This window comes from Physella acuta, unplaced genomic scaffold (genome assembly GCF_028476545.2).
Source record: "Physella acuta isolate Inbredline_101_S28 unplaced genomic scaffold, ASM2847654v3 ptg000239l, whole genome shotgun sequence".
NCBI lineage: Eukaryota > Metazoa > Mollusca > Gastropoda > Physidae > Physella > Physella acuta.
The window spans coordinates 12,439-137,500 of record NW_026731758.1 but is presented as its reverse complement, the minus strand read 5'-3'; the positions used below and the strand labels follow the sequence as shown (position 1 = coordinate 137,500).

The following is a 125,062-nucleotide window of genomic DNA, read 5'->3' as shown; positions in this document are numbered from 1 at the left end:
TGATGTGTTCAATGTCTTTAGCCTTTCTTGTGCATTACGAACATATATTCTCAGTAGTATCAATGTTTAATACTCTGCTACACAGCACAATGGAAAATTTAGTAGTCATCCATTTTAGGACGTGAAAATATTGGAATTTAACCCAATACTCACTCAGTCCGCATGCATTTTCACATTCATTTTATTTAGAGCATCATAATCATCATCATTAAATTCATCTTCGTCATCATCATCACTATCATCATCATCACATCATTATTATCTTCTTCATCATCAACAACATCAATATCATCATCCTCAGCATCATCATAAACATCATTAACATCATCATTATAATCATCATCATTTAATAAGGACAGTTTGTGGTTTAATAACGGAGTGATGGGGTTATTAACAAAGATGCGGTAGTTTAAATGTACAGAATCTGTGTGCGCAGGTTCAATGTTCAGTGTTTATTGTAACACTGCGTCTATTATATTTTAATTCAACGTGTGTACATTCATATGGATCAGAAACCTCCTTGACGGGCCACCAGATGTTTTCGATTGTCCTTGTCGGGGTGAACAACGTCAAAAGAATCGAAACAAAACATTGATTAGCGCTGACGTTAAATGACAAGTGAAGATAATAATGTTTTGTTATCAAGTTAAACTGCGGTAGCTAAACATCAAGTTTAACTGTGTGTTAGTTAAACGACACGTTTAACTGTAGGTTTGCTAAACATCACGTTTAACTTGAGGGTAGCTAAACATCGTTTAACGGGGGTTGCTAAACGTCAAATTCAACTTGTGTGTAGGTAAACAACAAGTTTTTACAGTGGTGGGGGGTAGCTAAACATTAACTGCACCTGTGTGGTTATTAAAACATAGTTTAACTGTGGGATAGCTTTCCTGACACGGACATTCCGGCTAAGGAGCAGACTCCCATTAGCTAGTGTTTCTTCCAGACTTTTTTCTCCGGGGGTGCACTTGAAATTTTCGGGGGGACGGACAACAATTTTCGGGGGGGGGGGGGGGGCGGACACTATCAAAAGTATATATTTTCTATATAAATTCCAGTTCGTTCGGGCGGGCGGTAGACTTGCCTGGAAGAAACTCTGATTAGCTAGGCTGGCCTCAACGCTGTAAACTCCGACTAACTGGCTTTTGAAGATACCGGTTTGATCAACGCAAGTCGGTCTCGTTGTATTGCGATAAGTGTTTACTTTCTAACCACTTAAAAATTTATGTAAAACTGTTATTGTATTGACATCAAGCCAGAGGCGTAGCGAGGGGGGGGGGGGTGACATATGTTCCCGGGCGCCTACCTTAGGGTGGGGCGCCAAATTGAAAGTTTGAGGGGGGGTGCAAATGAAAAGTTCGAGGGGGTGCAAATCGAAAGTTTGAGGGGGGGGTGCAAATGAAAAGTTCGAAGGGGGGGGTGTAAATGGAAATTTGTGCCCGGGCGCCGGGAAGGGTCGCTACGCCTCTGCATCAAGCACAGCTGGCCCCCTCGTGTGTCGAAACACTGACAAGTGTGTTGTCCTGGCACACGTCATCAGATTACAAGTTTACGAATCCCCTTGAACAAACTGCACCTGGCTGGGTTATTGCTTCATTGATGGATTTTCGCATCCATTAGATGTAACAGCTTCTCGAATCACGTGGCTTTTGGTGAAGCTCTTGTGGAAAATGGGAAAGGTTGGGAATGAATTAAAGGAATGATTGGTAATATAGAAATGATGGGGAAAAGGGGAAAATTTGGGGATGTTGGAAAGTTGGGGAGTATAGGAAAGATGAGGAATAAGGTATGAGAAAACAAGAAAGATGGGGAGTATCGAAAAGGTTGGGAGAATAGGAAATGCAGGAAAAGATTGTTGCATATGGGAAAGATATGGTATACGGAATAGGTGGGGTTATAAAAATAATGGAGAATACGGGAAAATTGTTGCGTATGTAATAAAGTGTGGAATTTGTTAAGATTGGAGAATATACAACATGGTATTGGAATATGAAAATGGAGTAGGAACTGGCTACTGAAGGAGAAGAGTGGCGAATCAAGGAGGCGAGTAGAGCTTCAAGGAGGAGAGTGGAGCTTCAATGAGGAGTTTTACGGAGGAGGGTGGAGCATCAGGGAGGAGAGTGGAGCTTCAAGGAGGAGAGTAGAGCTTCAAGGAGGAGAGTGGAGCTTCAATTAGGAGTTTTACGGAGGAGGGTGGAGCATCAGGGAGGAGAGTGTAGCTTCAAGGAGGAGAGTGGAGCTTCAAAGAGGAGTTTTACGGAGGAGGGTGGAGCATCAGGGAGGAGAGTGGGGCTTCAATGAGGAGTTTTACGGAGGAGGGTGGAGCATCGGGGAGGAAAGTGGAGCTTCAAGGGGGAGAGTGGAGTTTTAAGTAGGAGAGTGGAGCTTCAATGAGGAGTTTTACGGAGAAGGGTGGAGCATCAAGAAGGAGGGTGGATGATTCGCTAAAAAAAATTAATTAAAAATAAAGCTTATTCATAGTACTTTGCAAAGCTATCATCAAAAACCCATTATGTTTGACAACTTTGTGGGAAGTTAATAGCAAACATAAACGCAGATGTTGTATTTGGGTATTTCGAAATATCCAACTTTTGATGTTTACGATTAATCTTTAACCCTTATGTGGCGAGTGATTGATGTCAAAGTTTCGATCTCTTCCTTCCTACACAGGGACGGAAAATATTTGCGAAGGTCGGGCCGCCCACGTCCCTGCTGTGTCCGGTTCTATAGTGGGGTGAGGGGGGTGATATAGGATTTTGATTCCTCGCCGTCTCTTAAACCACCCCCCACCTTTCTCCCGTCCTCCGTCCACAAGTGTTTGAAACAATAATCCGCAGAAAAACAATAGTATAAAAATAAAACAAAACTTGCATTCTTTAGTAAAAGCAATGGTCGCTGAAACGTGCAACAGACTCTTTAAACAACCGTTGCTTTTATGAATGAAACATAGTCTGTATAATTCATTCATTCATTATTTTCAGAGCTCATTATTTTAAAGGATTTTATTTTAATAATTGTCTTAGCTCCTAATTTTTAGTAATTTTTTTTAATAATTCGTTCTTTACGAGTCGACACCACCCACAACTAAAAGTGTTTACATTAAATCCGGGTCAGTTGTTTTCAATCTCTAAAGGATTTTTACCTTAGCCTTTTTGGTCGCTCTCAAGTGTGAAACCAATCAACCGTGACAAACAATTTACAGTTGTGGTCAGGCTGATCAAGTGTTCGCTTGAGATTATCTCAGTTATCTCCCATATTTGTACTTGAATTTATCTATCATGTAATTAATGTTAAACCCCTAATTGAATATCAAATTAGCTTTACCGTTGCCTTCAGAGTTGAGTATATTTGGCAAGTTTGGACGAGAGCACTTAAAATTGAGCGAATGACAAGATTAGCCACAAACAGAAGGACAGAAGGGCAGCCATTGTAACTAAATAAAAGCTTATAAGAATGTATAGGTTTCCAAAGATTGAAATATTTGTGGTAAAAATTAAACTAATGTCGAAACTTCAAGGACGTTAGAAAAATTTGGCTTGCATCAACCCAACCAGTATCCGCCCCTTTTGCTGTGCATTCACATAATCTTACAATAAAATGTACGTTTGATTAGCAATGTAACGTATTTTTATATGCCTTTGATATTAGATTATAAAGTATTGAAAATATTACAAAGTTTGACCGAACTCGTTTTTTTTTTGGGGTACAATCTTAGAAAGGATCGTATTCCCAATGATGTAGTAATTGGTCTGTGATTTCACTGAATCGTAGGCCGTTACGCGAAAACGTAGGCTATTTCGCCCACAGTAACCCATCCCCCACCCACACCCCACCATACACAAAAAAAATTCTTTTTACAAATCTCTTAGCAAAAACCAGAAAACGACATTAATTTTCAGAAAGCCCAATGACTTATACTACGTTGCATTAAATATCGTACACGTATTACATAACACAGAAATCGGATACCGGACCCACCCTTTTATCAGATTTAACCCGCTAAATAGAATTTTTAAAGATCCCAACCCCCCCCCCCATATTATATAACCTTTCCTAGGAACAACATCCCCTCTTCCCCCCCCCCCCCCATAATCGAGACCTTAGTGTTAGCCGCTGTATGCCCTACCACCCAACCATGAAATGACGTGCTGTGTGTGTATTGCTCTAGTTTTAGTGTGTAATGACACACCATTGTTGGAAAGAATTGATTAAATCTATGTCGTGTTAAATCACCTGTAACGATACACTGGTCGATACTAGCGGTTCTAAAATTGAATCTAACTTATATATACAGTACTAAACCCGTTTATAAGTGTGTAAAGCTTAAAAAGTTGGAAATGCTCAAATGTGTTTTCAACTCAAAGAAAAGAGAGAGGGTGAGTTAGAGTTAGTGTGAATCCACCAACTGTATCACCTCTCCAATAGCCCTGGTCAAAGACAGACCTGGAGGCGGAGTCTTCTTCGAGAACTCAGCAGCGGTGTCTTGGGAGACTGCAAAATTAACAGCAGAGGGCAGGACAAAATGAAAGGGTATGTTGGAGTTCCTATGCTCCACAAGGTGCAAAGAGGATTAAGTCGTCAATAACCTTGGTCAGGCTTAGGGAGGTTTTTTGTTATACACTGAAGTAGATTCTGATTGATCTGTTTAAAAGTACACAAATACTTAGGATTCCTACTTGATGAAGAATGAGAGTATTGAGAGTCGAAACAAAACAAGCTAATAAAAAGTCTAGTGACAATTTAAGTGCAATTTCCTTAATTAATTTTTTGTGACCGAACAAAAGGATATTTTTGAAAACTTTCTTCGGCAATATTGTTCTAAATTATGGCAGGAATCGATTGGTAAATGTTTCAAGTCGCTAAGTGGTCTGGTTGCCGAGATATGGGCCAAAAACTGCATTTTTTTTTCTAGGTTTTTTGGCTTTTCCCTGAAATCCAGGAAGGAATTCTTGGAATTTTTTTGGCCCACAAACATCCTCGGAACTTGCTTAACATATTTGCTATTGGAACTAGTCCTCGATATTGCTTCGTTGAGGAGGAGATACGACTTAAAGCTGCGGACACACATCCATCCATCCATCCATCCATAAATAACGAATTAATAATCGCAATTGTCAGTATGGAAATTGCGCTAACAATTGTCAGTATGGAAATTGCGCTAAAAAGGACGGCTAATTTTAAAACTCACTATTGTAGTATTGACGATTGCACATCTCTCGGCCTTCCACACACCTCACACTTACGTCTTCAGCGACTAGGGCAGACGTCGGAAGTTAAATTTTATTTTACCAGCCGACCCGCGGCGTATCATACGCCGCTATTTAGTTATTTTATTATCTACTTTTCAGTAATTCCTAATTTGTGAATTCGACTGTACCAATGCTGCCACTGAAAATATTTGCTTTAAACACTAACCCCCCCCCCCCCTTTCCCCTAACCCCGACCCTACACCCCCCCCCCCCCCCCAGTGAAAGCAGCCTCCTCTTAGTTACCTCCTGTAAGTTTACAATTGATTCAAACGAAATTAACTGCCCCTTATAGCCGTAACTAAACCCGGCTCTACGATTTGTAAACATTTAGAGTGAACACCGCTCACCAGACAATGTGTGGGTGGGGTGGGGGTGGTAGTGAGTGATAGAGAGAAAGAGAGGGGACTGCAAGGAGGCGCTTGCAGCTTGTTTTCTAACGGCTCCCAGAAGAGAATTATATATATAGATTTACATCTTTGCTTTGTTTGAAAGCTACCAACCTGTTGCATTTGATCAAAGATATTTTAGAAGTAAAACTGCATCGCTAGTTTTATTTATATATGTAAGTTGTTTTTCTAATCTTGAATCGGTTGTATTTATTAGAAGATAGCTATTGTGTGTAGTAGCACGCTGTGTACTCTTTTCAAACGCCCTGAAGTATTAGCGATACCCTATTCTAGGTTGAGACTGATCATTTGATTTCTGCTTTTGCTTACAACGGGAGCTGGGCTTCAGGTAGATGTCATCAAATGTATTTTGTTTGATTGTAATCAAACTAACAAAATATTAACCGTCAAATTATTCTACGTCATTGTTAAAAGATTAAGTTTCAACTGAATAAGTATAAGCCAATTTGTAAAGGTTCAATCAACGAAATTTTCAACGCAAAAACATTTTTTTTTAAACTTTGGTAATTTAATTTTTACATCCAACTTTATAAAACTTTAAATGAGATGATGACCTAGTTATGTTGGCAGACACCAAAGATTAACCATCTGCATGAAATGGAATGGTGAAAGTGATTGGAATAAATTTCAATTGGCACAACTATAAATAATAGGATACACTACTAACAGTATGGCACACTACACACATCATAACAAACTACACAAAGTAAGACAAACTGTAGCAGGGGAACACAGTACACATCAATACACTCAGTATGGCAGAGTGCACACATTATAGCACACTACACAAAGTAAGACTTGTTCATCTCTAGCTGGAGAACATCCTACACAGCCATGTATAAGAATTAATTACAAGTACCTTGGTTATAAACCTTCAACACCTGCCTTGGTTTATCTGATAAAATGCAAATATATTGCGTATCATAGCATGAGGGTTTTTTTAATTAATTCCACAACTACTTTACCTGAATTATCAACCACATCTACCACCTCAACTGGATTATCAACCATATCTATCAGTAGTACCACATCAACTGAATAATACTGAATTATCAACATCTAACAATTCAACTGGATTATCAAGTTTATCCCCATCACCTGGATTATCAAATTCACTATTTCACATCCCCTGGATTCTCAGCCACATCCTACTGATTTTTATTATCAACAACATCAATAACTGCAACATCAACAGCCTCACACCATCTTCAGCCTTTTATTCATCAAACAACTTCATAAACCACATTTTTAAAAAATGTACAGAAATATATCAACAAGTGCTAAGCCAACAGAATATTAAAGAAACTTAATGCCATCATCCACAAACACAAAACGCCTTCCATCAGGCCAGTCTGAACACCAAGTAGTCAATAACTTCCTGTCCTTCACGTCTGAATGTTTCGTCAACACAATCCTCTTCACCGGAAAACTTTCCCACGACCTGCCCAAATACGGAACATGCTCAGACAAAACTTTTTCTTTCTCCGACTGTTTTGAACCTTCACTCTTGCTGTGCATGTATTCCTTGTCGTTCCAGTTTTTCTTTTTCCCTATGACGTCTTCCTTGACGACAAGAAAGGAAACACCAAGCTCTGAGACATACTTAGATATGGCATTAACAATGGGTGCCATTTTCACCTCAGTGCTGTGGAAGTTGCTGGGGTCTAAGGCTTTGTCCAACCAGTAGAAAGCTGAGATGGTGTCAATGACGACAAGGGCTAGTTGTGGCTCGCTGGACAGTGCATGTTCCAGAGATAGCAGCGTGGCCAGAAGTTGCTGAGTGCTTTGGACCTTGATCACTTGGACACGCCCTAAAATTTTCAGAGATATTCAATTAAAATTTTTTTTTAAATGGGACACACCTAGAAATTTTGAAAGACATTCATTTTGTTTTTATTTTAACCTTGAAGATTTTTTTTTTTTTTAAACGTATTACTAGTATTACCGAATCATTAAAAGAATGTGACATATCTATGTTCTTCGTGTGAAGTTTTGATCATCTTTTCACCTTCATGCCCAAGACACACAGGGCAGATAAAGTAAAGTTCATCTGTTTCAATTACTTCAGAATGCGAGGAGGAGATAGTGTGGTCAGCACTATGCCCAGCAGCTTTTAGTTTGTTTAAAATTAGTCAGGTGCTCATCAGAACTTAGTGCAATACAGACTTAAAGCCAAGACCCAATTAGCCATTGTAAGCTCTACAACAGAGTCCCCTATGTGTGAAGTTTTACTAGGCAAATTTTTCTTTTTACACTATTCACCATGTAGTGCAAATGAAGTAGAGTTCATCTGGAATGTACCAGAGGCGTAGTGAGGGGGGGGGGGGGGGCAGGGGGGGACATTTGGCCCTCGGGCGCCGACCTTAGGGGCGGGCGCCAAATTGAAAGTTTGAGGGGGGGTGGGGGTGCAAATGGAAAGTTGGAGGGGGGGTTGCAAATCAAAAGTTTGAGGGGGGGGGGTGCAAATGTAAAGTTCGAGGGGGGTGCAAATCGAAAGTTTGAGGGGGGGTGCAAATGAAAAGTTCGAGGGGGGTGGGTGCAAATTGAAAGTTTGTCCCCGGGCGCCGGGAAGGGTCGCTACGCCTCTGGAATGTACTAAGAACTATAGCCCAGAATCTGAACTTGAGACTTTCAGGTTTTCAATCATGCTTGATGTTATAGTATTAGGTATTTTGTAAGAGTGGGGAGTACTTCATAAAAATACAGTATTTTTTAATCATACCCAATACAGCATTTTCAAAAATTTGATTTCATTTTGGGAAAAAATATCTAAAAACGTTTCCTTGAACTAATTGTGTAGGTACACAATCATCAGGACATTTAGGTAAAGCAATATTTCTAGACATGATTTCCCCCTTAACCTAAATACTTTAGAAATAACTATAAAAATGTAATTGACCGTTTTTTTTTCTCTCACAAGTTCATCTTAACCAAACCAGATTATTTTTTCTAACAAAACCATAACAATAAAGTTTACAAACCAAGGGCATCTAGTACAACCTCATCTGTCTCTTGTAGCAATAGAGTTGCAGTTCCTTCTGTGGGCTGTATAGTTCCTTCATCAGTTCTGGATAAGTCTGGTGTAACATCCCTTTTGTATGCACCATTTTCACCATGTTGACAAGTTAGATTTGTTTTTGATGTGTTTTTATGTTTACACTGCTTTAAACCGTCTGATGACACTGCAGCTTTGACTTTAATATATCCATTCTTGCATGTGTCAGAACTATCAAGAGCGCTAATGTCTTCTCCGCAAGCTTCACATTTGTTTTGGTTTGATACCCTCCTGGAAGAGGAGCCTTGCTGTACCATCTCTGAAAACAATTTTTCTATAACAATCGCAAGTCTTAGAATTGAAAACTTGTATTCCGTGTCAATAAAAATAACTTTGGCGCCAAGACCACCAAGAGGATAACCTTTCCACTGAGTAGGCAGGCAAGTCTTTGCGATGTAATGAAGAGCAAGTTCTGATTTCCCACTACCCTCAGGCCCATACAGCTCTACCACTTGACCACAGCAGGTGGATCCATGAGAAGAAAAATTTCCAAAAACAAATGGGTCAACCGGTGTTAAGTCTGGTCGGGTACTCAATCTAGCAAGCAACTGGTGAAAGTAAAAGCAAAAACATGTGACATTAGGTAAAGTAAACAGAGCAAGTATAGCGGTACTTAAGTTTCTTTTGGGATACATCAACAGATTGTGTGGTCAGCTTTCTTAATGGACACAAAAGATAGCATTGAATGGTTCATTAAATATGTTTTAAATTGTGTATGGTTTCATTAAAATAAATCAGGCTATAAAAACTTGATTGTGAGGCTTTTGTCAAATTTTACTAAAGTATTTGATGTTTTCAGTATTTTTGTTAACAAAGAATTTTTTAAATATATATATATATATATATATATATATATATATATATATATATATATTGTAATATATATCTATAGGCCTATATATCACAATATACTTCTATTAAAGCCTTAACAATGAGGCAACTTTTTTACACATTACTACTTTGCTAGCCTCGGCCGATTTTTCACACCTAAAATGAAACATTTCCCATAAATCCTCCCAAAAATGGGAAATAATTAGCCTACTCAAATTTAATGAATCACCTTTTTCACATGGCTAGTCTTAGACGATTTTACGTACCTAAAACAATAGATTAAATTAGGCCTACCGAATCCGATTGTTGATATTTATTGATAAGCAGAGTGGGACAGAAGACGTAAACTATTAAAATAAGGATCACCCTTAGAGGATGGGCAAGACAAGAGCAGTCTTCAAGTTTTCAACAAACTAAAAAAAAAATTTGGCTGGGGGGGGGGGGGGGGGGGTTGGAGATTTAAACCTTGGACTAAAAATCTAGATCTAGATCTTCAACACACTAGTTAATGTATCGTAGTTATCACTAGTAAAACCTGTTTTACTGTTTAACTCTGTTTTACTATGCCCTTTGTATTTATGTAATCTATGAGTATTATGCTATGGCCTGGGGTTAATAATTTTAATTTAACTTCATTTTTTACCTGTGCTCCTGATTCTGCTTTTTTCAGTGCTTTTCGTGAATCGATTGCCATCGAAGAAAACCAAACCATGAATATTGTAGATGTAGAAGTCTAGATCTAGACTACTTAAGACAAGTTAAAACTTAGAGTCTAGATCTAGATCTAGATAGTAGATTAGAATTTATTTATAAGTTCGACAACAAATTGAAAATTTGCAGTTTTATGCTAGGGTTTAGATTTTTTAAATTTTGCGTCCTTTCGTTTTCTCGATCAGCGGAAGTAGGAAATGTGAAAAGAAAACCTAAAAGAGGGATCATCCGGTTCGTTCCAAAAAGTACCTGTGAGAGTGTGTAGTATTAGGCCTAGCATTCAACGCACCAAAAGAGAAAGGAAGTTAAGGTAGACCACTGCGTTTAACCAATTATCTAAATGAATGAAAATCAAAATAATCTAGACCCTAACTCAAGAATAGATCTTGATTATATTTTTAATTGTTTGTTCATAAATAGAACTAGGCATAGACTAGAATACTGTAGAATACTATTACTAAGAATACTAGATTCTAGATCTAGATCTAGATCTAGATCAGTAGATCTAAATCAAATCTAGATCTAGATATCTAGATCAGACTAGATCTAGATGTATTTATTTTTCATAACTATTTTATTTTTAAATCTACTTTAAATCTAGATCTAACTAAGCCTACTACTAGATTCTAGTCACTAGTGATCTACTTAACTACTAGACTCAGTAGAGTAAAGTTCCACGCGCGGTTAAAACACCGGTGCGGCCATCGCCTGTTTATCGCTTCGTACAATATTTGTTTTGATGTTTTATACAAAACTACCGATATCTGCTGTAAACCTGTCCATTTCTAAATATATCCAGGTCAAATTCTTTTGTTTTTCTCCTTCTGGAAGTCGAGTTTTTAAAGTTTCGAGGTATGACGTCGTAGGCGATTCTAGTTCCCCGTATGAAAAACACTAGGTCCCGGATGAGATGAATAAACCAACCAATCAAAGCTTTTTATAACTAGGTTAACTATAAATAGCTTCTACAATATGTGCGGGACACTGTACATACGATAGATAAGGCTAATAAAGCAACCTGATAGGTGAATAGGGGTGGCCGCAGCTTGGGTGTCGATTTGGGTGGTTTCACCTCGCCGCGTAACCAATGACTTGAGCTAGACTAGCCTAGTTCTAGATGCTCTACATTTCAAGCTAAGCCTAGAATCTGTATAATTTCTATTTTTTTCTGCTGTTTTAAATTATTTCGATCATCTACTTCTTCTAAATCTAGTTTGTGTCTCTACATACAAGCATATCTAAGCAAATGTTACGTTATGTCTTGTCAGTGGTTGTTACGTCCCTTTGTTATGATTATTATAGTTGCGTCCCTTGAGTCATCACTGGGTCAACTTTTAATGTCGTTAATTAATTTTATTAACATGTTTTTAATTTGGTTTTGAAATCTATTAATTAATAATACAATCAACAACACGTTTAAAAGTGTAAAATATTTATTTTATTTATTAAACTAGGATTAAAACGTATAAAACGCGATCGTTACGCAAGCCGGTTCAGATGGCCGCAGGGAAAAAAAAGAGGGGAAAAAAATATCGCAAGTAGCACGTCACTAAAACATGAATATCTCAAATTCAATGCGTAGGAATATAAAATGATTGATACATATTAAGAGTAGAAAGGCAGAGGAATAATATAGTACTTTGGGTTTGTTTCTGTGTTAAACGGTTACAAAATAGCGCCCGATGAAAGTCGGGAGTTCGCTATGTGTGACCGGTTGTGGAACTTCACTCTAGAGATCTAGAATCTAGATCTACTACTTTTTTATTTTTATCCAGATTCTAGACTAGACTAAACAAAGTGGAGCTTTGTAAGTTATCAGTTTATCAGATTGGATTGTGCCTTGTTGATGACGAGTTTTTCCTCTTATTTTAACAATCTTTCAACCCCTAGCCTCCATTCATCCATATCCATAGGTCTAATCTGAAGTTATTAATATTTTAATTGTTATGTTATGTAGGCCTATACTATGTAATTCTACTATTTAGTTTAGCAGAGTTTAGCTAGGTAGATATGATATGATATGAATGTTTCATGACTCATTCATATAGGCCTATTTTTATATCATTCTAAATATTATAGACCTATTTCATACTCTCATACTCATTGTCTCGTCTGATTTACGTTAAAAAATTACATAGCCCCTAACTAATAGATGATAATTAATAATAGAGGCCTATTAAATTAAATAGGTCCTGTTTGAGTACTAACACTAAAGTTCATAAGCGTATAAATTATTTTAGGAATATTACTAAAACAATAATTTAAAAATTTAAGTGACAGAATTGTAGTTTGATTTTAGTCTATTTTGTCTGATGAATCATTATCAAGCTTCCTATCATTCAGCAGGGGATTGTTTGCTTGTGTGATCAGATGAATGCATGATGTCTCGAGCACCACCACAACAGCAGCAGGCATTGCGTCGAGCAAGAAAGAGACCTGCAACTCCAGTTTATGCTGGACAAGAAGGAACATACAAGAACATCAACAGTGACTTTATTTGGTGTGTTTGCAGCAGATTTATGAAGAACTTTGTTGGACATTTATATATTGCCTTTTCTATTGCTAATTAAAGTTACCTTTTATACTTGATAGCATATAGAGGTATTGTGATTAGTTCTATGAACAACTGCCTTAACAGTTATCTGCCCCATTTGAATACAAATTGTTCCTACAGACTTATTAATATTAGAACTTCTTTTAATTCTCTTAGTTAAAAAACAATAATACATTAGTAACATAGTAGTAAATTGAAAAAAGTTTTCAAAATTAAGGCCTGTAGTTATTTTGTAAGATTTAAAAGAAATAGTTTTTATTTTCAGCCCAATATGTTTTGACCTCATTGATGAAGCATACATGACAAAATGTGGACATTCATTTTGGTAAGTCTCCACTGTTGTCAGTCAAGTTGTTGAAGCTTAGATGGATCCATATTGTGGAACTCTTTGTTAAAGATGTTTACTATCATGCACTCCCTTGATTTCCACAGCCATGAATGTATAGAGAGGAGTGTGGAGAGGAACAACAGGTGTCCTAAGTGTGGAGTGCCTATAGAAAGTCCTGGCCATATATTTCCTAACTACACCTGTAAGTTTTGGGTTTTTATTTTTATGCTAGTCAATGGCTGCAAAGTGTGAGCGACTAAACTTTTTTTTAAATATACACTCTGAAGTATTATTTTTAAAATCATTCTTTGATTTTTACAGCATGAAAATGTGTTAGATTTGAAATATCCCAACATCTTAAATATAATCTATTTGGGTTTATAAAAAAAAGATACTAAAATATTTATTAATATAAAGTAATGAAAAAGATAGTTGTTGTTTGCTATGTTTTTTTGTCTACAAGAATTTATTATCATTACACTTCTACTTTTCATTCCGTATTTTTATTTTGCATCTTTCTCTCATCTTCAAGATTTTATAATCAGTATGGCCTACATACATTTATTCTTTTATGTTTTTAAATTTTGCATCAATTTCTGCAGTGATGGACTTGATAAGAAAACACAAAGCCGACGAACAAAACAACACCCTATCCAAACAGTTGACCTTACAGGACTGGCAGTGCCTGTCGCAGGACTGGGACCTAGGGGAGATCAACAATGTCATGTCACTCCTCTTCCTCAGGAAGCAGCGGCTAGAGCAAGGCTTGAAAGTTGCAGAGACAAGGATATTAAAGAACTTCCTGGAGGAGGTGCGGGATCGCAAAGAGAAGGTATGTTTGTGTACAGGATTGGTCTGTTTGTGTGCTGGATAGGTCTGTTTGTGTACAGGATTGGTCTGTTTGTGTACTGGATAGGTCTGTTTGTGTACAGGATTGGTCTGTTTGTGTACTGGATTGGTCTGTTTGTGTACAGGATTGGTCTGTTTGTATACTGGTTTGGTCTGTTTGTGTACTGGTTTGGTCTGTTTGTGTACTGGATTGGTCTGTTTGTGTACTGGATTGGTCTGTGCACTGGATTGGTCTGTTTGTGTACTGGATAGGTCTGTTTGTGTACTGGATTGGTCTGTTTGTGTACTGGATTGGTCTGTTTGTGTACTGGATTGGTCTGTTTGTCTGCTAGGTATGTTGATTTGTGTACTAGGTATGGATCAGTTTGTGTACTAAATATTTATGTTTGTGTACAAGATAATTCTGTTTGTGTTATAAGGAAATCCTGTTTGTGTTCTATATAATTTTTGTTTGTATTACCAGATAATTCAGTTTGTGTACTAGATAGGTCTGTTTGTGTCCCAGATCTAGCAATTGGTTATAGTTTTATCAGTTTGTTTTCTATTGTAAAAACCTGTGTGTGAAGACTTTACTGTTAAAGTTAAACCATTGCTTGAGATAATAATATTATTTTTTACTTTTTAGGAACATGTACCATTAAAGAAATCCCCTTGCTTGGGTTAATAATCTGTATTTTATCTTCATTAGAAACTTGTACCATAAAAGTGAATCCCCCTGTTTGGGCTAATTTTCTTATATTTTCCTTAGGAACTTGAAAAAGTCAAGCGTCAGTTGGAATTTTTAAATCAGGACTGCCTGTCTGTTGGGGTGAGATCCCTTTCTTTGCTCACTGTCAGCTTATGAACTACTGAAATAAATATATTTTAAAACTACTCAGAAATTTTAAACGGTAAATTAATATACATTTCAGGAGACTCTTCGAGATTTTGAACAGAAACAGCTTGGGTGCCCAGTAAGTATCACCAGCTGTCATTATACAATTTTGAAAGAAATTTTTTCTATAATAATAGGAAGTAAAGCTCTAAAAACATCTAAGCCATGTATCTATTATGCAGAAAAAAAAAATTTTTTAAATTGAAAATTCTATCACTATTGTAATATAGCGGCTGGAAAATATACTGAGCACACAATCATTTTGTTTGTGGAGGTAACTGATAATAAAGTGTAGCTTTTTGTTTACTTTGTTCAATGTGTTTACAACTCTTATCCTAGGATCACCTGGTGCCCAACAGTTTATCCTTGACATCAATCGCTGGTAGCAGTACAAGCAGCAGTACTGCTGAAACATCTACCTCAGACAGAATAGTAACCGCCGCCACAAATTCCAGTATACCAGAATCATTTGCAGGGGGGCCTACGGTACATGTGGCTTTAGTGTATATATTATTGTTACAGTAAAATTATTTACAGGTAATTCAGTGATCCTGAGTTCAGTACTTGTCAGTCTGGTAAAATAAGTTTGCAATGTACTGGCCACAGTCCAATCACATCCAGTGAACACAAATGCTCAACTTTCTTTCTCATGAAACTTAAAATCTGAAAGGGTTCTCTACTGGTGTATTAATTTTAATCATCCAATCATCTGCTATTCAAGTTAATATATAAAAAATAATCATTAGCAATATGATAATCGGTGGGACGCTGTGGTTGAATGATAGAGCATTTGGCTGCAAGCCAGAGGGTCTTAAGTTCAGATTTGGGTTCAGACTAGTGACTGTTGGAAGACCCTGAGTCCCTGGGTGGACTCTGATGGGTACCTGACTTACGTTGAAAAAGTATTTAAAAAGTCAGCTGGGCATAGTGCTGACAACACCACCCCTTCATATGTCGAGGTCAAGAAATATATGAACACTACTTCATCTGCCCATTGGATCGCTAGGTCTAAAGAGGAACTTTGCTTATAACAACCATCAGATGATCAAATATTTTAACTCTAGTTTTGTTTTTTCTAGGCACGCCCGACTGTTGAAATGTCAGAGGCAAGAAAGAAAAGAAAAGTCAGCCAACACTTTGAAGACCTGGAGAAAGTCTATTTAGAAACCAGGGGAGGTCTTGGATTAGGTAAACTTTAATCAACTAGTGTCGTAGCAGTTCACCATTTGACTACATAAAACCTAATTACATGAAGTTAAAAAAAATGTATTACCTCAGTATAAATAACAATTATTGTCTTTTCAAAAAAAATATACAGCATTATTTTTAAAAAATGTTTTTTTTTTACCTACTTCAAAAAAACAGTTTTTACTGTCCCTTTACATAGGCTGTTTAAAAACCTTTTTTTTTTGCCTTTCAAAATAAATAATATGCTGACCTCATGAAAGTATACAGACTAATACCTCTCATAAACAGGTGTGCTTTAAATGGGTAAAATATATTCCAGAAGTGTTTTCTTCGAAGTAAATGTTAAAACCCCCTCCTGTCCTTACAGGTGGTGAGAGCGATGGAAGCCTGGATGAGTTTGCCACCTGCCTGTCAAAGTTCTCCCAGTACACGTCCATCAGAGCTGTGGCGAGCCTGAACTACACACATGAAGTCTTTACAAACAGTTCCTCTATTGTCTCAAGGTACATAGTTCTTTACTTTAGCCTGAACTACACACATGAAGTCTTTACAAACAGTTCCTCTATTGTCTCAAGGTAAAATTTAGTTCTTTACTTTAACCTGAACTACACACATGAAGTCTTTACAAACAGTTCCTCTATTGTCTCAAGGTAAAATTTAGTTCTTTACTTTAACCTGAACTACACACATGAAGTCTTTACAAACAGTTCCTCTATTGTCTCAAGGTAAAATTTAGTTCTTTACTTTAACCTGAACTACACACATGAAGTCTTTACAAACAGTTCCTCTATTGTCTCAAGGTAAAATTTAGTTCTTTACTTTAACCTGAACTACACACATGAAGTCTTTACAAACAGTTCCTCTATTGTCTCAAGGTAAAATTTAGTTCTTTACTTTAACCTGAACTACACACAAAAGGTATTTTGAGTTTTTAGATTCTTTTAAAGATGCTTGCAGATATTAAGTTTCAGGTGGGTTTTTTTTCTGATGTTTTGCCACAATCTTAGAATTAGGATTAGGTTCAGGACTAACATTTAGTTTTGTTAGGGAAGGAATAACTATTGATATAACAATTAGCCTTGAAGATATCCTTATGGTTAAAAAAAAAAGAAAGAAGTTTTAATGAACAGCATAGAGTTTGATAGAGACTGAGTTATTTGCCATTCCTGGGGTTTGTTTTAATGTATTGCTTATGTTGTCTACAGCATAGAGTTTGATAGAGACTGTGATTTATTTGCCATTGCTGGGGTTTGTTTTAATGTATTGCTTATGTTGTCTACAGCATAGATTCTGATAGAGACTGAGTTATTTGCCATTCCTGGGGTTTGTTTTAATGTATTGCTTATGTTGTCTACAGCATAGAGTTTGATAGAGACTGTGACTTCTTTGCCATTGCTGGGGTTTGTTTTAATGTATTGCTTATGTTGTCTACAGCATAGAGTTTGATAGAGACTGCGAGTTCTTTGCCATTCCTGGGGTTTGTTTTAATGTATTGCTTATGTTGTCTACAGCATAGAGTTTGATAGAGACTGCGAGTTCTTTGCCATTCCTGAGGTTTGTTTTAATGTATTGCTTATGTTGTCTACAGCATAGAGTTTGATAGAGACTGTGATTTATTTGCCATTGCTGGGGTTTGTTTTAATGTATTGCTTATGTTGTCTACAGCATAGAGTTTGATAGAGACTGAGTTATTTGCCATTGCTGGGGTTTGTTTTAATGTATTGCTTATGTTGTCTACAGCATAAAGTTTGATAGAGACTGTGATTTATTTGCCATTGCTGGGGTTTGTTTTAATGTATTGCTTATGTTGTCTACAGCATAGAGTTTGATAGAGACTGTGAGTTTTTTGCCATTCCTGGGGTTTGTTTTAATGTGTTGCTTATGTTGTCTACAGCATAGAGTTTGATAGAGACTGTGAGTTTTTTGCCATTCCTGGGGTTTGTTTTAATGTGTTGCTTATGTTGTCTACAGCATAGAGTTTGATAGAGACTGCGAGTTCTTTGCCATTCCTGAGGTTTGTTTTAATGTATTGCTTATGTTGTCTACAGCATAGAGTTTGATAGAGACTGCGAGTTTTTTGCCATTCCTGAGGTTTGTTTTAATGTATTGCTTATGTTGTCTACAGCACAGAGTTTGATAGAGACTGAGTTATTTGCCATTCCTGGGGTTTGTTTTAATGTATTGGTTATGTTGTCTACAGCCTAGAGTTTGATAGAGACTGAGTTATTTGCCATTCCTGGGGTTTGTTTTAATGTATTGCTTATGTTGTCTACAGCACAGAGTTTGATAGAGACTGAGTTATTTGCCATTCCTGGGGTTTGTTTTAATGTATTGCTTATGTTGTCTACAGCATAGAGTTTGATAGAGACTGCGAGTTCTTTGCCATTGCTGGGGTGACCAAGAAAATTAAAGTCTTTGAGTATGGTATTGTGAGAGATGCTGTAGTTGACCTGCATTACCCTGTCACAGAGATGAGCTGTACTTCAAAGATCAGGTACGTCATTTTATGAGGGAGGGTGATGTAAATCTCTAGTTTTTGTCATGGTGGGTTAGGTAAATCATTCCTTTGCTGTGGCAGGTCAGGTCAATCATTAGTCTTTGCTGTGGTAAGTCAGGTAAGTTAAAAGATCATTTATTGTGGGTCAGGAAAATTAAACTACTCTCTTGTATGTTACCTTTTTTTAGATAAATAACCCCTGTAAGGCTAATTTTTCACAATAGTCCAAATAATATTTACCAGAACGATTCTCTATATCTACATTACATGCAACTCTAACTTTTTTTTTTAATTTAGTATTGACAGTCATATTTTGAACAATTTTTTTTCTAAATTAGTTGTATTGCATGGAATCCCTATAAGAAGCACATGCTAAGCAGCGCAGACTATGATGGGATAGTGTACATGTGGGACACCAGCACCAACCAGAGAACACAGATGTTTCAGGTTTGTAAGGGAACTTTTTCCCTCTTTCTTTCCTTAGGAATGTGGAGAACACACCATTTTATCTTAGAGTTTCTTGGGGATATGGGAAATACTTTTATAGTTTATTAAACTGTTGTGTTTGTTTCTTTCTTATAAGTTACTGTCTTGGTAAACTAGGAACATTCACTTTGTTTCTCTCTGATAAATTTGTCTGTATCTTTTTAAACTAGGAACATTCACTTTGTTTCTCTCTGATCAGCTGGTCTATAAGTTAGTAATCAAGGAATATTTACTGGGTAACTCTCATAAGTTTGTATCTTGGTAACCTAAAAACATTCAGTTTTTTTTCTCTTTGATAAGTTTGCCTGTATCTTTCTAAACCAGGAACATGAAAAGCGCTGCTGGAGTGTTGACTTCAACCGTATGGACCCAAAGATGCTAGCCTCAGGCTCGGATGACACCAAAGGTACCAACTGTTTGTGTTATTGGGGAAAAAAAGCAACTACTGCTTGAAATTGGACATTTATTTACTGAAAATTCATGCGAAATTACATGAAAAACAAATTTAGAAATAATTTTAAAATAATTCATTATATGTGTATATTTTAAAATTATTCTTTTGCTGAACATAGATGCATTTTAACAATAACAATTTAATTTTGAAAAATTAGTTATTAAATTTTCTACCATCATCCTATTTTATAATCAAAAATGTACATTAAAACTACTGGACAGACCTTAAACTCTGTTTGTGTAAAGTATCAAAACTTAAAATATGTGGCTTTATTATGTGCTGTCACTGTGCTCATTTACATCAAGAGTTGTTTCTTCTAGAATTTTAACTATCTAAAAACAAACCTACAAAAACAGATGTCCAAGGTTAGTTTTTATTTTGCTTGGAGTTTTCCATTTTTTATCTAAAAGTTTTCCTCTTTGTTTTCAGTGAAACTCTGGGACTGGGACAGATCTCAGTCAGTAATGACAATTGAAGGTGGTGCAAATGTTTGCTGCGTAAAATTCAACCCCACAACACGCTACAACCTAGCTTTTGGCTCTGCAGGTACAGCCTTCCATCTAGATTTTGACTTCTGCTAGTGTAGATTTTTTATTTTGTGAAAATATTATATCAGCTTAATATATTCCTGTTTCTTTGTTGTGTTCCAGATCACTGTGTACACTACTATGACCTCAGGCACCCAAAGAAAGCTGTCAATGTGTTCCGAGGTCACGGCAAAGCTGTCTCATACGTCAAGTTTCTAAATGGAAATGATATGGTTTCTGCGTAAGTTTTTTACTTTATGTATTATCTGTTGATATTTATGTGCACACATAAACTTACACAACTGGTTAATATAAAAGGGCACATCTGTAATTTTAAAATATACACAAGTGGTGATACAAATGTACATCTTTTTATATAAAAATGTACATCTCTCTTGATATAGAAGTGTACACTTCTGTTGAAATAAAAAAAATGTACACACCTGTTATTATAAAAATGTTCACACTGTGTTATAAAAGTGTACAAATCTGTTGTAAAATGCACACACTGGTTTATGTTTTTCCAGGTCAACCGACAGTCAGCTCAAGTTATGGAACTTGAATCGACACAACGCTATAGCCACTTTTAAAGGCCACATCAATGAGAAAAACTTTGTTGGGCTGGCCACAGATGGGGACTACATCGCATGTGGTATTGTACCTTTTACTCATGTTGCATGTTTAATAAACTTTTTTAAGATGTTTTTTATGCTCTTCATGTATACAACAATTAAAATGCTATTATAATTTCTTAAAGTTTTAGTTTTAATCCTGTTCTTGTTAACTTGTACTGTCATGTTTTATGTTTAAAAGTTAACACCTCTTTTGCAAAAACTATAAGTTAATATTATTTAGATCAATAGCATTTTGATGTGCAACCTGTTTCCTCATAAGCCATAACATTAGATGGGCACTACTTCTTTTTCCTTTTGAACTTGTAAATATTTCCTGGTTCGAAAAAAGACTGTATCTGTAACTTTATCTTAACAGGTAGTGAAAACAACTCGTTGTACTTGTACTATAAAGGTTTGTCTCGCCACATCCTTACATACAAGTTTGAACCTGCCAGAAAACTTATTGTGAGTAGCTCCCTCCAACATGGTTATGTTGACTCCTTTAGTTTGTCTTAGCTTATACAATTTTTATTGTGTTTTATAACAACAAATGAGCTATGATTTATCAATTAATTCAGAGATATGTTGTGTGGTTGGATAAGTTTTGAAAATAATCTTGTGTTCAAATACAGGAAAAACCTGGCAAGGAAGATGACTCAGCAGAATTTGTCAGTGCTGTCACATGGAAAGCTGTAAGTTATTTTTTTTTCTCTGGAACTTTTCTGACCAATTTTAATTTTGTTGCACTGAATGTATGAGCTGTAAACTTAAATGTGGTATCTACTTCAAAATATCTTTTTTGCTTCAATTATTGTTTTCCTCTAACTCAATCTTTCTTAAGTTGGGTTTGAATTTAAATTTATGAACAAAATATTTTACTGACTGGACATAATTAATTTGTGGGTGTGTTCTTTCAACAGGATTCTAACATACTTGTTGCAGCAAACAGCCAGGGTCTTGTCAAGGTAAGTTTTCCTAGTGTATTTTTAATGGTGCTTCTGTCATTTCTGTTGTTTCTAAATCAGATTGATAGGCTATTAACTGTATTAAACAATACATTACTGAATAGCCAGACAAATGCACACAAATTGGCATTTGAAAGATGACAGTATGACAAGGCAAGTTCTAAGGGTTTGCTGATTTAGCTGTCACATTAAACTTTTAGAAGGTTGTATTATCAATGTATACAATATTACTATTATGTACACTAGATTTTAGGATGCCGGCAAGGTGACCCCTGACCTAGGTCAGTGACCTCTGGACTCTTCCTCTAATGATACAAATTTTTCAATTACCTCACAATGGTTATTGATTACTTCGATATTATTGGCAATTTGGTGGAAGTGGAGTTGAGAGAAACGTGGTACTTATTCTAACGGCTATCAAGACCATAGCACTGAAATTGTTTTGAAGTGGTTTCCAAAATAGGTGGAAAAAATGGCTTATGTATTTAATGTTTGTTTCTTGTTTAAAGAATTTGTTTCCTAATGTTAAAAAAATATTTTGTAGCTTTGAGTCATGATTTAGAAAAAAAAATTTTGGCACAATTTCAGTTGCTGGAGTTGGTTTAAGGACATGTAAGAACAGGGAGCTGCCACCAGTTGTCCTCAGTTCTACCTTACAGTCTTTCATTTCTTGTCCTCTGGAAGTGACTCTCTATGGAGACGAACACATGTGGTGTGGGATTGGCCAGTTACTGAGAACAGTTTGACTAAAAACGAATTTGTGATTAGGGCCTAGAAGGTTGTGTTAGTTTTTTAAAAACTATTCTCAAAATAATTGACTAATTATTTAAAAGAAAACATAATTTAGAAATCAAAATTGAAAGTATGATTAATTATGAAAATCAAGAAACTTTTACATATCACTGAATAAGTTATAGATAGTGCATTAGATGGACTCATTCTATTTGACCAGGTACTTTTAGTGTTGTTAAAATTGATGAGGCAAAAATGTTGTTTTATTCTGAGTTGTGTATGTTGGGTTACTGGTATCTTGAGACTGAGATCAGCTGTAGAACATCCCTTCTAAAATCCAATGCAAAGATTACCTATCAGACCTCATTATATCTATATTTGAATAAGTAAAGTATATTTACCTCAACTAATTTTAAATCCATTTGTATCCTATTTCTGTCAATTGCTTTTTTCTAATGTGGCAGTCTTTTTAAGCAGCTTACTGCCATTTCTAGTGGGACATAGAGGACACAAGTTGAACTGTGATGAATGAGTGCCTATGGTTGTTAAAATTTCATGTATACTTAGGTGTTTGTCATATAAAAATTTCTTCATGTTCATGATAGTATTTGTTTTGTCAAACTGATCGGCAGCTGTCGTTTTTAACATAAGATTGTTGGTCAGATTTTAAACAGCATTAGTTTAAAAGAAATTGACCAATGGTAGAAAAATATAGTACGAAAATAAAAATATATTGTTTTATCTAGAATATTTTACTTTTTAAAGTGTTATACAAAATTTGGGACAAATAAATGTACTAAATGATATTCTTTATACTTTTTTTCTGAACTGTAGTTGGAAAGATATTCTATTATTTTTCCAAAACTACCTTTGCTCTGTTACTGTTAGTTGATCTGACATTATTTTCTGGTGGGAAAGACTAGGGCATTACACCTGCAGACATTTTGTTTGCCTATTTGAAAGCTTCCAACCTTCCATCTCTCTGTCTTCAAGTCCCAAGTTGCTGTCCTTGCTAATTTGTACAGTAGTTTATCTCACTGAGATCTATGTTGTATGACTTTAAATATGATTCTCTTCCTTTGAATTTTACCAGTTCTTTTTATTTTTAGTAAAACTATTCTTTGACCTCCAGGTGTGAGGCATACAAATAATTTTTTTTATTCCACATGATTTTTTTTCTTGTTCGTCTTTGGTTTATATAATTGTGCCCCTTGCCTTAGCAGTTAACTGCCACAAAAAAATAGATCTCTTCTGCTGCTGATGTGATTCCAGTTGAATGCGAGTTTTGTTTCATCTTATCAATCGTTTTAACTTTTTAAGGTTCCACTGATAGGGAACATGTGTTGTTTGGGGAAACAACACAAAAAGCCCATTTATATTTTTTTTAGTTTTAGGTTATTCTTTTTAAATTATCTAACTTTTGTAAGATTAAAATTATATCTGATTTGTAATGTATGTACATAAATACTGAAAATTTATAAAACGTAATCAAAGTTATTTTTTTTATTCAAGAGCCAGTTTGTTTGTAAGACTCAACCCTTACTGCAGTAGTGACATGACATTAACATGGATTAACTCAACTGTTGATGTTTAGTTAATGATTTCTTTTTTGTCTTGTGGGAAACACTGAAAAACAATTTGACATACGCAAGTCAAAACAGTTCATAATCCATTATTATTTGTATTAAAATGGCATGTTTGATCTTATTTTTTCACTGGTTCACACTTGTTAGACTTATTATTCTCAAGTATGATCATGTAGTTATATATGATGAAATTTTGAAATCATGTCTGAAATATTGGTGTAGTGTTAAAGTGTATATTTGGCTGCATATCAGAATATGTATAACAGATGAAATGTGGGGAGGCAATGGACCAATACTCCTCAACTGTTTTTTATTTATTGAGAAAATAAAATTGCTACAGCTGTTTGTTGTGTTGTTGTTTTTACTTTCTCGTATATACGAAGTATAGAGAAAGTATTGTAATCGTGCAAAAAAAAAATCAAGATTTTTACAAATCTTGACGTTTTACACCTCACTGATACGGAAAAACATAATTTTGCAATCTTGTCAGTATGTCTGTGTGTGTGTGTGTGTCTGTCTGTGTGTATACACGATTACTTGAGTACCGTTACAGCTAGGTTGATGAAATTTCATATATAGGTATTTTATCAAAATCGTAGATCCGTATCAACTTTTGAGCAATTTCCGACAACCGGAAGTGGTACTTTTTCTACTTTGAATTTTTCAAAAGCCTATAACTTGAGTACTATTTCAGATAGATAAATGAAATTTCAAATGTAAGTAAAAGATCTAATTCTCTACCTTCTATCAAATTTTGAGTAATTTCCGTTGACCGGAAGTACTAATTTACACTAGTTCCGATTTCTCAAAAAACGCATGTAAATTTATAAAGAACTAATAATATTGCGCACTATTATGCGCTTTTTGATTTGGCGTTCCCTTGGTGCGCAATTCTTTTTTCTACTAGATTTTATTCTATTTTTAAAAGTTTAAGTAAACAAAAATCATGTCTATATTCCGAGTTGCCATCCCACGTAGTGTTATATTAGAATATTCGAGAAAGTTTAGGGGAGATCACTCCCGGTTTATTTTAATAATATATTTGTAATATTCAGATAGAAGTAAATATGAGTTTTAGTCTGGTAGTGGTTTGCACAAGACTGGTTCATATTATCCCTAGCATACCAACTATTTCTGTTGTTAGGTCCTTATGTTTACATTGCAATCTGTTATAGCATTCATAATATTTATATCTAATATGGACTGTGCACTCTCTATAATCTGTGTGTATTATGTAAGTGCACTTGCTATAATTCTAGTTTTAACACTGGATTTGCTTTTAAGCAATGATTCTAGTCTTTAGAATAGATTTAAACAAATATGTAATTATTTGCCACTTGCTCACAGTGGGTTTTAACCTAATTAAGCCTCATGAAATAGTTCTTTATGTTAGACAATTATATTCTCTGAAATTAAAAAAAAAGACTGAAATTGAGTACACTACTACCTCCACAATTTTAATCCATACTACAACTGAGCTCATGTGAAAAACAAAAAAGTAAATTTTAGACTATTTTTCTAATATAAAATAAAGGAACAAGCCTGAATGCGTTCCATAACTGTAAGCAGATTTATATGCATGAACTCCATGGTAAATTTTAATGACACAATAATTTTACTAATCCACATTTCCATGGAGTAGATGATGAATGCAAGAAACAGTAGGCAGATTGTGGGGAGGGGGGAGAACAAAAAGCATTTGGATGCTGAATTGATCATCTGAAATATACTGTAAAGTTTGAAACATTTTATTAGAACCATTTTCTTTTTTACAATTTATGTTCATGCTAGTATGTTGTGTTTCTATATCTAGATAGAACAAATTTTCCATTAATTGTTTGCTAGAAGCACATTTTGTTCCATGACATTGTTTTACACATATGTAGAGATCTTTTTACTAGAAATTGTTTAATGCTAAATTTTGTACATAAACAAAGCAAACAAGAATCAGTGATTAAAAAATATGAAAGTTTTATGGCAGTTTTAAATACAAATTCCAACCAATTATATACATGAACAGTCTGTAGTGATCAAAATTCAGTAGCACTGAATATTTACAAACATTTACAGGAAACTAACAACACCTATCATCAAGATGAGGACTTCTGTCTCTTCCAGAACTTTTTTACATCATCATGGCCTGATTTTGTTACAATTAGAACTCTTTTCTCAGGCATCTCCCACACCATGACTCCAATTTCCTGCAAACAGGGCATTAAGTTACTATACTTGTATCCAGCAAGTTTTATTAACAATGTCTTTTTTTTAACTATTAAACTCACACAAGTTTAGTATTACATTATAGAATTTAGTGTGACCAACAAGTAACAAATATTCTTAACTTAAAAATTATCAAAAACAGACCAAAAAAAAGTTTTTTGATAAATACATTTTAGTGTAGATATAATTTCATTATAACCTACCTTTGCATAATTTCTCAGAAGCTCAAAATCTGCTTGTGAAAGGAACTGGTTGTACATTACACCATCATTGAATTTGAACCTGTCCCTCTCTAGCTCCCAAAGTTTAATTTGATCAGTAATGGTTGGCGGAATCACAGGGGTCTAAAAAGTTCAAACAAAATTTGTAATTAAATTAAACATACAGCTCAGACAGTAAATCAAAAAAAAAAACACAGTACAGTTTTTTTACACCATGCAGAACACATTAAATGATTTCAGGTACACACATGGCTCATACAAAAAATAAACACAAACAGTTCTCTCCACAACCTCCAACCCCAATGGCAAGTCGAATATAAAGGTTAGTAAAATACATAGCTATTAAGAGAACAAAAATCTATTAACCTTTTTCAACATTTCTGGATGTGCATGACTTTGCAGAAAATGAAGAATCTGAGGATGAAAACAGATATTTTCCTTAACATTGGTAAGTTAACATAGTATTAGTATGTCTGTTAAATAAATTACATAGATAATGAATACATTAAAATTTTGACTTTCCAACATAATTTTTACAGCATTCAAATAAATTTTCACCTGTTCTGCAGTGATTCCTCTGGAGAGAGCTTCCCTAACACTAGATCTAGACAAATTGGCAGCAACCATATTTGGAAACCTGTTTCAACAACAGTAGAACATATTACATACAACCTCTCTATTCATTTAAGTTTCAAAACAAACAAGCAGGCAGAACTGTCTTCAACAGCACTTGTCCAAATGTTTTATATTGTGTGTGGTGTAGGAGGTAAGCATGATAATAAAAAATACAAAGAAGTGCTCACCGGTACAACATTTCACAAAACAATGCCAGCAGCGCCACCTGCAGGGGAGAATCTGTGTATGCATAAACTCTGTAATTAGTTTCCACAACTATAAAACCTGGGCGGTGGGTGTCTATGTTGGTCTTGGACAAACCAGACACAATATTGACAGCAAGTCTAGTAGGGTAATATCGATGTGACTTGCGCTGAGACATAAAAAAAGTTATTTAAAATTTTTTTTTAAATTGTAAGTTTTTAATCTCATCAACAGTAAGTTGTGTATATTATAGTCATGGCATTTATCTTTTGTAGTACATAACTATTGTCAACATATTTTATTAGCAGCTGTACTAACAGAAAAATTTGTATCCTTACTTTTCTCTGGTAAACCAGACCAAACTCTCTGAGATGCTGAAGGAACCGCAGCTGATTTTCACTCATCCCTTCAGCACTGTAGTCCTACAGAAAACAAGGGGCATCAACCATTAAGTTGATCCATTAAAAAAACTAAGTAATAACTATTGCAGAATTTTTTTTTATCATTGAGATCTACTGTACCTTGCCAAGAGTTGAAAAACTAAGCTGGAATAGAAATGACAAGCACTCGACAAGATCCATACCACGGGACTGAAATAAAAAATTTTAATGACCGTAAAAATACACTGGATAAACAGGAAAGCAATAAACAGAATCAGCTAGAGATTGGATACGTAGTATATATAGATGCATTACATCAGTAAAACAATGAGTGGTTTGTCCTATAGACTTTGAGCACTTAAGAAGAGGGTGGAATACCCATTAGAATTGAGATAGTAAAGAAGGAATTTGTGTAGTCTTCAAATAGTAAAATAGAAAGTAGAATGACTATGAGTCTTCATCTTTCTCTCCTACCTGCACAGTGTCCAGATACTGCAACAAAAAGAACCAAACTTGTGAAGATGTATCCATCAACAAAAACTGAAAGCCCTCAGCAGTGATTGAAGGTTCACCTTCATCCCTAAAAATTGCACCAAAGCCTATTAACAAGTTTCAACCAAATGTGACTTCATCATAAAAACCTATTAATTTATTTTATTAAGCTTCATATTTTAAAACTTAAATTTCTTTTTAAAGTGTCCTGTATTTAAGATTGTTAGTCCAAATAAAATATTTTAGAAGAAAAACAGAAATATAAAATATCAACTACTTACACTCGCATCAACCCACTATGTAACAAAACATCTGTTATATCTTTATTTACCCCATCTGATCCTTCATTGGAACCAACCATAAAATGCAAGACACACTACATAAAAAAAGAATGTATTGTTAGCAACCTCGGTAAAATGTGTATCAAGTTCATAACAACATGATGCAACTTTATAAAGAGAACAGTTACCTCCCATCTTTCCAAGGCATACTTATCTAAAAAGGGGATGTCCTTGGCATATTTATCAATAGTCAGATCTTTGTTGCCAATCCAAGAGCCACCACTAGATAAAGCAAATTTACAAAAATGTGTTAGTTATAAAATATATAGGCCCTACTTTTGCATTTCAAAACTTGTGGGTTTTTATTTTTTTAAATAATAATTACTAATTAGGCTAGCAAAAGCTGTTAATAATTTACTCCCTTATTTGAAGTCAAAAAATGTAAAATCCATTTACCCTCCTAATAATGCTGTAAGAAGATTGGCTCTAAATACATGATTAAGTATCCATCCTGGCATGTCACCTGGCAAGGGCTGCTCATACCAAACACGCAGTTCCATCAATGCAGCTGCAGCTTCAAACTGTTCTCTAAAATAAGATAAAACTGGCTTATAATTTAATCCTAAACATTAAACAGAAACCTTTGTTCAATAGCAAACAGCTATAAGTAATAATGTGGTTACCCATAAAAGAAGTGATTTTTTAGCCCTCCCCCAACACCCACATTGAAGTATAACCAGCTTTTGTTTCCTTCCCACTAATCACAATTTAACAATAAAAACATAAAACTATGGTAAACAAGGCTGTAATTAATTTGGTACATTGATCGTTGTTACAATCTACAAAATAGTAAAATAAATGCTAAAATTGTCATTTTGTCACCTACACAACTGATGCCCCAATTTTGTGGTTTCAATGTCAATGGTCCTCCCTGTGATACATGTATAGTACAGCTTGTCTCATTATTGTTTATTTTCATTTTGGCAAGATCATTAAGAAGGTCTCTAATTGTTTCAATGTCACCAATATCTCAGTTTAAGCTTCGTTACCAAAAGTTTTAAATGTTTTCATGGCATAGGCCCTATATATAATCTAATTAATGTTTATATTACCTAAAAAATTGCCATTGTTTACATTAAATGATTTTTAAAATAATAGTATGATGATCACTAGAACTAAAAACAATAGTGAAGTGACTACTCGGAAGATTTTTCTCCCCAACGTCTCCACTTAGTCGGCAAAAGATAGCTCTGCGCATGCGCAGTGACCTATGGCTAGGGTTCTGCAGTTGTAAACACACGCATACGCAGTACCATCGAAAACATCGCCGCGATGGCAAGTCGTAGTTTCTCTCCATTGGTATGCGTATTTTATTCCAGCTAGCATCGGCCAAACAATAGTCTGTGCACATGTGCAAGCTGAGTATACTACATTGTGATTACAACAGAGAAGTCCTGGTGGTAAGAATTGCTAATTAGCAGAAATATAGAGCCTACAGATTTATCAATTGGATCAACTTACTCAGCTGGGGCAGTACTCCACTGTTGTACAACTGCTTGAGCCACAGCTTGTTCAACAAAAAGAATTCGCATCACATAGTGACGAGAAAGTTCAGGAATATCCCTGAAATTAATTAAGTTGGCATTCACAGATTAGCTTTTAATAAATAATTTTAATCTATAGAAGTAGGCCTACTGTTAGTGTTAACAAACAGTATAACAAACCAACTTTTTTTTAAAATGTCTGAAGACTGAGTCTGAAGTCTGAAGCAAAAAAAAGGCCAAGACAAGGCAACAATAGCCTAAATAAAGTGATTTAAGTGAACAATTGGTATCCAGCAATGTATATTTACCTGAATACTGCTAAGCATGTTGCAGGGTGACAGTATAAACGATCAAGTACTGTAGGGGGGAGCGTACGCAAGTAGGAATGCAAATCTTTGCAAGATAATCTCTTTAACAGAGGTGCCATGTTGTTTACTACAAACCTGTCCAGTTTTTTTGTGATTATCAATGCCTAGTTATGAATTATTATGTTTTCAGATGCGTTTATCATATGAACATAATTTATAATTATATTACTCTTAATACAAAGAAATATAAATAAACATAAGAAAATTCTATATAAATTTTGAAGTAGGTAAACTTATTATAAATTATTAGTTTATAACATTTTTAGTAAATTTGAATTTAAATTCAAATTTGGCAGTTCCTAAATTGGTAGTATAGTAGCACTCTACAGTTTAATTGCGTTTCTTATTTAGAGCGCGTTAGACTTCAATATTGTGTGCTTTTCTTATGCTTATTACTAGATCTAAATTCTAGAGTCTATATATTTATATGCCGGCAAATTTTAACCATTCGCTAATTTTATAAAGAAAAATATTATTATTATGCCGTAGTAAGTCTGGAACGAAATCAGAAAATTTATAGACTATATTGTAATTATTTTAGCGGGGAAAGACCGTGGAAATGAGTTTACATTCTTCTTTCTATGCGCTAAGATTGGTCTGTATCATGTGACTGATAACGTGACTTTCTTATTTGTTGTTACGTGTCCCAAAAATATTCATTTTCAAAATAGAAACCTGATCTCATCTGTGTTGATCTAAATCGAATGTAGATCTATAGGGAAAGTTGCCAATATTTCTTCCTATAACTTGAAAAACCACTTCAATAACTAGAACTAGAAATATTCAACACAATGGCGTCTGGGAAAGCAAAGTAAATTAATAAAAGATTAAGATCTTAAAATTACGTTTTTTTTTACATTTTAATTTTAATAGATTTTATTTAATTTTATTATTTTAATGTTTGCTTTTTTAACTTAACTAATTTTTAGTAATTATAGTAATTAATTAAAATTATTAAATTATACAATAACTAGATCTATACACTATACAATACTATAGGTCTACATAGTGACTACATACTATTTACTATCTTACTGACTGCTTCTGTCAATTATTTAACCAATTCTGTTGCAGTGATAAAATTCTTAGTTGTTTTTTTTTTTCAGGCCAGCATTCTGCAGAGGAGATCATACCCATGAAATCCCCATGGAACTTTTCAAACAAAATCGTGCTAGACTGTGCGAGAGGTTGAAAGCTACTGGAAAAGTTCCAGAAAAATCATACGTCCTGCTGCAGGGTGGGGTTGCTGACACACGTAATGATTCAGATCATGAGCCTCTCTTTCGTCAAGTAATTTGTTTACTTTTCTGTGACAATATTATGAAGCTTTTTTTTTCTGTATACTTGTATGGGCGTGTGATTTTTTTTACAACCCTTACAATTTTAGCAACTACCAGAAAAAAACATTGCTTTATTGACTTCCAGTGAATATAGAAAACCTTTGGATTTTAGTTTAATCTACATAAAATGCCAATGTTATCTTAAATAAATATATTAAAAAATTTTTATTATTATGCCATTTTCCTCACAAAACTCCCGTTGAGGCTTGTCTGCATAAAAACATTGTTCCTGAGGTCAGAAATTTCTTATTCATCAATAGATTTTTATATATAATTAGCTCTTTTTAAACACAGGAATCATTTTTTCATTGGGCCTTTGGTGTGGAGGAGCCAGACTTTTATGGTGCTATCGAAGTAGATACAGGAAAAGCTATTTTGTTTCCACCTCATTTGCCTGAATCTTATGCAGTTTGGATGGGAAAGTAAGATGTTTACATGATGATGCTAGTAGTAATGTAATAACCTGATAATTTTCTTAATGGTAAAATCTTTGTACTCTGGTTTTAATATTAGTTTAAACTATAACTTATTATTCATCAAAGTAGAGCTCTTGATCATTTCAATGTTTGCATTAATACATAAAATTAATTCACTGATAGTTTCCAATTATAAAAACTAAGGTCTTGATTTAGGTCCCTCTAAAAAATTGTTGATCTATCTTTTTTTAACTAGGCTTTTGACGGAAGATGATTTCAAGCACCTGTACTCAGTTGATGAAGTTCACTTTGCTGACAAGGTATGTATTTACTAAATGATTAAAAATTAATTAAATAAATAATTAATTGATATTCTTAATTGCTTACATCATTAAGTTTAGATATTAATTTAACTTTTGATATTTGAAAATTTTTAATTATAATATACTCCATTTTTATATTTTGTTGATTTTATCAAAATATCTCTTTTAGATTTCAGATGTTTTAAAGAAAAAAGAGCCATCTCGACTGTTAACCCTGGTATGTTTGAATAAAGCTATTTTTAAAGCAGCATTTAAATAAAATTAAAAGTTAATATACTTATTAAGCTAGTTATTGCTAAATCAAAATTGTTAAATAAAAAAATGAAGATGAATAAATGACTATATTAACTGCTTTTTATTAACTGCATAAAGATTGTTTAATGCTTCTGTGTTTAAATTCAACGTTTAAAATATTTTCGAAAATAATTTGAAATAACTACACAATTTTTTTTTTCCAGCATGGTTTAAACACAGACAGTGGCAAGTACAGCAAAGAGGCAGTTTTTGAGGGTATTGCTGAGTAAGTTCTGCAAACTCCGGAATAGAAAATTTAATACTAACATAACCTTGCCCTGTGTGCTTTTTGTTTATTAATTTATGATGTGTAGGCTTATCGTTATTAATATTTAAAAGTTCTATTAGTTTAGCACAACATTTTTGTAAATAAATCTGTTTATGAAAAATCTTTATTTATAATTACTTTCTGATATTTATTTTCATGTATGGATTTTTTAAATTTATACAAACACAACTTGTTTTTTTTTTTTCTTAAAAATTAGATTTACTGTCAACAATGAGATTTTACATCCAGAGATCACTGAATGGTAAAAAAAATTTTAAAGTCTTTAAACATCTTTGATTAAATGTAAATATTCTATATTTTAGCTTTACAATTTTTTTAGCACAAATGAGTTACATCAAAGGCTTTCTTTGCTCTTTTTTTTAAACAGTCGTGTCTTTAAAACTGATTTGGAACTTCAAGCTCTACGCTATGCAAATAAAATCAGTAGTGAAGCCCACATTCAGGTTGGAGAAACTTTTTAAAAAATTTTAAACTAAATATGTTAGCACTCATCTTAAACTTAGCCAGAAAAATATTTCATATCTAACTAAAGTTCAAGTGTTCAGTTTTCTACTTAACCCTGGTATTATATTTATTTCATTAGTATTACTTTTTGTTCCTGTCTGTATAAATTTTTTAAATAAATCAAATTGTGATGTAATGTAAACCTTAATTTCACCCAATATATGTAGGTGATGAAGAATGTCAGACCAGGAATGTACGAGTACCAAGCTGAAAGGTAGGCCACTCTTTATCGTAGGTCAATTAATGTATCACAACCTGTTGCTCATTGACCTGTATAATAACACTGTTATTTAATCACTTCTCTTAACTGCTATCATTAATTTTTTTATATAATGAATGATGGTTTCCTTTGTTTTAGCATGTGCACTATTCTTTGGTCTAATTAATAGGCCCTATAACTGATAGTAAAGTACTTTAAAGATAATTTCTTTTCTTATTATGGTTTTTATATAGAATCATTATTTTTATCTGTAAAACTTGACCTTCAACCCTTGAAGTGAATAACCACATATCCTATTACAACTGTATGACACAATTTAATTAGATTAGTACCATAGTTATTTTAAAATATATTTTAAATAAGAAATGTTTTAATTTATTCAAATGTATTAATAGACAAAATTTACTCTCAGTATATTTCAGCACTACTGTCACTTTACAGGAGGTCTACGCATTCTGTCATACACCTGTATTTGTGGAAGGTTAGTTTCTTACATAACAATCTGTAGGTTGATTGTACTAAAAATCAATCCTTTGATAATTCATTCCCAATGTGCTGCATTTGAATTGTAATAATATAGTCATTTATCTTTTTATATTATTTTAGTGGACACAATGGGTCTATCCTTCACTACGGCCATGCAGGTGCTCCAAACAGTAAACCTATTGAGGATGGAGACATGTGGTTGGTGGATATTTTTACTGTCTTTGATTTACTGTGCCATTTTTATGTTTTCCTAATTTTATTAAAAATTGATTTGTTATGAAACTTGATTTGTATCCTAATTCAAATTAATTTATCATTTTATAAACACAAGTAAATCTAGCTTTAGTTATGGTACTGGCGTGTCTATGGGAAAATATTTGGGATTTAGCTTTTTTTTTTAAATTTCAATGGTGAAATTTTAAAATTAAACCTAAACATCTGTTAGATGTTAAGGATATGCTTGTAAGCTAACATCAAATAACTAGTATAACTATTAGTCATGACTTTTTTCCTCAGTTTGTTTGATATGGGTGGAGAGTATTACTGCTACAGTTCAGACATCACATGTTCATTCCCAGCCAATGGGAAGTTTACACCAGACCAGAAAGCTATCTATGAAGCTGTTCTTGCTTCCAGTCGAGCAGTAATGTCAGCTGCAAAGCCCGGTAGGGGAACAAAGTTTATGTTATGTTCACAGGTTGAATAATATTCTAATCAATTCTTCTGTTACCCGATCAATTATTAAAACTATATTTCACTTTGTGTAATAATTTTTAGTGTATTGTATTAAAAACTAAATTATTATTAATTTTTTTTTTTTCATTTGGCTCCTTTTAAAACTGGAGTATGCGTGATCTCATGATGATGGTTCTATTCTTATTTTGTTTACATTTTATAAAACTTGACAATATTTGTGTCTTGGGTTAATTTAATCAACAGCATGTGACTGTAAATGTGTGTCTATGTATGTCTAAAGGTCATATGAAAAATATGTAACTGTAACTTTATGTCTAAGGTGTGTCTTGGGTTGATATGCACAAACATCATGTTATTGTAAATTTATAACTAGGTGTGTCTTGGGTTGATATGCACAAACATCATGTTGTTGTAAATGTTTGTCTAGGTGTGTCTTGGGTTGATATGCACAAACATCATGTTATTGAAAAATTATATCTAGGTGTGTCCTGGGTTGATATGCACAAACATCATGTTATTGTAAATTTATATCTAGGTGTGTCTTGGGTTGATATGCACAAACATCATGTTATTGTAACTTTATATCTAGATGTGTCCTGGGTTGATATGCACAAACATCATGTTATTGTAACTTTATATCTAGGTGTGTCCTGGGTTGATATGCACAAACGTCATGTTATTGTAAATTTATATCTAGGTGTGTCTTGGGTTGATATGCACACACATCATGTTATTGTAAATTTATATCTAGGTGTGTCCTGGGTTGATATGCACAAACATCGTGTTATTGTAAATGTTTGTCTAGGTGTGTCTTGGGTTGATATGCACAAACTGGCCGAGCGAGTTCTCCTGGAGCACCTGGTCAAGCTTGGCATCCTCCAGGGTGACCTTGATGAAATGATGAAGGTCAGGCTGCCAGCCGTGTTCATGCCTCATGGTCTAGGTCATTTTCTGGGCATTGACACACATGACTGTGGTGGTTACCCTCAGGTAAACAAAATGTTGGATATCATTTTGCTATGGTTATCCTTAGGTAATCAAAATAAGTCAGGGATAGTTTTTTACTGTTATAACTTACACAATAGCAATGAAATCTAGATAGGGGATTATCAGCTGTTCCATAGGCATCCAGGACATTTCCTCTCAGCCAGTTAGCCCTATCCCAAATTAGAAATAACTTCATTTGTGTTTGAACTCAATAGCTAAATAACCTAATAGCAATAAATTTAAAAGACAATAAAACAATAAATTTAAATAACATTAAAATAATCAATTGTATTATTTTTATCTTAAAACTTAAACAATGAAAGGTCCACCATGCCCTAACATAAGCAACTATTCTTTAAAAATCATTAACACATTCACATGGAATGTATTTAGCCCACTAAAAGAAGAAAAAAATATAGTTCTAAGTAAAAGTTAGGTTAACCAGAAAAGAAATTCAAACATAAAGTAAATTAAAAATAAACAAATTGTGTACGAATATAGGGTGTAGAGAGAATCAATGAGCCAGGCCTGAGGTCCCTGCGTACAGCCAGAACCCTCCAGCCTCGGATGGTGATAACAATAGAGCCTGGCTGCTACTTCATCGACCACGTGAGTTCATTTTTTTTTCTTCCTCAGACAAGCTGATAACTTCATTCACAATTAGAGAGATTTGCAGATTTTCATCTTACAGCTTTAAGAATCGTTATACAAGACAATTTATGACACGTTTTTTAGCCATTTTTAATTTTGATTTTTAAAATATCAGTTGATTGCAGTTCACTCAACCACGCAGACAATTTTATATTTTAGTTGATAGATTTGAGTAATTTCAGTGGCTATATTAATAATTAGAATGTTTCATAACAAAGTACTTTAATGAAAGAGATTTTCATTTCCTCAGTTACTGGATGCTGCTTTAAATGATGAAAGACACAAGAAGTTTATTGTGGAGGAGGTTCTCAGAAGGTTCAGGAGATTTGGAGGGGTGAGTAACTCTTATGTATAAATTATTCATACTTGCTTTAAATTATAAAATGGGCAATATTTCTGTTGTAAAAGTGTTGTAAGTAGCTACTCAGTGAATCTACTAGATCTTTAAAACTAATCTCTCTCGAATACTATCATATCTCATATACAATTAGTCCTGAAAGCCTATCCATAATGTAAATAAACTGTATTTCAAAACTAATTTGCATGTTTAAAATGAGTAACTATGTTTATCTTTTATTTTAAAAATTATGAATGTAATTTAAATTTGTGGTACTCTATACATTAATGTATTAATTTTTCTTACTGTTAGTATAGCTTTGAGTTAGGGTTATAATAAGACAAATGACACCCATTATTATCAAATAAAACCATATAGATATAGATTTTTCCTTCATAACACCATAATGAAACATAATTATATGCTGGTTTAGAAGTTTAGAGTGAATTATTGGTGAGGGTTACTGTTTAGAAATACTCAAAAAAAAATTTTATTCTGGGTTTTATGTTTGAAATTTCTGATCAAAGTATTTTAAAATTTTCCTAATAATAATTTAGACATGTATCAGCTGAAAAAAAAACAACTGGTATTGTTCTTGTTTAGGTGAGAATTGAAGATGATATAGCTATTACTGAGACGGGAGTGGAAAATTTAACCTGTGTACCTCGCACTGTGGAGGAGATAGAAAGGGTCATGGCAGAGGGGAGACAACAGCACCAGCCACTGCCCCAGCACCAGAAACAAGAGGCAACAGAGCAGTAGTTATCTGCTCCTGTATGGCAGCCATCACTGTGATCTTTCAAATGTAGAAGTATTATTGTTACTGAATTTACTTGAATCAAATAATAATTTTACAGTGTATTTTTATCATGTTATGACATATTGTCCAACATATTGCCCAATTATTGTTGATCATACTTATCTATTGCAAGTCAGAAACATATTAAGTCAGATATTATCTATATTCTGCTTTACATATAAACAGATGGCTTTTGTCAACAACAAAAAATTGCATTACAAATTCTTATTTTAATTAAATGATTAACTAGGTTTATCTTTTATTTTGAAAATTATCAATGTAATTTAAATTTCTTACATTTAGTATTAAAACAGATTTTCTTAAATATTTTCTAGATGTGTTTTTATTTAATACATTTTAATGGACAGGCTCTATTGTTCTTTTGTCTCATTGTTCTAAGTTAAGTGATAAAATTTAATTATTGATTCAACTGTGTATGTGTTACTAAAATCATTTCTAGAGAATAGTGTATTGGGTTTTTTTTTCATTTATTCAAAACTTTTACTTAACAATTCTATTCAATTTTTTCTTAATTCATTTTTTTTTATTTGCTGAATAAAATGTGTTGAAGAAAAGTGATTTTAATGACAAAGTAGTTAAATATTTTTGAGATAACTGTTAACTATTACACACCTAAAATGGAGATAAATTTTTGAAGCCTAAGAACAAAAACATTCCTACTGACAATACTAGTAAAACCCTAATAGTTTCTTTATTTATATTCTTTATTTTAGTCTACTTTCCTCCAGAGTTTCTTCCAGGCTTAAGATAATGCTTTAAATCTAAGACTTCTCAAAACATTAGCAAAATAATAATGCACTTTATATTATTATTTATTGCTCATAACTTATTTTCTCAGTTAATTTGGCCATACATGCTCTTGAAATAGCTTTAATAATTGGTTGTTAATTAAGATTTATTCTATGATATTTGAAATAGTAAATATTAAAATCTGCTTGTTAATGGGATCAACGGATTTAAAAACTTGATTGAATTTTGTAAAACAAAAAAAAAATTGAGAAAAAATAAAATATTTTTTATTGACTTGTTGGTTGTTAAATATTTTTTATGTGAAGTAGCACCCACTTTAGTTCATGTGAACGTTGCACAATTTACAAAGGGAATTAACCTTTGTAACCTGAATACTTATAACACAATTGCGTTCCAAAGAAGTATTTCAAATGCTTTATTCGACTTTAGTCTACCAGGCATATTACAGGGACAAAGCATATTCTTTTGCTGTGCGGTCTCTCTGTTCTGCAATATTTGAAATGAAAAAGCTATAACAAGCGACTTTCGTGATGCTGAACAGACAGACCGCTGGGTCCAGTACATCGAGATGTTGAATAGGTCCCCTCCACCGTATATTCACAGACACATCACCAGCTTGAGAAGAGCGATAAGTGAACACAGATCTACCAACTAAAAGTGAAGTCATATACATCTAGGATTCAGAATATTCTAGAAAATTAAGACACAATATTATCTGTTACCAGGTGCTAAGGAGAATTATGCTGGAGGCCCTTGACAAGAAATTAAGACTAGAAAACACAGGCTTTAGCCAGGACATTTATGCGCATAATTATTGACAGAGTTTCTTACAGGCTTTTTTCTCCGGGGGGGGGGGGGGGGGGGGCACTTGAAATTTTCGGGGAGGGGGGGGGGGCGGACACTATTAAAAGTATATATTTTCTATATACATTCCATTTCGTTCGGGGGGGGGGGGGGCAGACTTTCTTCGAACAGATACCTGGAACTCTGGTTACTGAACCGTCTATTGAGTGGCAATCGCTACATAACTTTGTCGATGTTTAAAAGGCGTTTGATAGTGTGGACGGAGATTGATAGATCACTTCAGAATGTGTGTGCTTCAGTCGATGGCATATCTTTTAAAATACATCAATTTTGTTAACTTTCCAGTCAATTTAATTTAACGATTTCTAGATCTATATTCAATGACACGAGTGTGATATCAAGATTAATTAGTAGCGGTAGACAATGAGCTGTTTCCAAACGAAAGAGTCGACCACCGACGTTAATAAGGGACAGATAATTGGTCGCGTCTTAGAGCTAATTTTTATTTAGTAGCATAGGATGTCGAACTAATATCTCAGAATTAACAAGAAGCCGAAAATTAAAGCAAAGATTAAAAACCATTGTAAACATTAAGCTCTTAGCATAAAAAATATTGCTAGTTTTGGTAAAATCATTGGTTTCATTAATTGTTTTACCATTTAAAAGGATTTGTTTGGTTTTTTCTTAGCAGAGTTTCTTCCAGGCATCTCTTCGGGGGGGGGGGGGGGGGAGGGGATGCTCAGCCCCCCCCCCCCCCCCATTTTTACCGCCCCCCCCCCCCCCGAACGAAATGAAATTTATATAATTTATATAGAAAATATATACTTTTAACATTGTCCGCCCCCCCCCCCCCTCCGAAGAAAGTCTACCGCCCCCCCCCCTCCCCCGAAAATTTCAAGTGCCCCCCCCCCCACCCCGGAGAAAAAAGTCTGGAAGAAACACTGTTTCTTAGTGGTTATAAAAAGTGATTATTAGAGAATATTAGGTCTATATCTGTTTTTATACTCCTTCTGTTTTACATATTACAATGAGCTGCGTTGTTTATCTTTCGATATCATCATCATGTGACTGATAACATGGTTTTCTTACTAGTTGTTACAGTACCATTGTAAAAAAAAAAATAATCTTTAGGTTATTGTTATTTCTGTTGACTATGATTATTCACCTGAGTTTGGGAGTAAACTTTTGACAACTTGAGTATCTATAAATAGGAGCAATCAAGACTATGGCGTCCGGGAAAACAAAGTAATTTTTAAATTTGATTTTATTATTAGCTTAATTTCATTGTTTAAAATCAAAATCTAATTTCACAAAAATCTATTTATTACTTTAACTGGGGACTCTGATTGCGCGTGTATATATATATATATATATATATATATATATATATATATATATATATATATATATATATATATATATATATATATAGCATATCATGGGTGAGCTTTTTAACAGTTGCTGCAAAATAGCTGCCTCCCTCGAGAATCTTGCATTCGTTTTTGTCACAAATTTCAATTTATAATTCTAGTTGCTAATATTCCAAACTAGTTTACTAATATAAAATTGATACAATTTTAAAAGGTCTGACTTTTTTTTTTAGTTTCTACCCTTATGGCGCCCCGTAAGGTCAGCCTCCACCCATCCCCCCCCCCTTACGCCCATACTGCCTATATGGATAGTGAGTAATATTAAAAAGCATTTTCCGTGTTCAGGCCAGCATTCTGCCGAGGAGATCATACCCATGAAATCCCCATGGAACTTTTCAAACAAAATCGTGCTAGACTGTGTGAGAGGTTGAAAGCTACTGGAAAAGTTCCAGAAAAATCATATGTGCTGCTGCAGGGTGGGGTTGCTGACACACGTAATGATTCAGATCATGAGCCTCTCTTTCGTCAAGTAATTTGTTTACTTTTCTGTGACAATATTATGAAGCTTTTTTTTTCTGTATACTTGTATGGGCGTGTGATTTTTTTTACAACCCTTACAATTTTAGCAACTACCAGAAAAAAACATTGCTTTATTGACTTCCAGTGAATATAGAAAACCTTTGGATTTTAGTTTAATCTACATAAAATGCCAATGTTATCTTAAATAAATATATTAAAAAATTTTTATTATTATGCCATTTTCCTCACAAAACTCCCGTTGAGGCTTGTCTGCATAAAAACATTGTTCCTGAGGTCAGAAATTTCTTATTCATCAATAGATTTTTATATATAATTAGCTCTTTTTAAACACAGGAATCATTTTTTCATTGGGCCTTTGGTGTGGAGGAGCCAGACTTTTATGGTGCTATCGAAGTAGATACAGGAAAAGCTATTTTGTTTCCACCTCATTTGCCTGAATCTTATGCAGTTTGGATGGGAAAGTAAGATGTTTACATGATGATGCTAGTAGTAATGTAATAACCTGATAATTTTCTTAATGGTAAAATCTTTGTACTCTGGTTTTAATATTAGTTTAAACTATAACTTATTATTCATCAAAGTAGAGCTCTTGATCATTTCAATGTTTGCATTAATACATAAAATTAATTCACTGATAGTTTCCAATTATAAAAACTAAGGTCTTGATTTAGGTCCCTCTAAAAAATTGTTGATCTATCTTTTTTTAACTAGGCTTTTGACGGAAGATGATTTCAAGCACCTGTACTCAGTTGATGAAGTTCACTTTGCTGACAAGGTATGTATTTACTAAATGATTAAAAATTAATTAAATAAATAATTAATTGATATTCTTAATTGCTTACATCATTAAGTTTAGATATTAATTTAACTTTTGATATTTGAAAATTTTTAATTATAATATACTCCATTTTTATATTTTGTTGATTTTATCAAAATATCTCTTTTAGATTTCAGATGTTTTAAAGAAAAAAGAGCCATCTCGACTGTTAACCCTGGTATGTTTGAATAAAGCTATTTTTAAAGCAGCATTTAAATAAAATTAAAAGTTAATATACTTATTAAGCTAGTTATTGCTAAATCAAAATTGTTAAATAAAAAAATGAAGATGAATAAATGACTATATTAACTGCTTTTTATTAACTGCATAAAGATTGTTTAATGCTTCTGTGTTTAAATTCAACGTTTAAAATATTTTCGAAAATAATTTGAAATAACTACACAATTTTTTTTTTCCAGCATGGTTTAAACACAGACAGTGGCAAGTACAGCAAAGAGGCAGTTTTTGAGGGTATTGCTGAGTAAGTTCTGCAAACTCCGGAATAGAAAATTTAATACTAACATAACCTTGCCCTGTGTGCTTTTTGTTTATTAATTTATGATGTGTAGGCTTATCGTTATTAATATTTAAAAGTTCTATTAGTTTAGCACAACATTTTTGTAAATAAATCTGTTTATGAAAAATCTTTATTTATAATTACTTTCTGATATTTATTTTCATGTATGGATTTTTTAAATTTATACAAACACAACTTGTTTTTTTTTTTTCTTAAAAATTAGATTTACTGTCAACAATGAGATTTTACATCCAGAGATCACTGAATGGTAAAAAAAATTTTAAAGTCTTTAAACATCTTTGATTAAATGTAAATATTCTATATTTTAGCTTTACAATTTTTTTAGCACAAATGAGTTACATCAAAGGCTTTCTTTGCTCTTTTTTTTAAACAGTCGTGTCTTTAAAACTGATTTGGAACTTCAAGCTCTACACTATGCAAATAAAATCAGTAGTGAAGCCCACATTCAGGTTGGAGAAACTTTTAAAAAAATTTTAAACTAAATATGTTAGCACTCATCTAAAACTTAGTTAGCCAGAAAAATATTTTAAATTAACTGTTACATTTTTTTCCTAACCCTGATATTATATTTATTTCATCAGTATTACTTTTTGTTCCTGTCTGTTAGCATTTTTTTTCCATAAATTACATTGTGATGAAATTTAAACCTTGATTTCACCCAACACATGTAGGTGATGAAGAATGTCAGACCAGGAATGTACGAGTACCAAGCTGAAAGGTAGGCCACTCTTTATCGTAGGTCAATTAATGTATCACAACCTGTTGCTCATTGACCTGTATAATAACACTGTTATTTAATCACTTCTCTGAACTGCTATCATTCATTTTTTTATATAATGAATGATGGTTTCCTTTGTTTTAGCATGTGCACTATTCTTTGGTCTAATTAATAGGCCCTATAACTGATAGTAAAGCACTTTAAAGATAATTTCTTTTCTTATCATGGTTTAATAATATAGAAACATTATTTTGGTCTGTAAAACTTGACCTTCAACCCTTGAAGTTAATAACCACATATCCTATTACAACTGTATGACACAATTTAATTAGATAAGTACCATAGTTATTTTAAAATATTTTTTAATATAAGAAATGTTTTAATTTATTCAAATGTATTAATAGACAAATTTTACTTTCAGTATATTTCAGCACTACTGTCACTTCACAGGAGGTCTACGCATTCTATCATACACCTGTATTTGTGGAAGGTTAGTTTCTTACCTAACAATCTGTTGGTTGATTTGTACTAAAAATCCATCCTTTGATAATTCATTCTCAATGTGCTGCATTTGAATTGTAATAATATAGTCATTTATCTTTTTACATTATTTTAGTGGACACAATGGGTCTATCCTTCACTACGGCCATGCAGGTGCTCCAAACAGTAAACCTATTGAAGATGGAGACATGTGGTTGGTGGATATTTTTACTGTCTTTGATTTAGTGTGCCATTTTTATGTTTTCCTAATTTTATTAAAAATTGATTTGTTATGAAACTTGATTTGATTCCGAATTCATATTGCTTTATCATTTTATAAACTCAAGTATTATAATAAAATCATACTTTTTACCAGTAAATCTTGCTTTAGCTATGGTACTGGCGAGTCTATGGGAAAATATTTGGGATTTAGCATTTTTTGTTTTTAATTTCAGTGGTAAAATTTTTAAATACAACCTAAACATCAGTGACATTCAGATGTCAAGTATAAGCTTGTAAGCTAATATCAAATAACTATTAGCCATGACTTTTTTCCTCAGTTTGTTTGACATGGGTGGAGAGTATTACTGCTACAGTTCAGACATCACATGTTCATTCCCAGCCAATGGGAAGTTTACACCAGACCAGAAAGCTATCTATGAAGCTGTTCTTGCTTCCAGTCGAGCAGTAATGTCAGCTGCAAAGCCTGGTGGGTAACTAAGCTTATACCATGTTTACAGGTTGAATAATATTCTAATCAATTCTTCTGTTACCCTTTCAAGTAGTAAAACTAAATTTTACTTAGTGTAATAATTTTTAGTGTATTGTATTAAAAACTAAATTTTTATTAATTATTTTTTTCATTTGGCTCCTTTTAAAACTGGAGTATGCGTGATCTCATGATGATGATTCTATTCTTATTTTGTTTACATTTTATAAAACTTGACAATATTTTTTGCCCCATTTGTGTCTTGGGTTCATTTAATAAACAGCATGTGACTGTAAATGTGTGTCTATATGTGTCTAAAGGTCATATGAAAAATATGTAACTGTAAATGTTTGTCTAGGTGTGTCTTGGGTTGATATGCACAAACTAGCCGAGCGAGTTCTCCTGGAGCACCTGGTCAAGCTTGGCATCCTCCAGGGTGACCTTGATGAAATGATGAAGGTCAGGCTGCCAGCCGTGTTCATGCCTCATGGTCTAGGTCATTTTCTGGGCATTGACACACATGACTGTGGTGGTTACCCTCAGGTAAACAAAATGTCAGATGTCATTTTGCTATGGTTATCCTTAGGTCATCAAAATAAGTCAGGGATAATTTTTTACTGTTATAACTTACACAATAGCCATGAAATCTAGATAGGGGATTATCAGCTGTTCTATAGGCATCCAGGACATTTCCTCTCAGCCAGTTAGCCCTATCCCAAATTAGAAATAACCTCATTTGTGTTTTAACTTAATAGCCTAAATAACCTAATAACAATAAATTTAAAAGACAATAAAACAATAAATTTAAATAACATTAAAACAATCAATTGTATTATTTTTATCTTAAAACTTAAACAATGAATGGTCCCACCATGCCCTAACATAAGCAACTATTCTTTAAAAATCATTAACACATTCACATGGAATGTATTTAGCCCTCTAAAAGAAAAACAAATATGGTTCTAAGTAAAAGTTAGGTTAACCAGAAAAGAAATTCAAACATGCAGTAAATTAAATATAAACAAAACGTGTACAAATATAGGGTGTTGAGAGAATCAATGAGCCAGGCCTGAGGTCCCTGCGTACAGCCAGAATCCTCCAGCCTCGGATGGTGATAACAATAGAGCCTGGCTGCTACTTCATCGACCACGTGAGTTCATTTTTTTCTTCCTCAGACAAGCTGATAACTTCATTCACATTTAGAGAGATTTGCAGATTTTCATCTTACAGCATTCAGAATTGTTATATAAGACAATTTATGACATGTTTTTTTTAGCCATTTTTAATTTTGATTTTAAAAATATCAGTTTATTGCAGTTCACTCAACCACGCAGACAATTTTATATTTTAGTTGATAGATTTGAGTAATTTCAGTGGCTATATTAATAATTAGAATGTCTCATAACAAAGTACTTTAATGAAAGAGATTTTCATTTCCTCAGTTACTGGATGCTGCTTTAAATGATGAAAGACACAAGAAGTTTATTGTGGAGGAGGTTCTCAGAAGGTTCAGAAGATTTGGAGGGGTGAGTAACTCTTATGTATAATAAGTTATTCAAACTTGCTTTAAATAATTTTGTTGAAAAAAATTCTAAATAATAAAATGGGTAATATTTCTGGTGTAAAGGTGTTGTAAGTAGCTACTCAGTGAATCTGCTAGACCTTTAAAACTTATCCCTCAGGAATACTATCGTATCTCATATATATTTAGTCCTGGAAGCCTATCCATAATCTAAATAAACTGTATTTCAAAACTAATTTGCATGTTTAAAATGATTAACTATGTTTATCTTTTATTTTTAAAATTATGAATGTAATTTAAATTTGTGGTACTCTATACATTAATGTATTAATTTTTCTTACTGTTAGTATAGCTTTGAGTTAGGGAGATTTAGAAGGGACACTAATTATGGTGGATTACATGTCAATTTTTACAAAATCATTAGTTTAAATTATTATGTTTTGAAAAACATTTTAGCATTTTTTTCTGGTGTATTAAAAGTAGCTAATTAGTGATAATATGGTTTATCAGTAACAATTGGTCTTGGGGCATACTCATAATCCAAGTAAATTGTATTTCAAAACAAAATCTCTGTATAAAAGGATTAACTAATTTTTAAAAATGTGTTTGTTGAACTAGACTAATCTATGTGTTGGGTACAAAAAGACAACTAACAAATGTTTACGATGTTTAGGTGAGAATTGAAGATGATATTGCTATTACTGAGACGGGAGTGGAAAATTTAACTTGTGTACCTCGCACTGTGGAGGAGATAGAAAGGGTCATGGCAGAGGGGAGACAACAGCACAAGCCACTGCCCCAGCACCAGAAACAAGAGGCAACAGAGCAGTAGTTATCTGCTCCTGTATGGCAGCCATCACTGTGATCTTTCAAATTTAGAAGTATTATTGTTACTGAATTTACTTTAATTTACTTTTACAGTGTATTTTTATTATGTTATGACACAATGTCCAACATGTTGCCCAATTATTTTTATCCTACTTATCTATTGCAAGTCAGAAACATATTAGGTCAGATATTATCTACTATTTTGCTTTACATATAAACAGATGGCTTTTGTCAAAAAAAATTGTATTACAAAATCTTATTTTAATTAAATGATTAACTTGGTTTATCTTTTATTTTGAAAATTATCAATGTAATTTAAATTTCTTACATTTAGTATTAAAACAGATTTTCTTAAATATTTTCTAGATGTGTTTTTATTTAATACATTTTAATGGACAGGCTCTATTGTTCTTTTGTCTCATTTATCTAAGTTAAGTGATAAAATTTAATTATTGATTGGGATTCAACTGTGGATTTGTTACTAAAATCATTTCTAGAGAATAGTGTATTGGGTTTGTTTTTTTTATTTATTCAAAACTTTAACATAACAATTCTATTCAATTTTTTCTTAATTCATTGTTTTTTATTTGCTGAATAAAATGTGTTGAATAAAAGTGATTTTAATTACAAAGTAGTTAAATATTTTGGATATAACTGTTAACTATTGCACACCTAACTTGGAGATAATTTTTTGAAGCCTAAAAAAACAAAAACATTCCTACTGACAAGTCTAGTAAAACACTATTGGTTTCTTTATTCATATTCTGTATTTTAGTCTACTTTCCTCTATTCTGCATGGCATCCCTGAGTCCACCCAGGTCTGATGGGTACCTACTCTACTTATCTCCCCATATGTCACAAATGGGAAAAGATGATAATGCTTTAAATCTAAGACATCTCAAAACATTAGCAAAATAATAATGCACTTTATATTATTATTTATCGCTAATAACTTATTTTCTCAGTTAATTTGGCCATACATGCTCTTGAAATAGCTTTAACAATTGGTTGTTTTTTTAAATCTATTCTATGATATTTGAAATAGTAAATATTAAAATCTGCTCGTTAATGGGATCAACGGATTTAAAACTTGATTGAATTTTGTAAAAAAAAGTTGAGAAAAAATAAAATATTTTTTTTACTGACTTGTTGGTTGTTAAATATTTTTTATGGGAAGTAGCACCCACTTTAGTTCATGTGAACGTTGCACAACTTACAAAGGGAAATAACCTTGTAACCTGAATACTTAAAACAAAATTGCGTTCCATAGAAGTAGTTTAAATGCTATATTCTACCTTAGTCACCAGGCATATTACAGGGACAAAGCACATTCTTTTGCTGTGCAGTCTCTCTGTTCTGCAATATTTGAAATGAAAAAGCTATAACAAGTGACTTTAGTGATGCTGAACTGAAAGACCGGTGGGTCCAGCACAACGAGATGTTGAATAGGTCCCCTCCTCCGTAAATTCCCAGGCATATCACCAGCTTGAGAAGAGCGATAAGTGAACACAGGTCCAACTAAAAGTGAAGTCATTATATACATCCAGGATTCAGAATATTCTGGAGGCCCTTGACAAGAAATTAAGACTAGAAAACACAGGCTTTCGCCAGGACATAGCCTCTATGCGCATAATTATTGACAGAGTTCTTCCAGGCTTTTTTCTATGGGGGGGGGGGGGGCACTTGAAATTTTCGGGGAGGGGGGGGGGGCGGACACTATTAAAAGTATATATTTTCTATATACATTCCATTTCGTTCATTGGGGGGGGGGCGCAGACTTTTTTCGAAGAGATGCCTGGAACTCTGATTACTGAACCGTCAATTGAGTGGCAATCTCTACATAACTTTGTCGATGTTTAAAAGGCATTTGATAGTGTGGACGGAGATAGATAGATCACTTCAGAATGTTTGTGCTTCAATCGGTGGCAAATCTTTTAAAACAATTTTGGCCTGCTGTTAATACATCAATTTTGTTAACTTTCCCTCGGGCAGATGAGGCTCGTTAGCTGGGGACAGCCACTCTTCTAGGAGAGACAACTGCAAAATCAAACATCTGCTGCCTTGCAGTTTGTTTTGGTTGGACAAAGGCTATGGAAGCAAATCCAAAAAGAAAAGCAGGCTGAAATCGGAGTCAATGACCTCAATGGCGCATAACCAGTTGACACGTATCATTAATTGTGATCGAGGCGTGGTCGAGTCGGCAAAAGCTCATGGTTGATAAATTCGAAAAAGTCTCGACTTCAAACCCTCTGGCAGATAAGGCTCGATCCCTTTCAACACTTAAAAAATTAAGAACGAAGAAGAAGAAGAAGAAGTAAACTTTCCAGATAATTTAATTTAAAGATTTCTAGATCTATATTCAATAACAAGAGTGTGATATCATGATTAATAAGTAGCGGTAGACAAAGAGCTATTTCCATACTAAAGAGTCGACCACAGTAGCGTACGCAGGGGGGGGGGGAGCAGGGGGAGCGGCCGCTCCCCCTCTGGCCATTTTCAGCAAAGTGGCGCCTTTTTGGAAACTTTTTAAACTCAAAGTTTTAAACAATGATATTTGTTAAAAAAATATTTTTGGTCGGCACATCTATGTAAATCACAAGATTTCTTTTCATGCAGCAATTACGCATTATTGCACTAGTCTAGTAGTGTCTACGTTTACAACACGTATTAACAGCTGCATCAGTTTGCCATTCTAAAAATAACCATTACGATGCATTCCAATGTTTAAAAAACCTCTACGAGTAGTACCACTTGGCAAGAGGGGTGTTAAGTTTAAGGCAAATGTATAATATATTAGCTTACGAATAATTGAATTAGAAAATGTTATACATAAAACTTCACACATAATTACTTTATATATACAGTTTGAATCGTGTGATTAATTTTTAAAAGATTACAATACAGAAACAAATACAACTGATGTGGTACCTCTATTTAAATTTACTTATGGGCAAACTGCGTAGCGGTGGGGAAATTTTGACAAGGTCAACACGTCATCACGATGAAGTAGTATTATTCTTACAGTTTGGGCGATAATGATTACGATTACAAATTATATGAAACAGTTACGACCCCCCTCCTCAATGGACCCCTATGTAAAAAAAAAATATTGTCATAATACAACTGCTACTTATTTAAATCTATTTCTGTAATATATATTTGTGTAATATATATGTAATATATATGTATGTTTAGAACAGTCATCTAAAAACTGACGCTATTTTCACTCTGAGTTGGTTATCTCCCCCCCTCCCCCCACGCCACACACCTCACCACCACAATTGTGTAGAACGACATTAATGTCACACCTAGGTATACACTGGGTTGGATAATTGACCTAAAGTGACCGGACAGTGGTGAATGAAGTTGAACCGCCCCCCTAACCCACCCCGAACTGATCTGTTAAGTACATGTAAAAAAAACGCGTAATGATGTACCAAAGTACCATGTCGCCAGAAAATTAGCTTTTTAAACGTAAAACTCTGTGAATATTGTTTTTGCAATTACCAGTAGAGGTGTGTGATCAATACAGTGATCTAACCCATACCTATCACTATGTTAAAAAATGATCTTTAAAGAACACAATGAAGCAGTAGTTAATTAAAAATATATGATCTGAACTAAAAGACCGATATTTACTTAAATGTAGGATGATATTCCGTAAGAAGTCTACTTAAACGAAAAGCGTGGTTTTATACCAACTCTGATTTTAAGAACTTTCATTATGTTGTAAAACTTTAGCATTTACGATGACGATATATTAAATTATGATTATTGACAAAAACATTTTGTAAACACGAATAGTAATAAACAATTATATTATATTCTAAAGTAATTATTTATTTGTTTTGACATTTATAATTATATATGTAGATATATACTTATTTATATTAAGAGAGTGATTATTTCCCCTATTTCACTTGTAAATAATTTCCCAGGAATTATTATGTAAGAAATTTTTTGCACAAGAATTACAAAACAGATTGTGTTAGGTTCATTGTTTTTGGTTGTAGTGTGTGTAGATTTTTTTGTTTTTTTGTTTAAATTGATACAATTTTTGTTTTGTCGGCCTACATTGTGTGTTTTTTCTTATTTCTTCAGAGTGCTACTTTCAATTTATTTTACATCATAGCGCAATGACATACAGCTAGTAATTATATATATATATATATATATATATATATATATATATATATATATATATATATATATATATATATATATATATATATATATATATATATATATATATATATAATACACGTATATAGAACGTGTTAAAAATTCGGCGCCTTTTTTTACTCTTTTCGCTCCCCCTACAACGAAAACCTGGATACGCCTCTGGTCGACCACCTACGTTAATAAGGGACAGATAATTGGGTGGGTCTTAGAGCTAATTTTTAATTAGTAGCATAGGATGTCGAACTAATATCTCAGAATTAACAAGAAGCAGAAAATTAAAGCAAAGATTAAAAACCAATGTAAACATTAAGCTCTCAAATGCATTAAAAATATTGCTAGTTTTGGTAAAATCATTGGTTTCATTAATAGTTGTACCATTTAAAAGGATTAGTTTGGTTTTTTCTTAGCAGAGTTTCTTCCAGGCATCTCTTCGGGGAAGCTCTGCCCCCCCCCCCCCCCAAAAAAATTTTTTTACCGCCCCCCCCCCCCGAACAAAATGAAATGTATATAATTTATATAGAAAATATATACTTTTAACAGTGTCCGCCCCCCCCCCCCCCCCCCGAAGAAAGTCTACCGTCCCCCCCCCCCCCCCGAAAATTTCAAGTGACCCCCCCCCCACCCCGGAGAAAAAAGTCTGGAAGAAACACTGTTTCTTAGTGGTTATAAAAAGTGATTATTAGAGAATATTAGGTCTATATCTGTTTTTATACTCCTTCTGTTTTACATATTACAATGAGCTACAGTGTTTATCTTTCGATATCATCATCATGACTGATAACATGGTTTTCTTACAAGTTGTTACAGTACCATTGTAAAAAAATGTAGTCTTTAGGTTATTGTTATTACCGTTGACTATGTTTATTCATCTGAGTTTGGAAGTTAACTTTTGACAACTTGAGTAGCTATTTAATAGAAGCAATCAAGAATATGGCGTCGGGGAAAACAAAGTAATTTTTAAATTTGATTATTAATAGCTTAATTTTATTTTATTTTTTAAATCAAAATTTAATTTCACAGAAATATATTTATTATTTTAACTGGAGACTATGATTGCTTGTATATATAAATATATATATATATATATATATATATATATATATATATATATATATATATATATATATATGTATATAGCATATCATGGGTGAGCTTTTTAACAGTTGCTGTAAAATGTCCTCCTCCCTCGAGAATCTTGCATTCGTTTTTGCCACAAATTTCAATTTATATTTCTAGTTGCTAATATTCCAAACTAGTTTACTAATATAAAATTGATACAATTTTAAAAGGTCTGACTTTTTTTAGTTTCTACCCTTATGGCGCCCCGTAAGGTCAGCCTCCACCCATCCCCCATCCCCCTCCCCACTCCTCTGACTGCCTATATGATAAGTGAGTAATATTTAAAAGCATTTTCCGTTTTCAGACCAGCATTCTGCCGAGGAGATCATACCCATGAAATCCCCATGGAACTTTTCAAACAAAATCGTGCTAGACTGTGCGAGAGGTTGAAAGCTACTGGAAAAGTTCCAGAAAAATCATATGTCCTGCTTCAGGGTGGGGTTGCTGAAACACGTAATGACACAGATCATGAGCCTCTCTTTCGTCAAGTAATTTGTTCACTTTTCTGTGACACAATATTATGAAGCTTGTTCTTTTCTGTATACTTGTATGGACTTGTGATTTTTTTTACAACCCTTACAGTTTTAGCAACTACCAGAAAAAACATTGCTTTATTGTCCTTCCAGTGAATATAGAAAACCATTGGATTTTAGTTTAATCTACATAAAATGCCTATGTTATCTTAAATAAATATATTAATTTATCATAATGCCATTTTCCTCACAAAACTCCCGTTGAGACTTGTCTGCATAAAAACATTGTTCCTGAGGTCTGAAATTTCTTATGCATCATCAATAGATTTTTATATATAATTAGCTCTTTTTAAACACAGGAATCATTTTTTCATTGGGCCTTTGGTGTGGAGGAGCCAGACTTTTATGGTGCTATTGAAGTAGATACAGGCAAAGCTATTTTGTTTCCACCTTACTTGCCTGAATCTTACGCGGTTTGGATGGGAAGGTAAGATGTTCGCATGTTAGTGCATGTAGTTGTCATGTAATGACTTGATAATTTTTTAAACGGTAAAATCTTCGCATTGTAGTTTTTACATTAATAGTAGTTTAATATTTAGGCGCTTGGATCTATTTGAAAACATTTCAAATTACAACATATTTACTTTAGGTCCTTGTAAAAATATGTAAATCTTTTTAACCAGGATTTTATCAGAAGATGAATTCAAACACTTGTACTCAGTTGAAGAAGTTCATTTTGCCAACAAAGTATGCATTTTCGAAATCAAAAAAATATTTTAAATACTCAGTTGCTTATATCTTAGTTTTTATAACTTAGTTTTTATAGGAAACTTACCAAACGCTAACTGGATATTTATCTAACCTGGCTTTTGACATTGAAAGCATTTTAATTGTAAAATATTGCTTATTTCGATATTTTATTGGTGCTTTTTTTCCTTTTTCTGTTTTAGATTTCAGATGTTTTAAAGAAAAAAGAACCATCTCTTATGTTAACACTGGTATGAATTTTTATTGAAATTGCTGAACATAGCAATAAATATCTTGTTTATATAAATGTTTTGCTTTTTAATGTTAACTATAGATCATTAGGTTTTTATTTCTAAGTGAAAATCATGAAGTATTTTTTAAAATAATTAAAATTAACAACACGTGATCATTTTCTCATGCATTTTTCTAGCACGGTTTAAATACAGACAGTGGCAAATACAGCAAGGAGGCTGTTTTTGAGGGTATCGCTGAGTAGGTTCTGCCAACTCCAGAATAATCTACAAAACAATTATTTTTTACCTTTTTCCAACGTAACGTTGTTGTGTGTTTTTATTTGTTTATGCTGTGCATTTTTAAATTCCTTAGTTATCTGCTTATCACACGACTGTCATAAAATGTTTTTATAATACAAACTATAACTAGGTAAACATTATGAGACATACTTGTTTTTCAACTTCTGCATTTCTTAAGGTATACACACAATATTTTCATTGCAGTTTATCAATTAAAACTTTTTTTAATGTTCATAAAATTAGATTAAAAGTCAACAATGAGATTTTACATCCAGAAATCACTGAATGGTAAATCCTTTTAAGTGCTTTTTACTAGAGTTTAGAAATCTTGTTTATTTTTATTTAATGTTCAATATTTCATTGACTCAATTTTGGAACAAATAAGTTACATGAAAAAATGCCTTGGCTTATTTTAACAGCCGCGTTTTTAAAACTGATCTGGAAATCCAGGTTCTACGCTATGTAAATAAAATCACAAGTGAAGCCCTAATTGAGGTTGGAGAAATATATTTTTTAACTTTTCTGTATTTTTTAAGTTAAAACATTTTTTTTTTAAATTGAATCTTAATGCTCATTTAAACAGGGACAGAAAAATATTTTTAATACACAAGAATCGTTACTGGATGGTGTTTTTTTTTTTATTTCAACGTCATTTTTTATGTAATGTAAACCTTTATTTCACCCAACATATAAAGGTGATGAAGAATGTCAGACCAGGAATGCACGAGTACCAAGCAGACAGGTACGCCACTCTTAAGAAAATGTCTGTGTTGTTATCTGTTTTCACTGATCGTTTTAATAACAATGTGTTATTCAATCGCTTATCTCAACTGCAACTGCTATCTTTTTTTTTTTCATTTGATAAAATAATTGATGCTTTCGTTTGTTTAATTATTTGGTCTATTTGATAAAACTGATAGTAAAACCTTTTAAACACAATTTATTTTCTTATTAGGCTTTATTGTTTAAAGCAGGGGTCTCCATACTACGTCCCGCGGGCCAGATGCGGCCCACGAGGTCCTCTCATCCGGCCCGCGGCGATCTTTTTGTCCACGGAAAATTCAAAACAATTTGAAAAAGTAGCTTTGGGTGCAAATACTATTATCCGCCGTGTTGCAGACATTGGTGACTCAAATAGCGAAAATGCAAGCAAATTTTCTCAATTTTTTAAATTGTAATGGATCAGTTGCTGGATAGCTGTTCCACATCTCAACTGCTTATGTTCATTAGAGGTGTGGATAAAGACATAAACATGACACAAGAGCTGGCTTCCCTACATAGAATGTATGGCACTGTTACCGGAGAGAGTATAGATAGTTCAGAGACACGTTAAAAGATAGAAACAAAGAATCGCAAGATTTACCATATTTCACAGCAGTAAGATGGCTAATTTGCGAGAAATTTTTCAGAGCAGAGTATTTAAGTTAAGAAAGGAAATAGGTGACTTCCTTGAAAGTAAAGACAAGCCACAAGGGTATAGAAATCGGCCTTTGCTGCAAACATGACTAGTCATTTAAATTTTCTGAACCTAAAATTACAAGAGATGGAAATTTAGTTTCTGATCTATACACCCACCTAAAGGCTTTCAGATCCAAACTTGTCATGTTTTTGGAACAAGTACAAGCCAACAACTTGACGCACTCTCAGCAGTGCAAGGTTTAAACGGCTGAAGCAACCACTGAGTTCCCCACGTCATTTGCATACGAGATCATCAAAGACTTAAAGCTGCAGTTTCAGTAGCGGTTTTCTGACTTGGATTCAAAGGCAGAAAAGTGAGACTGTTTCAGAACCCATTTGAAGCAAATGTGGCCAGTTGCAAAGATGAACTGCAACAGGAGGTCATTAGAGACACGTTCAAAGAAGGGCGGGTGCGTTTTTATAAGTTTTTGCAAAAGGAAGATTTTCCAAATATTAAAAAAATTGCATCAAAGTACCTTTCAAATTTTGGAAAAAGATATCTGTGTGAACAAATATTTTGAAGATTGAAATACGTGAAGAATAATTTGAGATCACACTTGGACCTCGAGTGTGTTGTTGGCCACCCACAGTGTTTCTTTCAGACTTTTTTCTCCGTGGGGGGGGGACACTTGAAATATGTATATATTTCTATATAAATTATATTTCGTTAAGGGGGGCGGGGGGCGGCGGTACATGTTCTTCGGGGGGGGGGGGGGGTGGGTTACCACTCCGAAGAGATGTCTTGAAGAAACTCTGGCCCCCCAACTGATATTTGATAGTTAATGTGGCCCTCGGGCTGAAAAGTTTGGAGACCCCTGGTTTAAAGAATCAATATTTAGATCTGCTTGAATTGATTTTCAACACTTTCAGTTAAAAACCACCCAGTCTATCACACCTGTATCAATGACTCAATTTAATCAAACACGTAAAATATTTATTGAAATTATTTTTCGATATTTGCTGTGTTGTATTTAATTGAAATGTAGTAAGAGAAAAAAAATTGTGTATTCAGCATTTTCCAGCACCACTGTCACTTCACGGCTGGTCTACCCATTTTGTCATACGCTCGTACTTGCGGAAGGTTAGTTTCTTACATAACAATATGTTGACTGATATATCCATAATGTGTGTTATGAAAAATGAATGTGTTGATGAGTCCCTGTATTTGAATAATGTAGTTATTTGTTTTATCTTTTATATTATTTCAGTGGACACAATGCATCTATTCTTCACTATGGCCATGCAGGTGCTCCAAATATTAAACTAATTGAAGACGGAGATATGTGGTTGGTGGATGTTTTTTACTTTTTATTTTAATAAGCTTCTATTTTGTTGCTGTTTTGTTTGTGAGATGAGGCAAATCTTGTAACTTAAGTTTAATCCACTTCTAATGCAGCGATTTCGTTCAAACTTTCCAGATACATTTGTCTACGGTGACAATGTAAGAAAAAAAAAAAAAAATAAATATATATATATATATATATATATATATATATATATATATATATATATATATATATATATATATATCAATCTGATTAGACATTATGTTAGTCATTAAAATTTAATTTGAAAATTATTAAATTCAATTATGGAACAGGAGATGACTAGATGACACAATTTAATACTAGCAATCGATTGATCAGCTAACCCACAAATTAAAATTTGGTGTTTTGATTAAGAAAAAATGAAACTATTTACTTTAAATAAGCGATTTTTCTTTTTAAATGTAGTAACTCATCCTACTATTGGAAATATTTAAGGTTTGGTTATTTTTTTAATGTTAATAACAGAATTTAATAATAAAAACACGAAAGCTGCATCTATTTTAAATATATAAAAAAAAAAACATCCTTCCAATTTGGATTTTAATTAGGTTAACTCATCTGAATAATATAATGCCAACGCGTATTTAAATAATTAACATTACTCTTTATCCTCAGTTTATTTGATATGGGTGGAGAGTATTACTGCTACAGTTCAGACATCACATGTTCATTCCCAGCCAATGGGAAGTTTACACCAGATCAGAAAGCTATCTATGAAGCTGTTCTTGCTTCTAATCGGGCAGTAATTGCTGCTGCTAAACCTGGTGGGTAACAGTTTATAGCAGAGGCGTAGCGACCCTACCCGGCGCCCGGGGACAAACTTTCGATTTGCACCCCCCTCGAACTTTTCATTTACACCCCCCCTCAAACTTTCAATTTGGCGCCCCCCCCCCCCCAAGGTCGGCGCCCGGGGACATATGTTCCCCCCCCCCCCCCCCCGCTCGCTACGCCTCTGGTTTATACTATGCCACTAGTTGAATTTTTAATCATTTGATCCATTACTTTGGCAATATATACCAAAACTAGCCGTCCCGGCCAGGCCCTGCTCTGGCTTCTGTGAAAAACCTTTCTGTTAAAGACCATTACCTGTGTGTTTAGTAATCATCATAAACCCGGCATTGCCCACCCAAACCACAACCAACCAAAACAACAAAACGCAAACATAACGCTAACACAATTACAAATACAAACGAAAACAAAAACCTAACAACAAACCCAACCACAACCAAAAACACCAATACGAACACAAAGAAAAAAACAAACGAAAAAGCAAACGAAAACAAACCAAATCCAAACGCAAAACCAACCACAAACACAAATACAAACACAAACCCAAAGAAAAAACACAAACGAAAACAAAAAAAGAAAGAACAAAAACGAACCAAATCAAAACGCAACCACTAACGCAAACCCAACCTAAACACAAAGAAAACACTAACGCGAACATAAACGCAAAGTGCTCACAGTCTAGCCTGGGGCAGAATCGCCTGTTTCAGCTTAATAATCGACTATAGTACCCCAACTTATTCATAGTCTTTTGCACTCACTTAAACGAACGTAGGTGCCAAACCAAACCAAATGAACAATTATAATACTCCAAGTTTATTCGTAAAATGCCTACAACATTTGCACTTGATCAATCCCCGCTAATTATGTAATTATTTTTTTCCCAACACCAAAACAAAAGTAATAAAAAGTAAATTCTTTTCCACTAATGCAATGTTTTATAAAGGGAAATAATTGTGTTTTCCTAATTTATCAAAGGGAAGTAAGTGCTAAAGGACTAAATATAAATAATTTTCAGACATAATTAGAATTTTTGTTATTTTTTTTTTATTTTGTTTAATGAACATGCCGACAATTATTACTATCAGTTTGAAAAATTAAAATTATTTCCCAACACTTTCAATAGTAATTTTTTAACTCATAAATTTAGACTATGAGTACGATAATAGTATAACACTTAAATCCATAGAAGTATGTCAACCACAAAAAACTTATTACATATTACATACAGAATTGAGCTTTATATATTAGATTAATGGGTTTAATGATATATTTTTAATACCTTTTATTGTGCTGGAATTTTAATTTTTGTGAAAAACAATTTTTACAGTTGTTTCTTTTTGTTTCAGTAACGGATCTAATAATGATTAAAATCTGTTTTTGTTTACATTTTACAATGTCTGACTGTTTGGTTATAGTTCAGATTTGGTCTATATGACATATTGCATACGACTGTAAATGTGTGTCTTAAGTTGATAAGAAAAATATGTAACAGTAAATTTGTCTTATGTGTGTCTTAAGGTCTTAACTAATATGACATATATGTTAACATAATTGTTTGTCTTCGGTGTGTCTTTTGTTAATATGACAAATATTGGACTGTAAATGTTTGTCTAGGTGTGTCTTAAGTTGATATGCACAAACATTATGTTATTGTAAATTTATATCTAGGTGTGTCTTGGGTTGAAATGCACAAACATCATGTTATTGTAAATTTATATCTATGTGTGTCCTGGGTTGATATGCACAAACATCATGTTATTGTAAATTTATATCTAGGTGTGTCTTGGGTTGATATGCACAAACATCATGTTATTGTAAATTTATATCTAGGTGTGTCTTGGGTTGATATGCACAAACATCATGTTATTGTAAATTTATATCTAGGTGTGTCTTGGGTTGATATGCAAAAACATCATGTTTTTGTAAATTTATATCTAGGTGTGTCCTGGGTTGATATGCACAAACTAGCCGAGCGAGTTCTCCTGGAGCACCTGGTCAAGCTTGGCATCCTCCAGGGTGACCTTGATGAAATGATGAAGGTCAGGCTGCCAGCCGTGTTCATGCCTCATGGTCTAGGTCATTTTCTGGGCATTGACACACACGACTGTGGTGGTTACCCTCAGGTAAACAAAATGTTGGATGTCATTTTGCTATGGTTATCCTTAGGTCATCAAAATAAGTCAGGGATAATTTTTTACTGTTATAACTTATACAATAGCCATGAAATCTAGATACGGGATTATTAGCTCTTCCATAGGCATCCAGGAAATTTCCTCTCAGCCAGTTAGCACTATCCCAAATTAGAAATAACCTTATTTGTGTTTTAACTCAATTGCTAAATAATCAATTGTATTATTTTTATCTTAAAACTTACACAATGAATGGTTCACCATGCCCTATCTTAAGCAACTATTCTTTAAAAATCATTAACACATTCACATGGAATGTATTTAGCCCACCAAAAGAAGAAAAAAATAACGTTCTAAGTAAAAGATAGGTTAACCAGATAAGAAATTCAAACATGCAGTAAATTAAAAATAAACAAAACGTGTACAAATATAGGGTGTTGAGAGAATCAATGAGCCAGGCCTGAGGTCCCTGCGTACAGCCAGAATCCTCCAGACTCGGATGGTGATAACAATAGAGCCTGGCTGCTACTTCATCGACCACGTGAGTTCCTTTTTTTTTCTTCCCCAGACAAGCTGATAACTTCAATCACTTTTAGAGAGATAAGCAGATTTTCATCTTACAGCTTTCAAAGTTGTTTTACAAGACAATTTAGGACAATTTTTAGCAATTTTTTTTATTTAAAAATATCTGTTGATTGCAATTCGCTCAACCAACTCAGACAATTTTATATTTTAGTTGAACATATCAAACATTTTTGCTGAACATTATTATAGATAGATTGAGTAATTTCAGTGGCTATATTAATAATTAGAATGTTTCATAACAAAGTACTTTAATGAAAGAGATTTTCATTTCCTCAGTTACTGGATGCTGCTTTAAATGATGAAAGACACAAGAAGTTTATTGTGGAGGAGGTTCTCAGAAGGTTCAGGAGATTTGGAGGGGTGAGTAACTCTTAAGTATAATAGGTTATTCATACTTGCTTTAAATAACTTTGTTAAAAAAAATTATAAATTATAAAATGAGCAATATTTTTGGTGTAAGTAGCTACTCTGTGAATCTACTAGACCTTTAAAACTTATCTCTCAGGAATACTATCATATCTCATATACAATTAGTCCTGGAAGCCTATCCATAATCTAAATAAACTGTATTTCAAAACTAATTTGCATGTTTAAAATGATTAACTATGTTTATTTTTATTTTAAAAATTATGAATGTAATTTAAATTTGTGGTACACTATACATTAATGTATTAATTTTTCTTACTGTTAGTATAGCTTTGAGTTTGGGTTGTAATAAGACAAATGACACCCATTATTATCAAATAAAACCATGAAGACATACATTTTCCTTCATAACACCATAATGAAACATAATTATATGCTGGTTTAGAAGTTCTGATTGAATTATTGGTGAGGGTTAGTGTTTAGAAATACTCAATAATTTTTTTATTCTGGGTTTGATGTTTGAAATTTCTGATCAAAGTATTTTTAAATTTTCCTAATAATAATTTAGACATGTGTCAACTGAAAAAAAAACTGTTATTGTTCTTGTTTAGGTGAGAATTGAAGATGATATTGCTATTACTGAGACGGGAGTGAAAGTTTTGACTTGTGTACCTCGCACTGTGGAGGAGATAGAAAGGGTCATGGCAGAGGGGAGACAACAGCACCAGCCGCTGCCCCAGCACCAGAAACAAGAGGCAACAGAGCAGTAGTTATCTGCTCCTGTATGGCAGCCATCACTGTGATCTTTCAAATGTAGAAGTATTATTGTTACTGAATTTACTTTAATAAAATAATAATTTTACAGTGTATTTTTATTGAGTTATGACACATTGTCCAACATGTTGCCCAATTATTGTTGATCATACTTATCTATTGCAAGTCAGAACCATATTAAGTCAGATATTATCTACTATTCTGCTTTACATATAACCAGATGGCTTTTGTCAACAAAGAAATTATTTTTTTATTTTAATTAAATGATTAACTAGGTTTATCTTTTATTTAAATTTCTTACATTTAGTATTAAACAAATTTCTTAAATATTTTATAGATGTGTTTTTATTTAATACATTTTAATGGACAGGCTCTATTGTTCTTTTGTCTCATTGTTCTTAGTTAAGTGATAAAGTTTAATTATTGATTGGGATTCAACTGTGTATGTGTTACTAAAATCATTTCTAGAGAATAGTGTATTGGGTTTATTTTTAATTTATTCAAAACTTTTACATAACAATTCTATTCAATTTTTTCTTAATGCATTTTTTCTTTATTTGCTGAATAAAATGTGTTGAAGAAAAGTGATTTTAATTACAAAGTAGTTAAATATTTTTGAGATAACTGTTAACTATTGCACACCTAAATTGGAGATAAATTTTTGAAGCCTAAGAACAAAAACATTCCCACTGACAAGTCTAGTAAAACACTATTGGTTTCTTTATTCATATTCTGTATTTTAGTCTACTTTTCTCTATTCTGCATGGCATCCCTGAGTCCACCCAGGTCTGATGGTTACCTACTCTACTTCATCTGCCCCATGTGTCATAGGCACAAACGGGAAAAGATGATAATGGTTTAAGTCTAAGACATCTCAAAACTTTAGCTAAAAAATAATACACTTTATATTATTATTTATTGCTCATAATTTATTTAGGCTTAGTTAATTTGGCCATACATACTCTTAAAATAGCTTTAATAATTGGTTGTTATTTAAGATTTGTTCTATCATAAATGAGATAGTAAATATTAAAATTTACTCGTTATTGGGATCAACGGATTTAATAACTTGATTGAATTTTGTAAAAAAAAAATTGAGAAAAAATAAAATATTTTTTTACTGACTGGTTTTTAAATATTCTTTATGGGAAGTAGCACCCACTTTAGTTCATGTGAACGTTGCACAACTTACAAAGGGAAATAACCTTTGTAACCTGAATACTTATAACAAAACTGCGTTCCAAAGAAGTATTTTAAATGCTTTATTCGACTTTAGTCTACCAGGCATAATACAGGGACAAAGCATATTCTTGTGCTGTGCGGTCTCTCTGTTCTGCAATATTTGAAATGAAAAAGCTATAACAAGTGACTTTAGTGATGCTGAACTGAAAGACCGCTGGGTCCAGCACTTCCAGGAGATGTTGAATAGGTCCCCTCCTCCGTAAATTCCCAGACACATCACCAGCTTGAGAAGAGCGATAAGTTAACACAGGTCCAACTAAAAGTGAAGCCATTATATACATCAAGGATTCAGAATATTCTAGAAAATTATGACACAATATTATCTGTCACCAGGTGCTAAGGAGAATTATGCTAGAGGCCTTTGACAAGAAATTAAGACAAGAACACGCAGGCTTTAGCCACGCATAGTTATGGACAGAGTTTCTTACAGGCTTTTTTTCTCCGGGGGGGGGGGGGGGCGCACTTGAAATTTTCGGGGAGTCGACCACCGACGTTAATAAGGGACAGATAATTGGGTGGGTCTTAGAGCTAATTTTTAATTAGTAGCATAGGATGTCGAACTAATATCTCAGAATTAACAAGAAGCAGAAAATTATAGCAAAGATTAAAAACCATTGTAAACATTAATCTCTTAAATGCTTTAAAAATTTTGCTAGTTTTGGTAAAATCATTGGTTTCATTAATAGTTTTACCATTTAAAAGAATTAGTTTGGTTTTTTCTTAGTGATTGTAAAAAGTGATTATTAGACAATATTAGGTCTATATCTGTTTTTATACTCCTTCTGTTTTACATATTACAATGAGCTGCGTTGTTTATCTTTACATATCATAATCATGTGACTGATAACATGATTTTCTTACTAGTTGTTACAGTACCATTGTAAAAAAAAAATGTAATCTTTAGTTTATTGTTATTACTGTTGACTATGATTATTCACCTGAGTTTGGGAGTTAACTTTTAACAACTTGAGTAGCTATAAATAGAAGCAATCAAGACTATGGCGTCCGGGAAAACAAAGTAATTTTTAAATTTGATTATTATAATAGCTTAATTATTATTTTTTTTAAATCAAAATTTAATTTCACAGAAATATATTTATTATTTTAACTGGAGACTATGATTGCGTATATATATGTGTATATATATATATATATATATATATATATATATATATATATATATATATATATATATATATATATATATATATAGCATATCATGGGTGAGCTTTTTAACAGTTGCTGTAAAATAGCCGCCTCCCTCGAGAATCTTGCATTCGTTTTTGTCACAAATTTCAATTTATAATTCTAGTTGCTAATATTCCAAACTAGTTTACTAATATAAAATTGATACAATTTTAAAAGGTCTGACTTTTTTTTTTTAGTTTCTACCCTGATGGCGCCCCGTAAGGTCAGCCTCCACCCATCCCCCATCCCCCTCCCCATGCCCCTACTGCCTATATGAATAGTGAGTAATATTAAAAAGCATTTTCCGTGTTCAGCCCAGCATTCTGCCGAGGAGATCATACCCATGAAATCCCCATGGAACTTTTCAAACAAAATCGTGCTAGACTGTGCGAGAGGTTGAAAGCTACTGGAAAAGTTCCAGAAAAATCATATGTCCTGCTTCAGGGTGGGGTTGCTGAAACACGTAATGACACAGATCATGAGCCTCTCTTTCGTCAAGTAATTTGTTCACTTTTCTGTGACACAATATTGTAATAGATTGACGACAGAAGCCTGTGGTTGTATATAACACATTTATTTGGGTCTAACTACCACACGATGGTAACACACAGAGAGGACGGAAGGAAGTACACAAGGGACATCACTCAAGATAACAATATTATAAATATAACTAATACAGAAGAGTGAGTTCCCTTGACCTCACAATTATTTCAATCTATTACATCCCTTTACCCTTAGAACACAATAACACATCTCTCAATAGAACAATTGATAGTATCCTAAAATCACCAATTATATTGTAACATGAACACTATGGTAGATTACATCCTTGCAAACAATGCACAATATGCTACAACATAATCAAGATACAAAACAATGATGTCAAAGTCCTTTTGACCCTTAAAATCATAGGTCTAACTTATTTGGGACCTTGATTGTCCTGTATGACCTTCTCAGTGGCTTTTGATTTGGTGACTCAATATTCTGACCATATGGATTCTCTATCTCAGGAGGTCTAGGATTTAAATCATTAACTCCAGAATTTACATTTTCTGACTCTAGACAACTTGGTTCACTCATATCAACAGAACTTGGTTGTGGAACAAACTGAGTTGGTGTGAACTGATCAGATTTGGTGGGATTGACAGATTCACACTTATTATCTGCACAAGTTATTTTTAACTGGTCTGCATGTCTACGGACAATAAGTCCATCATTTGTTTTTACTTTATAAGACACAGGTCCTGTACATTGAACAATTTGACCTGGTATCCATTTTTCCTTTCTCCCATAATTTCTTAGATACACATTCTCATTAACACCAAATTCTCTTTCAATGGGTGTTCTGTCATGATTTACTTTTTGAATTGGCATCTGAAAGTATTATGCTATTATTCAGATCCAGGTTTGTATTTCAATTCATAATTGTATGCAGTTAGTGTGATAGCCCATCTTTGAATTCTTGGTGAGGCATGCTCAGGTATGGTTTTGTTTTCTCCAAATAAACCTAGCAATGGTTTATGATCTGTAAAGATGGTGAACTTCCTACCAAACAGAAACTTATGAAATTTCTTAACACCAAAAATGATGCCTAAGCCTTCCCTATCTAACTGAGAATAATTTTTCTCAGCCTGGTTCAAAGATCTACTGGCAAAAGCAATGGGTCTGTCACCCTTCTCATCCATGTGGGACAAGACTGCTCCTACACCATCTGGTGAAGCATCACATGTTAATATAAGTCTTTTCCCTGGGTCATAGTGAGTTAGTAAGGTGTCAGCAGACAAAGCCTCTTTTGCTGTATTAAAAGCAGTATCTTGTTGTTTACCCCAGTGCCAAGTTGCATTTTTCTGTAGCAGCTTGTACAGTGGTGATAGTTTACCAGACAGATTTCCTATGAACTTTGCATAGTAATTTATCAAGCCCAAAAAAGCTCTTAGTTGTTGGGTATTTTCAGGTTTGGGTGCTTCTTTAATGGCTTTTGTTTTCTCAGGTTGAGGTCTGATGCCTTGGTTGCTTAATATATAACCAAGAAAACTAATTTCTGTCAACATGAATTGACATTTATCTTTGTTTATCTTTAAACCTTTTTCACCAACAATTTTCAATACTTTATCAAGTGTTTTAAGATGTTCAGTGTCATTCTTACCAGTTATGTACACATTGTCAAAGTACACACAAACATTTGGAATGTCCTTAAAAATACTGTCCATGACAGCTTGGAAAATTCCAGGGCTAGATGATATGCCAAAACATAGTCTTTCATATTGGTAGAGTCCTTTATGTGTGTTTATTGTCGTATAGACTTTTGAATCTGGATGCAGTTCTAGTTGAGTGTAAGCATGACTAAAGTCTAATTCAGTGAATTTGTCTCCTCCTGCCAAATTCAAAGAAATTTCCTCAATGTTAGGTATAGGGTACCTATTTAGCTCTATTTGCTTATTCAGTGTAGTTTTATAATCTCCACAAATTCTTATAGAACCATCCTTCTTTAACACTGGCACAATGGGTGTCGCCCAATCGGAATAGTCTACCTTCTTTATAATGCCATTAGATTCCAATCTACTTAGCTCATTTTCAATTTTATTCCTCATTGCATAAGGTGGAACTCTAGCTTTGCAGTATCTTGGATTTGTGTCTTTAATGCTTAACTTCACTGTTCTATCATTTAGTAAACCTGAATTACCAAAAACACATTTATTTTCAGATATTACTTTATCTAGTGAAGTAAGACTAGATTCTTTTACATTCTTCAATGAACAAATACTCTCCCAATTTAACTTAAGATCACTTAACCAGTTCCTACCTAGTAATGGCGGTCCATTTCCTTCAACCACAAGAAGAGGAAGTTTAACACTTTGACCATTATAACTTACATGAACCATACACTCTCCTATTACCGGAACATTGTCACCAGTGTATGTTGTTAGACACTTGTGACATGGCTGTAGAGGCACTGATCCTCCTGTGACAGCGTCAAAATCTTTCTTTGTTATGACTGTTAGAGATGCTCCAGTGTCAAGTTGGAAGCTGATGCTCTTACCGTTGATATTAACTTGTACATTGATGGGAGCATGACTTATTGATTTAACAGAGAACAGGTTGAAATCCGGCTGCAAATCAATTTGAGCATTTTCACAGGTAGAGTGGTTCATTGGTTGGGTTAGGTAGTCTTGGTGAGAGTTAACATAGTGTTGCCTTTGGTTGCGGTACTGTCTTGACTGGCTAGATTTAGCAACAGACGAAGACTTTGCAAAGCAGGCCTTGGCAATGTGACCTTGCTTACTGCACTTATAACAAGTTGCTAACTTGAACTTGCACCGATGAGATGCATGGGGACCTTTGCATCGATGACATTTTTGATAATTATTACTAGATTTAGATCTAGGATTTGAACGAGCAGGGTGTTTAGCATAAGTTGGAATGCTCTGTTGGGGTTGATGTTTATTGACTAACCTGCTGTTTACTGCATGGATCTCTGAAGGTGCTAAAGATCTCGCCGCATCAGATGACTGCTGGATTGAAGTTGCGAGTTGTATTGCTTTTTCTAATTTTAGATCTGACTCGAGCAGCAACTTTCTTTGAATATCAGGGCTGTTTACACCTGTCACAAACTTTTCACACAGTCTGTCAGACAGCGTATCGCCGAATTCACAAAATTTACTTAAATGACGTAAAGCAGCAACATATTCTGATATTGACTCGTTTGGTTGACGAGTCCTACTGTCAAATCTAGCTCGACATAGAAACTTTGATGGGGTAGGCGCATGGTGGTCTGTTAGCAAGTTGCTCAGCTCGTTAAAGCTCTTGGTATCTGGACTAGCTGGTGCGCATAAGTCCTTTAGTAGCCTGAATTGTTGAGGCCCTATGACTGTTAACAAAACAGCTCTCTTTTTGGCTTCTATCGTCACGTCGTTAGCTTCTAGGTAAAAGCTTAACCTCTCTAGGTAATCTTGAATGATTTCATCATTCGCATCAAATTCTTTTATTTGGCCATACAGCGCCATAATTCTAGAAATAATTAGCTAATAAGCTCTAGCAAACCTCTTTTTTGCGTAGGTAGGTGCTCTTTCTAGTAGATGTTTATCCTTCGTCGCCAGTTGTAATAGATTGACGACAGAAGCCTGTGGTTGTATATAACACATTTATTTGGGTCTAACTACCTCACGATGGTAACACACAGAGAGGACGGAAGGAAGTACACAAGGGACATCACTCAAGATAACAATATTATAAATATAACTAATACAGAAGAGTGAGTTCCCTTGACCTCACAATTATTTCAATCTATTACAAATATTATGAAGCTTATATTTTTATGTTAGCTGGCATGGGCGTATGATTGTAATTCATTAATGAAATTGCTATCCCAATCAACAGTACAGGCAGACAGAGGCGTAGCGAGGGGGGGGGGGGGGCGGGAATGCTAACTGCACCGAGTGACACCATTTAGGGGGGGGTGACACCAAGACAAAAAATAGCAATATATATAGAGAAAAATGATAATTCCACTTTATTAAGTGTTAAATAGTGTTTTAAGAGGTGCAAATTGAAAATTTGAGAGGGTGGGGGTGCAAATCGAAAGTTTGAAGGGGGTGCTAATCGAAAGTTGAAAGTTTGTCCCCTGGGGATCGCTACACCTCTGGGGGGGTGACACCATTAAGTGCCGCACCGGGTGACACCCGACCTCGCAACGCCACTGCAGGCAGGAGAATCTAACTCTGTGTTGCCCTCATAGTAAATATAGAAAACTATTTGACTTTATTTTAACTTTCATAAACAAAAATCTTAACAAAAAAAATTTTTCTGTCCTTTAATATATTAAATTTTAAAAATTCAGGAATCATTTTTTCATTGGGCCTTTGGTGTGGAGGAGCCAGACTTTTATGGTGCTATTGAAGTAGATACAGGAAAAGCTATTTTGTTTCCACCTCATTTGCCCGAATCTTACGCAGTTTTGATGGGAAAGTAAGATGTTTGCATATGTGTGGAGGTTGTTGTTAAGTAATGAATAGCTGCTCAAGATTTGTATTGGTAAAATCTTTTTATTTAATTTTTTGTATTAATAATAGTATAATTTAAAACCAGAAATCAGGTATTCAACAAACAATTTTTCTGAACCTTGTAACATTTAGGTCCTTGTAAAAAATATTTGATCAAACTTTTTGACTAGGCTTTTAACAGAAGACGATTTCAAACACTTGTACTCAGTTGATGAAGTTCATTTTGCCAATAAGGTAGTAATTTAAAAATAACTACTTAATTTGGATTACTAATTGCTTATATCTTAGTTTTTGTAGATCTTTTTCCATCAAGCAACTTACAAAGTAATTTACATTAAGCTTTTAATATATGAAACTTTTAATGGTAAAATTTAATTAATATTGTTTTTTAATTTTATTAAAACTTAAAACTGCTGTTTCAGATTTCTAATGTTTTGAAGGGAAAAGATTCCTCTCTTCTATTAACCCTGGTAAGGTTAAAAGTGTCTAAATGAAGATGTAGTCAAAACTGTTGCACTTACTATTTAAAATATAATGTTAATATAAATAGTGTGTATTTTAATACTAAGTGAAGACCATAAGGTTAGATGAAAATTAAGAAGAAAACATAATGAAAATAAGGGTAATGTTTAAATAATTCGAATTTTACGTCAACAACACAATGATTTTTTTCGGGGACTGTTTTTAATGTTCAAAATATTAAAAACAATAAAATAAACTTTGCTCAAACCATTTTTAAAATCATTTGTTCTCATAACTCCAGCATGGTTTAAATACAGACAGTGGCAAGTACAGCAATGAAGCAGTTTTTGAAGGCATTGCAGAGTTAGTCCTTCCAACTATAAAATAATCTAGAAAATACTTTAAATATATATATATATATATATATATATATATATATATATATATATATATATATATATATATATATATATATATATAAATTACAATAGCAAATTAATTTTGTTTAATTTTAAATTGATTAGATTTAATGTCAACAATGAGATTCTACATCCAGAAATCACTGAATGGTAAAAAAAACTTGCGGGATTATTTCAGTTAACTTATTTTTATTAAATATAATATTCAATGCTTAATGCGTACAATTTTGTTGCTCTTAAGAATTGCATTTTTAAAATGTGCCTTTGTTAACAGCCGTGTCTTTAAAAGTAATCTAGAACTTCAGGCTCTACGTTATGCAAATAAAATCAGTAGTGAAGCTCATATTGAGGTAAGTGGAAATCTCTCTTAAAACTTGTAATGCTTTTAATGGGTATTCAAAGCTAAATAAGTTATCAGTTTATCTAAAGCTTGGCCAGATTAAAAAATATCGGTTCATAAAAATAATTTTCAAACCCTTGTAACATTAATTCCTTAACTTTATTTTCTGCTGTCTGGTTTACAAATATTTAATACATTTATTTTAAGTTTATTGTGATGTAATGTAAACCTTGATTTTTTCCAACACATATAGGTGATGAAGAATGTCAGACCAGGAATGTACGAGTACCAAGCAGAAAGGTTTGCTGTCATTGTCTGTATGAAACTTGTTGCTCATTACTTATTATGATAACACTGTGTTGTTCAATCATACATCTCAGTTATCTTTTGTTTTGTTTTTTTTCATTTTATCACATTGATGGTGGATTATATTCTTTCTAGCATGTGCACTATTCTTTGGTCTATATTATATAACCGATAGTAAAACACCTTTTTAAAATTATTTTTTCTTATCACGCTTTATTTTTATAGAATCATTTGTTTCGTTGGCACAACGTGACCTTTAACACTCGAGTAAATAACTAAACATTCTATTACAACTGCATGACTTGGGTTTTTTATATAACTTTAGTTTTAAAATATTGTTTAATATGAAATGTGTGTGTGTGTGTGGGGGGGGGGGTTAATTAATTAAAATGTAGTAAGAGGAAACAAATGTTTTCTCAGCATCTTTAAGCACTACTGTCACTTTACTGGAGGTCTACGCATTCTGTCATATACCTGTAATTGTGCAAGGTTAGTTTTTTTACATAACATATTTTTAACAGATATTTCCTTCAATCTACTGTTTGATGTATTTTTCATTCTATTGATTAATATTTTATATTTCTTCTCCGTTCTTATTTCTAATGTTGGAAGTGATTTTCTCCAACACAATTAAGTATTACATGTCAACTTCTTATGTGCCATATACCCCTTTGACTCCGATTTTAGCCTGCTTTTTTTATTAGCTTCCATTAAGTTCCATTGTCTTTGTCCAACTAAGAACAAACTACAAGGCAGCAGAGGCGTAGCGACCCTTACCGGCGCCCGGGGACATACTTTCAATTTGGCGCCCCCTTAGGAGCAAATTTTCGATTTGCACCCCCCATTCGAACTTTTCATTTGCACCCCCCCCCTCAAACTTTCGATTAGCACCCCCCCCCCCCCCTCGAACTTTTCATTTGCACACCCCCCCCCCCTCAAACTTTCGATTTGCACCCCCCCCCTCGAACTTTTCATTTGCACCCCCCTCAAACTTTCAATTTGGCGCCCCCCCTAAGGTCGGCGCCCGGGGACATATGTCCCCCCCCCCCCGCCCCCCCCCCCCCCCTCGCTACGCTACTGCAAGGCAGCAGTTGTTTGATTTTGGAGATCTCTCCTAGATGAGTGGCTGACCTACCATTGATTGATGCATTCTTCAATCTATTAATTAATCTAATAAAGTAACTGTTGACTGACACTGATATGACCATCTATTTCTATTATTTATATTAAAGCCCATTGGCTAATAATATTTGATACAGATTTTTATTAAAAAATTGCCTTATTATTTATCACTGATATGTCCAAATTTACTACATTTGAATTGTAATAATAAAGTCATTTTTATATCATTTTCCATTATTTTAGTGGACATAATGGCTCTGTCCTTCACTATGGCCATGCAGGTGCTCCAAATACTAAAACAATCGAAGATGGAGATATGTGGTTGGTATATTATTTTTGGCTCGGGTCTAGAGGGCCGTTTCTATGTTTTTCTTATTTTACACATTTTTATTTAATTGAATGTGGATTTTTTCCAAATTTAAAACTTTAAATTGATGTAAAAAAAAAAAGCTTAATTTAACAGGGTAAATAATTTACTATTTCTCCTATTGTTTAAGTGTTCTAATTAGTTATGGTTTTTTCTTCAGTTTGTTTGATCTAGGTGCAGAGTATTACTGCTACTGTTCAGACATTACATGTTCATTCCCGGCCAATGGAAAGTTTACCCAAGATCAGAAAGCTATTTATGAGGCTGTTCTTGCTTCTAACCGGGCAGTAATTGCTGCAGCAAAACCTGGTGGGTAACAACTTTCGTATACTATTTCTTTTTTGGGTCTAGGACAATATCTCCACATATAACCCCCACACCCAGATATATGCCTCTTCTTTAAAATTTATAAAATCATTCTATTTATTTGCATCCATATCAGCTTCCTATCCCTAAATCTATCCCATACCATAACTTTAACAAGAACTATCTTTAACCTTATCCCTATTTTTATACCTTTTATTGTGTTGGAATTTTTATTTTTTGTGAAAAACAATCTTTGAAGTTTTTTTATTTGTTACGTTTTTTTAATTTGTTTTTTTTTATTTGAGTAACGTATGATGATTTAATTCTGTTTTTGTTTACATTTTAGACTGACTATTTGGTTATAGTTAGAACTTGGTTGATGTGATAAATTATAATGCGACTGTAAATGTATGTCTATGTGTGTCTAAAGATCTTATACTAGTATGACAAATATGTTAACATAATTGTTTGCCTTAGGTGTGTCTTAAGTTGATATGCACAAACAGTGGCGTAGCGAGGTCGGGTGTCACCCGGTGCGGCACTAAATGTGTCACCCCCAGAGGCGTAGCGACCCTACCCAGGGACAAATTTTCGATTTGCACCCCCCCCCCCCCCTCACCCTCAAACTTTCGATTTGCACTCCCTCCCCCTCAAGTTTTTCTCTATCTATTTTGCCTATCTATTTTTTGCCTTGGTGTCACCCCCCCCCCCTAAATGGTGTCACCCGGTGCGGTCCGCACCCCCCGCCCCCCCCCCTTGCTACGCCCCTGTGCTCAAACATCATGTTTTTGTAAATTTATATCTAGGTGTGTCTTGGGTTGATATGCACAAACTGGCCGAGCGAGTTCTCCTGGAGCACCTGGTCAAGCTTGGCATCCTCCAGGGTGACCTTGACGAAATGATGAAGGTCAGGCTGCCAGCCGTGTTCATGCCTCATGGTCTAGGTCATTTTCTGGGTATTGACACACACGACTGTGGTGGTTACCCTCAGGTAAACAAAATATGTCAGATACAGGTAATTAAAATATGTTAGTTCTGTTTTATAAATTTAATTTCAGAATTTATGCAGCTTACAATTCATGAATTAAGAGATCATAAATATGCTGTACCATGGAAATCCAGGACATCTAACCAAGTTTTTTAGTTGCATTTCCCCCCCCCCCCCCCCCCCCACCTCTCAATCCTAATGAGTTTATGGTGTAACTTAACTGCTAAATAATTCACAATTAATAAATAATTTCTAAATAATTAATTCAGAATTCCTAATTTTGAAAATCACAACAGTAACATTCAACTCATCTACTAGCAACACCGCTGGACTGTAGGGTCTTAAGCTTTTAGCCTACAACTATTTGTTGAAACTTTCTTGTAGTCCTGCCTAATCGCAAAACACCTGTTTTGCGCATTAGAAATCCAAGTTTAGTGGACATCAAACCAGTAGCGTAGCGAGGGGGGGGGGGGGGCGGGGGGGGGGGCATATGTCCCCGGGCGCCGACCTTAGGGGGCGCCAAAATGGGTTGGAAAAATAAATTGAAAGGTTGAGGGGGTGCAAATCGAAAGTTTGAGGGGTGGGGGGTGCAAATCGAAATCTCGAGGGGGGGTGCAAATCGAAAGTTTGAGGGGGGGTGCAAATCGAAAAGTTTGTCCCCGGGCGTCGGGAAGGGTCGCTACGCCTCTGCATCAAATGAAAGTAAAACATAAAATAAACTAAAAATGTAATAACTTAACAAAACCCTTTTGTTTTTGTACTGTGCAGGGTGTTGAGAGAATCAATGAGCCAGGCCTGAGGTCCCTGCGTACAGCCAGAATCCTCCAGCCTCGGATGGTGATAACAATAGAGCCTGGCTGCTACTTCATTGACCACGTGAGTTCATTTTTTTTTCTTCCTCAGACAAGCTGATAATTTCATTCACATTTAGAAAGTTTTTGCTGCAATTGCTCATATTTTTTTTTTAAATTTAGCTACCATCTTTTTTAGAATTTCATTCACATTAAGAAAGATTTTGCTACCATCTTTCTAGAATTTCATTCACATTTAGAAAGATTTTGCTACCATCTTTCTTAGAATTTCATTCACATTTAGAAAGATTTTATAAACTTTTGGAAATAAGAATCTTTCTGCAATACAAAGTTTTATGATATATTTTCTGCGGTTTTTTTTTCAATCTTTCTGCTGGTTTTCATTCACTAAGACACATAATTTTATTCTTTACACGTGAAAAACTTAGTTGAATATTTATTTACTAATTAAGAATTTTGAGTAATAATAGCGGCTATTTAAATAAATACCATGTTTCTAAAATATATACTTTACTGAAAGAGATTTTTGTTTCGTCAGTTACTGGATGCTGCTATAAATGATGAAAGACACAAGAAGTTTATTGTGGAGGAGGTACTCAGAAGATTTAGAAGGTTTGGAGGGGTAAGTGATGCATGAAAAAAATATATTCAAACTTTTCCAAAAACTGCTTCATAAAAAAAAAATTGAAAAAAAAATTAAAATAAAATAAATATGCAATTTTTTAAAATGAGTTTGTTGAACTAGACTAATCTATGTGTTGTGTACAAAAAGACAACTAACAAATGTTTACGATGTTTAGGTGAGAATTGAAGATGACATAGCTATTACTGAGACGGGAGTGGAGAATTTAACTTGTGTACCTCGCACTGTGGAGGAGATAGAAAGGGTCATGGCAGAGGGGAGACAACAGCACCAGCCACTGCCCCAGCACCAGAAACATGAGGCAACAGAGCAGTAGTTATCTGCTCCTGTATGGCAGCCATCACTGTGATCTTTCAAATGTGATTATAGAAGTCTTAATCGTAATGAATTAGTATTTATAATTTCATTAATGTATTAGTATAATTATGATATATTTGTAATATGATGTCTTATTGCTTACTGTCATAAACAGATGTTTCTCAAATATTTCTAATATTGTTCTTTTTTTCTATCATTAATATTTATCTATATAATTCTATATGAACATTAAATAGCGCATATTGCACATGATGCAATTTAATAAACACTGATATTCTTCTTTCGTACTTCTTCAGTTAAGTCAAGCTGTTTTTAAACTATTCATTGGGACTCAACAAAATACAACTAGTCAATAGTCTATTTAATAAACAACACACAAGTTAAGGAAGTAATAGATTCCACATTCGGTTATTATAAAGGAGCTTGCACAACTAAATTAAAACACGCACTTCTAAAGCCAAGCATGCCTTTACTACCATGCACAAAACATGGCGATCGAAGAAAATCTCTCAGACCAAATGCAGACTTTTGAAAATTAGCGTCCTACGCGTCTTACTGCATGGCAGCGAATGCTGGAAAGTAACAACCACCACTAACTGTATACAAATTTCCTGCAAAGGCATCACTGGCCCACATTTTCTCCAGTGATAAGCAATTTCAGAAATAATCGAAAAAATCCATGTGCACAAAAGGAAAAATATGATGATTGAAATACATCTTGACCAGCTGGTACTGATGCCATGAATTCGATTAAAAATATTACAATCTTATTTTAAACATTTCTCTAGTGTGAATTACGTAAAGATGAGGAATTTTTTTTTAAATCCCAAAGTTGTTCAATGGTCAAAGGGACATAATCGAATTTATTTTTTAAAAAAAGGTATAAGTAATAGTTATCCTTCTTTATGCTTTTAGGTAAAAAAAAATAGTTTATCCGGATAACCTCGCTTAGTTTTTTTTTTTTTTTCAAAATTTCATTTAAAAAAAAGAAATGAAACAAGAGCTAAATATTTACTGAAAATCACTGGGTAAAATTTTGATTATCTCATTTTTTTTCAATCGCCTGAAAAAAAGTATAATTGGAGGAAATGAAAAGATTAATCTACATTAGGCTATATGTTGAATAATAAAGATATTAATATAATTATATATATATATATATATATATATATATATATATATATATATATATATATATATATATATATATATATATATATATATATGTGTGTGTGTGTGTGTGTATATTACTATTAAAAATATTTATATTATTAAATAGCCAATATTAATAAACTAATATATTTATTTGTACTAATTAATATAATTATAGGTTCGTTTGAATATTAACAAATATGTATTAGTTTATTGGCCAGTTAATATTAATAGATATACGCAATAAATAGGCGAATTAATATTTTAAAATATTAAAAAACAATATTAATAAATATTAATTTTTCTTAATCAATTTTGATAAAAAATTAGTATCCTTTTAATAAATATTTATAGTAATATAGTCAACACTCTATAGTTTAAAAACTATTATATTAAAGCGAGGTAACCAAATATATACTGCGAAGTGAAGTAATTTCATGTTTGTTTCCCTTAGACCACAATTTTTTAAATTTTTTTTTTAAATTGTTCAAATTTAAAGGGAGCTAACTAGAAATATAGATATATTCAACTTAATAATGAAGAAAGATAGATATTATTGTTAACATTTATAAATGTATATCCATAAATATATACCATTTATCATTGATAAATGTTACTATTTAGAAAAAAGTTGATATTTATAAAAAGTAGTGTTAATAAAAATGATATAAGCGAGATAACCTCGTCTTAACTGAGAAGTGAAGAATATTCATGTTTATTCCCCTTTGACCATAAATTTTTATGTATTGATTCTTTAATTTTTCAGAGAAGAAACAAAACATGTGGATCTCTCTTCGAATCTATTTATGGATATTAATAAATACTATTATTAATAAATATGTTTTATAATAAATATTCTTTTTAATACTGTTAAAAATATTATAAAAATATTTAAACAACAAAGAAACAAAACATGAGAACTTTCTTTTTGCTAATAAAAAGAATATTAAAAGATCGGATAAACATATAACTTATAAACTCTACTTCACCTACCCAATGAACTAGCATTTCTGAAATGGAATTTTCTACCCTTAACCTCCCTCCCCCACAATGCTCCATATCACATGCTGGCAAGGTCAGGACGAGGGTCATGGTTAGAATATCTTTTCGAGATTTCGCTTTTAAATCGCACCAGACTATGTTCGGGAATTTCAGTTTCATTTGGTACGCATAATACTAAAAACAATCTTCCTGAACCAGGAAATAACTTTTTTCAATATGGTTTATCAAATTTGCAATTTTCAATGATCTTAGCGTAATGAATCTGGTTTATATTCCCAACTTTGTGGTCATTCTATTTATAAACGTATATCCACTGCGGGCGTCAGTCAAAGATTTTCAGTGCACATTTGGATCCAATGTGGGGCTGCGCAATGCCACGTTCTGTCACGTTGTCATTCAGCAGGACGTGACAGGAAAGGCTGTCAGTGTGGGGAGTGGCGCCACAGTGTGTGGGGATTATAAAGGTGTGGTTGCCCACTACATCCTGGCCTCTGCTGCCGATGTGCTTCCTGCACTGGCTATTTCGCTCGGCTTTAACAACATCGGCGTCAACGACAGCCATGTTGTCGGGTAGGTCTAGAGTTGTTGTTGTTGTTTTTTTTGTTGTTACTTTCGCTGTGTCAGTGGCGTAGCCGGTGGGTGTTAGGACACTTAATCTCTGCATATCTCCTTTGAGCTAGTCGCATTTGTAATACATTTTCCAATAAATATCTAAGCTTGTGATGACTGTCATACTTTTATTTTGTTATAATCTATTAAGGCGTCATCCATAGACGACGACTAACTCCTGGGAGGGGTGGGGAGTGGGTGTTTCGTCACAAGGTTGCGTTTTTTTTAAATAATTTTTGAAACCGAAAATTAGCTGGTGCTGTTATATTTATGTATATGTATATGTGTATGTGTATGTGTATGTGTGTGTGTGTGTGTATGTGTATGTGTATGTGTATGTGTCTGTGTGTGTGTGTGTGTATGTGTATGTGTATGTAGATGTAGATGTATATATATATATATATATATATATATATATATATATATATATATATATATATATATATATATAATTTTTCTCCTGCCACCCCTTTACTACGGTACTGAAATAAAAGTAGTAGGTAATGATATGTTTGTAACGGGGGGGGGGGGGGTAAAATAGGCAAAAAAGGCTGAGATTTTTAGTTGGTGGTTCCTAACTACTTTACCGATTGTTTTTATCATCAGGCCATACAAGGCATGTCCAAACATCAACACAGATGGCTACACGTGTTACGCCGTGTGTAGGTTCCATGTGTGCTCCTCGGGGAACTTTGGACCGCCCGCCTGCAAGTCTGTCTGTGGCTGTAAGCATGACGTCATGTGCGACATCGTCAACGGGTCGTGCGCTGACGGCCAGTGCAAGGACGGCTTCTACAAGCTGCCCCTCTGTCAGGAGTCGTGCAACTGTTACACTAACGCCCACTGTGACGCCGACGGCCGATGTCCATTCGGATGCCGGAAGGGGTGGACAGGGGCGGACTGCCAGCAGCGACTCTGTCGCGTGGGGTTCGCGGTCCCGCCGGACTGCAAGCACGTCTGTCATTGCGAGGACGTCAACGACTGCGACATCCTCACCGGAAGATGCGCGGGGAAATGCGCAGAAGGCTGGGGAGGGCGGTTCTGCGCAGTACAATGCGCATTGGATGAAGGATGTGAAGTATCCTGCCTTTGTTCCGACCCCGACTGTGACGAACCTCCAGGAAGATGCAAGTGTAACCCGGGCTGGAAGGGGAACTTCTGCGAGGAACGCGCATGCCCGTATGGATATTTCGAGCCGCCGGAGTGTTCCAAAAAATGCCACTGTGAAAACGATCGTTTCTGTAACCCTGAAACAGGCGACTGTATGGGGACGCGATGCGAACACTCCTGGTCTGGCCCTAGCTGCCAGGTTGGCGGCTGCCCACTAGGCTCGTACGGCCCGCCCCTCTGCTCCCACTCCTGCTATTGTGCCAACTACACCTACTGCCACCCGGAAACGGGAATCTGCGCCGCCGGATGTAAGTACGGCTGGTACGGCCAGAACTGCAACATCGGACGTTGCAAGGCTGGTCTGTTTGACCCGCCCCACTGCCTGTCATCGTGTAAGTGCCAGATTCCCGCGTCCTGCAACACGGTGACCAGCGAGTGCGAGAGAGGGGGGTGTGTGGACGGGCTGCTGGGCAAGTACTGTAACCTGACCACCGCCGTCAGCTTCTCGGTGGTGCCCTACAAGATGCACACAAACTCCACGCAGTTAGCCATCGTGGGGGCGTGTTTTATCGGCGCCCTGTGTGTTGCTTATGTCTGCACGAAATGGTTTGTGAAAGCGGAAGAGAAACACGTGGCCAGTGAACTCATTGCTTCAGCATGATGGATAGTTCTACCTATTAGTGAGATCAAAGTGTGTAAAAGATCAAGCTTTTCCTAAAAAAAAAGAAATATAAAATTGTGATTTTTTTTCTTAAGCTTCAATAGTACGCCTTAATTTTATATAACTACTAGCCGTCCCGGCCAGGCCCTGCTCTGGCTTCTGTGAAAAACCTTTCTGTTAAAGACCATTACCTGTGTGTTTAGTAATCATCATAAACCCGGCATTGCCCACCCAAACCACAACCAACCAAAACAACAAAACGCAAACATAACGCTAACACAATTACAAATACAAAAGAAAACAAAAACCTAACAACAAACCCAACCACAACCACAAACACCAATACAAACACAAAGAAAAAACAAAAAAGCAAACGAAAACAAAAACCTAACAACAAACCCAACCACAAACACCAATACGAACACAAAGAAAACAAAAAACAAAAAAGCAAACGAAAACAAACCAAATCCAAACGCAAAACCAACCACAAACACAAATACAAACACAAACCCAAAGAAAAAACACAAACGAAAACGATAAAAGAAAGAACAAAAATGAACCAAATCAAAACGCAACCACTAACGCAAACCCAACCTAAACACAAAGAAAACACTAACGCGAACATAAACGCAAAGTGTTCACAGTCTAGCCCGGGGCGGAATCACCTGTTTCAGCTTAATAAACGACTATAGTACCCCAACTTATTAATAGTCTTTTGCACTCACTTAAACGAACGTAGGCGCCAAACCGAACACGGGAGGCCCGGGGCCCCAAATAGCACCCTGTCTGGGCGCCAGAGGACGCCCGGATTCGATTCACTTAAAGACTATAGTAACCTTTCTTATCCATACTCTATCGCACTGTTTAAAGCGAAATTATGCACCATAACGCTCACAGGATAGCCCAGGGCGCCAAATTAACCCTGGTGGGGCGCCGGCGGACGCGCCTGTTTCAATTTAATGAACAATTATAATACTCCAAGCTTATCCGTAAAATACCTACAACATTTGCACTTGATCAATCCCCGCTAAATTATGTAATTATTTTTTTCCCAACACCAAAACAAAGTAATAAAAAAGTAAATTCTTTTCCACTGTTTTATAAATGGAAGTAATTGTGTTTTCCTAATTTATCAAAGGGAAGTAAGTCCTAAAGGACTAAATATAAATAATTTTAAGACATAATTAGAATTTTTGTAAAAGATGATATTTTTTTTAAATTGTGTTTAATGAACATGCCGACAATTATTACTATCAGTTTGAAAAATGAAAATTATTTCCCAACACTTTCAGTATTAATTTTTAACTCATAAATTTAGACCATAAGCACTACAATAATCTAACACTTAAATCCATTGAAGTATTTACGACAAACCTATTATAAACATTTTTGAAACACAGAATTGAGCTTTAAATATTAGAAATAAAAGCATTCGCTGTTGTTGGTTAAAGCTTGTATCATAAAGAAAAGCTGTAAAATAACATAAGGTGTTATTTAAATCTTAAAGCACAAACATAAACCTATGTTAGTTAGTTTAAAATTTAGAAATTAATAAATGATTAATTCGCTATTGAAATACACGAATTAATATTTCTGTTACACTTTCGAACCTAGCGAACCATGGGACAGATCAAGTAGAGTTCAACTGTTTCTGTGACCTAGTAATATGAAGAGATAGTGTGGCTAGCATTATGTCCAGCTTCCTTTACTTTCCGTAACGTAGGTCAGGTACCCATCAGAGCTGGGTGGACTCAGGGACGTCAAAACGACTCCAGCCCGGGAGCCGAACTCGAGATTATCAAGTTAGCTGTCGATCACTACCGTGCAACCACACCGTCCCATCCCCCACTCTACCCCCTCCCAGAACAATAAAGAATAACACTGCGTTTTGTTACTGTAGGTTTATATAACATTCGCTATAGGAAGACTGGAATTGGATCCACCATGATTATGTTGATTTAAAATACTCCCTCTTGTTACATGTATGTACGATACTAATAACTCTGCACAGAGATATATCTACGTTTCATAAATTTCGCTTTTCCAGTTGCATTTTTTAGCAATCCTTTCTCTTCGTTCACAATCAAATAGGCCAACTTGAAATTATGCAGGCCTACTTTTCTATGTGCGTTAGTTATGGCAGAGGCGTAGCGAGGTGGGGGGGGGGGGGGGGCGGGGGTGTACTTATGTCCCGGGGCGCCAACCCTAGGGGGCGCCAAAATGGGTTGAAAAACAATTAAAAGCTCATTTAAGCTGCAGTTTTGCATTATAAATATAAAAAATATATGGAGGGGAGGGCGCCAAATTGAAAGTTTGTCGCAAAATTGAAAGTTTGTCCCCGGGCGCCGGGAGGGGTCGCTACGCCTCTGATTTATGGTCAGTTCCGTATAAAAATGTATCTCCTTATGTGAAAACTCAAACTTCAGAAAATTATCGACACGCCCATTCAGCAACAAAAATATCGATGAGACTTCTGTACAGTCCTCACAACCTCACAGTGCCAACAGCCGAGCGTTTACGCAGTTCTGACTCGCGTCGTATCGAACGTGTCCTCTGCGCAGCGCGCGCCGCACAGCAATTAAAGGTAAACTTGAAGCGAGGGAGAGGGAGAGATAAGGGAGGTAATTATTCCATTCAAACGAGCATCACTGCAAGAAACAACTTTCGCGTAGGCAAAGTCAATACCGCATGATGCTAAATGTCATTTCAGCTTGGCATTACTTTAGCTGTCGCGTTTAAGCCTTTGTAATATTATAGTAAGACAAGCGCATTCAAACGTTTTGTATTTAAGGGTCTGTTTTCATTTATTTTTTTCATGTTAATATTTATCTAATACAAGAACCGCTGTAAAATGTAGATGTAAAAATTACAAAGCTTTCAATATTAGATTAGATACGAACAGGTAAAAGCAGCATGCATTATTAAGAAAAGAGGGCGATCTATAATTTTGCATGTGTATCGGAAGTAATTTACCCACTGTGGAGTGTGTGTTCGTTTTCTTGCCATTTCGACACGATGGTACAACTTGAACAGACGGATAAAAATCTCATGGCAAGTAAGTTTGGTGCTTTTTTTTTATTATGTTAGTGTGTGGCGTGTACGTCTGATGTGTTGTCATTATGTCAGTGAATGGAAAGTAAGTTTTTCGTTGTCATTATGTCAGAGTATGGCTAGTATGTTTAGTATATGTTGCCATCATGGTATGGCAAGTAAGTTTAGTTTGGTGTGTGTCGTCGGTATGTCAGTGTAAGGCAAGTAAGTTTTTGTCGTTGTCTTTGATGCTTTATCTTGCAAGTAATGCCATTAATACAATGCTTTATCTGGCTAATAATATCATTAATACAGTGTTTTAACTGGCTAGTAATGTCATTAATACAGATATTTAAATATGCGTTATGCGTGTGAGTGTACTAAACGCTATGCGTTGCAATCAGGGGTGGACTGCAGTGTTTCTTCCAGACTTTTTTCTCCGGGGAAACTTAATATTTTCGGGAGGGGGGGGGGCGGTCAACATTTTCCGGGAGGCAGACACTAGTAGAAGTATATTTTTACTGTATAAATTCCATCTCGTTCGGGGGGGGGGGGGGGGGGGGGGGGGTAGACTCTGGTGACCTGGCCCACCGGTCTACCGTGGAAAATCCCAGCGGACCCCCAAGAGAATATCTCTGTTGGCCCACATAACAGTGCTGTAATGGTCCTACTGATATTTTGATTTTTAAAAGTTGTAGGTATTTTACCATTTTGCCATTCATTACTAGAATAAATGTAAAATTAGGCTTTGGTGTAGAAGATAACGCCTAATGAAAATTTCAATCGAGGGTTTGGGGCCCCTTTTAAAATTTTCCCGGGGCATTTTGCCACAGCAAGTTCACCCTTCATTGCTATCCTGACTGTGTTGGTTGTAAGTCTAACCAATGCGATATATGTATATTACCTGGAGTGGGTGAATTAATTAAATGAGTACGCCATTGGCCCGCTTCATCAAATTACTTAACTAATGTGTATTGGGAAAACAAATTGAAACATCGCAATTGATGGTGAACCTCGTAATTAATTAAGTTTTAAATTTATTCATTTGTTATAATCTTCATTTTATCCTACACTTCTTGTTGCGAACAATAGTAGATTCATATAACAAAAAAACTCAGCGAACAGCTTGGTCGATTATTGGTCAATAGCCTACATGTTGTTGTTAAGAAAAACACTGGCTTGACATTTTATCTCAGGGATGACCTTAATCGTAACGGGTGGTGTTTTGTCTTATGAGAACTGTCTTTCTATCTGTTTGATTGTCTGTCTGTTTGCCTGTTGACCGGAATGACGTTTTGTTTGCTTTTCTGTTTGTCTGGCGTTTTGTCTGTCTTCCTGTTTGTCTGCCTGTTGCCTGTTTGTATTCCTCATGTATGTAACACAGGTACTTACACCATGGCGGGTCGTCTTCAAGACTTTTTTTTACCAGTAGAACTACCCTGACCATGGCACCAAAATGCCTGATCTTATCCCTTAACTTGACTACAACCCTGGCCCAAACAATCCCTACCCTAACCAAAACAACGAACTAGTTAAAAGTGCTCTTTACGATATTATACTGCAATACCTTGGTTTCTATCAGAACCCTGTTCCGTCTATTACAATATTATACCGGGTTTTTAGGTTAGGTTAGGTTTGCCTGTCGCCCCTCCTGGGACATAGGCCGCAAGAGCTTTCCAGACGTCTCTGTCCTGGGCTAGTCTCTCCAACTGTCCCCAGGTGTATCCAATCTTCTTGGTGTCTTCTTCCTGGTCACGTCTCCAGGTATTTCTTGGTCTTCCTCTCCTCCTCCTGCCCTATCGATTCCAGGTGAGGTTCTGTCTTGTTATGCTGGATAAGGCTTCCTGAGTGTGTGGCCAATCCATTTCCATTCTCTCTGGAGGATCTCTACTTCAACTGGCAGTTGATTTATCCGTTGCCTTAATACCTCATTTCTGATGGTTTTAGGTCAGCGAATTCGCAGGATCTTTCTTAGGCATGCGTTTATAAATGATTGTATTTTCTTCTTATTTGTGACAGTTATTCTCCATAGAGTAAAACAGGTTTCACTAGTGTTTTGAAGAGCCGAATTTTTATTCTAAGGGTTAAATCTCCAGAACCCCAAACATTTTTTAGTTGGTTGAAGACTGCTCTTGCCTTGCCCGTCCTTATTTTTATGTCTGCTTCTGTCCCGCCCTGTTTATCAACGATACTTCCAAATCGTAAACAAACAACTCGCTACAGAAACGCAGACAAAGAAAAATACAGACAGCTCGGACCTGGGAAAGAATGGATCACCCCATGGAGAAATTATGAAGCCGGGTGGTGACCGACCGGGGTTTTACCAGAACCCTATTCCGTCTATTACAATATTACAGAGGCGTAGCGACCCTTCCCAGCACCCGGGGACAAAAAAATTTCAATTTGCCCCCCCCCCCCATATATTTTTTAGATTTATAATGCAAAACTGCAGCTAAAATGAGCTTTTAATTTTTTTTCAACCCATTTTGGCGCCCCCTAGGGTCGGCGCCCGGGGAAATATGTACCCCCCCCCCCTCACTACGCCTCTGCAATATAATACCGGGGTTTTACCAAAACCCTATTCCGTCTATTGACCGTGCGATGTTAACAAGTTTTCCTTCTTACAAAGACTCCCTAGGGACGATAGACCAAGACGCCGACACACCTACAGTGGCCACCTCCCCGTCCAAAACCAAACCTCCAAAGGTGATAACGACGGCGACCAAGAAAGATGGCATCCAGCTCATCTCCTATCAGATCACACCCAAACCACCGCCGGAGCCACTTCCGTTTCCGTTCAGCTGCATCATCATGGTGAGTGGGACACATGAAATTAAGTGTTGTATTTCTAAAAGGTTTTGATCTGGTTGATTTGTTAGTTACACAGTGACACAATGGTGCAGTGTGCGGTTGGTTAAAAGAGTTGTTTTAGTTTGAAAATGAGCTTCGGGGTTTGGGCAGGTCATTGGGCTCACTCGGCATATATGAGTACCCAGCATTACTATGTGGAGAAATAAGTAAGTCGCGAGTCGTGAGTGTTGTGTGAAAGAAATGTGGTAACTTCAACTGAGTGTGTGTATGTATGTGTGTTTGTGTGTGTGTGCGTGTGTGTGTGTGTGCCAGTTTCTTATTTAGTTAACTAAGGCAAACAAAAGCTCTGCATGGAGACACCCCCCCCCTTTTTATACTCTAACACACGCTCTAGTATATCTTTATCTATATAATCACTATGATGTGTAGTCTGAAGGTCTACCTAGGTTTTATACCATCAAGTCTAGTTGTATACCAGCCGCACAGTCATTTTGCATGATTTAGGTATCACGCAAGTGGTAACCTTGCCGGCCACGCTTAAGCTAATGTGTCCATCCCCTGCCCAAAGTATAACAAACTGGCTCTCTATTCGGGTATTGATAAATCTATGTACCTATTAGTTAGACCTGACAGTCCATAGAACAAATTATGTACTGTCTCTGTGACCTCGGCAATGATGGGTTTGAATTTTGATTTTGATGAAGGGCGTGGAAGTGTTGTTTTTCTGATATTCTACGTTCTGAAGTTATAGGCATTAGCTGAATGAATGCACCTTCGTCAATAGCTGTAATTTTACTTGGGATAATTTCAGTTGTAGGGGTCGATGTGGGGGAGGGGGGTCTAACCTCCCCTAACGCCCCACTACCTAGGACGCTGACGTGTCTTTCACCTCCGACCCCCTCTGACCCCTAATATCTTCACACCATTCGATACGGTTGACCAACCTTTCACATTAGTGATCTAACACGAGTATCCCTGATTGTACCTCTAGATCTGTTGTGGTGGGAACATGAAGTACCTGGTCTTCCCGACCCTAATGGCGGTCAGTCTTGGACTGTTCCTGGCCTTCAGTCGAGCTGTGTCCTCCACGTCATTGCACATGGGTGAGTCATGCTGTCGTCTGCTGAATAGAAATATGAGTCAAGTAACTGTCTTAACTTTAATATAAGTATTTTATTATGGTCCGCTAACTCTTTTGGGAGGAAAAACAAATTATTCGTGTTGAGTGATATGTATTTCATGGCGGGTTATTTTCTGTAAAAAAAAAAAAAGACACACACAAAAAAAAGAAAAAAAAACTTGGCGTACATTGTCCATATCGTAGACAATATTCAACTGAACCCAACAACTTGCATTAAACCTAACCCAGTGGCGTAGGCAGGGAGGGGGGGGGTTTATAACCCCCCCCCCCATAGACCCCTCGGTATATATTTAAAAAGTATGAGGGGGGTGCAAATCGAAAGTTTGAGGGGGGGTGCAAATCGAAAGTTTGAGGGGGGGTGCAAATCGAAAATTTGCCCCCGGGTAAAAATTGGACCCCCCCCCACCCCCCTTGAGACGATCCTGGCTACGCCACTGACCTAACCCCAACTAATACATAAAACAATGTACTCTAACACCACATGCTTGTGTCGCAGGCTATACCTAGTACTCAAACCCAACGGCTTATCCTAACCCCACCTTCCCGGTGTCGCATGTAAAGCCAGCACTTAAACCCTAAACCAACCACTTACCCTAACCCCCTGTCGCAGGTTAAAGCCACTTACTCACTAACCCTAAGCCAACCACATACCCTAACCCAACCACTTATCCTAACCGAACCACTTACCCTAACCCTAACCCAACCACTTACCCTAACCCCCTGTCGCAGGCTACAGCTCTACTTAAACCCTAACCCAACAACTTACCCTAACCCAACCACTCACCCTAACCCAACCACTTAACCTAACCCAACCCCTCCCCCTGTGTCAGGCTACAGCCAGTACTTAAACCCTAACCCAACCACTAACCCTAACCCTAACCCAACCACTTACCCTAACCCAACCACAAACCCAACCCCTATGTCAGGCTACATCCAGTACTTAAACCCTAACCCAACCACTTACCCTAACCCAACCACTTACCCTAACCCTAACCCAACCACTTACCCTAACCCAACCACAAACCCAAACCCAACCCCTATGTCAGGCTACATCCAGTACTTAAACCCTAACCCTAACCCAACCCCCTGTGTCAGGCTACATCCAGTACTTAAACCCTAACCCAACCCCAAACCCCCTGTGTCAGGCTACAGCCACTAACCCTAACCCAACCCCCTGTGTCAGGCTACAGCCACTAACCCTAACCCAACCACTAACCCTAACCCTAACCCAACCCTCTATGTCAGGCTACAGCCAGTACCAGAACAGCCGTGAGTTGAGCGAGGACGAGCCGAGCGTGCCACAGAGCCACATGCTGTTCGGGAACATTCTCAAGGACCACGCCGCCATGTTCCACCCCCAGGCCCACCTCCTGCAGCAACAACAGCAGCTGCAGGCGCAGCAGCAGCAGATGCAGCAGAACATGGTGGTGCAGGAGGGAGGGGAGGGCTGCGATTGTTCCAGGTGTGAGGTCGACAGGGACTTTATTAATGTGAGTACTGTATATGTAGGTACATTGATGCTATAGTACTGTATATGTAGGTACATTGATGCTATAGTACTGTATATGTAGGTACATTGATAGTATAGTACTGTATATGTAGGTACATTGATGCTATAGTACTGTATATTTAGGTACATTGATGGTATAGTAGAGAAAAGGTAGCTGAGTGGATGGTATAGTAGAGAATATATAGGTGAATGGATGGTCTAGTACAGAAAATAAAGGTGAAATATGGTATAGTACTGTATATGTAGGTACATTGATGGTATAGTAGAGAATATATAGGTTAATGGATAGTATAGTACAGAAAATAAAGGTGAAATATGGTATAGTACTGTATATGTAGGTACATTGATGGTATAGTAGAGAAAAGGGGTCATCTATAAATGACGTCACGCTTTTTTGGACTATTTTTACCTCCCCCCCCCCCCTTCACACCGTCACACATCGTCACAAAAAGCCAGACCCCCTCCCCCCTAAAATGACGTCACACCTCAGCCTACACCCCCCTGGTGGATAGTATAGTACTGTATATGTAGGTGGGTGGATAGTATAGTACTGTATAATTCGGTGGATAGATAGTATATTATGTTAGAAGTGCAATTTAGTGCGAGTAAATGAATGGAGGCAGTGTATCTTTCAGGCATTTCCCGGAGGGTGGTGAGAAAACAGTCTAAAAGACACACTGCTAGGGGCGTCTTCCATTTTTTTTTAAATCTTACGATCGTTGTCAGGGCAACGTGAATCAGCACAAGCGACTAGTGAAGCACAGCTTCCAACACTTCTACGGCAAACCAGAGCTGGCGACTCAGATCGAGGCTTTCGTGCCCAGCAAGAAAAAAAGATGGGAGCTCAGTCCGGTCTTCTACGTGTCGGCCAACCCCGTGTGTGGAGACGACAGCATCCCATTGGCTGTTATTTTGGTGCATACGCGCCACCGTCACATGACTGAACGAAACGTTGTCAGGGAAACGTGGGGAAGAGTGGCCAGGGGTCATCCATGGCCACATAGACAGGTTGGTTTTTAAAATCGTTATAGTTCCTCTGTCTATCTAGATCGAAACGCCCGAGCAAAATTGCAGGCACTTCTAACTGACAGATACGGTTCGTAATTGGTACGTGGATCAAGACATGAAGACAATGCATCATGACATTCAATTTGACATAATTGTGTTATAGATATAGTGTTTCGCCATCCTAAATATTTACAGAGGGGAAAAATAGGATTTCCTACAAAAAAAATGTGTCAACGTAAGAGAATGTAGGCAAGATATCTAGGTTGTTTAACCATCCTCTTCTCTACCATCAACTGCCGGTTCCACCCAGCTACTCGCTACACATTCAACCGCCCTAATTTTTAGCTGTCTCCCCCCCCCCCCCCCACATGCCTCCTACACAGTTAATCACCATAATATCTCTGATGCTCCCCCCTCCCTCTCTAGATGCCTGGTGAGGTCAAGCTGGTCTTCGTGCTGGAGGTCAGCGAGGATCCTATAGACAACAACTTGGCCACCAAGGAGTCAGAGAAATACGGGGACATTGTCCTGGTGGATGTACAGGTAGGTGTACACAATACGTGGACAATGTGTTGGTGGATGTACAGGTAGGTGTTCACATTAGAGGGACATTGTCCTGGTGGATGTACAGGTAGGTGTACACATTAGAGGGACATTGTCCTGGTGGATGTACAGGTAGGTGTACACAATACGGGGACATTGTCCTAGTGGATATACAGGTAGGTGTACACAATACGGGGACATTGTGTTGGTGGATATACAGGTAGGTGTACACAATACGGGGACATTGTGTTGGTGGATGTACAGGTAGGTGTACACAATACGGGGACATTGTCCTGGTGGATGTACAGGTAGATGTACACAATACGGGGACATTGTCCTGGCGGATGTACAGGTAGGTGTACACAATACGGGGACATTGTCCTGGTGGATGTACAGGTATGTGTACACAATACGGGGACATTGTCCTGGTGGATGTACAGGTAGGTGTACACAGTACGGGGACATTGTGTTGGTGGATGTACAGGTAGGTGTACACAATACGGGGACATTGTCCTGGTGGATGTACAGGTATGTGTACACAATACGGGGACATTGTCCTGGTGGATGTACAGGTAGGTGTACACAGTACGGGGACATTGTGTTGGTGGATGTACAGGTAGGTGTACACAACACGGGGACATTGTCCTAGTGGATATACAGGTGCGTGTTTATGTACATAATAGACCTTCTGCTGCAGGTATGTGTACATTAGAGTTATGTATGCTGCGGGTAAGTGTACATAGCATATTCTATAATAATAATGGCATTGTATTTATCATTGCCCGTTTCAGTAGAATGTATACATAAAAATTAACATATAGCTTCCTAAAATAGACGTCAGGTTTGAAAGGGAACTTTACTTACTTACTAAAATTGTCAGTTCACACATATGAGTCCTAATGTTATCTAGACAGACAAAAACTAGAAATTATTGCAAAAACGTGTTTGTGTACTGGCGAGTATTATTCACGTTAGATATTATTTAAGACTGCCAATATTTTAAGCCCGTGCTGTATTCTTATTGATTTAACTGTGTAACACTTACGTCAACAGGAGACACGGAGACCAGCTACCCGAAATATTCTGGCAGGGTTCAAGTGGGTGCTGGACTATTGTTCAGGAGCTCAGTACGTCATCAAGGTGAGTGGCACTGGTTGGTATAGCACATATAGAGGCAAGGTGCGTTTCTTTTCGGTAAAAAGTGCGTTTTTTTCGTAGGGAAATGTGACCTTTTTTGTGGGGAAAATACTGCTTTATCTATTTAAAAAAAAAAGGTTTTACCCTTTACCAATATTGTATTTGTATTCTAATTCTAATGTACTTTCTACAGTTTGAGTTGCTTTATTTGTATAGCATTTTATGCCTTCCGATGCGGACTATAAAAGGCGTCATACTTCTTTGACGATTTTTACCCTACTGTCGCTCACAAATTGTCACTAAAAGCCAGATTCCCCCCCCCCCCCTCCTAAAGTGATGTCACACATCAGCCTTAAATCGCCCTCGATATGGCATTTTTTAAAACACCTATCTCTTTCTAAACTATTAAATGATCTCATCAACAAAAAGTATATTAATCGATTTCCATTACAATGTACAAAAACATTCTTTTAAACAGTTCAATTCAGCTTCTAAGTGACGTCACACTTTCTGACACCTACTCCTTTGCCACATGTCGTCACTAACCCCCCCCCCCCCTCCACCCCCCCCCCCCCCCTCAATACTATTTCCTTTTTCTCTCGATGCCTGTGGTCACATCGTTATTTCCGTTCGTGCCCAAGACACATGGGGCAGATGTAGTAGAGCTCATCTGCTTCAGAGACCTCGGCATATGAAGGGATAGTGTGTGGTCAGCACTATGCCCAGCCGCCTTTGTTTCTCCAACATCATTTAGGTACCCATCAGAGCTGGGTGGACTCAGGGACGTTCCACTGATTTGTATTCGAACGTGAGACTCTCGGATAACCAGTCCTAGCTCTCTACCCCTAGGCCACGACTTGTTATCTTTACCCCGATGTACGCAGTCACATAACAAATCATTTCCCTCTAGGTGGAAGAAGACACTTTTCTAGACGTGCCACTAATGCTGACACTCCTGGCCTACCAAGACTTGACCAACATGATATTTGGACCCATCGTCTTCGACGCCAGTGTCAAGAGAGTCACTGAAGACAACAAACTGCTTGTGTCCAAACAGGCATATTTTCCAGAGGTGTATCCCCCATACGCCATGGTGGGTATGCATGAAACGGTTCCCAGAGAAATGCGCAAACGGAAAAATGCGCAAATACAAACTTATTATACTAATATACTTTTAATTTTTTTTATATTATGTGGACAAATGTTTAGAATGTTACAATGTACATGTAGTCATTCTTTGCTAATGTCTATGAATGTTCGATTTTTCCGTTGCGCTTCTTTCCGGTCACCATAAATTCTAAACATAACACAAAAAACAAGGTTTCTTTCAGACATTTTTCTACGTGGGATGAGGGTGGGAGCACTACTTTAACCTTATGGGGAGGTCACACTAAAAGTTTCCAGGGGGGGGGACTGGTTAAAGTATATATTTTCTATATAAATTATGTTTTTCCTTTTTTCGACCTGGGGGTAAGCGTTGGACGTACTCCGGGGGTGGGCTCTGTTCACTCCCTCCCCTCCAGAGTTTCTTCCAGGCATCTCTTTTATATATACTTTTAACAGTGTCCGCCCCCCCCCCCCCCCCCCGAAGAAAGTCTACCGCCCCCCCCCCCCCCGAAGAAAAAAATCTGGAAGAAACACTGCTCCCCTCTCTTCCCCCCCCCCCCCAGCGATGCGTGAAAGAAAGAAAAAAAAAACTTCCCTAATTTAAATTCCTTTTTTTTTTCTACACAGGGGAACGTCTATGCAATGCCGACAACTCTCGCCAAACGTATCCTAAACATTGCCGAGTATTTGCCCTACGTCAGCCTAGAAGACGTCTTCATCACTGGCATCGTGGCCAAAGTTTTTGACGTCCGACACATCAACATCCCAGAGGGCCTGTTCGACCGGAAGTCCGGCAGCAAGCCGGAACTGTGCGACTTTGTGTACCGGAGAAAGATCGCCGCCCAGGGCGTGAAATCTGCCATGGCGCATAACTTGTGGAGGCGACTGGAGAAGTCGGAAATGTGCGGCTTGTTTCCAACAGAGTAGTGGGCCTTGGTGGTTTGGGAGATTTCAGTATAGGTGTCGTTATAAGATGAGAGTTTGTGTGTGTGAGAGAGAGGGGGAGGGAGAGTCAAGAAATCTTACTAGGATTAACAATGGTTAATTATTAACTATCCATAAATGACGTCACGCTTTTTTGACGATTTACCTCCTACCCCTCCGTCACAAAAAGCTAGCCCGCCTAAAATGACGTCACATCTCAGCCTACAACCCCCCCCCCCTCCTCAAATCACAGTTGAAATTTTCTTAAAATATTTTTCCAAAATCTTGTCTGAACTCTGTCAACAGAGTATTTTAATCAATTTCTATTACAATTTATTATAACAGTTTTCTAAAACGCTAAATAACGGCTAAAATTCGTTTTCTAACATTGCTTTTTTATAATGCAAAAGTGTGACGTCACATCATCTGAACACACCCCCACCCCTAATCACAAAATTACGGACCCCTCTCACCCCTACGAGTGTGACGTCATTTATAGACGACCCTTAAGAGGGGGCGACGTGGTCGGATAGTAGAGCTTACGACTGCTAACCCAAAAGTCTCTAGTTCGGATCTCGGGCTCGAACAGGGGCGGACTGGCAGTGTCCCAGAGGCCCGGGAAATTTTAATAAAGCGCCATACCCGAGATTCAAATTTGCACGGTGCATTTTTGTCCGCTGTAGCCAGTTTTCTGTGGATTGTTAGCCATACACAATTTGTCATTTTCAAGCTTTGTATTGCTTTATTAATTTTCTTTCACCATCAAATAAAGAGGCGGGATTGCGAGGTCGGATGCTAGAACGCACGACTGCTAACCCAAAAATCTAGAGATCGAATCCCGAACTCGAGTCAGTAGGATGTTCCATAGTCTACACAGCTTTTAGGGTTAACTGACCCTCGTTGGGGTAATTTTTTACTGTTGGCGTATTGCTGACTGCCTGAAGTCACAGAAACAGATGCTTTACTTCATCTAATCAATGACCAGGTTCAAAAGGGTAACTTTAAAAAAAAAAATCAAGTCATATGTTGTGTATGTTTGGATGTATGTATGTATGTATATATATATATATATATATATATATATATATATATATATATATATATATATATATATATATATATATATATATATATATATATATATATATATATATATATATATATATATATATATATATATATTATATATATATAATATATATATATATATAATATATATATATATATATATATATATATATATATATATATATTATATATATATATAATATATATATATATATCCAGAGATGTATGTCTGAAAAAACACTGGCTCCCATACTTTTATCTAGCTCAAATGTATTTGTATAACATGTAATTGATATGCAATTAAGAAGAAGTTAAAGATGATTTATCTATGTACATATTTATATTACCATGAATGATTTTTATTGCTTGTTTATAATAAAAGTAAATAAAAAAACCCACATAAATCAATTATTTATTTTATTTGTAGCTATGACTATATCTAAGCTTCAGACAACATAAAAGAACCTTTAGTTTAGGCTTTCCTATGACCAAGTTCTACAATTTAACTATTTATTGCTTACAATACTGCTTAATGTGGACTAAAACAATTTTTAAAAGTTTAATATCAATAATACATGTCTTTTAAAAAAAAACAGCTTTAAAATACTTAACATAAGTTCTTTAGTTTTTTAAACTTGCCTTATGCAATAACAATAACACAACAAATAGTACATCACAACAACACAATTTTTATCATCTAATGAACACTTCTGGTCAATCAACTTTTAAAAATAAAACATTTAAAGCAATGTTAAGTGTAAAATATACTAGATCTATTTCAGATACCAGCAAAACACAATGAGAGTCACAAATAACTGGGTTTTCTTTGTCATATTGACGTTTCCAAAAATTTCAACTTGTTACTTTTGGCATTGTTATACACTTACAAGTTTTACACACACAAAAAAAATATAGCATGTTTGGTAATTAACATTTTCTACTTGTCTAAGAATACTGATGCAGTTATTCTGATAATTTAATTAAATTACCCAGTGATCGTAGTACATTGAAAAAGTAAACACTCTGCTGGAAATCCACTTTATCTAATGGGACTAACGATAAAAGACAGAATTTTTCAAAATAGTTTTAAAAGTTTTTAGTGATGAGTTTTTGTCTTTTTGAGCATCAATGAGAGCTTAAAATGTGTTTACATCACGACTTACTGTAATACACATGATTAAATATTTTACTGGTGCAAAAAATGCATAAATACAAAACTGAATGTTCAAAAAAAACAAGGGAATGTGTATGAAAAGTTCAGTTTGTTAGTGCAATAAAGCTCAACTGTATGTATGTTTTAAAGTAGATCACAATAAATGGTTTGTAATGGGATCTTTTTTATGTATCATAAAACACAGAATTCAGTATTTGTTTCTCCAGTTTCCAAAATCAATATTTTTCTATGGAAAATAAAAGCCATTTTTAAAATAGATTAAAACAAGATATAGAGAAAAAATGAATGACTACTATAACTATAATACTATGGCTATTATTGAATAATGAGGATGCCAAAAATGGATTATCCCTGTCTAAACAAAAAGGGATGTAATCAGGTTAAACACAAATGCATTTTAGAAGCTAACAGTCGAGTATTGAGTTCCAAAATGGATCATTACCTGTATAAAACTGAGCTATACAAATTTTGGTCCAAAATTAATTAACACAAAAAACTAATTAACCTGAACTAAAACAAAAACAACAAGAAACAGAATTTAACATACCAAGACTAAATCACAAGATCAGGCAAAGATAGTTGCATCAAAAACTAAACAATGGTACTTTATTTGGCCATAATTAATAAAACTGCAGCTAAGATCATAACCTTGTATAAAAAGTCTATTCTATATGTTTAAAAACCATCACGTCCCAAAAGCTATTAAAGTCTAAAAATTGATGTACAGTTTGACATAAAAGAAAGACTTTATGAAATGATTTTAAAAAATCATACTTTTTTGTTAAATACGAATCAAGGAATGGATTTGAGTTTAAAGTTGTCATAATTTTCTGTTTATCACTTCGCAAATGGGACAGTTAAAATATAAAAGTAAAATACTTGAACAAAAAGAGAATTCGATATCTCAAAGCAAATATAAAATGCAACACAGTGGGTAAAAGCAACAAACCATTTAAAACTAAATTTAGTCTTACCTTTAAAATTTTAGTTTGGTCTTTGTTCATCTAATTAACTTAACCATACAAGGAAATAAGAAGTAGAAGTAATTTTTTTTTAAATGTAGACTATTTCACCCTTAATGATCCATAGGGCAGATGAAGTAGAACTAATGTTGTTTCTTGACCCCTACATTTGAAGGATGGTGTGATCAGCATTATGTCTAATTGACTAGAGGATAAAGCTTTCTAAAAACAGATTTTAAAATAAATTCTGAATAAAATAATGCTAGCCCTTACACTAAAATTTAACATTAATTTCCTGTTATTATTACCTATTTAATGCACATTAAAATGTAAAAGAATAATAATTAGTACAAAATTAATAAAAAAAAAAACAAAGATTTTTTCAATTTTAAGGTAAGTAAAAAAAGGTACAAAATAAAAGCGTTAGCACAGTGTAAAGCTCTTGGCTATGCAAAAGAATGTCATATAAACATGAACACAAGCAGCATGAGTATCACAATGTCAGATAAAGCTTTTTAGCAACAACATTCAAATATGGCATTTAAAAATTTGTTTACACCACAGCTTAAAGACAATTTTTAAGAATGGTATCCTGCAAAATTATTTTCTTAAAAATACAGATAGCACAATTTTGTTCCATGTTAGTAAGTACTGGTTTAGATATAAATAATATTATAAAGAGAGCAAAAAATTTAACTAATTAATAAATATATTCTAAACAATATTATTTTATCTAAATTTTAAGGAAATAGATTTCGCTAAATTTTCCTTCCTTCCCGTGATATTAATGTGGTTTTAAGTAAAATTCATGGTAAAACAATGTGCATTCACAGCTGTAAACTATACAATGAAAAGTGTGTATAAAAAATATATATACCTACTTATTTAGACCACATTATATGCACATAAACATTTTTTACCACAAATCTTTTAGGGAGCTAATAAGTTGTCACGTTTTCAACATCATCAGATATATGGAGCTCAATTGAGAACAACAATGTAAAAATAATTTGGAAGCTGTTGAAACTAATAAGTAGACTACTGCTAAGACTAAAGGTATATACAGTAACATTAAACAAAATAGCTAAAGACAGATATTATAGGAGCTAATGCATGAACAGTAACTAATAGAACTAAAAGGTGGACAGTAACATCAGAGTTAAAAGGTATATCATAAGATTATGTACACAGAAAACATTTGAGCTGGTATTTGAATAGTAACTACAGGGCTATAGGATAGGTAGTAATATCAAAGCTGAAGGGTGAAAAGTAACAGTACAGCTAAAGGGGGATGAGTAACAGTCACATCACATGAATGTAGTATCATCAAAGTCCGTCTTGTTCTTAGCGCGAGCTTCAAACAATTCTCGCACGAGTGAAGATTTTTCTTTCTCCAACAGGCTTATCTGGTCTTTTTTCTGGTTTACTTCCTGTAAAAAAATTTATTAGTGTTAATACATGCTGCTAATCTATAAACTGAAGGTTGAGTATAAAATAGTATTAGTGTCTAACTTACCTCCAACAAACGACGATTTTGTTCTTTAATACTGCGAACAGCTAAATCGTCATTTTTAGTGACAGGGGCTGCAACTGGAAGCGCAAGATTCATATGTAGAGGGAAACCCTGAAGAGTAGCAAAACAGATGATAAACCCCATCAATCTCAGAAAAACTGATGTGACTGTTAAGCATAATGGTGTCAAATAACAAAAAAAATCTTCTTGTACTGTATTCAGATGCTTGTCCACTTTTATAATCCAAGTTTATAATTTAAAAAAAAGAATATTAATAAATAAATGAACAAAATATCTTCTAATTAAAATATGTTTAAGTGTTTAACTCTCAAAAATGAGTTACGTAATTTTTAGAAGCACAGTTAAATAAAGTAGGATATCAGGTGTGCAAGAATGAATGAATATAAATTTCAGTTTATTAGTGTGGCATAAGTTATGTTACCTTTTCAGAACTCTCTACTAATGTATGCAGATGATGGTTGACTTCTGCGATCCTAGCTCGCTGGAAGTTCATTCGCTCTTGGTGAGCTTCAACAGAATAATCCTGGTGAAAGAAATACAACTTTTCAAGTGATCCCAAGGCCACTACCATAACTATTGAGCAGCGAAAGTTTTTACTTGCACATACAAACAATTTTGTTTCTTGTTTAACTTGTCTGTACCTCATAAAAAATAAAAGGCTATGGAAGCAAATCCAGAAAGAAAAGCTGGTTGAAATCAAGAGTCAACAGCCTATTTGGGGCATAACAAGTTGACACGTAGTACTTAACTGTGTTGGAGGAAATCTTTTCCAACATTACAATTAGGAACGAAGAGGAAGAAGTAATGCCCAAAACATAAACAAACTGAAATTGTTTATAACTTACATTGTAGTTAACTTTGTCGATCATGGCTTGCTTATCAGTGACTGACTGCATTTGCTTTATGTACCACTCTCTGGCCGTGTCAACCATGGACAAACCGGTTCGCAAGATGGCCATCTCTTCTTCCAGCTGTTTCATGCGTTTAAGCTATTAATTGAAAAAATTGTTAGTTGTATAATTGAGAAAAAGTTTGAATATGTTTTAATTTGCTTTCTATTTTTTTAAATATTAAATTTTAATAAATGTAGGCCTAATGCTACTTTATTATAAAATAAATTATAACTTTACTGGCCTGTTAATAAAAAGTTATACAAAAACTAACCATGTTCTGATCTATGCCATTGGCTAAAGTGTGTCTTCTTCCAGATCCATGACGCCTCACTGTGACCTTTGAACTTTGTGGGGGCTTTTCGTATTGCCTATTTTGAAAATCTTCTATATTGGCTGTAAAACATTTTTTACTGAAATAAATTCTATGTTCCATCTATGTTAAATGATATGTACAATTAAGTAAGTTATTTGCTACTGGAATCACTTTCTGTAACATCTGTAAATACTAACTTATAATTAAAAAAATGAAACCCTATTTACTATTTAATAGTGGTATCTAACTTACCATAAATGGTATTATCTTGATCAGAGTTAAGTCTTGGTTGATTCAGTTTCTCCCTATCTCTATTATACATTTTGTCATAGGGCTGATTAGAAGCCCACTCTTTTTGCCAGTTTTTCAATTCGCTCAAAATCCGAGTGCTGGCTTGTTTGTCTCTTGGGGGAACAGCTGGTGGTTGTTGAGGTTGAGAATGCAGGTCTGGCCCTGACAAAGATTTTTTTAACTGTGTGGTTTCTCTCACTCTTGATGGCTGCTCATTTCTTGGTGGGATTTGGGGTGGTTTTTCATAATGTGAATTAGGCAGAGGGTGTCGACTATTTGCGCTTTGATGAGATGAATAACCACCGTTTGCTTTTATTATTTTTGTATCTATCTTCTTTACTGGCTGTGAAGTATGCATGGTTGCTTCATGAACATTTGTTTGCCCAGAAGCTTTGTTGCTTTCTGTTTGGCGATTGCCATGATAATAATTGGAATCACTAGAGTCACTTGTTTTTGTGGGAACTTGCTGGTGGTATTGTCTCTGATGAGGATAATTATCTTGATCTCTGTAATTATTGCTCTGAAGAGCCCTTGCTCCATAACGACCCTCATTTCCAGTTCTGTTATTGCTTGTATCACTTGTTGTTCTTGGTAGACTTCTATCTCTGCGTCCATAATCATGATTTTCGGCATGAGGCAAACGATTTTCTTTCGACGAAAATGGTTTTCTAGCATCAGTTGCGTTTGCTTCTTTCTTTTTTGTTAAGACTAGCTTTAGTCCTGCTACAAATCTGTCGAAACTCAATAGGCCACTTGATGGCGTAACCTTTCGTAAACCGTCTACTACTCCTGGGGGTAAGCCCCGCACACCGTCATCACTCCATCTACTTTCAATATCCCTCAAACGTACAAACCCAGTCTGATTTTCATCTAAAATGTCAAAGAGTATTCTCAAAGATGAAAGAAATTGTTTTGGAAGTCCATCCCGGGCATCCGCTGGATCCTTTTGAGAATTAATATTAGAAATATAATTCATTATTATTTCAATCCGACTTGAGATTTTCACGTAGCAAAATTTTAATGTAAAATGTGGACTAGATTTAGATCTAGATCTAGATCTATATAGAATCTAGATGTATTTCTCATATTTAAATTTAAAAAAAAAACATGAGTTGGGCCTATAGATTTAGATCTATATTCCTTGCCATTGCAATCAACCCGAAAAATTCAAAGGAAAAGGGCCTACAGATAAACAGGTGTGAAATTAAATCTCTACTTTGATTGGATAACAATGGCAGCGTAAGCCAATAAGTTTATTTTTAAGTCCAGGTAACGTAGCCTCCAACCAAATTGATATTAAAAATGCAATGTGATTTAATCATTTAAAACAAAATTTGAGCCACTTACAGATATCTTTGATTTACAATTATTTTAATAATCAAATTATTTAACTGAGCAGCTGAGTTTTTTTTTTTTTAAATGTAATAGTAATAGTCAGAAGCAGGACTAAGCGAGCTGGGAATTAAATTAAAAGCAAAATTGCGAAATTTGATTCTACTACTACTACAGATAAGTAAATAACAAATTTAGTGCAATAAAATAAATACGTCAGTTCCTATTAGTAGCTTTTAAAATTAAATTAATAATATTACTGCTTTTTCTTTTTTCTTTTAATTGGCTGAATATAGATCTATTGATTTTTAAAAATAATGAGTGACTTTTCTTTAACTCACGTAGGGCCGTTTATAAGCGACACACGCCTAGTACTGTGGTTGGGAGAAATTTTGTGACGGGGGGGGGGGGGGGGGGGCAGAAGTGTTTTGCCTTTAAAAAGTAAAGTTATAATCTTAATTTCAGGCGTTAACTTGCCCTACTGATTTTTTAAAAATATATAAATTGTAAAATAGAAATCGATTGATGTAGTCAAAATTGAATGAGCTCATTGAATGTTTTAGGGAAAAAAATCGATATTATGAAAAAATTAAAATTGCAATATTGGGGATGTTGACACAATGAGAGGTACCGCACCGGGTGACTACCGACCTAGATCTAGTGACGCTACTAATGTGAGATGAAGAAAAAATGAGCACGACCAGCGTGTCGCATGCGCACATCCATCCTCTGCCCCCCCCCCCCCCCCCCCCCCCAAAAAAAAAAGCGTGACGTACTTTGTGGGTGACCAGTGAACACTAATCTTGGTAATATTGTGGGTTAAACTGCAGCTAGTTATATCAGCATAACAAGTACTATGTTTGTACGGCTTTTATCTGATATCCTCCCAACAAAGCAAAACAAGCGTTTACCCTATCTTTTAGAATTGATAAGAAATTCATAATTGCGTTTTTGTAACACAATAGTGAAAATTAAAATATCTATATATATAATTCTCTTCTTCGAGCCGTTAGAAAACAAGCTGCAAACGCTCTCCCTACCTCCCCACCCCTACATGGTTTTAGTGAGCTGTGTTCACTCTAAATGTTTACAAGCAGAGCCAACGATTTTAAACGTAGGGGGGGGGGGAGGAGGGGGGGGGGGAAGGAAGGGGGGGGGGTTATGGTCCTTAACGAGCTACTTATAGTGTTTTAAAGAAATATTTTCAGTGTCAGCGTTGGTACTGTCGAATTCACAAATTATGAATTATTGAAAATTAGAAACAACTAAATAGCGGCGTATGTTATGCCGCGGGCCGGCTCGTCAGGTCTATTTTAGTTAAAATGTTTAAAGTGCCCCATCCTCCGCAGAAAAAAAAAATGTCTGAAAAAAACACTGCTAGATCATCGAATTTTCGAATGTATCGACTTGCAAATAAAAATGCAAACCCTACTGATTGACTCGGTTTTTTCAATTTAGGCATTTATAGACATTCACTCTATGAATCCTTATAAATATATTTAAAAAATAACATTTATTTTTCTGAAACTAAATCTATATTATCAAAATATTATGCATAGTTTTAAAATTACATTTTAATGTGTTGGGCCTTGAATTAAAATCAGATTGAACAGTTAACGCACATTAGACCATCATTATCTACACTGCTTATAAAAATATTTTCAGCAAACGTTCTGATTCTACACGCCTTACCTGGCCAAATCTATAATCTGCATATTTCATTCACTTGCTTATCGTTCGTTAATCTTGCTGAGTACCCAAATATTTATAGACATTACAAGAGACCATAAGTACTTTAGTGATATAAAATATTGACGATAGCAGTGATACTGGTAATTTTTATTTCATTTATTTGAATTAATGAATGTTTTATGGTGTCCCGAAAATATAATTGACGGAAAAAATACAAAGTTTAGGCCTACTCCATTATTTTAAATTAAAAGACCCGTCGGCAATGTCAACAAACTTAAAAATGGCGTCTTTTGACAGATCTAAATCTAGAAAAAATTTAATAAAAGTACATCTTCTAGCACATGAATACAGTCCAGTTAACTAAATTGAGTTATTGGTACTTTTATAAGTTCATTTTAATTAATAATTGTTGTTTAGGCTAGACATTCATTAGGGTGGAATTTTGACAGCAGTTAAGCTTGTGTTAACAGTTAACACCACAGCCACAATCATGACAATGAATGTTAAAATTAAAATTGTTAATTTAGTAATCACTGTGAGTTGGTTAGTGCCATGCCATAGTCAGTTACTGAGTTAGAGCTAGTCTAACTAAGAAGACTAACTGTTTACTGTTTAGCTTAAAAACTCAAGTCGTTTTAGAATCTAGTCTTGTCTCTAGAGATCTACTGATTTAGTAGGTGCCATCTTAATAATTAACAAGTTAAGGCACTGTTACTGTTAAGGACTAGGCTTAAGTATATTAAGTAAGATTAATAATAATAAATAAGTTAATAAGTAAGACATAAATAAGGTAATCAATGGTAATCTATCGTTTTAGGTATGTAAAATCTGGCAAGGCTAGTAATGTGAATCTTTAAATTTTAGTAAATATTTCACGTTTTTAGGAGTACTTATGTTTGAAAGTTACAAAAATGTTTCAAAGTTTCATCAATGTAGATCTAGATCTACATGTTTTTAAAAAATTGTATTAAAACTTTTCAGTAAAAAAATAAAGACTAGTGATGTTTTCATCAGATGCAACCAAGCTCATTTACTTTAGTAGCCTAGTTTTCTTTGGTAAAATTATAGTTAGATATACAGGGGAAACCACTCTAATTTACAGATGGCTGCTGTTTATATAGCAAATCTTGTTTGCAAACACTGCTGTTTAACCTGAAGTTAATTTCTAGCCTATACTATATTGATATATTTTTCCATGATATATCAAAGCCATAAAAATGAGGCATTTTTTTTCACATGACTAGCCAATTTTACGCACCTAAAACGATACATTGCCAAGTTAATATTATAATATTAATTATTAAAATTAATGAGCTTAAGACGTAAGATATTGATACTATTGATAGGATTAATAAGAAGTCTAGATTCTTGAGAGACTTAGGCCTATAAAATATCAGTAGGTGAATAGAGTCATAAACTTATGCTCATTGTATCTGGGCAATTGCAGTATACTGATAATAATCATAAATATAATTGAATGGATTGCAGATACATTAAAACTTTAAAAGTTGTAATATCACTGAATATCAGGATGATTACTTACTGATATTACTCAATATTTTACTTACAAGTCGATTCATATGTATCATGTAATAATGCTTAAATAATTATCATCTTGTAACCAGTCAAAGTAATAAGTACCAAACAAAATCAAAGAACTTTTTCTTTTATGCAGTAGAGTAAGGTACTGGCTAGGGTCTTAGATTGTTAATGATAATGCATGGCTTAAAACAGTGACCTGCAACCTGATAAATGTGTAGCTGCAAGCTGCTGCTTAAATTTAATCTTGTGACTCATTTTATTCGGTAGCCTATGAAAGTGTTGTTTTCAGAAAACTAAATGTTTTTACATGTTCTGGTATCTGGTAACATTTCTGTTTTATAACTCCTGAACATATTTAGAAATAAAGGACATGATTTTTAAAAAGTTGTTTCAATATACATCATTAACTAACTACTTTTTTAAATTAAAAGTTAACTTGTCTTTTTATTAATGTTAAGTTTCTTATGTTGATGTACATTTTTTGTTGTTGCCTTTTTTCAGACTGTTTAAATATTGTTATTTAGTATAATACCAGCTACTTAAATAAAAGCTGTGTTACTCTTTGTTTATACTTCACTAGCTACTTTTAAAGGGAGGGGTTGCAGGCCCTTTGCCCAACCAACCTCTCTTGCATAGCCAGCAGAGAATAAGCATGATAAGTAAAGTTGCCTTTTCAGTTAATAGAGCAGGTAGAGTAGGGTTCACCTAATACACCTCGACCAGGCAAGAAATAGTATGGTCAGTTCAATGCCCAGCCACCTTAAATTTCCTTAACTTGAGAACACATGAGGGCTGGGTGGACTTGCGGGTGGAGTATGGACTTGAAATGGAGGAACTGAACTTGAGACTTTTAAAATAGTGATTGAGTGCTTGACCACCTTGTCCCATGATAAAGCTTTCACATATTTTCAACTTTTCAATTTTTTTTTTAAATGTATTATAAGGAGAAAAGTTCTCACTCTAGCTGTAAAATACTAGCCTGAATCAGAGATAATGCTTAAATGTTAGTGCAGGATAACTTAAAAGTGCCACAATATATATAGAAAGATTAACACTTCATCCCACTGGTAAAGGTAACATTACAAGCTAATTTATTTGTATTAATGGCTGAACATTTTTAACTGCCGACTCTTTAAACTTAAAGAACACAGTTAATATTTTAAATCGCTATTGCTGATGTAGACAAGATTCTGTAAAGTTGTTTTTTTTAATGTGATTAAAACTGCATGCTCAAGCTTTTATAGTGAGTTAAGTTCTGTAGGCTGGACTGTAAAATAATCAATAACCCTCCTGTCCTGTAAGATCAATAGCCCTCTTGTGCTTAAAAAATCAATTCTCTAGTTTGTGCTTGAGCAAGCTGGAAAAGCTTTCAGAGCATCCTTTGGCTTGGATCTTTTTGTTTACATTCTTCGTTAGTTGTTGGTTTTTTAAATTGGATTGCTGTTTATGTTATATTTTCTTTGATTTGTATTAGTTTTTCCGTAGAGTAGCAGTTGTGATGAGTGTATAATTTAACTAACCAGCTAACTGCATTTTATTTATTTCACACTTAACACATGATATAAAACTACTTTCACTAAAAGTAAATTAAAAATGACACTAGTTGGTAGTTTATTAGAATATAAATTCTAAAATATTAAAAACAGCCAAGACATTTGATTTAAGACTAACTTTTTAAATTTGTAGGTTCATTTTTTTTTGTTAAATTGTGTCAGAGATGGCACTGAAAAGGTGTTGAATGAAACAATCACAGGAAGTCATACATTGTTGATTACCTAAGGGTCTAGATAACACTGTGACACTTACAAGTGGTAGCTTAAGATGGGGCTTTAAATTCTGAAGTGGTGATAACACTTTTCATTTCTTGACTGTGACTCATCATCAGTGTAATACTAACAGTTGTAGTTTTTTAAATTTTTAAACACTCTAATTCAAAACAATTCCAGACAGTGTGAAACTAAGTTGGAATTTGAAATGTTTTCTTACTGCCAAATTGATGATGGTAAAGTAATATTTGAATAATGACTAGTAGGCCTATTTAAATATATGTTTATTCTCAATTTAATCTATATTTAAGAATCTTTACTGCTTTTTTACATTACATATTTACTCCAGTCAGTATTCTTCTTAGTTTAAAAAAAAAAGTATTCAAAGAATTCCGTGTCTGTTTTCAGCAGGTATGTTCATGATGGCTGAGGAAATGGAGACAATCGAAGTGGAGACAACTCCATCTACAGCATTTACCTCCCTTGTGACACCACAATCTGGAAAACTTGCATACTTTGATGTGGAGAAGAAAATTGGAAAAGGGCAGTTTTCAGAGGTGTACAGAGCCAGGTATAAGAAAGATGACGGGATGTCCCTGGCTCTCAAGAAAGTTCAGGTGGGTGTAGTCATTTAGTGTCAGCTGCAGCTGAATTTATAAAAGCAAAAATTTATTATTATTTCAATTTTATTATTATAGTTAGGCAGTCTTACTTAAAATCATAATACATGATGGAAAACATTTTCTGTATCATCTTCATTCCTTTCAATGTCGTATTAGCATGTTTTTAACAGTACTCAAAAATTTAAAATAAATTTAAATTACTAGACACACAGTGCTGTATTTAAATATACCTATGCTATGTTGATTTAAACATCTTTTTATATTCTTAACATTACTTTTTTGCTTTGCCAGATTTTTGAAATGATGGATGCTAAAGCAAGGAATGACTGTATGAAAGAAATAGATTTACTAAAGGTTAGATGTATATTTAAATACTAATTTACTATTTATTAAATTTAAAAAAAGAATGCTTAATGTTTTGATAATAATAGCTGATGTTATCAATTTTTAGCTTCTTTTTAATCTGCGTTATTATAAGGATGTATTATTTTTTAAGCAAATGGAGCTGGAAAATAATAATGATCTTATTTCTTTTAGCAACTGGATCATCCCAATGTTATAAAATACCTAGACTCTTTTATTGAAAATAATGAATTGAATATTGTACTGGAACTGGCTGATGCTGGTGACTTGCAGAGGATGATTAGGGTAAGATACATCATTTTCTGTAACTCTTTAAAACGTAATCTGTAAAATGGGGAACTTTTAACAGAGAGAATAATGTTCTCTTCACAATTTAAGTCTGATTGGTGTCCTTGAGTCCACTCAGCCCAAATGGATACCTGGCTTAATTGAGGGAAAACTAATGTGTTTTGGCCTGGTTCTAATTATACAGATACATAGACCACATGAACAGATAAACTACTACATCTGGAATATAGAACAACAGGCACCAAAGAGTACCTGTTATGCATTTTATCCATGCTTTATATTGTGTATATTATTTTCTTTATTCAGCATTTTAAGAAACAGTGCAGGTTAATCCCAGAAAAGACAATTTGGAAATACTTTGTACAGATCTGCAGTGCCTTAGATCACATGCACTCTAAGAGGATCATGCACAGAGGTAAGCTAAATACACTAAACCTTTTAACCAAGACAGACTATTTAAGTCACTTATTTGAAGAACATTACACACATGTGCTGATAAGTTTTAAACAGTTTTATCAAATATTGATTTGTCTGCTTCCAAATTAAAACATTAATACCTACTACAAATTGAAGTACAATCTGCTAAGGTATATCTGAAAATGTAAGGAAATTTGTAAATTGAGTTTTATTTAAATAAATAAAGAAGTGAAAAGATTGTTCAACTATCAAAAGCTAACACAGGTTTACCTTAACAACAGTGCACTCAAAATTTGTGTTATTAGTTTTCAAATACAATTTTTCATTTACTTATGTTAAACAGTATTCTTATTATGTGTTTACTTTTGTGTTGTTTCTTCTTTTAGACATCAAACCAGCAAATGTTTTTATCACTGCCCAAGGCATTGTCAAACTTGGTGACCTTGGCCTTGGTAGATTTTTTAGTTCCAAAACAACTGCTGCTATGTCTCTTGGTAAATTATTTTCTGTCTAGCTAATATTTTTTTTACACATGTCGTTACATATATATAGTTTAACAAGTAAAAATATTTTAGAATGAACCAATGCAGATTTCATAAGGTTTGTTTGAATAGTGAGAAAAACTGACTATTAATGAGAACTGGCTTTCAAAAATCATTAACCCTTTCTATGTTTAACCATAATGGTTCAAGCTGCCTCCTTGTGAACAGGTTATGTCACCTGTGCTTACATCATCATAGGTTAGATACTAATCAGGGCTAAGTTTTATAGACTGGAACTTTGAACTGCACTACCACTCTATCTAGCATGTAGCACCTTATATTTTGATTATTTCCACTTCAATGTAATATCTTTGAACTATAGCTACACAGTTTTATCTTAATTAACACAATTAAGTTTTCCACTATTTACCTGTCCATTTATCTTTCCAGTTGGCACACCTTACTACATGTCACCTGAGAGGATCCATGAGAAAGCTTACAACTTTAAGTCAGACATTTGGTCCCTGGGTTGTCTGCTGTATGAGGTAAGTCAGACATTGGGTCCCTGGGTTGTCTGCTGTATGAGGTAAGTCAGACATTTGGTCCCTGGGTTGTCTGCTGTATGAGGTAAGTCAGACATTTGGTCCCTGGGTTGTCTGAGGTGTCAGACATTTGGTCCCTGGGTTGTCTGCTGTGTGAGGTAAGTCAGACATTTGATCCCTGGGTTGTCTGAGGTATGAGGTGTCAGACATTTGGTCCCTGGGTTGTCTGAGGTGTCAGACATTTGGTCCCTGGGTTGTCTGAGGTGTCAGACATTTGGTCCCTGGGTTGTCTGAGGTGTCAGACATTTGGTCCCTGGGTTGTCTGAGGTGTCAGACATTTGGTCCCTGGGTTGTCTGCTGTGTGAGGTAAGTCAGACATTTGATCCCTGGGTTGTCTGTTGTATGAGGTAAGTGACATTTGGTCCATGGGTTGTCTGAGGTATGAGGTAAGTGACATTTGGTCCATGGGTTGTCTGAGGTGTCAGACATTTGATCCCTGGGTTGTCTGAGGTATGAGGTAAGTGACATTTGGTCCATGGGTTGTCTGAGGTATGAGGTGTCAGACATTTGGTCCCTGGGTTGTCTGAGGTATGAGGTAAGTGACATTTGGTCCATGGGTTGTCTGAGGTATGAGGTGTCAGACATTTGGTCCCTGGGTTGTCTGAGGTATAAGGTAAGTGACATTTGGTCCATGGGTTGTCTGAGGTATGAGGTGTCAGACATTTGATATTATCTTAATGTGGGTATGCCTTTTTTTAAAGTAACATTGTTTTCAGTATCGTAAAAAAACAGGTTTTTCACAGCTAAATATTTTTCTAATGTAACATTTTACGCCTTTATTTTAATGAATTCTTCAAATATTTCTTGTCTGAGGTATGAAGTGTCAGACATTTGATATTATCTTAATGTGGGTATGCCTTTTTTTAAAGTAACATTGTTTTCAGTATTGTAAAAAACAGGTTTTTCACAGCTAAATATTTTTCTAATGTAACATTTTACGCCTTTATTTTAACAAATTCTTCAAATATTTCTTTAATAATTGAAACTATTATTTTTATGAATTGTTAAAAACAGATGGCTGCTCTCCAGTCACCATTTTACGGAGACAAAATGAATTTGTTTTCTCTGTGTAAAAAAATTGAACAGTGTGACTACCCTCCCCTTCCTGCAGATTGCTACTCTGAGCAGGTAACTCATAGAATGTTTACCTATTCTTAACAATATAAAAAGATATGAGTCATTTAGTGATAATTGTGTGGAAGGAAAAAATTAAAGTGAAATCTGAAAATAATTATGTGAAAATGTTTGCATTAATGTAGAAGTTTAAAGAAAATATTTTAGCAATGTTTCTTCTTTGATTTAAAAACAAAATGATCAATATACTAGCAGGACCTAATATGAAAAAAAATTTCTTCCAGCTGCGATCTTTGGTCAATATGTGTATCAACCCTGACCCAGAACAACGTCCAGAGATCAAGTATGTTTATGATATAGCCAAGCGCATGTACCATATGTTTGAGCAGCGACAGCAAGTGCAAGTACAACAGCAACTGGGCAACATACAACCTTGAACCTCCATGTTGCAGATGGCTGTGCGTCAAAGTGTGTAGCCTCAGTCCAGTATTGTTTGGTACTTTATGACCATGTACTTGGTTACTTTAGTAATGTTTTACCTCCTTAAAAAGCTACTGTGATGTAAGAGATTCAATTTAACTTTTAAAAAAAAATAATTCAATTTAAGCAGGTTAGCCAACTATTATTTAAGCACTAATAAATCTTGTTGCTTATTTACTAAATTGTGTAAAAAAATATTTTTTTTATCAAAGTACTTTAAAGAACTAACAAATCTTTTTTTAAATGAGTTTTCCTTTTTAAATTCAAATAAGATTTTTTGGATCTCTGTGACAAATTTTTGCCTTTATTGTAGTATTTTACTAATTATGTGTGTATAACAATGTATTACAATATAAAACATGCCTGTGAGAGTTGAGGTCCAAAGTTCATAATATGTGATATATTGCTAGTCATTGTGACAAGAACTCATTTTAAAATTTATTTAAACTTAATAATTACATTTAGAATCAATATCTATGGAGCTTTTAGAACTTTCTTTTTTTTTTAATAATAACTTTTAAGTAGTGCCTATTGTTTTAGATAGAATCTAACATAAGCTAAATATATATTTTGTCATGTAGACTTACAAATAATTCCTCTTTTCTTGCTGTAGTTATATTATTTATGATAAATATTGTTAAACTTTTTATCACACAGATTGTCTAGTAAAACAATTTGAATGAATGTTGTATGTAATGGTTTTAACTAAAATAATGACTATTGTGACATGTTAAAAAAGAATTTTTTTGAACTCTATTGAAGCGTGTATATTAAAACACGTAAGCAAAATTACTGTTAAGTGCTAAAGGAAAGTCACAGTGTCTTATAATACTTATTGTTTTTAGTTAACTAAACACGTATGTCATAATTTCAAATAATATTTATTTTACAATGATGTTTTAAATACACATTTTTAAAAACTGTAAATGTGTTACTAACCACTGTAAGAAAAAAAGTGCATGGATATATGAATTAACTGAATTTTTAAAACATCAACTTTTAATATTTTTAAGTATCAATTCTGCAAATTTGTTTTTTTTACATTTTTGAAGTATCCATTTGCAGACCTGCTAAATTAAAGTTACCCTTTCAGAAGTAGCCATCCATTGGGCAGATGAAGTAGAATTTATATGTTTCTGTAACCTCGGCATATGAAGGGATAGTGTAGTCAAAACTATGCCCAGATGCCTTTGCTTTCCCTAACTAACATGAGTCAGGTACCCAACAGAGCTGGGTGGATGCCGGCTTGTGATCCAAACTCGAAACTTTTATTTTAGCAGTAGCACACTCTACTTGCTGATTACGCAATCCCATGGATTTTCTAAATCAACTTTTTTTAAAAATCGAGTTATTCCAGCCGACTTAACTATGAATTGTCATTCCACAGATTTCTAAACATTATACATATAAGCTGATTCTTTTAGCACAAACAAAAATCTGAAAATTCATTGTAGAGCAACTTAAAAATTAATTCTAAATTTTTTTAGCATGATTTGCTAATAATGAAATTCCTTATTTTATGTGTTAGCTGCAATATTGTTTTCATGCTTAGATTATCTATCGTGTCTACTTGGTTTATATTTCAAAGCTCACAAAATGAATGTAAAAAGATATTTTGTAGAACAAATACACCTATTTTGACAACTGACTCAAAATAAGACCTACATTTTAATGTTAATGACTGATGCGTTTGCTAAAGTATTTGTTTTTTATTTTGAATCATGAAATCCTGATTTGCATTCATGCTTATATATGTATTTTTTACTTTGTTTTTACTTGCTTACAATTGATTGGTTATAATCCAACAAAAATACTATTTACTCATTTACTTGCTTACAAGCAATCGGTCATAAGTCAACAAAATAAATTTGCTGCCTGTATATTTATTACACTGTTCAAAAATATTTCCCTAACTATGGTTATAGAATTTTGGGTAAATGTTTCATGTATTTTTAAAATAAATAATTAATTCTTTTATTCAGACAAGCCGTCCATAATAATTTTTATGCTCATTGTCCTTATTAATGCTAAGGTTTTAAAAATTATCTTCAAGCAATTTTGTACCTTCAACAAAAGCCTTAAGAAGTCAAGCAATGTTTCCCCTTCAACAAAAAACATTGTGAAGCAATTTTTAACTTCTTGCATAAAAAACAAGGAATGTTATATAACAATTAACTAATAATTTTTGCCTTTTTTTTTTAATAAAGTTACTGTCACTGCTCAAATGTAAATATAATTTTTAATATTGTGGTACCTAAACAACTGAGATTTGAGTTACTTTTCTCATAATGAAATATGCGTAAGTTAGAAGATGACTAATTAATTTAACAAAGAAATAATATGTGTAATGCAGTTAAAATACAGTTTTATCTGTAATGTTTTTAAAAATTGAAATTTACTTTCACGTTAAACCTTATTCTATTGACATTAAATATAAGGAATGTGCACTCTGAACTCTCTAGAGTCTTTTTATAAATCATTACACTAAAGAGATTCAGCCTTCATTTTGACTATATGTTTAAAAAATAATCGACAAAACATGATCTTTTTTAGAACTTAGAAAATATTGATCATAATACAATTGTTTGTTATTTTCTTTGGTTAATGCTATATATTTAATCTGCTAACATTTCTTGTTTATTAATCAAGTACCAATTATTTTTTTATCAGCATTGCAGTTTGATTTTAGAATGACTGGTTGGTCAAGACTTTTGCATTGACCACCTGTCTAGATTTACTTGGTTATTTAGATTGTTTTACATTATTATTTTTTTTTAATTTTCTACAATCTTAAACTTACAACGATGTTTGACATTGTTTTACATTTTATTCACTGCTTCCAATATTTTACTCTGCTAAAACTGGAACTTAATTTAAGTTCTCCTTTTTTGTTTTTAATAGCTTTGTTGATTTATTTGTTGAAATTTGAGTTTCTTATGAAAAAGTGTCAGTCTTGATTTTCTTTATCAAAATGTTTGCAATCATTAAGATATTGTTTGTGAATTTTTTTTTTTAGTATTTTAAATTAAAAATGTCTATTTGAATTTATTGATTGGAATGTATTTTTATATAACTTGTCAAAAAGTATTTTAACTTCTAGATTGAAATGTCTGTAGCTACAAAGTTTGTGTATAGAATGTCTGTATCCCTACCCTGATTTGTTGTATTAAATGTAGTTTTTCTTTCATAATTCAAAGAAAAAAATTCATTCTTCTATGTAATAACTGTTGTACTAAGTCAAAGAAAACTTTCTCGTCCAAGAATCTCACTCCCTCTATGGTGTCTGTATACTTTTTATCAGAATCATTGACATACTGTGGGTTTACTTGAATGGACAGTATTTTATTTATATTTCCACTGTATGTTTTATACAACTGATTTTACTTTGACTATTGCTTTTTGTTCTTCCATTCCGTCCAGTGAAAACCCCAATGTTTAAGACTAAATTTGTATCACTGCTTAGTACTACTACTTAACCTAGTATACAATTTAAAATTATTTTTGTCGGCCACTATAAATTATGTATATAACAGCCCAATGTTTAAGACTAAATTTGTATCACTGCTTAGTACTAATACTTAACCTAGTATACAATTTTAAATTATTTTTGTCGGCCACTATAAATTATGTATATAACAGATTATCGATTTCTTACCTGAAAATTCAGTGTTAAATTATGAAACAAGACTAAAGTCTGACCTGATGGGGAGTCGTGTGGTAGGGTGAGCAGTGCGTGTCACATGTTGATTCCACTCCACACGACCCCATCCCACCAAGTTTTTTTTTCAGTTTATTTACATACCTGTGATCAATGTTGATGCAACAGGAAACAGTTGATTTCAGCTTTAACTCTAACTGTGATTAACCAGAGTTTTGTTTTCTAATTGTGCTATCCCAGCATTCAAATAAATAGTCTGTTAAACAACGGGTCAGAAGATGTTAATGAGCATGATAAGCTTTCTCTATCACAATACTTATAAAATTATATGCTAAACAGTCTGTTAATTTAATTTATCAACTGTATTAACTATTTGTTAAACCCTAAACTCAACATTCCAGAGTGTATGTGTATAGACCTTTATGTGTCATTTTTGCTATTTTAGTTTTTGAACTAGTGTAAGGAATATATTAACCCTTAAGATCATCATTGATAGCATTGAAGTGCTTTTCCATTGGAGATTGATCAAGATAATCTGCTTGTAAACAAGAGTATTTTCTCTTTACATGGAGCAATAGATTTACACTACATTCAAAAGTCTTTGGTTTGTTAGCAATAGGTTATTTTTTATTTCCATTCAAGTCCTTGATATAAAGCAATAAAAAGAAAAGCAATTTAGGATTTGCTACTAAAGAATTTTAGTGGTACGTAAAACAACATAGAACAAATTACTTTTATAAAAATCAAGTGCAATGTCAAATGCATTTTATCATTTTAATATGCCCTTCAACAAATTGTATGCTAATTAGCACAAAGCAAAACAATATTTTAGTATCACCCCTTTACTATTAAATAACATTTTCAAGCCAGTATGTTTGGTTGGAATTTTATGTAAATATGTAGGTTTATTAGTCACTATAGGTTCTTTACAAATGATGCAAAATTTTGGCTACGTTTTTAGAAAAATCTGGTTATTTACTAATGTGGGTTGATATGGTTGTAACATGTAACTGGAGTTGTAGCTAACTCATTCACCTGTGTTACAGTTTTAAAAAATAAATAGATTGTTACAATCTGGAATGTGTTGTTAATTTGTCCTTCATGTTTTTTCTGTTCATTCTCAAGACACTAGGGGCTGATGAAGTAGATCATTAATTCCTATGTGGCCCTTTGGGATCTATTTGCTGCAGCGAACCTTTTTATCGTATTTGGTTTTGAGCAGCTCTCTTTATTTTTGACCATGTAGATAATGTAGAGCTCATCTGCATCCTTGACCTCAGAATACAGGGGATAATGTTGTCAGAGCTATGCCCAGCTGCCTTTGTTTCTCTAACGTTAGGTACCCTTTCAGTGCTGGGTGGACTACGACATCCAAACTTGACTTTAATTAGCTGGTGTGCTCTACCTCCATGGCACACAGTCTCATTAAACAAATGTAAGTTGTGGGAACAAAGACCAGACTGTGTAAGCCTCAACACCAAGATTCATGCTTCACATTAATCACAACTATCAACAAAAAGAGTTTTGAAGTGTAATGGTCTCCAACAGTGGCATAGCGAGGTCGGGTGTCACCTGGTGCAGCACTTAATGGTGTCACCTCCCAGAGGCATAGCGACCCTTCCCGGGGACAAACTTTCAAGTTTTCAATTTGCACCCCCCCCCTCAAACTTTTGATTTGCACCCCTCCCCTCAAGTTTTTCTCTATATATATTGCTATTTTTTGCTTTGGTGTCACCCCCCTAAATGGTGTCACCCGGTGCGGTCCGCACAACGCCCCCCCTCGCTACGCCCCTGGTGCCCAACTACCTGTTTAGTGTCCCACTATCTGGTACCCCACTATTTGTTTTGGTGTCTCACTTCTGATACCTCTGCATTCCACTCTGTGCTTACATCAACATGAAAACAAAACAACTAATGATTATGAGTAGAAGTTTAATCAATTTTGGCATCATAAAATAATGGACGGAATATGTGTGAACTTATTCATTCAAAACGTAACTATTACAAATTATTTTCAACAGCTCATTGATTTTCTTTTTAAGTTCAAATTACCAAAGTGTAAATCTATTAGACTGAAGTATAATTCTAATTACTCTTATGTATATATAAGTATAGAGGACCATTTGTTTAAACAACTTTGGAGTAAAAAAAAATAGCTTATAGAATTACAAAATAATATTTTTACTGTCAAAATAGTTCAATTTATTTGTAACTGGGTGGTACTCTTTTCATAATATTTGTATGCCTGTTAATTTGAGTTTTTTTTTTTTTAAAATCTAGCGAATCTTAATATAAAAGAAGTAATTTTTAAAACACTAGCCAATACTGTTAAAAATATATCTATTAAAGTTTCAAAAGGAACATGAGAATTCAACATGGGGAATATTATGCAAAGATATGTTATGCATTTAGGTATTAAATATTTTGTTGACTACTGACTAAAAAGATTATCCAAATGTTAAGCTACACTATTAAGCGAGATTTTAAAAATATTTGTTTAAAGTACAATTTTTTTTTCAACACACATCCACAGCATGGAGAGAACAAAACTTAAAATCTCTATGGCCTGCAATGTTAACCCTTATAATAATAATATGGTGTTTTTAAAATGCATGTTTTATGCCTGAATACTAGGATGGAAAATTGGGACATTAACCTACAAAACCACAACCAATATTTTGACTATATTTTTACTTATATTTTTACTTCCAATTTTATTTTCATCGTAGCTAATATAGATGTAATGAGTTACACTTTAAAAAAAAAAAATTAATATCTGAGGTATCTAGCACTGTAAAATATGATGCTATATCACAGATACATTTGCAGTTACTCCCTGAAGGATATAACAGTTGCTTTAAGTTTTATTCAGATTTTTGCTTTTCATTTTATTCCTAACAACTTTTCTGTGCTGTGCTAGTAGTAAGAGTTCCATGTCAGAAACATTACATTCAATCATCAGCTTAAAGGGACAGCACTAAGAAATGGTGAACATTGTCATGAGTTTAAAAGAACATTACTGTACAAGATATCACAAAAAATTGAACAAAATGACATATTTGCCATGGTCTAGAGGCTATTAGTACAGTATCTTAGTACTGAACATCAACCCTTGCCCTCATAGAACAAAAAAATATTTGTGCTCTTATAGATCGTAGTCTTAAATAAATAAATATTTTTAAAAGAAAAGCTTTTTTTTTTTGTTGGACTATAAAAATTTCACAACAAAAAATTAATTAATAATCATTTTTAGCATGTTCTTCATTCAATTTTCATTGGCAGATGAAATACATTATCAATATCTTGTGACTAGCTATACACTCTCTGTGTAAAATTTGATTTTAATAGTTACTTGAGTGCTAACTTAGAACTCTTAACAATGTGACATTGAATCAATAGACAGAAATCGGAATAATAACAAGCAGATTTTGATACAAAAAGAATAAATTATAAAAATATACATTTACAAAAAAATTCTATTATTAGTAGCAAGAATATTTTGATACATTTTTCTGTAACCAGCAGAAGTAGTGTAAAATAAAGTTTAAAACAACTTTTTAACTTTCAAGGTGGGAGACAGCAGTAGTGATTCAGAGTTGTCTTTCTTACATCTCTGAGAGTGTGATTATTGCAGGGTGCAAATGACACTTTGTTTTTTCTGGCCTGGCTTAGCTGTAGCTCGTCGCTTATTGGCTGGGAAATGATAATAATACTACACTTTAGCATCATCGTTCTCTCTACTACAATATATAACCCAAATGTCATGTAAATCACCCTAAATTATTATGTATTCATGCTTCAATTAAGCTGGTAAAGAAATAAATTTATAATGTTTAAATTAATGTTTTTTAAAATATTTATGAGCAAAATTTATGTTGCTTAGTAATCTGCCAGTTTCCCCATAAGTTAAAATATTTTCTATTTGTCAAGAGCCAAAAAAAATGTAGCTCACTCCAGGTACACATTTTCACCTCAGTTGAATGAAGATGCCAATACTTCATATAAATTCAGTGTGCGTCCTAAAGGCCTATACTATAGGTATTTATCATCTATTTTCTGCCCAAAACAGGTGGTTAACACAGCTAAAGACAACTTACCTTCCAAATATACTGCCCTGTCAAAATGGCCAGCAGAATACACCAGACTAGAAAGACAACAATTATATATATATATATATATATATATATATATATATATATATATATATATATATATATATATATATATATATATATATATATATATATATATATTTATATATTTGTATACATACAAAATTGAATAATATGAATACACATAATAATGATACAAATACATTATATATAGTGAACATAAAGTTATTTATAACACGTAAAAATGACAATAAAATAGATGAGAGAGAAAAAATATGCAGACAGAATATTGTGGTATGGGCCTAGAGCTCTATAAGTTGTGATATGTGAATAAAACCTTACTTGTCTTTGCCTGGTTGAATTCCAGTTTCATACCGACCAAACACTGGACGGTGGTCGGATATTTTTATCTCCATAACAGCATCATACTGCAGGCAGTTGATTTCATTTTTCTTCTTGGATCGAAACATGATGCGGTCCTGGTTGGAATATTCAAATACATGACATCAAAGAAAAGACACTTGACATTAAACAAAAACACAAAAGTATAAAAACTATCTTATTGTGAAAAAATTGGATCTTGTCCAGATAAGCCCCGCCACTAATGCTAAAAGTGCACGGGGGAAAAGTTAAGCCCCGCCAATTTTTGCCAGTTCCAATTTAATGCACGCACGCAACTTTATTTCTGATGTCTAGACATTTGAATATTTAACTGCACGACATAAACACAATTCGTTATCCACCTCTAAGGTTAGAACTAGGGTTAGGGTCAGGGTAAAAAACTAAAAGTACAAGTTTCAAATCTTTATTTGGGTGGCAGGGTTAACTATTTGGCGAGGCTTATCTGGGCACGATCCAAAAAATTGTGTTGCGACTTCTTTAAAAAAAACATTACTATTGGCAAGAACCCCAAGAAACTGTTGTGGGTTGTGTTTTAATCCATGAGTATATAATTATAACAAATAGATGAAACTTACTGTGTAGGATGGCACTCTGCTTTTAGCCGAGCTGTCATAGGAATCTTTATTGAGATCAAATTTAAAAGTTGGGTGAAAATTAATTCGACCTTCTTGAAATCCTCCAAATATTTTTTCTGTGGGAAAATAAGGTTTTGGGATAAAATTAGTTATTGTATAACATCAAACTGTTCACTGTTACAGTAATTTAAAATTGTTTTTTAACAATGCTTTGATATTGATTTCTATGATTAAAAAACTGTGCATCAGAACACTTGGTTCTATAAGAAAATTTCATCTTTCCTTGAACTACACAAAACAAGGATTCCAAGAGTCACTACTTCAGCAAATAGTAAAAAATAAATTCAGGAGTCAATAGATATTTGGCTGGTTCTATTTTTTAAGACAAAACGATCAAGAATTATTTTTTTTTTACCTTCAGTCATAAACTTTAGAAGCTGGTCACCCCCAAGCAGAGCCTCAAAGTTTGGAATTTCCTCTGATGTTATCTGGTCGACTTTTCTTACCACAGCCTGTCGTTCTCGCTCAAGGCGGAAGTTCAAGTCACCAAACCAGAAAACACAATCAAAGAAGGCACTGACATCTCCTTGATAAATAAACAGCCGATTAGATGTAAACAGCTTATTAGATATACTGTAAACAGCTAAATATAGAGGAAAAGACATTATTTATAAATGGTTCATAAACTTGAAAACAGCAAAGGACAAAAAAGTATATAAATGATTTCTGTTGCACTGTGAGTAAAAAAAGCAAAGAATAAGAAAACATAAACTTGCACAACTACATTCTTCACTGACACAATCAACCCACCTGGTTTCTTTACTTTCGGAGAACCTACGCTAGTCTTAGACTTGGGTAACTTCATCTCCTGGATGACTTTAAAGTAATCTGCTATTCTGTTTATCTTCCGTGAGGTGTCATTATCTCGATCGGCTACAATATAATAACAAATAGTTAAGCAAAAAGGTAATCTGTTTTGATTTAATTACAAGCTTTCCTGAAAAATTAATTAATTGTTGTCATAAAATTTCAGTGTGATATAAATATACATAAAAATGATGTCATGAAATTAATATGAAAATAATGTGTTACATGAAAATAATTTCTTCAACAAAGATTTCTTAAATCAACATAATTTGTTCAGTGCTTTTTTAACATAAAAAATAGACTCATTCACAAGGATAAAATACAATTATATTTTAAAGTTCATGTATTACTTCCTAGCTCTAAGCTGATTTTTGAAATTCATAACATTTAAAACAGCGATAAGTTGTAACCTACAAGTAAGGTGGCAGTTGATGAACAGATAGGATGTACCAAACAATGTCATGCACATCCCAATGGCCCCTTTTGTTTTCACCATTGTCAAAGCTCTGAGAGATATTATATCATCTTCTGGTTCTAAAATGTAAAAAAAATTAGATGTAAAACAGTCATGTACTTAGTGTTAAGTAGTAAACAGAGTAATTGCACTCAGTAAAACAAATGTAGCCAACACAGAATAAGACTAGCAGCTTAAACTATAAACTAAAACAGCACTAAAAAATATATACTATATAACAATGTACTAAATTTAAAAAATCAAATGTAGAATAGAGATTCATTTTCTTTATTCAAAAAAATGTTCAGGGTATATAAGAGCTAAGTTTATCTAATAGATTTATATTAAACTAAAATATAAATAAAAAAGGATTTTACCTGAGCAAAACCAGATAAGGTCCCTTCGAATAAATACAACTAAATGTAATGAACCATGTGAAACAGAATGGTACATAACGTGTGATGGGCCCAACGTTTCTTGTAATTTGATTTCCCACTCTTTCCTAAGGCAAAATCATAAATAAATAATGTATTGCTATAATTTGTAATGTTAATTAACATTAAAAATTTTAATTAAAAAAATTAACATTACTTGTTCATAGCATTTTCCTGAGTTCCTATGGCATAAATATCTTGCACATAATCACATTTTTTGGGTAGAATAAAGTCTTCTATTGTTTCAACATCCTTGGGGAATAAATCAATTTTGTTTAGTAGTAAATATTTTCATTTCAATTTATAATGTGCTAATATTTTATACTGTAGTTACAGTATCTGCATTTAGTCCGATATTAAATCTATGTAATGAAACTATTCCAAATATATGACCCATTACACTGAAAAAATCCGCCTTGTACCTTAAGCTAGAGATGAAGCTAAAAATATGAATAAGATATTTATTTAGGGGTTTCAGCTATTTCTAATTAATTATTTATATGAGAACACAACTGAGATGGAAGTTTTTTGTTTTTAAATGTTACTTATAAATTATTAGCAGTCAATTTAACTTAAGCAATACATACTTTTAGCTCATTCATGTTCCAAGTTCCAACAAAAACACTGACTTTTCTGTCAGGGAAATAGCGATCAAACTCATCACACACCAACAGGGTCGATGAACCTGTCCCAACTGGATAGAACCTATAGAATAGTGAATACATTTTGTAAGCAGAAATAAAGAGATTTACCTTCTATAAGTTTTAATAAACAAAAACCAAACAGCATACCTTGCCCTTGCTTCTTTGGTTGTTATGACTGGCAGGATACTCCCAGATGCAAATGACTTCTGGGATAGCCTGTCTCCCCCACTGTGAGGTCCTGATTCAGATTTTACTGCTCCATTCTGTGTCGTTTCTGTAGTTTTTGGTACATTAAAGTCTATTTTATATGATGTTCTAAGACTTTTGGAAGAAAATTCCTCAGATAGTGGAGGAGGGTGTGTCTTTGGACTGACTGGTTGAAGGCGACTTTTAGATGGCGAAGAAACTGATTTTTTCATCAAGGGTGTTTCTGATGTTAGTACTAATTCATCTTGTTTGTTTTCACTGTCAATATCTGTCAGCAATAAACGTTCGTACTGCGCATGTAAGGAATCTAACGACTTGTTAGAAGGATCTTTTTCTAGGGTCATATTGTCAAGATAACTGTGGTGATCTGCACTATCCAAGTCTCCTTTATCATGCGAAATACTTCTCTGCTTTAAAAAACTGTTTCTCTTTGTGTTTTTGGATGACTTGAGGAATTTCTCTCTAGGGGATATATGTGTTAATTGTGGTGGAATACCCTCATTATACGAGTTAGTTGAACTATTATTTATATTTGTGCCATTTAAACTAGTTAAACTACGATTAATTGGGGGTTTCCCATTCTCAGAGCCAAGACTCTTTTGTTTTAAGTCATTACTGTCTTCACTTCTATTGTCTTTGGAGTTCCTCCTTTTCAACAGTCGCTCACCAGGTTTGACTTGTCCTGGAATTTGTCTTGTAAACTTCTGTGATGAATCTGTAACAGCCTGGAGATTCTGGAGGTTGCCAGATGAACCTTTGATGTTTTCGTTGCTTTGGCTTTTTTCTTTCTTCTCTTCCACTTCAGGCTCATCTCCTGATGACCAAGGCTCTCTGTTCCTCTTCTCTCCTTTCCCTGGCAGTACATAACCTCTTGGTGTTCGAGGCGTTGATTTTGGTGTCCTGGGTGTTAGGGGTGGCTTGGGGACAAACATTCCTTGGGTGGTAGAAGTTTCACCTGAGTCAGATTTACCAATAGACATGAGATTTTTCTGATGAGTCACCTGTTCATCTGACTTGTTTTTCTCTTCCTTATCAACCTCCATTTTTTCTGTAAGGTCAAGGTCAGATTGTTTTCTGCTTCTTGGCTTGGGCCTAGGTTTGTTTTCATTTTTGGATTCTTCAACGGTTTCTTTTGGTTCTTTGGTTGAAAATTGTAAATAATCAGATTTTGCTGGTAAACCATTTGCAGTTTTATCAAGACCAGAAATATCTGAAACAGTGTTAGATTTCTGGGCTTGCAAAGATGTGTTGGAGCCAAACTCTCTCTGCTTTTTTTCTTTAAGCTTTGCTAGGGTACTTTTCTTTTTTGTACGCTGCCTTGTTGGGGTGCTCAAGATGTTCTTTTCACCTTCCTCATCAACATCATTAACCAACACTAAATCTTCCATTGTATATTTAGATAATCATCTCTTTTTGTCTACATAACAAATCAACTATGTTACACACCAGGGAAATAAAGCACCTGAAAATAAGAAACAAAAATTAGAACTTCAATTTCTTAAACTTAAAGTCAGAAATTTAAATATGACAAGAATGTTTTCAAGCAGAATACAAAATTGAAAAATCATTGAAAAAAGAAACATAATTTCCTAAACATTACAATTTATGAAGTATCTATTTTAAAAAAAAAAAAGCCCTCAAAGCAAATTCTGGATCAATAGACGTAGTGACAAAGAAAGCAATCGGGTCACATAATCTTGATATAATTCTTCATAAGCTGCACTGTAACACCTAAGACTAAAATTCTTGGCTCAAATTGTGATTTCTTCTTGTCATGTTCAATTTTAAAACCAGAATAATATTTTGAGAATGAGCTGAAACTTAAAAATTGGTGTTTATTTCTATAATGTGTACTGTAGGACTAATCACTTATGAAAATGCTTAATAAATAATAATAAATAGAAAAGATATTAAGTTATTAGATAAAATAAAACAAAAAAATAGGCCTATATATTAGCTAGTAGCATTGAATTTTTTATAATAATTTTATCAATTTTTTAAAAATACCATCTGATAGTGGTCACAAAATGCTTTAAAATGATACCAAATACAAGACTGTAGCTCATATACAAGCCGAGTTATTGAATTTAATAATTTATTTTTTAGTCATTTTACTCTAACACTAAAAGTCAATGGGAATTTCCCAAAATGGGGTTTATTTTGTGGGTGTTTTATAAAAATCATAACAATTATGTTATTGCTGATAGAATAATAGATTCAAAAGTTTATTAGAAAGGACATGTAGATGCAAGAAAATGATATATTAATTAATTACAAAAAGTTTGCATTAATTATGTAAATGAGGCTTAATGAGGTCAATAAACTAGGTCAGAACAGAATCAAAATGTATTATAATGAACAAATAGTAAGTACGCAGTTTTATTGGGTTTTAAGTATAATATATCTAGACTATTTTACATATTGTCTTATTAATTCTAACATTCATTTGTTTTTACATTGCTTATTTATTCTTGAAATGAATGTAGAAAAATTGTGCATTTCCAAAAAACAAAAACATACTTAATATTGCTTTCTTCAACTTCGCTTTGAATGTTTATAATAATATGACCGGCCTATCAGAATATATTATTATATTAAGAGTTGCTATGAGCTTCCTGAAATTTCTAAATGTTATGAAAATCTCTGGTAAACTTGTGATTTGATTAACATTTTGAAGAAAAAAAAGTCCACATAAAAAGCTCACGTTTTTAGCCCCTCATTAGCAGTGATGTTAGACCTATTTTTTAAAAATTGTATCTTGATAGCTCGTGGCTTGGTCCCTGATAAGCGTCACTACGATTTTGACTTTTAATACAGTTCCATCCCCCACCCCTCACCCGCAACTCTTGGTCGTGCTGAATGATGCCTACAATGTGACCGCTTCATGACCCCACCAGGCTGCCTTGTAACGGCCATGTAACTAGCGCTAGAGAACGGTCATTTACTTATGACGTTCACTTGTGGGAAGAAAGAGGGGGGGAGGTAATCGACTTTTGTCCACGCGCTTGTGTGTATGTATGGTGGAGGGGAGGGGGAGTCTTCCGGTCCATCTGGACGTCACATGTTGAATTTAATATTGTCGTTATTAGTACTAGCATTTTAGAACAAATAAAACTTTTATCCTGCACATAAAAAGTCAAATAGTAAAATTAAGACGACCCTGCTCGTGTAAAAAAAAACAACTTTAATCAAACCACGCCATTCAAACTATATAGACATGATTTTTAATTCTCACTTTTTAAAATAGAATAAAATCTCGTAGAAAAAATAATTGCACACCAAGTGTACGCCAAATAAAATGTGCGGGATATTATTAGTACTTTATAAATCTCAATTATTATTATTTTGCACGATTACAAGACTTTCTCTATACTTCTTATATACGAGAAAGTAAAAACTGCACTGGGGTCACCCATTTCATATGCGACGTCATTATTTTTTTAACGCCCCCCCCCCCCCCCCCCACATTAAAGTCACACACGGTCGCAAAAAGCCAGGACCCAAGCCTTATATGACGTCAAAATTCAGTCCCTCACCCCTCCCGTGACTATTTTTTTAACAACAGCAATTAAATTTTTTTTTTACCAACACGAATTAATGGCTTAAATTCAGTTTCTAAATTATTGCACAAGCGTGTGAAGCGAGTCATCACACTTTCCTCCTCTTCCCCCTCCTCACCTTTCGCCTCACGTTCCACGACCGACCCCCCCCCCCCCTCTTCCGCAGTGTAACGTCATTTATAGACAACCCCAAATTAAAGAATAACTTGTTAGTAAGGGGTAGATGAGGTAAACATAAAACAGAAGTCATGAATCTAATGAGATCTGGCGCTTTATTAACCTTACGATGCTTAATATACAATTATCAAAATACATCCCACGAGTAGGCCTACATAGTTTGACATTTTTTTTCACTAACAATAGTAACACTCTTCCCCTCCCCACCCTCCAGTGTGTGTTTAATAATTTGCAAAAAAATTTGTTGTTAATGGGAAAATCATGAAATAAATGATACATTTATACTTTGACATTTAAAACATACTAATTTTTCTCTGAACACTCTCGATTCTTTTTTAAATATTTAGACTTGAGATAGTAGGACACACACAATACATGATATTTAATTAGTAAATTGGAAGTAAATTTTGGTGGAGGTCCACATCATGGGTGGAGTTCGTCAAAAATGGGTGGGAGGCGGGGACATAAAAATCCTATAAACTTTCGTGGACGTCATAAATGGATGACTTCCATTTAAAACGCTACGGGTAAACATGTCGTTTTATGATGGATCCGAACCACTTAAATTAGATTCTAGATGCGTCACTTATTTGTTTTGAAAAGAGTATGTCTGCTTGAAAAAATAAAGCACCATAACCAAAAATATTCATGTTGGTGATAGTGA

At 34.3% G+C, this 125,062-nt stretch overlaps 12 protein-coding genes across 17 annotated transcripts in view; 8 read left to right on the top strand and 4 right to left on the bottom strand.

The window, feature by feature from the left end:
• Positions 1 to 6,183: 6,183 nt before the first annotated feature.
• LOC131938243 (DNA repair protein XRCC2) lies at positions 6,184 to 10,444 on the bottom strand. Of its 2 annotated transcripts, XM_059296172.1 has the most exons (4): positions 10,325 to 10,444; positions 10,186 to 10,273; positions 8,638 to 9,259; positions 6,184 to 7,467 (listed from the first exon to the last, which is right to left on the bottom strand). In XM_059296172.1, exons 2-4 carry the CDS (start codon positions 10,252 to 10,254, stop codon positions 6,953 to 6,955), a joined length of 1,206 nt encoding a protein of 401 aa, XP_059152155.1. In that variant the 5' UTR covers positions 10,255 to 10,273; positions 10,325 to 10,444; the 3' UTR covers positions 6,184 to 6,952. The 2 variants fall into 2 exon arrangements, with proteins under 2 accessions (XP_059152155.1, XP_059152154.1); XM_059296171.1 differs by having other exon boundaries at positions 10,186 to 10,426.
• On the top strand, positions 10,428 to 24,244 carry LOC131938242 (E3 ubiquitin-protein ligase COP1). Of its 3 annotated transcripts, none has more exons than XM_059296168.1 (20): positions 10,428 to 10,563; positions 12,600 to 12,753; positions 13,073 to 13,132; positions 13,240 to 13,337; positions 13,738 to 13,967; positions 14,733 to 14,792; positions 14,896 to 14,937; positions 15,198 to 15,344; positions 15,938 to 16,046; positions 16,414 to 16,549; positions 18,397 to 18,540; positions 18,882 to 18,990; positions 19,354 to 19,435; positions 19,913 to 20,029; positions 20,134 to 20,251; positions 20,538 to 20,662; positions 21,001 to 21,089; positions 21,257 to 21,316; positions 21,545 to 21,589; positions 22,178 to 24,244. In XM_059296168.1, the coding sequence occupies exons 2-20, from the start codon at positions 12,632 to 12,634 to the stop codon at positions 22,193 to 22,195; spliced, it is 1,911 nt and encodes a 636-aa protein (XP_059152151.1). In that variant the 5' UTR covers positions 10,428 to 10,563; positions 12,600 to 12,631; the 3' UTR covers positions 22,196 to 24,244. The 3 variants fall into 3 exon arrangements, with proteins under 3 accessions (XP_059152151.1, XP_059152150.1, XP_059152152.1); XM_059296167.1 differs by having other exon boundaries at positions 10,453 to 10,563; positions 12,597 to 12,753; XM_059296169.1 differs by lacking the exon at positions 10,428 to 10,563 and adding an exon at positions 10,599 to 10,657.
• A 1,617-nt stretch (positions 24,245 to 25,861) lies between these two features.
• On the bottom strand, positions 25,862 to 30,325 carry LOC131938252 (general transcription factor IIH subunit 4). The gene is made up of 13 exons (XM_059296183.1): positions 30,173 to 30,325; positions 29,842 to 29,943; positions 28,777 to 28,908; positions 28,509 to 28,602; positions 28,321 to 28,415; positions 28,022 to 28,127; positions 27,689 to 27,757; positions 27,506 to 27,589; positions 27,152 to 27,336; positions 26,907 to 26,985; positions 26,715 to 26,762; positions 26,331 to 26,471; positions 25,862 to 26,108 (listed from the first exon to the last, which is right to left on the bottom strand). Exons 1-13 carry the CDS (start codon positions 30,289 to 30,291, stop codon positions 25,998 to 26,000), a joined length of 1,365 nt encoding a protein of 454 aa, XP_059152166.1. The 5' UTR covers positions 30,292 to 30,325; the 3' UTR covers positions 25,862 to 25,997.
• Positions 30,326 to 30,746: 421 nt separating this feature from the next.
• On the top strand, positions 30,747 to 38,618 carry LOC131938249 (xaa-Pro dipeptidase). The gene is made up of 16 exons (XM_059296180.1): positions 30,747 to 31,043; positions 31,339 to 31,522; positions 31,867 to 31,994; positions 32,245 to 32,308; positions 32,481 to 32,528; positions 32,770 to 32,831; positions 33,091 to 33,135; positions 33,262 to 33,337; positions 33,566 to 33,612; positions 34,031 to 34,099; positions 34,225 to 34,302; positions 34,621 to 34,769; positions 35,606 to 35,790; positions 36,289 to 36,396; positions 36,689 to 36,772; positions 37,379 to 38,618. The coding sequence occupies exons 1-16, from the start codon at positions 31,024 to 31,026 to the stop codon at positions 37,535 to 37,537; spliced, it is 1,506 nt and encodes a 501-aa protein (XP_059152163.1). The 5' UTR covers positions 30,747 to 31,023; the 3' UTR covers positions 37,538 to 38,618.
• A 1,677-nt stretch (positions 38,619 to 40,295) lies between these two features.
• LOC131938250 (xaa-Pro dipeptidase) lies at positions 40,296 to 46,746 on the top strand. Its single transcript, XM_059296181.1, has 16 exons — positions 40,296 to 40,394; positions 40,865 to 41,048; positions 41,393 to 41,520; positions 41,771 to 41,834; positions 42,007 to 42,054; positions 42,296 to 42,357; positions 42,617 to 42,661; positions 42,788 to 42,863; positions 43,086 to 43,132; positions 43,554 to 43,622; positions 43,749 to 43,826; positions 44,173 to 44,321; positions 44,680 to 44,864; positions 45,364 to 45,471; positions 45,764 to 45,847; positions 46,517 to 46,746. Exons 1-16 carry the CDS (start codon positions 40,375 to 40,377, stop codon positions 46,673 to 46,675), a joined length of 1,506 nt encoding a protein of 501 aa, XP_059152164.1. The 5' UTR covers positions 40,296 to 40,374; the 3' UTR covers positions 46,676 to 46,746.
• Positions 46,747 to 52,256: 5,510 nt separating this feature from the next.
• LOC131938222 (xaa-Pro dipeptidase) lies at positions 52,257 to 61,417 on the top strand (the record flags this gene model as incomplete). Its single annotated transcript, XM_059296142.1, has 15 exons — positions 52,257 to 52,460; positions 52,805 to 52,932; positions 53,129 to 53,192; positions 53,396 to 53,443; positions 53,623 to 53,684; positions 53,969 to 54,013; positions 54,145 to 54,220; positions 54,421 to 54,467; positions 56,196 to 56,264; positions 56,392 to 56,469; positions 57,127 to 57,275; positions 59,239 to 59,423; positions 59,863 to 59,970; positions 60,291 to 60,374; positions 60,992 to 61,417. Coding segments are annotated over 15 exons (1,506 nt in total), but the record flags the coding sequence as incomplete, so codon positions are not given.
• A 1,898-nt stretch (positions 61,418 to 63,315) lies between these two features.
• LOC131938251 (xaa-Pro dipeptidase) lies at positions 63,316 to 74,866 on the top strand. The gene is made up of 16 exons (XM_059296182.1): positions 63,316 to 63,414; positions 63,899 to 64,082; positions 68,422 to 68,549; positions 68,755 to 68,818; positions 69,007 to 69,054; positions 69,348 to 69,409; positions 69,571 to 69,615; positions 69,740 to 69,815; positions 70,059 to 70,105; positions 70,532 to 70,600; positions 71,477 to 71,554; positions 71,761 to 71,909; positions 72,713 to 72,897; positions 73,663 to 73,770; positions 74,245 to 74,328; positions 74,507 to 74,866. The coding sequence occupies exons 1-16, from the start codon at positions 63,395 to 63,397 to the stop codon at positions 74,663 to 74,665; spliced, it is 1,506 nt and encodes a 501-aa protein (XP_059152165.1). The 5' UTR covers positions 63,316 to 63,394; the 3' UTR covers positions 74,666 to 74,866.
• Positions 74,867 to 77,077: 2,211 nt separating this feature from the next.
• Positions 77,078 to 79,201, top strand: LOC131938221 (multiple epidermal growth factor-like domains protein 10). The gene is made up of 2 exons (XM_059296141.1): positions 77,078 to 77,391; positions 78,037 to 79,201. The coding sequence occupies exons 1-2, from the start codon at positions 77,078 to 77,080 to the stop codon at positions 79,199 to 79,201; spliced, it is 1,479 nt and encodes a 492-aa protein (XP_059152124.1).
• A 5,631-nt stretch (positions 79,202 to 84,832) lies between these two features.
• On the top strand, positions 84,833 to 92,418 carry LOC131938220 (uncharacterized). The gene is made up of 8 exons (XM_059296140.1): positions 84,833 to 85,045; positions 86,034 to 86,145; positions 87,429 to 87,673; positions 88,420 to 88,701; positions 89,128 to 89,244; positions 90,298 to 90,384; positions 91,292 to 91,474; positions 92,116 to 92,418. Exons 1-8 carry the CDS (start codon positions 84,833 to 84,835, stop codon positions 92,413 to 92,415), a joined length of 1,539 nt encoding a protein of 512 aa, XP_059152123.1. The 3' UTR covers positions 92,416 to 92,418.
• A 4,298-nt stretch (positions 92,419 to 96,716) lies between these two features.
• On the bottom strand, positions 96,717 to 99,623 carry LOC131938245 (suppressor APC domain-containing protein 2). Its single transcript, XM_059296175.1, has 6 exons — positions 98,609 to 99,623; positions 98,315 to 98,436; positions 97,996 to 98,139; positions 97,572 to 97,673; positions 97,133 to 97,240; positions 96,717 to 97,046 (listed from the first exon to the last, which is right to left on the bottom strand). The coding sequence occupies exons 1-6, from the start codon at positions 99,621 to 99,623 to the stop codon at positions 96,924 to 96,926; spliced, it is 1,614 nt and encodes a 537-aa protein (XP_059152158.1). The 3' UTR covers positions 96,717 to 96,923.
• A 2,081-nt stretch (positions 99,624 to 101,704) lies between these two features.
• LOC131938238 (serine/threonine-protein kinase Nek7) lies at positions 101,705 to 114,041 on the top strand. 2 transcript variants are annotated; one of them, XM_059296161.1, is made up of 9 exons: positions 101,705 to 101,811; positions 105,391 to 105,596; positions 105,894 to 105,956; positions 106,140 to 106,250; positions 106,560 to 106,668; positions 107,057 to 107,164; positions 107,603 to 107,697; positions 108,769 to 108,882; positions 109,113 to 114,041. In XM_059296161.1, the coding sequence occupies exons 2-9, from the start codon at positions 105,393 to 105,395 to the stop codon at positions 109,263 to 109,265; spliced, it is 957 nt and encodes a 318-aa protein (XP_059152144.1). In that variant the 5' UTR covers positions 101,705 to 101,811; positions 105,391 to 105,392; the 3' UTR covers positions 109,266 to 114,041. The 2 variants fall into 2 exon arrangements, with proteins under 2 accessions (XP_059152144.1, XP_059152143.1); XM_059296160.1 differs by having other exon boundaries at positions 101,724 to 101,811; positions 105,388 to 105,596.
• Positions 114,042 to 116,179: 2,138 nt separating this feature from the next.
• Positions 116,180 to 125,062, bottom strand: part of LOC131938244 (phosphatidylinositol polyphosphate 5-phosphatase type IV) — a 10,709-nt gene continuing 1,826 nt past the window's right edge. For both annotated transcript variants that reach the window (XM_059296174.1, XM_059296173.1), the window contains exons 2-12: positions 120,602 to 122,123; positions 120,398 to 120,515; positions 119,968 to 120,062; positions 119,754 to 119,878; positions 119,337 to 119,456; positions 118,866 to 118,988; positions 118,471 to 118,641; positions 118,056 to 118,171; positions 117,421 to 117,557; positions 117,064 to 117,110; positions 116,180 to 116,659 (exon numbers count right to left, since the gene is read on the bottom strand). In XM_059296174.1, the coding sequence (XP_059152157.1) occupies positions 116,592 to 116,659; positions 117,064 to 117,110; positions 117,421 to 117,557; positions 118,056 to 118,171; positions 118,471 to 118,641; positions 118,866 to 118,988; positions 119,337 to 119,456; positions 119,754 to 119,878; positions 119,968 to 120,062; positions 120,398 to 120,515; positions 120,602 to 122,049 (2,568 nt within the window). In that variant the 5' untranslated portion in view covers positions 122,050 to 122,123 and the 3' untranslated portion in view covers positions 116,180 to 116,591. The remainder of the gene's footprint in view (positions 116,660 to 117,063; positions 117,111 to 117,420; positions 117,558 to 118,055; positions 118,172 to 118,470; positions 118,642 to 118,865; positions 118,989 to 119,336; positions 119,457 to 119,753; positions 119,879 to 119,967; positions 120,063 to 120,397; positions 120,516 to 120,601; positions 122,124 to 125,062) is intronic.

Excerpts from the sequence above, each read along its gene's own strand:
- LOC131938238 (XM_059296161.1), top strand. The coding sequence starts at position 105,393 with ATGTTCATGATGGCTGAGGAAATGGAGACAATCGAAGTGGAGACAACT. Across the intron at positions 105,597-105,893 it reads TGGCTCTCAAGAAAGTTCAG|ATTTTTGAAATGATGGATGC; the intron begins GTGGGTGTAGTC and ends TTGCTTTGCCAG. Across the intron at positions 107,698-108,768 it reads TGGGTTGTCTGCTGTATGAG|ATGGCTGCTCTCCAGTCACC; the intron begins GTAAGTCAGACA and ends TGTTAAAAACAG.
- LOC131938245 (XM_059296175.1), bottom strand. The coding sequence starts at position 99,623 with ATGAATTATATTTCTAATATTAATTCTCAAAAGGATCCAGCGGATGCC. Across the intron at positions 98,140-98,314 it reads ATGGCATAGATCAGAACATG|CTTAAACGCATGAAACAGCT; the intron begins GTTAGTTTTTGT and ends TTCAATTAATAG. Across the intron at positions 97,674-97,995 it reads TCGACAAAGTTAACTACAAT|GATTATTCTGTTGAAGCTCA; the intron begins GTAAGTTATAAA and ends TTCTTTCACCAG.
- LOC131938249 (XM_059296180.1), top strand. The coding sequence starts at position 31,024 with ATGGCGTCTGGGAAAGCAAA. Across the intron at positions 33,613-34,030 it reads TACGAGTACCAAGCTGAAAG|TATATTTCAGCACTACTGTC; the intron begins GTAGGCCACTCT and ends ATTTACTCTCAG. Across the intron at positions 36,773-37,378 it reads GGTTCAGGAGATTTGGAGGG|GTGAGAATTGAAGATGATAT; the intron begins GTGAGTAACTCT and ends GTTCTTGTTTAG.
- LOC131938252 (XM_059296183.1), bottom strand. The coding sequence starts at position 30,291 with ATGGCACCTCTGTTAAAGAGATTATCTTGCAAAGATTTGCATTCCTAC. Across the intron at positions 28,909-29,841 it reads TGGAGTACTGCCCCAGCTGA|AGAACAGTTTGAAGCTGCAG; the intron begins GTAAGTTGATCC and ends ATCTTATTTTAG. Across the intron at positions 26,109-26,330 it reads TTCTGAGAAATTATGCAAAG|GAAATTGGAGTCATGGTGTG; the intron begins GTAGGTTATAAT and ends CCCTGTTTGCAG.
- LOC131938251 (XM_059296182.1), top strand. The coding sequence starts at position 63,395 with ATGGCGTCCGGGAAAACAAA. Across the intron at positions 63,415-63,898 it reads ATGGCGTCCGGGAAAACAAA|CCCAGCATTCTGCCGAGGAG; the intron begins GTAATTTTTAAA and ends TTCCGTGTTCAG. Across the intron at positions 72,898-73,662 it reads ACTGTGGTGGTTACCCTCAG|GGTGTTGAGAGAATCAATGA; the intron begins GTAAACAAAATA and ends TGTACTGTGCAG.
- LOC131938220 (XM_059296140.1), top strand. The coding sequence starts at position 84,833 with ATGTTAACAAGTTTTCCTTCTTACAAAGACTCCCTAGGGACGATAGAC. Across the intron at positions 87,674-88,419 it reads TCGACAGGGACTTTATTAAT|GGCAACGTGAATCAGCACAA; the intron begins GTGAGTACTGTA and ends GATCGTTGTCAG. Across the intron at positions 89,245-90,297 it reads TTGTCCTGGTGGATGTACAG|GAGACACGGAGACCAGCTAC; the intron begins GTAGGTGTACAC and ends TTACGTCAACAG.
- LOC131938243 (XM_059296172.1), bottom strand. The coding sequence starts at position 10,254 with ATGGTTTGGTTTTCTTCGATGGCAATCGATTCACGAAAAGCACTGAAA. Across the intron at positions 9,260-10,185 it reads AAGCAGAATCAGGAGCACAG|TTGCTTGCTAGATTGAGTAC; the intron begins GTAAAAAATGAA and ends TACTTTCACCAG. Across the intron at positions 7,468-8,637 it reads GGTTGTACTAGATGCCCTTG|GGCGTGTCCAAGTGATCAAG; the intron begins GTTTGTAAACTT and ends TGAAAATTTTAG.
- LOC131938242 (XM_059296168.1), top strand. The coding sequence starts at position 12,632 with ATGATGTCTCGAGCACCACCACAACAGCAGCAGGCATTGCGTCGAGCA. Across the intron at positions 14,938-15,197 it reads AGAAACAGCTTGGGTGCCCA|GATCACCTGGTGCCCAACAG; the intron begins GTAAGTATCACC and ends CTCTTATCCTAG. Across the intron at positions 20,252-20,537 it reads GGAAATGATATGGTTTCTGC|GTCAACCGACAGTCAGCTCA; the intron begins GTAAGTTTTTTA and ends ATGTTTTTCCAG.
- LOC131938250 (XM_059296181.1), top strand. The coding sequence starts at position 40,375 with ATGGCGTCCGGGAAAACAAA. Across the intron at positions 42,358-42,616 it reads GTTTTTGAGGGTATTGCTGA|ATTTACTGTCAACAATGAGA; the intron begins GTAAGTTCTGCA and ends CTTAAAAATTAG. Across the intron at positions 45,848-46,516 it reads GGTTCAGAAGATTTGGAGGG|GTGAGAATTGAAGATGATAT; the intron begins GTGAGTAACTCT and ends TACGATGTTTAG.
- LOC131938221 (XM_059296141.1), top strand. The coding sequence starts at position 77,078 with ATGAATCTGGTTTATATTCCCAACTTTGTGGTCATTCTATTTATAAAC. Across the intron at positions 77,392-78,036 it reads AACGACAGCCATGTTGTCGG|GCCATACAAGGCATGTCCAA; the intron begins GTAGGTCTAGAG and ends TTTTATCATCAG.